This window comes from Amphiura filiformis, chromosome 3, assembly GCF_039555335.1.
Source record: "Amphiura filiformis chromosome 3, Afil_fr2py, whole genome shotgun sequence".
Lineage (NCBI taxonomy): Eukaryota > Metazoa > Echinodermata > Ophiuroidea > Amphilepidida > Amphiuridae > Amphiura > Amphiura filiformis.
Genome location: NC_092630.1, coordinates 53,591,343 through 53,714,164, shown reverse-complemented (window position 1 = coordinate 53,714,164; position 122,822 = coordinate 53,591,343). Strand labels below are relative to the sequence as shown.

Here is a 122,822-nt window from a genome sequence, read left to right as displayed (position 1 = left end):
TTTTTATTGAATTTCTGGGGTGTCATCCAGATTTCATATCAGAATGGAATGCAGACATGCACCTATAAAATATATTGAAGTTGACTGGTTGATTTGAATGATGTCACTATCGCAAACAATTTCAGTCAGGAAAAATCAAAAAAAAAATCATATAAATGCTCAAAGCAAGCTAATGCTTCCATTCTTAACAAACTTCACTTGTGAAAATGTTTAGTCATTCAAGGGTAATTTTGTTCACCCCATCGGAGTACTTGTAGCTTCAATGAGCTGTGTTGTTAGGTTGGTGATATTGTGCAGGAGTCACAAATGTACATTAGGCCAAAAAAAAAAAAAAAATTGTTGTGTTGCCCTCAAGTGGAAAAATGGGAAAGTTGGGTCGGGCGGTCGGATTTCTTTTTTTTTTTTTTTTTTTTTTTTTTTAACCTTCAGATTTTAAAAATCCCCTCAAATATTAAATAATGCTTCTTCAATTAGGGACATTTGTCAATTTTGACTTCTGGATACCTGTTAGACATCAATTAAAGACTAGTCTTTCAATATAATATTAATTTCAAGTGAAAAACATTGATTTTTTGAACAAATCCGTAAAAATCATCATTCAAAAAAAAAAAAAAAAAAATTGCGACCCTGATTTTTCAGGATTTAGGACCGGACGGTTGAGGGCAACACAACAATTTTTTTTTTGCCTTACAAAATGTTACTGTCTCGGTTTATGTAAATAAATAGAGTAGAAACAGACTATTGAATCACAGGCTCTTGTTTATTTTCTTAAACATATTAGCACAATGATTTATAAATGCAAACAAAATAATCGGTAGTAATATAATTCAGAGAATTGGTAAATCACTTTTCATTTTACAACCTATTGCACTACGTATATCAATTATACACATTGCATATTTGATTAAGTTTATAACATTTAATGCACACACATAACAAAGAATATCTGGCATATTGATGCAGATGCAATTCAAACATGACGAACGTTGAGCTCACAATTAGTGTATTCCAGTTCAAATCCATGACCTTAATCTCCCACACAGGGAGTGTAAATTTCAAATGGGGCACCCTGAATGGGAGACTCTATTTGTAATTTACACCCCCTGTGTGGATTTCAACTGGAATAGCCCAGTGTTAAATGACTTTTGAAATAAGTGATAATACAACCCAACACTTATGACACCAAGTGACTGATTTGACTATTACAACATACCATTTTTTACCCACATACACAATTTGGGTTGTTTTTGCTCAAAATGCGGACAGATGTGTAGAGTGCCACCCTGACAAAAAAATGAACGAAAAAAAGTGCCCCTCTGAAAATCTGGAGAGCAAAGGAAAAGAGAAGGGGCAAGGAGCCCTTTTCCATTAAAATTCATCCCCATCATGGGCCAAAATAGTGTAAGATACAAACATTTTGCGCATTGCACACGCACATTGTCACAATAAAGCCCTTTTCATTACGATCATGGGCAAAAATATTTCGAAATACAAAATGTTTGCACGCTACGTGTGCACATTGTCCCAATAAAGCCTTTTAGATATGTACAATCTCTCAAAAACAAAACCAGTATATGTATTGTATGGTGCAACTGCAATTTTTCCATCTCCTCCTCCCCCAAATGTTATTCCTCCCCACCAAGAAAGCTGGATACGCCACTGGTGTGAGCATGCTACCCATTTGACAATAATAGTGGCCCTTTCTTAATTAGCCCCACAACAGACCCTTTCTAAAATTAACCAAAAAAAATTAATCTCAGGGGGTTACATATTTGTTTCAATGTTTGTATTGTATATATCTATTATCTTCTAAAATTTAATTTGACTTTAATTAAGTCTAATACCATTCCATTGCAATTCTCTGAAAACATACATGCTCATATTAATGGTTGGGAAAATTCACATTTTCCCCCTTGCATTAGTGAGTATAAATAATACTTAACATTGAACCATGAAAATTTATTTTACACCTGGTCACCCTTCACATTTAGCGGTTATTGGAAAGTCATGAAAAATGTATTCATGAAAACAAAATGAATTACACACTTAAACCAAGTATTAACTCATGTACACTAACAGTTTTATATTATCATAATATTATACATTAAACATTTATTTCATATTTTTTTTAATTAGTCAATACACAGTAAAGAAATTTAGATATCTGTATATTGCAACATATAAAACAAAATGCACTAATCCAGCTTTTTTTAAAGAACCGTGCAACTTAATTTGTAACAGTACTTAACCATGCAAAGTAATCTACACCATGATAGGTGATTAAAACATCTGACCAATGCAATTAAATCTTGCATTCATTTTAACACACTCTGATACTACTTTTGAGTGTGCATAGGTTATAAAATCACATTACTAAAATACATTTCCTTTGATATATTAAATTAATGTCATCGTAGGTAACTGTTTGAAATGTGTAATTAACCAGAAATAAGACCAGAGAAGGCAGATTTCACACTATGTCTACACATTGATTATGAAGGGAAAAATAGTGCACCTCTGAAATGTTCTGCCACATGCCAGGAAACCTCCATTATTAGTGTACAGTTGCAATATGCACTGGATAGTTTGAAAAATACTATTCCAATTTCCTTGGGACTTTTACATCAACTTCATTCATTGAATGGGGCTTCATAGAAGATACATAATCTTCTAAACAGTGTATTGCACTGCTGACACCTGATAAATGTTACCTGTGCTTCTATTCATGTTCATGTCATTCAAAAAAATATATGATGTGCATTATTGTTTGCTTTTGGTCTTTCCTGAAAACAGGTATTGGTATCCATTTATTGCAATCCAATATGGGGATGTAATGTTACACAAGTAGGACAATAATTATTGTGTCTGCCATCCCTGGTTGAATTCTATCTTGCACACATAAATCACAACAACATTATGTATAAAAGGGAAAGAGATTAGACTCTTCCATGTTTGCATGTCGCTCATGGAGGGCAAATTAGTGTACCTCCTAATTATTTCACCATCATGGCCATGTGCTTGGATAATTGGGCTATTCCATTTAAAATCCACACTACCCCTTTGGAAGATTTTGGAAATATCTTCCACAGGATATCTTCCACAGGGGGAGTATGAATCTCAAATGGAATTAGCACATTAGGCAGCTCCATTTGAATTTCATACACCCTCTGAAAAAGATTCACTCTGAATCTGCCACAGAGGGAGAGTTTCAAAAAGAGTTGGTTATGTGCTAATTCCATTTGAAATTATCTCCCTCTGTGGAAGATATTTCCAAAATCTTCCACAGGGCAGTGTGGATTTTAAATGGAATAGCCCATTGATTTGAAGTATGTGCATGTTTGCATTCTGTGTTTAATGTACTGTGCATGCTAAGTACTACATGCGCAAACCTTGGTAAACTTAATATAAAGAAGCAAATTATTTATTGTTTCAGGCTTTTGCCTATAGATACTGGAGGTACACTATTTTGGTCCCCATGTGTAACAAACCAATACGGTGGATTTACCATGTCTATGATAGCATTACACACTGGGTTATTTGGAATCCAGCCTAACCTCTTTGACAAAAGGAGTAATAAAGTATCCTGCACTCAATATGTAATCACAGACACTTTAAGAAGGAAAAATGTACAGAGTATACCAAAGTATAAACAAATCAAGTACAAGTAACACAGTACAAAATCCAAGTGAGTACTCAATCAGTTTTGTTTATTGCGCACAAAGTGAGTTTTTGTTGACCAGTATTAATTCTTATTTCCCACTTAAAGGGGCAAATTCATATTGATGAAAACAACAGAATGATGAATTTGGTCATATATACCATTTTTCACCAGGATGTGGCAGTGACGTCCATGCCCATTTGATTGGGCACAGCTTCAAATCACTACTGTTCGCTCTAACCGCTGGCATACACAAGCACATGCTTAAAGATATAGCATACATGTAGATGTGTGCGCAAAACAGGTGCCTCAACATATTGACGTCACTCCCACATCAGGGTGAAAAACTGAACAGCAACAAAGTACTCGTTTTGCTTGACCACATCAAGTTTACAGTTTACTGAATAAACTGGATATAATGCAGGGTGAAAATATATAAGGCAAGCACACCATAATATTAAGGCAATAAAATGACTTGAGTATAGCTTGTAGTTTATCAAGATGTATAATTTTAATTATACAAAACATATCAAATAGTGTCTGATTACATCAAGGAAATGTGATAACTTACCTAAATTAATACCGAAAATAATAATAATGAGGGGTATAATATAGCACCCAACGCAAATACACCTTGGAGCACTTAAAACAACAGCACAGCATATATTTCTTAAAACCAAAAATACCTTAAAACACAAGTTTAAAGACAACACTTATCGATCGACTGCTCTATGCAAGAAGTGGGTATCGGTAAGTACAATAGCTGTCATGTGTTGGTGCCATGTGTAGATTAGTACAATAGAGGTTGTGCATATGACATATCATACCGTAAATATGGCGGACTACTCAAATGCTTTCAACAAAAGCATGATTGCAATCTACCGTGAGAGTTCGTCTCAGACACATGACAAATGCACTATGATCAAATAGGTTGACGACAACATTTGATTGAATGGACTGCACGGCACCATGATTATGGTGAAGGACACCGGTTCAAATCCTTTGTTTGGAGCCAATCAATAATTTCATGCACAACCTCTATATACTGTGTGTAAATTGCCAAATGATCACAGGGCAGCTATTGCACTTACCCACTTCTGGCTCTGAGCAGTCGTTATTAAGGACATTTAGAAGTTTTTGAAGAAGACAATAGTGATGATGCCCATTTTATTTTATTGTTCTTATAAACCTGAAGTAATTGCTACTTGAAATCTTACAAATCTTTGAAATTTTACAAACCATTTGAAACCTTTGAAATTTGAAAACATATTCAGAATTTGAGAGATTGTCAGTGAAAATTCTTAGAACTTCTCAGAAGAACAGTTGCTAAGTATTCACATCATATGCTGTTCACATTAGTCCAATGAGATAGGACCTCTTCCTCTCCTCTCATATAGGGTTCCCCTTAAGGGATCTGGAATGAGCGTTTTCAGCGTTTCGACAGTTTTTTGTGGGACATGAGAGCACATCAGACATATCGAATTGCATTCTGAATACTGAAGAATGTCTTTCTGATATCAAATAATTTGAATTTTTTGAAATTCACGATATAATACAAATTTTATGACAAATTATTAAAATTTGATATTTTTCACATTTTTGATATATAACAGTCCTCTAAGTAAATTTTATAAATCTAATGATATATTCTTAAAGTTTATGTAGCTGGGAGGAAAAGCCGACGATCAATTGAGAATTTTGACCTTTCATATTGAAGATATGGATTTTTTCCCAAAAAGACCTAATTTTTTGGGTGTTTTGGGGAAAAAATCCATATCTTCAATACGAAAGGTCACAATTTTCAATTGATCGTCGGCTTTTCGTCCTACCTACATACACTTTAACTATAGATCATCAAATTTATAAAGTTGACTACGAGTACTGTTAAATATCAAAAATATCAATTTTTAATCATTTGCCATAAAATGTGTATTACATTGCAAATTTCAAAAATCTAAATTATTTGATATCAGAAGGACATTCTTCGTATTCAGAATGCAATTCGATATGTCTGATGTGCTCTAATGTCCCACAATAAATACTGTCCAAACGCTCATACCCCATCCCTTAATACTCTTTAAAATATAAAATAATTCGGAAAATATTTTACCAAATGTAAAAGTGTATGTATAGCCCTATTTGTTTTACACATGTGGACCAATTTATAGTGTCACATATCATTGCGTACAGTCACAATGGTTAATTGGGTGGGAAAAGAGGCAATTTTAAAAGTTGCACCTGAGTCCTTAGCAGTCAGGTTTTCATATCATATATATTGCTTGGACAACATCATATCATTGGCAAGCTAATATTATGAGGACAATGAAAATGACTCCTTTTTTGAGAAAATAAGACGTTTAAAATTGATATTCCACAAAAACCAACTGAATGATCTGAGCAGGAATTGAAAGTGTGTTGGAGACTGACAATCACTAGCTGCCAGACCATTCTGAGACCCTGGTCTCAAGAATTTCACAAACAAGAATATTCAGGTTTCAACCTCATATTCAGGGTTATCCACAATTTCTTTTTGATTTTAGCCCAACATTTTTGCAAATACTTTTTGTGATAGGCCTCAATATAATAAGGGCTCATTTTATTCCCTTGCCAAAACTTTGCACCGTCAGATGATTTAGTGGTATTCAATCTAGCTATGGAGGTAGAACAAATTACCGCAAGGAGTCCAGCCTCAATTTTGATATTTGGCCATAGATGTTTCTATTAAAAATTATGAGACAATCACAATAAATGAGATATCCAAATATAAAGTGTTTAAATAAGTGAGGTTGAACTACAGGAAGAATGAGGAAGAAATAGGCCCTATGTACACTGGACTAGTCAACACGATCTCACAAAGACTGAGAGTTAGGTTGGCGATTATGAATGCTCTCAAAGTGAGCACATTTCATATTATAGCTTCAAAATGTAGTATACTGCATCACATAATACAAAAATGTCCTATTTTTACATGCCCAACCACCTCTAATAATACTCAATGAGACATGGTAAAACACAATGCATATTCACCCACTGTCTATTCTAGTGTTGGGTGGTATTGACCCTTTGCATGGATCTTGCTACCAAAATTAGGCTCTGTGAGCAAACATGTTTTTGTATTTCATGCTTTCCTTCCATGCATTAACTCAACACACCAGAATGTTTCAACAAAGAGTAAGCAGTAATTATAGCATGCATATGATTATGAAAAGCCTATGCAACACAAGATCCACTGTGCAAGTAGAGATGACCATGCAAAGGGTCAAAATAGTGGTGGGTTAGAACAAGATAGGTCCTGCTCTAAAAGTTATTATATATTCTTAAACACTTGAGAATGTTCCTGCAATCTTATTGGTTCTTACCCGTGTGATATGACATGATATCACACGGGTCAGCATGTGTGCATCGACGCTGTACGCATACTCGCTATTTGAACCAATCAGAGGCGCATATAGCAACAACGGGACTGATCGATTTTAAGCCCTAGGTATAATTCCTTGCAAAATGTAGGATTTAATTTGATTTGAATTGAAGTGTTTAAGAATGAGAATAAAGGTATTGTTTTTTTAGCAGCTGTCGTGCATCTATCGTCTCATATAACAGGCGACATCATTATTTTGGCGTGAAACAACTCGGCTTCACCTCGATGTTTTACTTAAAATAATGATGTCGCCCGTGTTATATGAGACGATAGATGCACTCCAGCGGTTAAAAACAATACCTTTATTCTCTAATTATCTTTACTTTAAAGGCTCTGAGAACATGTCTTACTCACGACATGAGCAACTCTGTTTTTACCGGTATGGTGTTTAAACACCTGCCTACATTGCATTTTGCAGGGGTGTGAGACACCAGATTTTAATCTGTTTCCAGATATTTTTTTTTCAACTTCCAGATTTTTTCTACACTTGGTGTGTACAAAATTATGTATGGTTTAAATAATTTCAGAATGTTTTAGCTGTTCCAGACCCTCCGTTTGCCAAAAACAGATATGTTTTCAAAGACACACTCTCAGTCCTGATTTCAATAAACACAAGCATTTAATACCTTTCTGCTCCAACAATTAAAGATAGGAAGCCGATGAACTTCACTGAACATATAAAGTACAACTAAATTGGCATCATTAACCCAGAGGTATTTTCAGGTATATTAAGGATGAAAAAGGTGAAAAATCTTGATAAATAAGCTAGGTATAAATGTGCCTGCATTAAGCTCGACAAACAACAATTCAAGATGGAGAAATGCTCAAATTGCAAACTGCTTAAATTCAAGTGAATAAGGAAAAAAATGGCTTTGAGCATGTTAAGTTGAACATTTCTATGACTCCAACAAAAATGTGTTGATTTCGAGTGAAATATAGGTTGAAATGCGAAAGAGATTAACAACACAAGAACCAGATTTATCCAGTTCAATTCAGGTCACACAATGATGAGCAACACATTTTCATCTCTTGAACAGTAACCAAGCTGAGAACATTGGGGTTCAATCACCACCTTAGGTACAGCATAAAAGTAGCTTCAACTGAATTAACAGGAAAAAATTTTGTATGTAAAAAACATATAAGATATATCCAGTAGTTGGATTGACATCACCCATGCATGCTATATATATATATTATATAATATTAAATAATAAACATTCATTTTTTATGCATCATTATAATTAAAATTACTTACAAGGCATGGTACGGTTTGCATCAAGAAAGCACTCAACATAGCAAACATATTGAAACATGGCAAACATGCACTGATAAATACCGATTTTGACAGACTGGCAGTGTTTAAATTTGAAGTGCCCAATCTTCAAAAACAAATTCTAGACACCAACTTTGTGCTATTACTTTGTAGACTTACAATAAACAAAAGTCGTTTCAAAACTTTGAACGGAAACTAAAGAAGGAAAACTTTCATTTACATAAATCTGTTACCATCCTCAGGCAGTAACAGATTGTTACCAAATATATTTGAAAGGTAAATAAAAAAAAACAATTTGGAAGTTTCTTGAAAATTTCAAGACTACTTTTGTTTATTGAATCACTGGAACGTAGGAGCCTTCACTGCTGCCAGACTTACAATGATGATGCACCTGCAAGTCATTCAAGCATGTTTATTACAGATAAACATTGTTCACATAAAGTAAAATATGAGAATTATTCCTGTACATAAAGTATACAAAACCTTGGTATGGCACATCTGATATTCTGCACAATGCTAATAATAACAAACTGCTATTTTCAAAATGGGTCTTGAAATATAGTAAATACACACATATATTGTTTACTATTTGTGCGAAACATGTTGGAATCTTATGATTGTCAAGAACAGAAATGAACTGAGTCTTTACGGTCAAAGGTCATTTTGGAAGCTAAAGACTATACCTGCGTTGTCACAGTTACTAGTGTACATTACAAATGATCTATTTCTTTTCTGCTTGCTCTTGCTTCAGGTCATAACGTACTGCTTTTACACGGTAAAACTTGGTTCCCATGGCTACCTTAAAACGATTCTGTGCCTGTTGAAAAAAAAGACCAGAAACAAATGTAAGCTTTGAATTTAAATGATCAACATACTGAAATTAAGCGATATTGATAATTCAGAATTGCAGGTAAAATTCAGACAAAAAAAGGGATAAATACACAATCTCCTCCATTGATGGGCTGTGATTTTACTTGGCATTTACATCATAGGCAGTTCTAACCAGGATCACCCAATACTTCACTAGTTACAGTGGAAACTTGTTAACATAAAATCTGTTAACACGAAATTCCTGATAACACAAAATGTTTTTGAGTCCCAATCATATACCCTGTACATTATAATGACCTGATAACACAAAATCCTGTTAACACAAACTTAAGGGGGTACTACACCCCTCGATAAATTTGTGTCTATTTTTGCATATTTTCAAAAACTAATAACACAGTGGTAACAAAATTTATGTATATTATTAGGTCAAGGAATCCAATTACTACACTGGAATTTCAGTGACCCAAGACAAGCAGTTCGTTATTTATGATAAGAAATAAGGTACCGATAGGATGTACCTCATTTCTTATCATAAATAACGAACCGCTTGTCTCGAGTCACTGAAATTTCAGTGTAGTAATTGGATTCCTTGCCCCAATAATATACTTAACTTTTGTTACCAGTGTGTTATTATTTTTTGAGAAAAATACAAAAATAGTCACAAATTTACCACAGGGGTGTAGTACCCCCTTAAGTCCAATGCTCTGACAATTTTGTGTTAATGAGGTTCCATTGTATATGCATGAGCTATGAAGACATTGAGACAAACTAATGTACAAGACACAAGTAGAAAACAATTTTTACAAAGCGCCAAGTTCACTGACATCGAAACACGGTGTGAGCTACAAATTATCTCAATATGTGATACGATCTGCTCCATGGGGGCCAAAGGAGGCATTTTTGATAATTGAGTTACAATCTTGATTACCTTACACAAACATTAGGCTATTATATACTGAAAACACCAAAGGTCTAGCATACTTGGTTCTAAAGTTCTGATGTTTTGTGAGGTCTACTTTCTTATGTATTTTATTGTTTTTTACTCCATATTTTGCAATCTATTTATATATAAATGCAATTTTATCAATTTTGTTATACCTACATTTTATGCTCATTTGATTTTAAATTGTGATCCAATGTACATGTATAGTCTGCACGGGAAGTGGCGCGGTTGTTATAGATGCGCCTGTGGCTTTCGAGCTAGTAGTTGTTTTCGGAATATTTCGGCGTGGAGAGGGGGGTGGTTTATTTGTGTGCGTTTTGGAGCCCCATTTGTCGGATGTCGTTCAATATTGACAGCGTAGTAGTGCTTTTGGGGGGAGGTGCCTGGGTTTAAAGGTTGCAGTTAACATCGATCATTGGTTGTTGTGCCGGCGCTGTGGTGCGTGGGGCCCACTGTTGTCTAAGTCGCGCTTGCTTCAATTCCATACGGATAGCTGCAGCTTTTGAGTACGGGGATTTTTCTATCAGGGCGCTGCTGTGTTGTTGATGTTGAACCGAGTTGGATAGATCGGGCATCGGAGTGCGCATGGGTGGATCGTCCTTCCTTTTTATGTTGGGATATTGTGGGAGCAACTATTTCGTTCTGGAACTATAGGGTTATTTGTGGCAGCTGCGTTGCTTTTTGTGTAAACTTTATTTTATTGATATGCATGCAATTTACAAAAGTGCAATTTATACAGTTTTTCTTGGTATTTTAAGTGCTTTGTTATTTAAGATTAAGGAAATTTTATTTTTCAATATTTGTATATTTTTTTATAACTTTGTATTTTAATATGTAAAGAGGGCCCCAGTGGAAAGCAGTGCTTTGTTCACTGATCTGGGCTACCCTCTATAAAGATGCCGTTGATAAAAAAATAATAAAATGAACATTTTTGCCTTTATCTCAATTTCAATTTTGCCGCCTTTGGCCCCCATGGACTAGATCATGTCACATATTTCCCACAAAGCACTCAATATCAATATGGCTTTTAGAACCTTTAAGAAACACTAATTTATCAGCCTCTCTCTCCGTCTGTCTGTCTGTCTACCCCCTTTCTTATCTCTCTCTCTCTCTTTATGCATACTATAGATTGATCAGCATAAGCGGGAAATGTTAGGCTTTACCACTACGCCGAAAAGTAGACCCACATTAAGAGTGCTATTAGTTGCCCTGTCGAGTCTATATTTTTTGTGTTAAAGAAAGTAGACGAAGTATAGGACTTGAATTAATAATTTGTGATTCTTTTGGGCAGATGTCACAAGACAATTCTCAAAATAAAATATTTTGATATTAATCTGCGATGTTTTAAAGCCCGCCGATTAGGAGCTGATCCCAGTAGTTATCCCTGAAATGTGACAGTGTACTACATTTCAATGCCATACTTACCTTTTTGGCTTGACAGTATTCTTTATCTGTAACTCTGCCTATGATCCATTGCCTATAAAAAACAAAATAATTTATTTATCTTTATTTAACTTGAAGCATTCAATGTCAGATACTGTTCTTCCATGGTATGGTGATCTCTATTGACAGCCACTCGCCAAGCATTACCATGATCAGAACTGGCTACGAGGTCTTTGTTCATCCCTGCATCTGCCCCACAATTCCAATGCAGTAATGGTGTTTTTTTTAATATTTGCCTCCACCAGGAATTGATAGGCACATCTTGCACCAGTATCAAAGACCTTAACCACTGGGCCATGCTGCTCCTATGTAAGCATTGACAATTCTATATTGTAATCATATAATCAGATAATATAAGTATGGATAGCACATGATCCCAATTTACCACCAATTATTATTAACATCCCCCATGACACAGTTAGTGATGTGGAATGAAGAATCACATACAAATACATTTAAAAGTGTCATATACATTGTAAATTTGAAAGGACATTTACTATATTTAATCAAGTCAAGAAAGTCTTCATCTTCTTTGCTATCTATTAGCTGCACTCAGCTCCAAACACTAAAATTACATTTTTAACAACAATACAAACCCTACACATAGTATCTAAAAAGTAATTGTGTTCACTTCTTGTAATACATTCAAGGAATTCTTTTCCCCCCAAGAAATGCACTACACCTGTCATCACTAAAAGTTTGTTTCATAAATATGTTTAATGCAAATAAAAGAGAAGTCTGTTCCTTACCGTTTTGGGCCACTGGAACCATGTTGTTTGAGACCAAGGGCTGTGAGAGATTCGGAGTGGACAAAATATAAAGTTGGCTCTACACTGAATACCACATAGTTTTCCCTGGGTTCTTCAAAGAAAATAAGTACTAAGTCACCGCTGGATATACTGCAATAGAAGAAAATATGACAACAGTTGTGAATACTATTACTAGAGAAATGTTTCTTTACATGACAAATCTGACAGTAGCCATATTTGACAAAATTCTAAGTCCACTAGCATCTCAAAAAGGTGTAAAACCTAACTTCAGACATTAGTATCTCCTTGAAAGTAAATAATTTGCCTACACTTCTCTTTATTACTTGCAGTAATAAATTTGTTTGTTCATTTTATTTTATATTGTTAAGTGCATATAGACACCTCAAAACTATATTACAAGTTTGCTTATTATTATTATGAAAAAACTTGATGACAATAATTATTAGGCAAGCTTTCTTCCAAAATGATTAAACCATATTTTATTCAAATGTGTCCTACTATTTCTCTTGTGACCTCTTCATTTCATTGCTAAGAGAATCATTCTCCCATGTCTGTCATTTTTGTATAAAAGAAGTTAAAAAACAATAATTTTTGATGTGAATTTAAGTTTTATGCCTTGGCTATTTAAACATATTGTTTTCTTTCTTTTTTCTTCAAATGTAAAATTATTAGAGTGAAGCAATATCAATGATTAAAGATATCCAAAGACCCTATACAGCAAATGAATTGTCATTCTGTGTTTCCCATCATTTCTTTCAGGTTTGATGACGGAAATTATTTACTGTCCTCAAGACTTACTCCATTATGGATATCTTCTCTGACTTGCCGCCATGACTGGTTATTGACCTGAGTTGAACCTGGGAATAGTCAATATTGACAAAATATATTAAGTTACAAAATCAGAACTAAAATGATAGAGACAAGAACAATTCGACTATTTCGTTATAGGTCCTGTAACATATGAGCCTATGTAAAAGTGCCATTAACATCTGAGTACCTGGATTAAACTACAAGTAAAGCATTCAATTTACAGGTCACTAAGGGTGCACACAGTATTCTGTTTGCCAGGGTTTTATTTTACTCTTCTTTCATTATATCTTATTAAGTAACAAAAAACAAGTATATCAAAGTATATATATTTGAAAAAGATATGATAGAAAGCATTCTATATTCGATATTTGGAAATAAATGTTTTATACAATCATGTAAAAAACTGAAAATTGAATGTGCCTGACTTCAGACTGATTTTGCTTGATCACACCACATATGTGACCCAATCTGATCCACTCAGGCTAAGGTAGGAAACTTTTGCCAAATTGGACCAGATTTGGTAACATATTATTATTCAAGTCAAAAATCTAGTTAATACTTTCTCATAGTTTTGAAATATTGTTTACTATACTTTTTAAAATATGGACCAAAACTTACACACACAGAACACACAACATCTGACGTCATCACAACATCTTCAATCAGATGCCTGACGAAGTCCGATGTTTTCGGACGCAACGTAGCAAAGTGAGTTGCAAATTAGTTCCAGTATTAGATTTAATTTACAAATTAAAGAATTAAGGACTCTTTACATTTCTCCATAAACATTCATTAAAAAAAAAAGAGCAAATATGACTTACTAGTTGTTGTTTAAGAGTATTGCATTCTTGTTCCTTGGCTCTAAGTAGCACTCGTAGCTTATCTTGTGACGTTGGGTCTAATGCTTTTGAATCACTATCAAATGAAACACAACATAATACTGAGTAAATGTTCAATCCTTTATTCAAATGTCCCACACTGTCTGCTCTACCTACATTGGCAACTCTGCTACATAAATAAATGCAAAAATGTGTACAATATGCCTAGGGCCGGTTTCTCGAAGCATGGCTAGTGGTCAGGCTTCCCAAGCCATCAGGCTTAAGCCCAATTAGTCATAGATACCAGTGCTTACAAATTCACATCATACATAACCTAGAAAGCTTTGAGGAATTCAACCTTACAGATTGTTGTATAAACCTCATGTAGAGTTCAATCGTGGAGTTTTTGAAACTAACCCAACCGTTGAGCTCCACAGTTGGATCAGGCAGGGAACTTAGATCTCCGGGAATTGCGACTGAAAAAGGTCACGATTCACACAAGTCGGACCTCATCTCTACGATCTGAATTGACATAGGTCAATTTATTTCCCAGCATGCTTAGTAGGCACATCGGTCTTACCATAGACCCTGGAAGATATTTAATAAATATTTGCTCCACAATTTATCAATATGTGACCATCCAGCACAACTGAGCCCTGAAGTCGCCAATCATCATTTTTTGAGATATTCAACCAAAATATTCTGCTTGAAATTAGCTTTAAAATGATGTATATCATGTCTATAGTACTTGACATTTAAGTAGTGAAAAATCAATAAAACAGTCAATAAATCCTTTGTTTCCTATTGTTTATTGTTAAGTTCAATGGAGCATATCTCAATAGTGGCACTGGAGACATCCGGGCTCAGTTGTGGTGGATGGTCACATATGTGTATGACAAAATATTAAAACATCGTAAAAGAACTATTCTATAGTAAATCAGTTATACCAAGTAACTGATGAGGCATAAAATATGCAGGATATTAATCATCTCCCTAATAGGCAGACTATGGTACGTGTCATAGATGTGACTTTTTACTTCTGCAAATGGCCGTTGGTCGGACCTCATTTCTTCTCAAATTGTGACCTAGGTCCCGACATTTAACCCTATGCAATCTCATCCCCCTGGATCAGGTTTGACAGTTGACATGTATGTAAACATGCTATACTCCACAGTTTGAATGTGGAAATGAATGCACCCACACATGATGTGAGAAATAAGACACACTGACATAATAATACACATAAAAAGCTACCGTATTTCCTTGAATAAACGCCCTCGGGGTGTTGCATTTTCCAAATGGGGGTGTTTATTAGAGGTCACTTTTAGAACAATAATTCCAGTTAAAATCATTAGGTAAGCTTAAAACTCTCGCTGAAATCCCAAACTATGAACTAGAAACACTGACTTCTGGTTCACTTCCGGGTTTTCGCCAATTATCGACAATATTATCGAACATGTGAGCAACTTGGTAAGCTTACTACACAAGATAGCATGGAAATGTCAGAATTTTTTAAACATCTTGGTTGAAAAAAGTGGTGGGGGCATTTATTTGAGGGGTGACTATTCAAGGAAACATGGTATGTAACAAACCTGTCTGCTGCGACTGGTAGCTCAGCAGGACTGTCCTGCTTTCTCTGAATCTCATCTAGTCTCTGCTGCAGATCTTCAATTTCCTTCTCCTTTTCCTCTAAGAGAGCCTTAGCCTCCTTCTCAGCATCCCTGGATTCATGAAGGGCACTGCTCATCTCAGAGTCTAAGTCAACCTTATCAGTTAAAAGCTTTTCAATTGTATCTGAGAAGTTAGTAAAAATCAATCAAATATATAAGTAGAGAGGTTTACATTGACATGAATACATAACAAGCAACATTGTTTAATCAGGGTGCACCATCAGATTGAAAAGGTTGTTATGCTCACAAGTCACATCTGCTTTTTTAGACTGGAACTAAATTCACATCATTTTAATAAAGTACAATCAATTCCAATAATATGTTAAAAAACAACACCTTCAATTTCTAGACCATCTTTCAGGCGACACAAAAACCCATCAACACCACCACTCTATCAACAGCGCAACAAAAGTCTCACTCTTAAATGTTTTTCCTTTTCTTTTACTTAAAACATATATTTACTGTTTCAACACTGCAGTTATTTAACAGCCAACTGGTGTAAGGAATATTAAATAAATGTATGTACCATTGGAAGCTAAGAGATATTGGATTGCAAGTATAGAGTGGCAACAATATATTATAATGGGGTTTCCCTTTCCAGTATCTATTTCATTAACATGTATGAGCAGCAATAGTTCACTGATAACTACAAATAAGAAACACAGATATTCTTACCTTTATTACGATTCTGTTCTGCCACTAATCTTGCCTCCTTAGTCTTGAGCATCTCAATTTGTTTATCCTTCTCAGATGCTACTCTATTGATAGCTTCATTAAATGACACCTGTCTCTCAGCAGTCTCAACAACTGTATTCCTGTTGTCCAATAAACCACTGCTGGAATCTGTTGACCTCTTCATAACCTCTTCCATCTCCTGGGCATGGACCTCATTGGCAGCACCTAGGGCATCTGCAACAGCAATGTTTCTTTCTCTATCAAGCTCCTCTCGTAACCGATTCATCTCCTCCTTGTGTTGCCTACGCTCTTCTTCAATTTGCGCCAATGTAGAACTTTGTTTTTCGGTAATAAACGACACTTCCATCTGACTGACTTTCAAACTCTGCTCTTCCATGGCTTTCTTGTGTTCTGTCTTCATAGCAACAATATCTTCCTTCAGATTATCTACTTCTACTTTGTGCTCATCAGTGAGCTTTGCAATATCAGCTTGTTGTTCAACTTTAAGCTGGGACAGTGTTTCTTGTAACTTTTCAATTTCTGTTCTCAAGGCATTTGCCTCGGTCGTTTGCTCGTCTTCCATAGTTGTACGGAGTTCTTCGCACGCAGCATCGACTTTCAACTGGTGAGTCTTCTGGAATTCAGACAGCTCACTCAGTTGAGTCTCCTGTAATCTTTTCTCAAGAGCATCCATCTCCAGTTTATGTTTTTCTTCCCACTCTTTCTTGATCTCATCAACAGCTTCAGATTTCTCTGTTACCAATCTCCCTTGCAATTCCTTCAATTCTGCATCTGTGGATGACTTCAAGTCCTCTAGCTGCTTAGTTTTATCCTGATTGTCGGTTTCCAAATCTGATAACTCCATTGCCAATTCCATTCTTAAAGCTGAAATTGCTTCTTCCTGTTCTGACTCCATCTTGGTTTTGATTTCATTAACTTCTTTAGCACTATTTTCTCGAATCATGTCCACTTCAATAGCTTTAAGCTTTAAAGCTTCCTGGTTTTGCCCCAATTCTATGTTGGTCTCATCTAAACTCCTTGACACCTCTTGTAACTGCAGTTTCAAAGCATCGATTTCCTTGACATGGTCAGCTTTCAATGTATCAACAGTTTCCTTGATAATAATCTGTTTTTCTTCCGTTAAGCAAGATTGCACAATTTCACTAATTCTTTGGTAATCCCCCATCAAGGCCTTTAATCCACCACTGAAGTTATCCTTTTCTAAACCTACTGTATTTTGTAATTCCACACACTTTTCCTTCAATTTGGGGAGTTCACATTTCAAACATTTCCCTAAATCTAGTACCAATCCTTGAGATTTCTCCAATTCGCTACTAGTTCTTTGTGCTTCATCTTGAGCTTTCTGAAGTGCCTGGTCCTTAGCTAACATTTCATCTACGATTGATTTAGATGACTCTTCAAGTTTCACTACTTTTAGCTCTGTTTCCTGAAGTGTTAGTTTCAACTTATCTAATTCCTCTAGAGTTACATGATCCACTGAGATAGGACTTGACCTGTACGAAGCTGGATTACTAGCAAATGCAAATCGTTCACTCGCCGGACTGGTTACTGCCGAGTAGAAATAGCCATCTGGTCCAGACACAAAAGATGCTCCACCTACAGATGCAGGAGATGTCACTCCAGATGGGACGCCACCTGCCAGCAACGAAGCAAATGGCGTTTCACCTCTTGCCGACATCTCCATATCAGCAATACTATCTGGAGTAGTTGGAGCTGATACAAAACTCTCTAACTGCTTGGGTTCAAAAGATTTCATTATAAGTTCATCTGGTCTACTTGGGCTTGAACCAGACCCTTCTAGTCTAGTGGGTGTTTCAGCTGTAAGGCTAGTGGGTGTATCAGGATCGTCATCGTTCAAATCGTCAATGTTAGTTACAACAAGGCCATTTTCTGTTAATGGTAAAACCTCTATACTTGATGTTTCTAAGCTGATCTTTTCTTTTCTAACATCTTTTTGTCCATCTCTTTCAATAACCACAATGTCTGTGTCACCCATTTCTTTTGCAACCATGACAAGGCTATGAGTTTGAGTCTCGATATCTATCCAGTTCTTATCTTCAGAATCATCCTTGGAAATGACAAATTCTTCAACAGGTGGAACTCTGTCAAACAAAATACATTGTAAAATTAAGTGAGATAATAAAATTAGTGATTTTGTTATTAAGAACATTATATGTGACACTATCAAGAAATGAGTTTTATGTTATTAATATTAATTTTGAATTGGCAAAAAAATGTGCTCACATTCTTTTATTTCCTACTGTTTTCAACAACTTACAAAATTGCCTATAATAACTTGGTAACCAGTAGTTCAATTTGGATATGATATGGTTGACATCAAAATGCAGTAAGCAATTGTTATTTTCGCGATTGCCTAGTCTTGCTCTATACTTGCAATACATTATTACATATAATATATATTCGCAAGGTATTAATTTCGCGGATGGAACTCCATTCGCGAACTCCGCAAAAATAAAACCCTCGCGAAAATTACCACTTATACAGTAAACTACGCAGACGACACGGACGCATCATTGTTTAATGGTGATGAACAACGGTAAAACGTGATTGAATCCTTAAAGGATTTCCAACAAATTTACATGCAAGCAAAATGAAACACAGGACAACACTCAACAGAACATTCTTCTGACATGTTGAAGCAGCGATATTTTGGCAGACAGCAATATCCATGTGTTGTTTATTAATAATTGCTAAATATGTGCAACTTGATATTTAATTGTGTACATTATGTTATCAATGTCACCATGAGATGAAGTAAAACATAAAATTCACAATACAATGACTGAAGCAAACTTACTCTAATGATGTAGCCAGTTCAGGTATCTGTCTTCGCAGCAATTCAATATCATTCATGGTTATATCAGGCAGCTTTGTGTCAAATAAACTAGGGATTTGAGTCTGAAAATAAACAAGTACAAAATATTTCTCTAGCAATCAAAAGAATATTATATGTCTACCCATTAACTATTAGCGGTACAAAACAAGGTTAGTTCAAGACAGTCCTACCTGCAATAGCTGTCATGTGTCATAATGCATACAACATAGGATGCAGAAATGGTCAAATGTCTATAGGGCAGCTATTGCAGATAGGGCTAATTGCCTCAAAATAGCATACATCCAATCATGATATTTAGAGTGCTCAGCTTTGATTTTAAAATACAAATTGTATTTATACATTTATTCATTTATTTGCATTCTCCCTCTTTATTATATTGTTTTCATGCAGCTGATACTGTTTATTAAAGTTGTACTTTTTGCATCTGTAACTATTCATGCTTTGATGATTTTGAACTATTTCACTTATTTTAAAATTGGTAAATTTTGAGTTTCTTGCATACACTTTATACATAATATTTAGCACATTTTTATTTTCATGTTAGCTTTGTTGAGAGTGAAAAGTGCAATCCTTCATGTAATTATTTTTATGTAGGCTAATCCTAACACTAAGCCTAACCCTAACCCTAATTCTGTGTAAAATTACATGAAGGAATACCCAAATTTTCCACTTTAACCACATTCCATCACCCCTGTATTCTGACTCTTAACTAACTGTACCTCTACTGCTCATTGTGCTTCTATCTCTGCATTTAATGAGTTAGACTCAACAATAATATTGTTATTATACATCTTCCGAGAGGACAACCTGTTTGTCTCTCAAAATATTTACACACACTTCTTGTATTTTTCAACTTCATCTGTCTCTTTGTGGTGGGCTATAGACTTTGTTCCCTGTTTAAATAAACATACTCAAATCAGTGAACTTAGTATGGCATAGATACTTACAGCAAACATCGGTGGGAATTCCCCAAGTCCAGGGAAGAGTGCATTCAAGAAATGCCTATCCATACTGCTAGCAAATTCTTTACGCCTTGCAACCTCTTCTTGATGTGATGAAATTGATGTTCCACTCACTTGACCTGCCCACTGAAGGATATAAGTAGTAAACGACCAAATTGAGTTATAAGACAGTCATGCTATCTGCTGAAAATCCCATATGTGACCATCCAGCACAACTGAGCCCTGAAGTCGCCAATCATCATTTTTGAGATATTCAACCAAAATATTCTGCTTGAAATTAGCTTTAAAATGATGTATATCATGTCTATAGTACTTGACATTTAAGTAGTGAAAAATCAATAAAACAGTCAATAAATCCTTTGTTTCCTATTGTTTATTGTTAAGTTCAATGGAGCATATCTCAATAGTGGCACTGACGACATCCGGGCTCAGTTGTGGAGGATGGTCACATATGACTGTGTTAAATATTGAAGGTGGTTTTCTATCTCAATATTTGTATAACTATACCATTTTCACCATGATGTGGTAGAGACATCAACATGTTGAGGCAGCTGTGTCGTGCGTATCTATACGGCATCTTTAAGCATGTGCTTGCGTACTCCAGCACTTAGAGTGAATACTAAAGTTTGTTTGGCTTAATTATATAAGGCGGAAAAATAAGACACATAACAATGTGTATTGATATAGAATGGCATGCACGCAGTTGGGTGCATTGCTTATGCTAGTTGTGCGTTGCGTAATGTGTGACTGGCACACGCTTATGTGAATTTGCGCGAGCAGTAACAAAAGCCAAAATAATTTCCGCCTTTTACAAGCCGAACAAACTTTAGCTATATAAAGCTGAGCCCAATGAAATGCGCACTGAAATCATTGCCACATCAGGGTGAAAAATGGTATAATTAGTCAGATTCTGTAAGAGTCTAAAAGCAAGTTTGAGATTTATTCATGAATATGGTGTAAACTTGTTTTGAAAATCAATATTCACAAGCAGTTTCAGCTGTTTTCCTGGTAAAAACTGTGAAATACAAAGAAAGTGTCAACTGCTCTTTGATCTCCACACTGTTGATATAATGAATCCTCTGGAAGTTTACCCTTTTCCATCCAACAAATCTGCACAAGAAATAGAAGGGGAAAAAGAGTGGCACAAATACAAAGAGCCTTTTTCCCATACCTCATGAAATCTGCTACCAAATATTTTGCGTCGGTAAACTTCTACTACTGCATTGGCGTAAAGTTCTGGGGCAGCACACACTTGTCTCACTATTTCTAGCCTCTTACGAAGTCTCTTGAGGTTTTCATGATAGACTACCATTTTCCCATGTACTCCGCTGATTTGTTGCTCAACGTACATTATCCATCTACAAGAAAATTTGAAACAACAATAAAAAAGGTACATAAAAATAATGGATGCTGGTTGCTAAATCATATACAATTTGTACAAACTTCCTCCATTCTTGCTCCTGAATGAAAATTTATGAAAGATTATGAGCTCGAACAGTTTGAGTACTACCATCTAACATGCAAACAAGTAACAACTTTATTAGTTGAAAAGTTTTTTTAAAAGGGCAAGGTATGCTTAATTAGATAAAATCATTATTTCACTATCAGGCAGTGCCAGTATCAGCGCCCACAGACCGCCTTTATATGGTGGCATGTGTGCTTTGCATGATTAACTTAAGGGTAGATGAGGTATTGTTGGTCGAAGCAGCTAAAAAAATTGATTCGCATTATCTAAATCAATATATTATTGAAAAACTTTCATGTTTTGCAAAAGTTCATTCTACAAAATAATCATATATTTTGAAAACTTGCTTGATTTATTGTTATTAATGAATTATGTACATTTTACAAGTGTTATTGTTTCAGCCCTCTAAACACTTGCTATGAAATGATCAATGCAATTTTTGCCAAAGCTTACTACCATTCCCAAGATACAGTGAACTACCAAATCGCAACAGTTTAAAATAGTTGCTAACCTTAACATACGCGATTCAACACTGCATATTTACGGAAATAACTGACCAGAGGTTTTAAGATTCTCCTCACCTTAATCTAACATGCAAGTTCTGGCAGAGTTCCTCTTTGGCAGCTTGGCATCGGCGACTGATCTCTGTCAGTTGGCAGTGTTTCTTGTACATTACGGTCAGCTGCTGTTGATGACTTTTACATAAATCTGGCAGGACGGAGTCGTCGTTTATATTGCTGGCCCTGGTCTGGTTTTGAACCATACCCTGAAATGAAGCATACAATGAAGTGAGAGATTTACATCACAATATATTCTGCTGGTTTCCACATTAAGATTTTCAGATTTGGATTCAGATTTATTACACTGACTGAGGTAAAACATGGAACTGTGGAACTGAAAAACCCCATAAATCAAAGCCTAATGTTAATACTCCAGATTAGTTTACCGATTTGTATATTTATATGGCTTTCTTCTGATAAATCATTCATGTTACTTCACAAGATTAATATTTCAAAACAAACTGAGCAATAACAAATGATGAAATATTATGGTGAGTGGATAGAGGAATATCCTTTTGTTTACCTTTACAGTGCAAAGACAGTGTAAACACGAAAGTGGGATACCGATTGGCTAATTCAGTCCAATCATAACAACATGCCAGTAATCTGATTGGCTGATAATGCATCAAAGGATCGCAAAAGGAATACAAAGCCTTGCCTATATCACTCATTAACAAGACATAATATGTGTCGCTCAGAGCAAGAGAGAACCGTTCTGCTCTGGAAGCTAGTGTAGTTAGCCAATTTCTACTGATGACAGTCAATAAGACAATCAAAATAAATCAGTTATTATCAGCCTACCTGAGCCATTTCTGCTTGCTCTTGTAGATATTTCTTTGCACCTACAAGTAGCTGCTCCAATCCAAATAATCTGTCTCCAAGACCTTTGACCTCTTTCATGCTAGGGTTATTGACAGATTCTGTAAATGAAATAAAAGTATAAATATGTAAATATTATAAATTTGACCCAATTTAAGAGGACATCATGATTCAGCCAATATTGCTAGCTATAATCAATTTCTACTAAAATCCCAATGTTATTATTATGAATATTATTCGGTTTCAATAAAACCTTTGTTCCAGTAAGCTGCAGGAGTAATTGCCACAATATTTCACTAAATCATTTAAAATAAGAGTTTCAATACACTATATTCATTGCTATAAACCACAATAAATGTTCACATGAGCTGTAGCTTTTATCAGCAAATCACTGAACATTATCATAGAATGTGCTACAAGTATAACATGTAAAATTGTAGAGATATCACATAATCAATGCCGACAGTCAGCCAAAGTTTCAGTTTTCTGCAGGGTCATTGTGTACAAGAAGTGTACCTGCACCATACTGCTTGATCCATTGTTCACTGCATGTATCATAACAGGTATACTGATCATTCCCAGCATTTTAACAGATAAGCAAGTAAAAATTGTTGTGACAAGTTATTCTAACTCACCCATGGTTGTTGTCATATCGGCAGCTATAGTATCCAATACCTGCTGACTGAATTGATCTAATGCCTTGGAACATTGTAATGCCATCTGTTGCAGTGTACTACGCTGATCCTATTAAGTAATAAAAAACAATTTGAGATGCAGTAACCCTCCACACTCTAAATTCATTATGAATACTTGAGCTTCTTTGCATTGGGAGTAATCATAGGCGTAGATCCCGGGGGATGGGGGAATAAATCCCCCCAATATTTTGCCAGGGGGGATGGTCCATACAATCATCCCCCCAATGCCGACGCCTGTATGTGGGTTGCTGACCAAATTAACCTCATATTTGGCCATTTTAGCCCCAAAAGTGCACATTTTTCTGCACTTCGCACAAATTTATCCCAATTTTGCACCATATTTCATCAATTTCGCTTCAATATGGCAAAATTTTTCGCACACTTCACTCGCATTTGAACCATTATCTTATTCTGTTGCTAAAAGGTGCTTGATTCACTGTATACTTCAAGAAATTGTTTCCAACCCCATTCCCCCAATAAAAAAAGAAATCTACGCCAAGAAATCTATTGCAGAATATAATCCTCCACCCACCCCCCACACAAATCAGATTGGGTTAGGATTAGGGTTGGGGAAGGACTATATCCTGCAATTACACCTATTAGTCTTCTTTATAATACTCTCATATTTTTCCACCCATACAAGTGGTATATAATGTGATACACCTTTGCACAACACCAACTACTAACTTTTACCTAAAAATGCTGCTTCAACTTTACTAACTTTTAAACAAACACAATCATGATACATGAATCTATTTCTGAAACAAAAACAAGAAGGGAAAATGTAAATTTCACAGAGTAAAAGATTATATAATATTAGAATGAACATTTCCATTAAATGTACAGAGATCAAGTAAATTTTTTTAGTACTTTTGTGGTTTGTGCTTTGCGTCGAGCGTACACAAGCGTTAACACAAGTGATAAACAATTTTGCTGATTGGCTGATAAACGGTCATGACAACAAGACAGTTGACCCATTGGTCATTGGCACGTATATGGGGAGGATATCTCGCCTCTTCTATGTGACCAATCATCACCATCGCCTACCCGGATTGCAGAAGTATTAAAAAATCTACTTAGTTTACACCTGATATATTAAAGAGGATTTGTGTCTACTGAGACTTGCTAGAAATAAGAGAGAGCAAATTCTCTTACACTTCCTTCTTTAACATACTCTACTTGCAGTTTATACCCAGAGTATCCAAAAATATTTGATAATATTGAGGGGTCAAAGCCAAAAGGCCCTTATAAGTACAAAGACGACATGCAATGATACAGGCGTTTTTGTACTTGGGCTCATTTTCATTGATAATAGCTACTGTGGCTATAGCTTGATTATGGCTATACAATCATAAGGTGTTCTGTGTTGTAAGGATTACTTTGGTACCAAAATCTCATTTCGGCTGAAAATACACTTAGGGCCTTTTGGCTCTGACCCCTCAAAATAGATCAATGACTATAATATACCTGGCTACTAATCCATTTCATAAGAGTCATGCCACTGTCCAATGAATCATTCTCTGTCCCGTCACCATCTCCCATACACATCACACCTTCCCCCATCAGACAAGGAAGAAGTGGTGTCTTCTCAAGCAGCTGAAGGATGTCACTGAACTGTGTCAGTCGTTCTACTAGATCTGGACGTTCCTTCAGAAACTCTGTCATGTTTTGTTGAAACACTCTAGACCTCTGCTCAAAGGCACTGGAATATGAAATATATAGATTTAATTACTGCAAATATTAATATTGAACCTATGTAATAGTTACAAATCCATGCAGTGATGGTAAGTGGGATACCGGCCAAAATGGCAGACCCATGGATGACCAATGTCTATTCCGTGTGGTCTGGAATTTGTTATGATTTGTAAGGGTGGATACCCCAACCACAACAACCGGCATTTATAATGGCATATATAATTTATGTTATGAAACTAGGAATGTAAAATGTTTTTAAAAATGTGTCAGAGTAATGTTGATGGCTTGGAACACAAAAAGATCAACTGCATGTGCTGCTTGGTGCACAATTTTGTTTTCCAGTCAGCCTTAGCAGTTAGCCTTTTTGCGTTCCAAGCAGTTGATGTACCCCTGATAAATATTTTCTTCTTAAGTTCACAAGGTACACCAGGCAAGAATGGAGAATAAACTGATTTTCCCCTTTTGGGTTCTTTGCACCAAAGGGAAAGCAGGTGTTAAACTTTGAATGAATTGCAATATTTTGACCTTTTGAAATAGTCCACTTGTGTGAGTAAACACCCTGTAGCAACCTTATCTATACCTGTTATATATTGACTCTCACTTTGCTGTTGATTGATAATTCTGTCTACACACCTGAAATGATGCAATTTGTATGGTGACAGAATGAGTATGGCTATCATGATCAAATATGCCCTTTCATTACACCAAGAAACAAATGAACCAATCAATCATTTACTCAACACACATCTCATATTTTCTATTCACTGCAAAGAACCTGCATCAGGCTATTCCATTTAAAATCCACACTACCCCTGTGGAAGATTTTGGAAATACCTGTCACATAGGGAGTATGAATTTCAAATGGAATGAACACATTAGCAGCTCCATTTGTAACTAACCCTTCCTCAATGCAAGATTCAGGTTGAATCTTTCTTAGAGGGTGTATGAAATTCAAATGGAACTGCCTAATGTGCTTATTTCGTTTGAATTCATAGTCCCCCTGTGAAAGATATTTCCAAAATCTTCCACAGGGGTAGTGTGGATTTTAAATGGAATAGCCCATTATATCATAATGTACAAGCAAACCCCTGGTTATTTTGACACTCGTCTATCTACTAAAAGCAATAAGGGATATTGTGTTACATAGCATATCAATTTCAACATTAATAGCTTTTGGACTCATCTTCATATAATGACAATGGTCAGTTGCTCACAGCTACTATTCTGTTTGTTGCCCGTTTTATATAATTTATGCCTGAGACTAAAATTAGGTAAATTAGCAGGATGCTGAGCTTCACGCGAGCCCCCGCTAGGTGAGTAAATGGGAGTGATCACAAAAACGGGAAGAATCAATAAACAGGTGACATAATATTATGGCGATTTATGCCATACCGAATTGCTGTTTTACTGTTCCCCTCACCCCCTCCCCATACATGCCAAGATAAAGTGAGTTAAGAACAAGAAGAATAGAAAAGTTGAAAATAAGCATATAGCATGAAGGGTTAAAGTAGATTTAATTTTTTTAAATTTTAATGCAAATGAAAATCTTCCTATTTCCATGCGTACTCCTTAATTTCATCCTGTACCTTGCTATTTTATTTGTCTTTGTAATTCGATAACCTTACCCCATACCTTAACCATAACCCAGTAACCTTAACTCTTTCTCAGATTTAAGTATCAATGGTTGCAGTAATATCGATCAAATTGATAAATTTTATTGAAAGTGAAATTCAATAATTTAAAAAAACAAATGGATGAATTTCATCTCATCTTCTCACAGATTCCCTCTGAAGAGACTAAAACTGTCTGAAACAACACAGAGCCAAATATATTATATGTGACCAGATCTGGTCCAATAATTAATCAGCTAAAAAACTCAAGAAAATAGATATATTAAAGGTTCATAACTTGCAACCAAGTATTCAAGAGACCTAGGAATTCAACATCAGTAATACTGAACAAGTTGATAATGGTAGTAACTCAATTTTCAAAATGTTCATCTTTAGGCTGAATGGATCAAATTGGGTCACATATTAGAAAAGAATTTATAAGAAAATGGATCATAGAGATTTCAACAACAGTAAGCCTAGTTACTGAGCAAAATAGATATGGTGATAACTCAATTTTCCAACTTAGGTCTGAATGGTTCAGATCATGTCACATATAGAAAGTACATTACTGTCAAGGATATCAGGTATGTGTATGTACAGCCCATGGTCATGAATTAGTTTCTATTTTATATATTTCCTGAAAGAATGTTCATCCCTATGCTAAAGCTGCCAAGGCAATGTGTTTTATTTTTTATTTTTAAGTCTAAACAACATGTACTTACAATTATAAGCCTTTCAGTGCAGTTTTCTTATGATGAGGAAGTGGTTAATTATAAACATAGCCAACTACTTTTTTTGGGCTAATTGAATACATACCTTTGACTAGAATTACATTTTATGACATTTTCCAGTAGATATCAACAAAAAAGCTTATTCCCAAAATTTCAGTTGATTCTGAATTTGTGTTTCAGAGTTATGCATGATTATGTGTATTATACTACTCAATAAGCCAGTGTTGTAATTTTGTTCTGGTGTACCAGAACGTAATTCAAATTTGACGACATAATCTGCAAGATTTTTTTTGTACATAAACATTATGTAGCTACAGGTTTCCAGTGGTATAAAAATCTCAACGTTTTTTGAACAAAGTGGGGGATGAGGCTGTGGACCACTTAGATATGATTACCATAAAGATGGCATTAGCCACATGAAAAGGATCATAACAATGTCATGATAATATGCAGTCACATGTATAAGTTCTCTTTTTATAGATATGGTCGATGATGTCAAGAGATGTCAGCCTCAAATACAAGACAATGCAATGTCAACGACTCTTAAGCAGTCACATGCTATTTGTGTTGTTACATGATTGCAACTTGATATTAAGGATGCACACAGGATCACTGAAGTGTTACATGGCCAAAATTGAGTTTTCATCACTAATGTCATCTGCAAACCGTATTTTATCTTGTCATTAATAGATTTTTAAAAAATCTTAAAATTTGAACCATAAGAAAAGCTATTTTAAAGACCCTTTTTCATTAAAAATTCGTCAAAATGCAAAAGCAAATAAATCATTGTTTTCCATAATAGATCGCGTTCTCGAACGCTTGCGTACTGCGGCGTACAGCTAGCAAAGACACGCACACATGGTAAACTGGATGGGCGAGGTGATTGCTGATTGAGACGCTGGAGTCGCCAATCGCGATCACTACCGTATTTTATCGTATTGATCTCTTCCAAGGTAGGTAAAGCTTGCACCATTGCATTGCGAAACTGCGGGCCGACAAACCACCACTGTCCCCGTCCCAGAATCAGTAGGCCTACTCGATAAATTTCGCCAAAAAAGTGCTGATAAAGTGGTATAAATTATAGGTTTTTTTTATATGAATAGTGCATTTTTTGTTTGTTTTTATTTTGTTTTTCAAGTTTCATTCTGAACTTGAAAATATGAAATTTATCTGTAAGAAGTAGTTACCTGTAAGAAGCCCTGTAATGATGATGAATGATCTGGTAGATACGAAATTATAGAAAACGTAGGCCCTACCGGTAGGCCTATATTTGATATCTAAGGCCCTGAATAATGTTTCAAAGTGTTATTAAAACACGGATTTAAGATTCGTTTTCAAACGTTCGAAAATGTAAAAACGTTGACATTTCAATACATCATATCGACCATCTACATGATCTAGGCATAGGCCTACAACTCTATGTCAAAAATGTCGATATTTGAAATCGGCTTAGCAAGTACGCGTTTATGAAAGCATTTTCATGAATGTTTTAATGCTAAATAATAATTTCAAACGAGAAATATAATCGAAAACGCAAATTCGTGCTTTTTTCATAACCCATTTTAACTACATTTCCATATAGGCCTATTAGGTCTACCATATGCCGTGATTGCGATAAAAGCTTTTTGTTTTACAACACTTTTTGCGAATGTTTTGGCCGAATGCCTTTTTATTTGCAATGTTTGTCTGGCTTTCAACTTTCACGTTTATAATGTTTTCTGCATAGGCCTACTTTAAAAGGTAAACTGCTCTAAAGCATTTTTCGTGAATGTTTTCATGCAGTGTTTTAAAACGCTCTTTATAGCATGATGCCTATATATGGTAGGCCTACTGCATAAACCACAATCTAAATTAAAGCCATAAATGTTCCGTTTTCTACTTTTGAAATTCGGTTTTGTTAGGCTATGTCAATTTCCGTGTTTTTCAGTTTTCTTGTGACCTCTCCGTGTTTTGTCCGTTTAACATGTATTATATAGGCCTACTTTTTGTCCGTTTTACAAGAAGTTTATTCAAGACATATTACAACTTTTACTCCACTTTTTACACGTTTGTTTGATTGAAAACAACAACAGACACACTTTTTTTAATTTTTGTTGTTGTATTTTATTTACTTTTTATGCAGTACAAAATATTTTACAACTTTATTGTGGCTTTAGTCCTATAATAGGCCGATGACTTTTGTACGTGTTTGATATTCCGTAAAAAGTTAAAAATAAAATATGATAACAACAAACAATTACAATAACAAAAACGGAATATTGAGTAATGCGACACATCAGAATCTTTTAAAATTTTACTTGGGATTCCGTAGTGTAGGCCTAGCTATAACGGGCGTTAAATGCCTATCTTTGGCGCTGACGGGCCGCTGTGGTGCCTCTCAAGCACCAACTAAAAAGAAAAAGCAACGAGTAGTAACAACATCATGTTTGCGGTTCAGAAAAGGACAATGAACATAAAAATGCAATATTTGTCAACACCAAAAAAAAAAATAATAATAAAAGAAAGAAAATCACCAAAACGATAAATTAAAAACATTGCATTTTTAAAGCAAAATTATGAAAATTAGGACAAAACAGAAATCGCAATTATCATGATTATGTCTCAATTTATTCTTCATTTCATAAAACGTCCTGATTATCTGCTAAAATAATTGCTTGTCAGTTATTCTATGCTACTTTTAATGTTCTGATATCCGCAAATTTTAATACAGAGCATGATCTTTTTTTATACGGAACAGGACAAAATTGTGCTTAAATAATCATGGTTTCGTTCGCGGCAACACGACCATGCACTGTGCAACTTATTCGCGTAACCTGTCTGTCTGTCCTGCGCCCTGTCGCTCCTCCTCACACGCCGACGCTGACGCAGCGGCCTTGCCGGAAGCTCTGCTGCACCATGGAAACAAGACTGCAGTAAATAAAATGGCTACTGCCATGTGGATAAACATCTGCCGAATGTGCACGGATAATTTTGTCATATTGTATATTTTACCTTCTAAATCACCAACAAAATGCCAACCTGCTGCAGTTGGACGCCCCTTCTCATTTTCTAACTTGACCAAACGTCACAAGTCACCGGATTATATATTTATGGAATAATCTTCAAAAATGGACCTAAAATCCGCTGTATTTTTCAAAATCGCGATTTTCGGCAAGTTCACTTTTGACCACTTTTAACCATTTTTGGTCCGCCAAAGCGTCTAAATGAAGCATCACTGAGGTAAGTTTTTAAGTCAAACGTTTAGATATGGCCAAAATCTAGATAGTGTTTTTTCATTTTTTTAAATTAGGGCCTAGAACTTTTTTTATCACCCATGATTCAAAAATTTGAACATGGGTCACACGTTTTTACTGATTTTTTGCCTATAATTTAAAAACTAGGCAAAATTTCGAAAAAATAAAAAAACACTTTCTAGATTTATTTGTCTAAATTAATAAAATTCATGTTTTACAGTTTTTTGATTTTCAAATAATTTTTTTATGGCGGACCAAAAAGTTTTGGTGAAAAAAGCCGTTTTTTGGGATTTTCTCGAAAATCGTACTTTTTGACCCAAAACTGACATTTTAAATGGATTTATGAGCTCATTTCCGTTCAAAAAATGTATACTTTTATATACTTTACATAAATAGTTTTCGAGTTATGAGGTGAATAATAATGGATAATTAGTGATCCTGTGTGCCTCCTTAACTGACAAGGAAAGCTTCACTTGTGACCTCAGCCATTGGGCTATTCCATTTAAAATCCACACTACCCCTGTGGAAGATTTTTGAAATATCTTCCACAAGGGGAGTATGAATTTCAAATGGAATGAAAACATTAGCAGCTCCATTTGAAACTTGATTGAGGTTGAATCTTTCTAAGAGGGTGTATGAAATTCAAATAGAGCTGCCTGATGTGGTCATTCCATTTTAATTCATATTCCCCCTGTGGAAGATATTTCCAAAATCTTCCACGGGGGGAGTATGGATTTTAAATGGAATAAGCCATTACAATGATTTCATTATAACACACTCCTACCTTGTGATATCCTCCAGATTAGCTACAACTGCCATCCAGCCTTGCTGCTGCTGGTGTTGATCCAACACCAAAGCCTCACAGGACTTTAATTTCTCTTTAGCTAAATCATGAAATTGCTGCAAACAAAAGATACAAATAAAATTATCATATAAATAAATTATTATTCTTGAATTAGTCAAGGGACTGATATCATCAAAGGAAAATGCATTGTATTAAGAAACCGAAAAGTAAATTCTTTTGATCAACAGTGACTATTTACTGTTTCAACTACCATGTCACCTCATTAATTTCTTGGAAATTTGGATGTATTGTAATAGGTAAAAGGGTTTTATCTATTTTTTAAACACAATATATAAATTCTACTGAAGCATTATTAAATGCAACACACGCCCCTCTGATGAATATACTGTGCCTATATGCTACCCATGACAAACAATATGCATCAGGTGTCACTATAGCTGAAACAGAGATAAAATAACTAGAACATTGCACATTATATACCCGCTATCAGTGCATCTTCAGATCAATATTTCATATTGGGCCATATCTATTACTTGCATGTCTGTATTAGCTTAGTCCTGAAGCAGATGAATATTTTGATGAGCTCTCATGAATACTAGTAAAAACAATTTCAAGTGACAAATTCCATTGAAAATGAAAACTGCATAATAACAACACTACCAATTTGTTTGTGTGATAAAATGAGCAGGTTATATTTGAAACCATACCTGCTTGTTCAGCTTCCTGATGTTGCTATATACCTACTCATAACTTATTCACTGTAACATTAACAGGTGTAATAAGATAGCATGGCTCATACAATGGATTATGCTATCAGGCTAACATCACGTTTTCATCGTAATATATCTCATCTTCAATTAGTCATGTCCACTATGTACTTGATTCATGGACCATGGGTTATCTGTAATGATATGTGTTGAATAGTGCTAACACGGGCTTACTGTACATCACAGGTTTCATTGAATTCATTGAAATTCAACAAAAATGCAGCAATATTGATGGTAAGCATGTATTGCTCTGCTCTGCCTGACAGTTAATACATTATGTCTGACTGAGCAATAGCCCAAGGTATGGTGATGAACATGAATGAACTCCCAAAATGTAGCCACTAACTACTTATAATTGCAGAGATTTATCAGGTCTTTATCTACAAGGAAATGAAACTTTCATTGAACATAACAGTATTTTTGCATTAAGGCAAGTTGGTGGCATTAGCCATATTTCTAAGTTTTAGTCATTCAACTAAAAACTGTGTGCACTTCTTAATATTAATACATTAATCTCATAGGAAATGGGTCAAAGAAGCCAATAATCGCATTTATATTTCCACAGATCTTGCCGTTCTTGAGGAAACTTCAGTTAAAGGCTAATAATATATAAAAAACAAAAGTTTGGGTGTTCCCCTCCCTTAACAAGGCGGTTCTCGAACCACGAGTCTCGCCTGCTTTTGTGACCGCCTGCTTTTGTGACCGCCTGCTTTTGCGATAACTGTTGGTAGAGAGGTAAATGAATTTGGCGGTTATCGGCTGGGCACGATTATCTGGCTGATGGTAACTGTACTGTACCCACCAAGTTTCATGCCCATGCAACAGTTTTTACTAATATGACCTCAGATGACCCCAGGTGGCCCTGAAATGACCTAAAATTTTGGCTCTAAATGTTGACTGTACCCTCGTGCTAAGTTTCATGCCCATACAAGTTTTTACTAATTTGACCTCAGATGACCCCTGGTGGCCTCGAAATCACCTTCCAAAAATTTGGCTATAAATGTTGACTGTACCCATCAAGTTTCATGCCCATACGACAGTTTTTACTAATTTGACCTCAGTTGACCCCTGGTGACTCGAAATTACCTTCCAAATATTTGGTTTTAAATATTGACTGTACCCACCAAGTTTCATGCCCATACGACAGTTTTTACTAATTTGACCTCAGATGACCCCTGGTGACCCCAAAATGACCTTCCAAAAATTTGACTTTAAATGTTGACTGTGTACCCACTAAGTTTAATGCCCATCCGACAGTTTTACTAATTTGACCTCAGATGACCCCTGGTAACCTCAAAATGACCTTCCAAATATGTGGCTTTAAATGTTGACTGTACCCACCAAGTTTCATGCCCATTCGCTACTTGCACGGTTCCGCCATTATGCACTATGTGCGGGGAGAGCCTCGAACTGGCAGCATACATGAATGGGAATTGAACTAGTCATAACGTTCTGTGTAAGGTTACATAATTCTTCCTTTCATGTATGCTGCCAGTTCGAGGCTCTCCCCTCGCATATAGTGCATAATGGCGGAACGTGCAAGTAGCGAATACGACAGTTTTCACTAATTTGACCTCAGATGACCCCTGGTGACCCCAAAATGACCTTCCAAAATTTGGCTTTAAATGTTGACTGTACCCACCAAGTTTCATGCCCATACGACAGTTTTTACTAATTTGACCTCAGATGACCCCTGATGACCCCAAAATGAACTTCCAAAAATTTTGCTTGAAATGTTGACTGTACCCATCAAGTTTCATGCCCATACGACAGTTTTAATAACTTGACCTCAGATGACCCTGAGTGACCTCGGATGACCCGTAATGACCTTCCAAAAATTTGGCAAAACCAAACAACTATTTCATCAAAGTAATAAATCAAAACAGAAAGATGCTTCCTTTACGAGTTATCACTCATTGAAAGTGCTACTTTGCTATAGTTTACATGGAAAGCGACTATCTTAAAGTCGTCATATTTCGTTAATTACATGACCGATCAAGCTGTTATTTGGATATGTGATACACAGTTGAAAATTAATTATTAAAAGATTTGGTGACCTCAGTTGACCTTTGACTTGTATGTGACCTTTGACCTCACGAAATTGGATAAAGTATGTTGCGCTGAAAAATCAAATTTGGCAATACCAAAGAACTATTTCATCAAATAAATCAAAACAGAAAGATGCTTCCTTTACGAGTTATCACTCATTGAAAGTGCTACTTTGCTATACTTTACATGGAAAGCGACTATCTTTAAGTCATCATATTTCCTTAATTACATGACCGATCAAGCTGTTATTTGGATATGTGATGCACAGTTAAAAATTAATTATTAAAAGATTTGGTGACCTCAGTTGACCTTTGACCTTGTATGTGACCTTTGACCTCACGAAATTGGATAAAGTATGTTGCGCTGAAAAATCAAATTTGGCAATACCAAAGAACTATTTCATGAAATAAATCAAAACAGAAAGATGCTTCCTTTACGAGTTATCACTCATTGAAAGTGCTACTTTGCTATACTTTACATGGAAAGCGACTATCTTAAAGTCGTCATATTTCCTTAATTACATGATCGATCAAGCTGTTAGTTGGATATGTGATGCACAGTTGAAAATCAGTTATTAAAAGATTTGTTGACCTCAGTTGACTTTTGACCTTGTATGTGACCTTTGACCTCACGAAATTGGGTAAAGTATGTTGCGCTGAAAATCTAATCAGGTCGAGTACCACTGGCCACGCAACTCCCCACCAAGTTACGTCACTGTACCCCATACGGATCTCCAATCTGTTCATAAGGTATTTTGCTTATTACGCATATATTATGCAAATTAGGTACTTAATTACCATATTTTACGCTCAAAATCTAATCAGGTCAAGAACCTCTGGCCCCACTACTCCTCACCAAGTTACGTCACTGTACCCCATACGGATCTCCAGATAGCTGTTCACAAGGGTTTTTGCTTGATACGCATCAAATACGCATAAATTATCCAACTTAGGTACTTAATTACCATATTTTGCGCTGAAAATCAAATCGGGTTGAGATCCTCTGGTCATACTACCCCCTACCACGTTATGTTGACCGTACCCGCCAAGTTTCGTGCCCATACGACAGTTTGTAGTCATTTGACCTCAGATGACCCCTGGATGACCTCGGGTGACCTTGACGCACTAACCAATACAAACTTGTTCTGTCTGGGGTGAAGATGCACCCACCCACCAAGTTTGAAGAATGTGCGACCCCTAGTCTCCGAGAAAATAGGTTTTTGCATTTTATGCATAAATTATGCAAATTAGGTACTTAATTACCATATTTTGCGCTGAAAATCAAATCGGGTTGAGATCCTCTGGTCATACTACCCCCTACCACGTTTCATCATCATAGGGCTTATGGATCTTACGGATCCCCAGATACAGCTCCATAAGGCGGATTTCTTCAGATTTACAACCATATTTGTAGAATCGTTCCGCATAAATTATGCAAATTAACAACTAAATGCGCATACTTTTCGCCGAAAAACTAATCAGGTAATCAATCAGCAGGTGTGTATCATTCCTGTCACCAGGTTTCGTTACCATGCGCCCGACGGATCTTGAAATAGTCTGTCCACAAACTCCGCTATCAATTTGCGCTGATTTTTGCATAAATTATGCAAATTAGCTATGTTAATTTGCATATCGGTTACGGAGCAAACTTGGATACCCTTCCTCCCACCAAGTAGCGTCGCCGTAAGTCTTACGGTTCCCCAGATACAGCTCCGGACGGACACACATACATCCACCACACACACACCCCCATCCACACACACGGACGGACGGACAGACAGAAATAGTGATTACTAAGTCCCATCCTGAACAAAGTTCAGGCGAGACAAAAAGTCATGCACATGGCATGGAAATGGCCCCCCTTATATATCAAGCCTTAAGATATCCTAGATCTCTTATAGAATGCATTCCATTTCTCTTGTGTATCAGCTTAATTTGTCTCAATATTTGAGTGCAAACACTGCTAGGTCTTGCTCTCCTCTGACCCGCCTTAAATGTAAAGAAACTGTATGGCATACCAGTGCTAGTTGCGTTCTGGAGACCACGGCACTGTAGCTGTGTGGTAGATTCTTGAGGCCTTCTACTTGGAACTTGAGGTTCTCTTCTTTACCTTGTGATATACTACTAGTGATAGGTGGGGTGGCTGACTCTATGGTACCTTTACTGAATAAGAAAATGGGATTGGTATCCTGTGAAATATCAAAACAAAATGAATATGCTGGGTTATTATAGGGGGAAAATGATTCTAGAATATATATTAAGCTACATCTAATTAAACAAGGTTGAAAGCAAGTCCCCCCAAACAAACAAAATAATAAACAAACAAAAACAAGAACACTCAGCAAACAAAATGAAAATACTTGAAGAAAGAAATTTATACACAAAATTAAAATATATTATTTGCTAATTTGTACAAATTGAGTTTTGAAACCAACAAAACTACTAAATTCCACAACAGAATGGAGAAATTAGATTGGTACAGGAAGTTTATTACTCATATCTAGGTGCAACCTTCACATACATATTTTCCACTAATTGAATGGTGAATGGTGAATGTATTTGATAACCAGGATTTCATTCTCTGCTCTCTCTTTCTTCCGCTCTACACACATTTCTCTCATAAACTTATTACACAATGATTTGATTTCTGCTTTAAAGCAAATTCTATTCAGCTGAAATGTTATCAAATGTTGACTTAATCATTTTATGTACAATTTAGTCTGTGTCACAGACCATACAACTGTATCAAAATTATATACAACCTTGGCACTTGCTTTTACAAACCAAACAATCGCAAAAGTCTTTGTCAAAGACTATTCCATCAATAGTAAAAGCAAGCATCTACATGTACCCAATGTTGGAATTAAGTATTTTTTCACATACTTCAATGTGTAAGTCTATGGCATAAAAATACTACTCAACTCCAAAATTGTGTAGCAAATTGATGAAATTGAGTAGCATTTTCCTACGCGATAGCAGCTTTTTCCAACGTTGTACATACCACATACAATTTGATAGGCTGGCCTTTTCAACCAAGATACTTCTATATGACAGTGAAACAATCTCAATATATTTCTGAACCACTGTTTTGCTTCAGCATTATACACATACAATGTACATTAGCTATTGCTGAGGGGAAGGGGCATGTGACATTAATAAGGGGGTATCATCCATGAACATGGACTTTCAAAAAGTACCCTAAACACTTAAGTTACAAGCATTGAACTGAAAAAGGTACCCCTAAGTATGACAAGTGTCATTTCAATTTACCCTAAACAAGTACTGGCATTTAATATCTCACTCCCAAATTCAAGTAAATCAGCCATTTTCTTTGACTCTAAATTTAAACTCTGCATTATATATACCTGGAGCACTTAGGTCAGAGAGTTTCATACAACTTTTTCCACAAAGAACCCTAAACCCTAAGTACCATATGACCCATTCCATGTCAACTCCAGGGATGTGCACCGCAGCACCTCTTCAATTTTTTTTCTTTTTCTGTGTGGTGGTAGATATTGATGAGAAAGTAAAATCCCGAAAATTTGAGCTTCATACTCCATTTCGTTTTCCCGTGGCATCAATTTGAAATTTAGGGGGGTCAGCGTAAAAAATGTGTTGCAACACGAAAGACGATGTTTGGAGGTCCATAAATGTATAAAGGGAACCATTTACAACTTTGAAAAGTATGTATCCTGGGGTACTTATTTGTGTATAATTCAAATCTGGCATCAGAAAACTTGTAACTCCTTTACTTTAAAAGATATAGGGCCCTCAAAATGCAACTTCGTCCATCCAGGACCAACTTTGGGGGTCAGAACTCCAAAAGTAAAAATAATTTTTTTTTTTTTTAAAGTTTTTTATTTTTTCGGTTTTGTAGTATCCCTGGACCTAGACCTAAATGCCAGGATCATTCATGGTTGACCTAAAAAAATTTAAAAAATTTTTTTTTTTTTTTTGAATTTGGTACCGGGAGGGTATTTCCTACCGGGTAATGTAATCTCGGCGGGTACCGTTTACCCGGCCGAAAATGCCAGCCTTACCCAGAGGTCAATGAATAGTGACCCTCCCCTACCCCACCCACCCCACCTGGGCTACTACTGGACAATCATGCCACACCTTATGATTGTCCATTGTTCATGATTTGCATGATTGTGTTATAATATTTATGCACAGATTGCACACTATGATTTTACCACAGACCCTAGAAGTTCTAGGGTCTGTGATTTTACTGTGTAAACACTACTATTCCACAAATTAAGTAGATCATGTCAAAATCACATTTTATGCAACTAAGCAAGAATCCATGTGCCAGCAGATATATGTGTGTTCTGTCTACATGTATGTTTTCGTAGCATTACAATATGGATACATACTGATCTGATCGCTTAAAAATATATCATTTTTGCTTCCAACATGGCACATTATTATTCCAACATATCTCTAAGCAGATTCAAGATACAGAGCTAGGGAGGGAGTACAAAATAATTGAGTTTCACAAATGCTAGCCCATAACCATACCAAGATAAATTGAATTGTATTCATTTTCACTGTCTGTTTAAATTTGATTTCCTTGCATCAGTTTGCAACATCAGTTTTTATGTCTCCGCGCAAATGTCCCTCGGGTTTTATTTACCGAGTCTATCCGCCAACAGCTGTCTTAAAATCTGAATACCACATCACAAAATTGCTTTATAGCTACTGTAATGTATTTGTTGTGCTATTTTAGGAAAAATAACATGATTACAATGTAATTGTTATTGCATATCTACAATTTATCACTAAAAGGATAATAATATCAGGTATATGGTAATATTGCATTTCAATATGCACCGTTTCAGTGGTAAATTATGATATAAGAACGAAATAATACAGAAGATAAGAAATCTCTTATGTGAGTTGACTTCATTCTAGCCTAAGTAAACAATCTGAAATTTGCACACTTGATTTCTTGATGTCCGTCTATATGTACACAAAACTCAAGAGAAGGATATGTTCAGAGCCGGCAAGGCCTCTATATTTTTTCTTTTAAAGGTACATCTGTTCTTTTCAACACCATGAAAGTAAATTGAAGAACAGAAACAAACTGTCAGAAAGGGTAATGGTAATTGCAATATATGACGCCGATGCCGATGGTGATGATGGCATAATGACGACAACGATCATGGTATGATGATGATGATGATGACCATGATGAAGATGATGCTGTTGCTGCTGCTGCTGCTGATGATGATGATAATGGCATGATAATGATGATTTAATGATGATGAATTGATGGGATGATGATGAATCGATGGGATGATGATGATGATGATGATGACAACAACAACGATGATCATGGCATGATGATGATGATGATCTGTTGCTGATGATGACGATGATAATGATGATGAATTGATGGGATGATAACAACGACGATGAAGATAACCACGGTGATGATATAAAGATCTTGAAAGTTGTTTGTTCTGCATCACCATACCTGAATTGAATCTAAACGAAGATATGAAATATCAAATTTATAGGGAAAAAATACTTTAAACACCAATAATGTATGTCAGTTAACTATTCTGATATATATATCCATGAATGTCATTCAGAATCTTACACATATATTGAAGCTCTTTCAAATTAAGTTTTTCATATTTTTCCAATATGTTAGTAAAAAAGATTTTATCGCACCTAGGTTTCCTGACTGCGTATTACCACTGCAGTCAGTAGGAACTGTTTATTGCTTTATTTCCACACAAGAACACATGCCAGTGATAGTTAGCTAAGTGCAACCTGACAAGACTCAACTTGTACTTAGACTTTCAACTACGTCAAAGTAGTGAAAATTCTGCAGTTTAAATGAAGGTTTAAAATCTGTATGCACTGCTTAAATGACCTTAGGGAAAAAATGGAAGTATTTTCCACCTAAAAACCAGCCTTTTTTTTTTAAAGGTCACTTGATTAGTTCTAAATTGACTTTTAGAGCCTAAATACTAGAAAAATTTTTTGTCTACTGTAAATTATGCTGGAATTGAATAAAAAGGATGGGGAGAATCCCTTCTGCCTTTGTGGTGAAAAGTTAACCCCCTGAGCACTACCTGCCGATCTAACATTGCCTGTGATTGGTCAATAACATGATATCTTTCATTTTGCAAATAATTCCCCCCCCCTTTTTTTGCGTGGTGAAATTATTCTAACAATGCTGCTGATTGGTCCAATTGATAATGAAAACTCCTTTTTGACCAATAGGCAGGTAGTTCTCATGGGGTTAAACAAAATTCCTCTGCTTGACAGACATCATTTTCAGGATGAATTAGGTTCACCCTCAAAATGTCACCACCTGTTTGTCAACCTAATATTGATTGCTCAGTGCCAGAAGTGGATAAGTGCAATAGCTGCCCTCTGAACATTTGACAATTTACGCACAGTATATATTGAATCTACACAAGGCAGTTACACATGGCAGCTATTGCACTTACCCACTTCTGGTACTGAGCAGTTGATATGCGAAAAGGTTATTTTAATACATTCAAATGTCTCCATTACAGAGTATTCAGCTCCACATACTCAAAGAGTTGTGTTAGGAGCTGTGCAATAATTATGAGCCCTGGAGGAAGGTAAAAAGGGGAGGATGGGGGGGGGGGGGGGGCAAGATTTGTTTGGCAACCCATGAGGGAAGGGGCAATTTTTGGCACAAGGCACCTTTTAAATAACATGCTCTAAAAAGACTTAGGAAAGACTTAGTGCAGAATAAGGGTGGGCAAAATAAATGCCACATTTTAAATGTGTCATGATATATTACTCAGCGCAGAAGAGCAACGCGATTCATTTCTGATTAAAGCTTGATGATGAATTTCCAAGAATTTACTGTGTGCATTCAATTATGTCATCCTGGTAAATTCCCACAGGGTTGTCTCTATAGTAAACATTCAAATATAGTCACCATATAGTTTCTGCTACTTATGATGATTGTGAATCCATGTCTAGGATAAAACATCAGAAAAAATTATTATGGTCATCCAATGCTGCATAAAGACCAATGTTTCTTAATTTGAAGTCAGCGAACCCCAGTGTACATGTAAAAATTTACTTCACTATAAATTCCCCTGTAAGCATGGTAAGAGACAGGAGATACTTGCTATTCTCAACAACTTGCAGGTCAACACAAAAAGGCAATTTGATCAATATGGTTCAGGTACAACCCCTATAGCAGTAACTGATATTGTGTAATGAAAGTGCTATAAATATAAGTGATCGGTGTGTTTTTAAGTGACACAACGAACAAATTGGGTGGTGCTAATAGACGCAAGTTACAAAATATGGAAGATGTTGTCATTTTCAAATGAAAATTTCACAAAACGTCTTTGAAAGTGTATATTAATAGCACGGCTCAAATCTGTGATATATTGTAATTGTACAGCAATTTTTGTAACAGATTTTTTATCTCCTATTGTTGGTTCCTGATACATGTGATGCGATCTCGCAAAATGAGTCGGATGTCGGGAATATTGATTTTGAGATATAGCCAATAATAGTATTTTACTTCCTTTTTATTTTATTGTTATGAACTGAGCAACACTAAAATGGCTATATCTCTGGAACTTTAAGCCTAATTATGATGCGGTTTTCAGCAAAATAAAGCTCAGAGAATGGCTCATGTAATAAAATTGAAAACTGCATTTTGATTTTGATCGACTTCAGAATCATTTTATTTAGCTTGATCGCATCACATATGCTAGACAGCTAGGGCCCTTTGAACCAAGCCTTTGAAGTGCTATGATCGATCGTAGTTGGAATGTACTTGTAGTTGGAATGCACTTGTGTAAAAATAGGACTGTGTTAATCTGTATTTCCATTATACTTGACATACTGAAATTGCTCTTTCTTTATTGTGAGGTCTGAACCATTTCCTATTAAAAGGTAGATTAAGATTGTACAGTAAAGTGTAAAGGTATAGGGGCCTAAGCCTAAGATTGTAGATTGTAGTGTAGTAACTTAGTAAGCTTTGTTTTTCATCCAGTGAGATGTTATTTCTCTGTGTGATATTGCTTCGCAACTGTTGAGTAAGATTATAGAAATAGAAATACTACTTCAACCAATCAATGTTGGATGTCTGTAGGTGTGCATGATCAACAAACTGCCAATATTGAACAAGGGAGTGATATTTGGAGTACTCATGTCAAAGTGTTCCAACAATTTTGTCCAGGATTGTAGCTTGGATGCAGGAAATTACACATCTTAATTGTGAAAAACATAATACATTACACCTGATAGGCGTCATCTTATGTTTATTTGAATGTGTGATTTGATTGACAGCTCGCTGTTATGGACTCAGATTTGCACGATAACCCTTTTATGGAAATCAGAACAAATTACGAAAAGAGTTGTAATTCAAAGGGACATGTACCAATTTTTATGTTATATTTTCTATCTTACATTGAAGACTACCGTTAACACAATATGTTTCCAAATTTTGAGTTGTATTGCTCCAGCGATTTTGATATAAGATGCAAAAAAAATAGTACATACTTCAACAATTCACACCATAAATGAAACATATCTCTGTGTTAAATTTTACTGCCAGAGTAATGAGAAAAATGTGAGCTTTCTTCTGATTCCAATATCTCCGAGTCAGTTTTGATGAAGACAAATGGGGGGGGGGGGGTGAGGCTGTTGATTGGGTCACATCCCTTTAATGTGGCAAATAAGCTCTAGATTTGCTCCAAAGCTGACCTATTTTCCATCCAATAGAAAGAAAAAATGAAAAACCATGCCATATCCCCGGGGTCATATCTCCTCTGACACTATAGTCTGAAGACTGGTCGTAGGTCGCTCGGTTAGTGGACATTGGCGGTTTGTGGGGTGGGGTAGACAGTGTCTTTACAAGTAGTAGTGCCATAGTGGTCAATTGTTGGTGACTTGTTGGTAACTTTTGTAGCTGGGCTCTCGACCAGTCTTGTAGCTTGCCTTCAGCAAGCTAATAGTGGTCCTACTTAGGGAGATTGGCAGCTTTTCATACACTCCTATATCAAAGCAGCCAATCAGAAAAGCTGTTGGAAAAGTACGAAAACATGCATTGATTGTGTATATTGTGCTCCGCGCAGTGTTTCGCGTACTCCGCGCAGTGTTTTGCGTGCGTTCGCGTCGCGTAGGATTGATTCATTTTTCGGGCGGGTTGATGCATTTATATTTGGTTCTGTTTTCCAACATTTTTAGTGATAATTTGTTATATAAAAAAAAGTAAAATCATGTGTTTTTTTCTTCTCGTGTATGAAATAGGTTAATGAATGTGTATTACTTATTGGGAGAGAAATTAGACAAAATAATGCACTTGTGCTGACGCATCAACATCAGCGCGCATGCATTATTTTGTCTAATTTCTCTCCCAATAAGCAATACGCGTTCATTAACCTATAGTTGTTCAGCAAGCGATACTCAGAGTGGTCTTACTTCAAGGCTGGCTTATGGTATTTTTGTAGAATGGTCTAACATTGGCCTTACTACTACTAGATATTTTCTTTACTAGATACTTCCTCGGGTCACTGGACCTTCTATTGTATAGCGAGGGCTCTGATCAAGAGCTAATATGCACTTGAACTGAGCCACTGTACCTCTGGTAAGGATTGTACTCAAGTATTTCACAAATCTGCACATAGCCAAACACATCTTTACGTATAAACTCTGCTACATTATTAAAGCTGAAAAGTCCAAAAATGCACTTGAAAATCCTCTATACTTCAATAACATAAACAAGTTAAAAGCTTTTTCCTTCTTATAACGACAGCCTATATAGGTTCTCTCTAAATGATTTGTGCATCAGAGGGTCAATATCTCATGCTAACCTTTCTAGTCTATTTCCTCCTCACTGATGGCTAAGCTGTAATGTGTGTAAACATTTTTGATTTAATTTTTGCTCTTGTCATTTTTGTTCATTTTCTGGCTTACATGTAGTTTAAAAAAACCCTCAATTTAATCTTGTTTATTGATTTCAAAATAATTTATAGGAGAGATAGATGGAGAGAGTGGGAGAGAGGAGAGAAAGTATAAGAGAGTGAGAGAGGGGGTCAGGGAGAGGGAGGGGAGAGGGAGAGGGAGAGGGACAGGGGAGGGAGGGAGGGGAGGGAGGGGAGGGAGAGGAGAGGAGAGGAGAGGAGAGGAGAGGAGAGGAGAGGAGAGGAGAGGAGAGGAGAGGAGAGGAGAGATGGCGAGAGTATAATACACCAATCAATTAGTACATTGCGACCCAATTGAACAGTTGTACTCTGATTTGATTACTTTTGTCAAAAGAACCTGCTTCGTTCCAACATTCATGTTCAAATGTGTCAAGCAATCAGTGCAAGCATGCAGGCATATGTCTGGCTTATATGCCTAGCCAAGTGACATAATTACTCTCCATAAAACGGAACAAAATCATCCTGTCTCGGCGAAACTCAAACAGGGAAACTCAGGGGAAAACAAGTTCAGCAACCGAGGGAACAGATAAATCATATTTGTTAACATTAAGTACGTCACAAAGCTCTACTGCGATGGATAGCTAGGTTTGCAGCATGCATGCCTAGGGGTTAACAGTAGCTGGCACAGGGCAGGACTTTATGTGCATTTTCAATTACATCCATTATTAAATGGTGTTATATGCTGTATTAATCTTTACCTGATGATATATCTATATGAAATATTTATTGTAAGATTACACAATTATTTATAATGTGTTATCTTTTTTGTTTAGATTTCTGGCCTTGTGAGAATTTCATGTAATCACTGCTTTTCAGTTACATACATGTACATGTAGGTACAGAGGTCAAAACAACACATAATAAAAACCCAGTGCAGCAAAATTATTGCCAATTTTTATGGATGATACTTTGTTGTTGTACTTATAATTTCTAATTGACAAACCATTTGTTGTTTTTCATTCCTGAATCATGACACAGTTGGCTAAATGGCATGCCCAATTGGGATATCAACTCAGCTAGGAATCATATTTGCTTAAATTTATTTTTGTCTGTTGACAACATGTGACCTACATACATTTAGATACCAAATAAAATATTTTAGTAATCATGTGCAGTGTGTTACACATTTGATTTGAACTTCCCTTTCCTGTATCATGATATACAAGTGGTCAGTATTGCATGATAACAAGGTTCCACTGGAAGTACAGTGTGGAGAGCAAATTTGTTTACTACCCGTTGAATTTATAACATTGGCCTTACTACTACTAGATATTTTCTTTACTAGATACTTCCTCGGGTCACTGGACCTTCTATTGTATAGCGAGGGCTCTGATCAAGAGCTAATATGCACTTGAACCAAGCCACTGTACCTCTGGTAAGGATTGTACTCAAGTATTTCACAAATCTGCACATAGCCAAACACATCTTTACGTATAAACTCTGCTACATTATTAAAGCTGAAAAGTCCAAAAATGCACTTGAAAATCCTCTATACTTCAATAACATAAACAAGTTAAAAGCTTTTTCCTTCTTATAACGACAGCCTATATAGGTGCTCTCTAAATGATTTGTGCATCAGAGGGTCAATATCTCATGCTAACCTTTCTAGTCTATTTCCTCCTCACTGATGGCTAAGCTGTAATGTGTGTAAACATTTTTGATTTAATTTTTTGCTCTTGTCATTTTTGTTCATTTTCTGGCTTACATGTAGTTTAAAAAACCCTCAATTTAATCTTGTTTATTGATTTCAAAATAATTTATAGGAGAGATAGATGGAGAGAGTGGGAGAGAGGAGAGAAAGTATAAGAGAGTGAGAGAGGGGTCAGGGAGAGGGAGGGGAGGAGAGGGAGAGGGAGAGGGACAGGGGAGGGGAGGGAGGGGAGGGGAGGGAGGGGAGGGAGGGAGGGAGGGGGGAGGGGAGGGGAGGGAGGGGAGGGGAGGGAGGAGGGAGGAGAGGAGAGGAGAGGGAGAGGAGAGGAGAGGAGAGGAGAGGAGAGAGAGGAGAGGAGAGGAGAGGAGAGAGAGGAGAGAGAGAGAGATGGCGAGAGTATAATACACCAATCAATTAGTACATTGCGACCCAATTGAACAGTTGTACTCTGATTTGATTACTTTTGTCAAAAGAACCTGCTTGTTCCAACATTCATGTTCAAATGTGTCAAGCAATCAGTGCAAGCATGCAGGCATATGTCTGGCTTATATGCCTAGCCAAGTGACATAATTACTCTCCATAAAACGGAACAAAATCATCCTGTCTCGCGAAACTCAAACAGGGAAACTCAGGGGAAAACAAGTTCAGCAACCGAGGGAACAGATAAATCATATTTGTTAACATTAAGTACGTCACAAAGCTCTACTGCGATGGATAGCTAGGTTTGCAGCATGCATGCCTAGGGGTTAACAGTAGCTGGCACAGGGCAGGACTTTATGTGCATTTTCAATTACATCCATTATTAAATGGTGTTATATGCTGTATTAATCTTTACCTGATGATATATCTATATGAAATATTTATTGTAAGATTACACAATTATTTATAATGTGTTATCTTTTTTGTTTAGATTTCTGGCCTTGTGAGAATTTCATGTAATCACTGCTTTTCAGTTACATACATGTACATGTAGGTACAGAGGTCAAAACAACACATAAAAAAAACCCAGTGCAGCAAAATTATTGCCAATTTTTTATGGATGATACTTTGTTGTTGTACTTATAATTTCTAATTGACAAACCATTTGTTGTTTTTCATTCCTGAATCATGACACAGTTGGCTAAATGGCATGCCCAATTGGGATATCAACTCAGCTAGGAATCATATTTGCTTAAATTTATTTTTGTCTGTTGACAACATGTGACCTACATACATTTAGATACCAAATAAAATATTTTAGTAATCATGTGCAGTGTGTTACACATTTGATTTGAACTTCCCTTTCCTGTATCATGATATACAAGTGGTCAGTATTGCATGATAACAAGGTTCCACTGGAAGTAGAGAGCAAATGTGTTTAGGGCTCATATTGAAATACCCTACCACGTTTTCACACAGAAAGAAGGCAGGATTCCCCTCGCTAAGCGCGCGCCTTAGGAAAGCTCGGTCAGGAAAGCGCGCTCCTAATTTAAGTCAGTGAAGTGGCTAATTGCAGTGTTATAATCACACAGGATTTTAACAAAAGAAGGCTAGCAAAGGAAAGCTGCAGGATGGCACACACCTTCCTGTGTAAGGGAATTTCAAAAAGAGCCCTTACTACCCATTGAATTTATAATGACAAGATTATATAAACTGCTCACAAAAAAAAGAGTATCATACTTAAATAAGGGGCAATTTATTCAAGAAACTAATTTAAGACAATCTGAGTTATAAATTTGTTCTGCACATTTTGATACCGGACTTGTCACAGTTCAATCTATTCCAGTTCAAATCCATATGTCTTCATTTTAAACAAGGTTACCTGAATAGGTGACTCAATTTGAAATTCACACTCCCTGTGTAGTAAATTAAGGACATGTCTTCCATAGGGGGTATATGGATTTCAATTTGAATAGCCAAATGCCACTTAATTTCTTCTCTTTTTATCCCTTTAATTGGCAAAAGATAGAGTGCTACAATCAAAAATGACAACATTTCCATTGACTTTTCCTCCCATATGCCAAGCCTCTTAAACTGTACATCATGCCACAGAGAGTGCATTTCAAATGAGGCAGGAAAGCACTTTGGAGTAGCGAATAGCACAATATGTCATTTATAAAATCTTACCTTTTTATCATGTAAATTGTCATATAGGGCTATTCCAGTTGAAAATTCCAGTTGAAATCCACTCTACCCATGTGGAAGATTTTGGAAATATCTTCCACAGAGGGGGTATAAATTTCAAATGGAATGAACACATTAGCAGCTCCATTTGAATCTCATACACCCTCTGAGAAAGATTCAACCTGAATCTTCAACTGAGGGAGGGTGTGTTCATTTCATTTGAAATTCATACTCTCCAGGGGAGTGTTGATTTTAAATAGATTAGCCCATTTTGCTCAAATCAAATCATGGAATTGAGTGAGAATGTGCTGAACATGTTTACCATCTGTTGAAACTTATTGATTTTCTCATTTAGTGTTAATTTCATCAAAAATTATTTATGTGTATAACATTATTTTTTGTGAGTGCATGTAGGAAGCAGGGGGTTTTATGGGTTCATTTTGTGTTATTTCCATGTGAATTAAAGTCAGCTGATTTGAATTAAATTTGAGATTGTAATAAAGGACAACACATAGTTTTCAATACAACAAATAAGGGAATACTGATTGCAAAACATTCAGAATTCAAAGGATTGGAAGAATTGGTCAGTCAATTTGAGAAATTAGAGCAACATAGCACAATTTGTCATTGAAGTACATGTTTAACATCACTTTACTAAATATTTCCTTGTATTTGTTTACAAGAAACATTACAAATTATTATTCAGAATTCATTGTAACAAGCTGCAACATGGATATGTGTGTACACTCACTCACATTTACCACCAACACATGCAAACAAACACCCAACAAACACAAAAATTGCACAAATTAGCATAGTAGATTTGGACACAAGTGTAGTTTTATACTACTCATTTAGGGCCAAATAAGATTGTGAAATTGACAAGCTGCAGTCCTGAAGAAATTTTTAAAAGACACCTGTGTTAGGATAGGATATGGTATGACAGAATAGGATAGGATAGGATAGGATAGGATAGGAAGCTTTAATTTCACCAAAGAAGCCTAATCAATTAAAGCCATATTATAACATTTGCTGAGGAGGACGCCCTCACTGAATTTTTTTAATTCATTTTTTTACACGAATAAATTGTACTTTATTAAACCAATATAGCCTGCAAAAATCAAGACTCTGGGTGCTGTAGTTTTGTCAAAATCCGAGATTTTGAATAAAACGCCGGAACCGGCGCGGCGCTTTATTATTACGATGGAATTATTAGTCGAACGCATACACGATGTTCATAACACACAGTACGTGACGGCGTGCGGGACGTGATATACACAACAAAAGGTCGCACTATAACATGACCGAAGGAGTGGTACCTATTGGCGACATGTGCGCTGGTAGTAAATTCAATTTTCTTTGCTTTGCCGTAGTTGTTCGCTCAAAAATAAAAGGGATATATCTGACAGTAAAAGCTAACATTTTATGGCAAAGAAATGCTAATCTATTTTGTTTGAAAATGTTATAATATGGCTTTAAGTTATTCTTTCTTGGGGTGGTGGACATAATACAACATGCAAAACATATTAAAATACAAAGAAACAATATTTGTATACATACAGAACTGACAAGAGGGTTTTTTTGGCACACAAAATTACCATTTAGAAGTTGTTTTACGCCTCGTTTGAAAAGCTAGTACTTCCCCCCTCCCCTTGAACATCACAAAATGTGCATGATGTAGTACAAAGCCACAGTGTAATATCTACCCCAACAAATACTCACTGTTCCAGCACTGTAACTGCAGACTCGCATTTGAGGATCCAAGCTTTGTCCACCACTAATAAGTAGCACCTGTTTATCTACCGGGATCTGGTATTCAATCTCTATGCTCTCTTGTAAACGCTGTACACTGTTAAAACAATACACAAAATTAACATCAATTATTTTACTCAAGACAAACGAGGACAACATGTCAACAAAAGCTTGGACAATTTTGAGATATTTATCAATGATAATGATGAAGACATTTGGTCATTTTTATATATTTTTTAATAAAAGAAAATATGCTTTTTTGAGATGTTTATAACATACAAATGTGAATGGTAATCTGTCCATAACTTGAACATGGACAATCCCATTAATTTTACTTTGTACTGCGCCTCTCAATTTTTACAAGATTAAGTATGTCTCAAGTCATCTGGGAGCTCATTTGCTTGCAAACATTAGCGATCTCAGTGAGAATATATTTTTTGCACTTATAAATACATCTCAACAACAAACCTAGTTGCAGTTAGTGGCCATCCTAAACCTTGCAAATGTGCGTCAGCTGAGTATCTTGAAAGTAGTGCTGCAACAACCCTGACAGCTTTAATAGTAAAGCCACTACAGTATTACTGAGTAGCCTTTTAGTTTACTGTTTAAGATTTTAAAAAAGGCTTGCGGTAACTTTTAATAATTAATTAGTCGTTACTTGTTATTTTCTTTATTTTGAAACGAATGGTCACAGACAAATATCAACGGTACATTTTGGCACTGCAGATTTAATTATATTGTAATTATGGTTGATTTTGTACATTGGTAATAATGCAGGGGTGTTATTTGTTTGTTTAACATCATAGTTAAGACATATACCCTATTTCCAGGGTCTAGGGTTAAGATGATCAAAGTAAGAAAGTAGGAAATTAATGTACCGTAATTAAAATGTCATTTAACAGAGAAAATGTCAAATAAAAATCAATTAGTTAAATATTTTGCAATTCTCAATTTTAGACAATGGGACAAGGCTTGCTAAGTGCTTCAGAAAGTAGTTTTCGTTCTCCCTTTCTGGGTAGAGGATGGTTTATACATGAAAATATAGCTATTATATCACTGATCAATAATATAACATTTCCCACTTTCAAAAGTTGCACGTTACTGTGTAATTTAGGAGTTATTTGGGGTTAAAAATGTGTTTTTTGTGATTTTTTTCCATTTTTGCCCAAAAATGTCAAATATTAAAATAGCTGTAACTTTCAAAATAAATTGAGTAGAAATTTCATTTCTATTGTAGATGTTACATGGATGTCTAACACTGGTGAATAAAATTGTCACAGCACAACTCTAAAATATAAAAAAATGGCAAAAACCATATTTTTGTGCTATTTCGACCATTTTTGAGCTAAAAATGTAATTTTTGCATGGGGGAAAAAAATAAATATAAATTTTATTGATTAAAAAAATATGTCATTATATCAACCTAGTTATTCTGAACAAAAAAGTTAATGATGGTGAATGTCTGTGACCTATAGTATTTGATCTATGGCCCTTTCAAATTCATATATGGACTAAAATAGCATGTTTTTGTTCAATATTTCCAATATTACGCCAAAAATGGTCCTTTATGGCCATTTTAACCAACTTGTTAGTTTTTGGAAAGTGGGAACTTCACTTAATAATATGAACATGTAATTGTACTTTAATGTTAAGCTATTTCAAGATCCACTAGTATGCCCACTACCGTGGTAGCAGCAATTTTATCTACTTTCAATGCAGTAAAATGATGACTAAAATGATTTTGCTGCATTGAAAGTAGTAAAATTGACGATATAATTGCTTCTGCCATGGAAACCGAGCTACCAGTGGATCTACAACTAGCTTAAAATGAAAGTACTATAATATATCCATAATATATGTGAAGTTTCCACTTTCCAAACACTGAAAATTTTGTTAAAATTACAAAAAAGTAACATTTTCAGCCTAATATTGGAAAAATTGACAAAAACATGCTATTTTAGTCCATAAGTTGTGAATTTGAAAGGGCCATAGATCAAAAACTATAGGTCACAGACATTCACCATCATTAACTTTTTTGTTCAGAATAACTAGGTTGATATAATGACATATTTTTAAATCAAGAAAATATATATTTATTTTTTTTCCCATGCAAAATTACATTTTAGGTCAAAATGGCCAAAATAGCACAAAAATATGGTTTTTGCCATTTTTTTATATTTTAGGGTTGTGCTATGACATTTTTATTCACCAGTGTTGGAAATCCATATGACATGTAACATCTACAATTTCTACTCAATTTATTTTTAAAGTTACAGCTATTTTAATATTTGACATTTTGGGCAAAAATGGAAAAACCACTACGAAAAACACATTTTTAACCCCAAATAACTCCTAAATGAGTAAAGTAAAACGTGGAAACTTTTTGGATATTAATTCAGACATATATTTACTCTTGATTTGTTATGTTTTTATGTTCTGCCCAAGAGTGGACTACGGAAGTGAAAGATAAATGCCCATGTCCCATAGTCTATTTTGGATGCGAGAGGGAAACAGTAAACTCAAAATCAATTGCGAGGGACCATATTTTGGTGGGTCTAAATTGTAGATTTTAAATTGCACTTTGGAGTTAACAAAATGTTGAACTAATGTGATTGTTGATCTGCAATCAATGAATATGTATATTAATTTGGCACAGAGGCATAGGGTAATTTCAACATGGGGTACTGAAACTAATTGAAGGGTCACCTGTCATATTTTCGATGGCACACTTTTAGAGTATATTAATTTCAGTAAACAATCAATCCCCTTGCTTTCAATACCATTTCCTGCAATACCCAATGGATTTGGGGTGATGAGTTAGGGAAGTGGGGAGGGATCTGTTTGACATTATAGGCATACCGTATTTCGTCGAATAAACGCCCCCGGGGGCGTTTATTAGAGGTCATTTTTAGCACGAAAATTCTCGTTAAAATCATTAGGTAAGCTTAAAAGTCACGCTAAAATGACGAACTATGACCTTTTGACACTGACTTTTGGTTCACTTCCGGGTTCGGATGCAGATTTTCGCCATTTATTGCTGCTACTCGCGACCATGTGAGCAACTTGGTAAGCTTACTACACAAGATAGCATGGAAATATCGGAATTCTTGAAACATCTTGGTTGAAAAAAAGTGGTGGGCGTTTATTTGAGGGGGGGGCGACTATTCGACGAAATAAAATTTTTTTTACCTTTTTCAAAAGTATCTTAAAATTCTTGATTCTAATACTACAAAATATTGCACTTACCTTTCCATGGTCAGTGCCATGTCCAGTGTCAGCATAGTGCCTGTGTTGACTTGAAATACATACAACATGATGGCTGATGGTTGGCTAATTATTGTATTCTACAAATTCCTATATACAAGTAGACTGCTTCTGGCACTGGATTTCTACATGTCAGTGTCACATCAGTTCATTACCTGCAAAAATGTACAAGTGAATGGGAAAGACACAAATTAGGTCAAGCACCAACTTACTGTCAGTGTCAATTCAACTCCTCAAAATCAGCCGAATGTGCCCTAGATTTTGTCTATGTGCCTGTGCAAGTTAAGTAAATATGTGATATTATTGAAAACGTAGAGTCTATTTTACTACTTTTTTGTACATGTACAGTATGAATATAGCCACTCCTGAGGAAAATAGTGTTGGAAAAGATCTTTCATGCTTTCATTCTCATGTACATATACCATACTTGGCAGTGGGGTTTTACCCCCACCCTTTTTATTTTACCCCCACCCTTTTTATTGAGGCACCCTTTATATTGAAAGTTCCTGACCCCCACGCTTTTTACCGAGGCACCCTTTATACTGAAAATCCCTGACCCCCACCACTTTTTGCTTTTCCCCCTATTTGTATACATTGATGAAGTCACAGGCAATTTGGTTTGAAGTAAATCAAATGCCGAATTCTGCACCTATCATCACACGATAACCTAGTGGATGTAAACATGCATCAAATAGAATTTTATCTTGCGATATGTTTTGCTGGCAGTGGTTTGGCACTTATTCTTGTGGTTATTTTATCATTCAATAAATATATATTGCAAGCTGGCACTCCCACCATTTTTATTTTACTCCCACCCTTTATATCAATCCACCCTTTTTACCAACAAAGTTTAAACCCCCACCCTTTTAAGGATTTTCCAAATTTCCAAGTGGCACCCTTTAAAAAGGGTGCCCTGCCAACAGTGTATACTTAAAAACACAACATGCCTTGGGCCAATTCAGTTATTCTTCTGGGCCATTTTCTCAACATGCTGGGGCAATTTGATGCAATCGGTCAGTTTTACATAAAACAATGTCAGATAAAATGGCTTGTAATGAAGCTTTTATTTTGTACTTTTGTACTTTGGTCTTCAACAGGGCTATACTATAGGGACAACAGTATTAAATGGTTTAATGTTTGGGAGTTGTTTTTAAACGTTTAGAAAATTTCTGTCTAGCTGGAGGCATCTTGTTCAATCATTGGACCGAATGGACGCTAAAAGAAAATTGATTGAAAAATCCCAGCATGCATCAGCGGTAGCAAGACGTGTTCTGGAGACGTCCGGTCTTATTTTTCGTCTTTTTTAATGGAATACGGTGGAAATGTAGTCTAATTGTTGGATATATATCTGCATAAGTGTCTCGAGCTTCTAAAGAAATTATAAAACATGTCGAGCGGGCGAAAATCCGGAAAGAAACACAAAAGACATTCATCAAGTCGATCCAGCACAGGTGAAGAGTTTGCGAATTCGGAAACCGTAACAAGTAACGAGTCTCCGGTGTGCAGTGAAAGATACGGCATGGCGACTCACGAAAGAACAACTCGATATAATTATGAAAAAACTTGAGAAGCTCGAGATACTTGACACAATCAATAAGCGGCTAATGGATATGGAGAAGGATATTCACGAAGTTAAGTCCAAGGTGGCGGATCTAGAAGAAGGATTAGAAGAAGCTGATGCTTCTATTAAGGACTTGAGTGATGGAAAGGTAGACAAGAAAGACTATGACAAGCTGGAATCACAACTCGAGGATTTGGCTAACAGAGCAAGGAGGAACAATCTGGTATTCATAAATGTGCCTGAAGGCGTTGAACAAGGTAATAATAAATGTGCTGAACTTATTAAGACGATTATTGCTACGCACCTTGAACTTGACCTGGATGATAATGATATAGAAAGAGCTCATAGAACCCCAACGCATCTTACGGCCCCCAGAGCCAATCCCAGGCCAATTCATGTGGCATTCCACGCCTTTACTGTGAGACAGAAAGTGATTAAGGCTGCTAATCTGTTAAAAACTAATCCTTATCCCGATGGCGAGGCTCAGCGTAAACTTGTGATTACGGAAGACGGCACCCCCAAGCTGCAAATTGAGCGTGCCAAGTTGTGGAAACTTCGCAGAAAACTTTTGGAGAGAATCCAGCTAGAAAGGCCTTTGTAAATTACCCCATAAATCGCTCAAAGTAATAGAACCAGATGGATCCGTAAGGCGGATAAATGCAAAGAACATTGAGTAATTGTTTCCAATATGATTCGGACTATCCGGATAAATACTGCATGCATGCAGAAAGGTAAACTTTAGGAAAACACAGGATTTGACTTTGTTTACAAACAGTTAACTGTGGTTTCGCGGGTGTTTTTATCATCTTAAGCCTGCATTAATTTGTTTTTTGTTTGGTATGTTTTGTAAACTTCTGTTTAAGAATCCTTATCTGTGTGTTTTTGTTTTTTGTCAACCCAAAAATTTCAAGATTAAAAATCGTTACCTGATATATGTTTATTTAAAAATATTTTCTGAATTTTTTCATGATTAATCTAAGATTTTGTACATACAATGCCAAAGGCTTAAGAGATGGTAAGAAAGCGTTCCACTGTGTTTTCGTGGCTGAAGAACAAAAAACTTAATGTTTACTTTTTTTTTGCAAGAAACGCATAGCTTTTCGTTTTGATGTTAATGCGTGGAGTGCACAATGGAAAGGCACATCAATATGGAGTCATGGAACTTCAAATAGCAGAGGTACTGCCATTTTATTTGATGAAAATTATGACTGTGACATTATAAAAAACTTGTCGACCAAGATGGGCGTTATATAATTGTGGATGTTAAAATTTTTGATGTTATATATACATTGGTCACTGTTTATGGGCCAAATAGAGACTTGCCGCTTTTTTACAGAGAAGTGGACAATGAACTTGATAATTTTTGTTGTGACAATATAATTTATGCCGGTGATTTTAATCTTGTTTTAAATGTGGCTTTTGATAAGAAAGGTGGTCATAAACAAACAAATTTTAAATCTCAAGAAGAGATTCACAAGTGTATGGCCAAAAGGGATCTGGTTGATATCTGGCGTTTAAATAACCCTGGTAAGATGATGTTTACTTGGAAATCAAATCACCAACCACCTATCATGTGTAGATTGGATTTTTTCCTGATTAGTACAGGTTTAAAGAATAAAGTTAAAGAGTCTGGGATTCAACATGGTCTAAGATCAGATCATTCTTTGGTTACGCTTTCTTTATATGGTAACGAAAGCAATCATGGTAAAGGAATGTGGAAGTTTAACACCTCCCTCTTACAGGACACTGAGTATACTAATTTGATACATGGACGTAATTAAGGATATTTGTTCAAACAATTCAGAGGCATGTCCTGATATTCTATGGGAAACTATGAAATGTGTTATTAGAGGTGAAACAATTAAATATGCAAGTCAGAAGTACAAAAATATGAATCAAGCTGAAAAAAGTCTTGAAGGTGAAATAAATGATCTTGAGCATGCATATGTTAATAATCCAAGTGTTGATCTTAGAAATAAAATTGAGACCAAGAAACATAACCTGGAATTTATCTCTGAAGAAAGAGTTAAAGGTGCAATGGTCAGAAGTAAAGCAGATTGTATTGAATATGGTGAGAAAGTTGAAGTTCTTTTTCAATCTTGAAAAATCACGTGTTAAGAGGAAATCTGTCGAAAAAATTGTGTTGGATGATGGTTCCATTATTATGGATGATAAAAACATTCTTGATGAATTAAAAAATTTTTATTCAAACCTGTTCTCGACAGAGTGTGAGGATGAAAACTATATTGATACAGGTATCTTAGAGTTGGGAATACAGCCTGAGGACATTCCTAAAATCAGTGATGACCAGTGTAATTTATGTGAAGGTATTCTTTCTCTGCATGAATGTTCTGAAGTGTTGAATGATATGCAGAATGGTAAGAGCCCAGGCTCTGATGGTTTTCAATTGAATTCTTTAAGTATTTTGGAATGACATCGGCCAAATTGTCGTTAACTGTTTCAATTACTGTTTTGAAAAGGGATGTATGACTGATGAGCAGTGTAGAGGAGTCATCTCATTAATTCCTAAAGAGGGTAAAAATCATGATCAGTTGAAAAATTGGAGGCCGATTAGTCTTCTCAATGTAGACTATAAAATAGCAACCAAAACAATTGCAAATAGGTTGAAGAAAGTACTTCCTTCTGTAATCTCTAATGATCAGACAGGCTTTTTAGCAAATAGGTACATAGGTGAGAATATCAGGCTGGTGTTAGATATTATTGATTATGCTGATATTAAAAATATTCCAGGCCTACTCTTATTTTTAGATTTTGAAAAGGCATATGATAAGTTGGAGTGGAATTTTGTTGAAAAATGTATTAACATGTTTGGGTTTGGTGAGAGTTTGAAAAATGGATTTCTCTTTTTATAAAAATATTCAAAGCTGTGTTATTAATAAGGGTTTTGTTTCACCATATTTTGAATTAACACGTGGTCTGCGTCAAGGATGTCCCTTGAGTTGTTATGTTTTTATTCTTTGTGCAGAAATTCTTGCAATTGCCATTCGTAAAAATGATAATATAAAAGGGATTGAAGTTAAGGATTCTATTTCTGTCAAATTAACCCAATTCGCAGATGATACTACCTTAATTTTGGACGGATCTGAAAACTCCCTTCTGAGTTCAGTGGAGACCATCAAAAATTTGGCAAAATTTCCGGTTTGGTTGTTAATTATTCAAAATCGTCCATTTTAAAATTGGTTCTTCAAAGAATGAAGGCGATATCTTGATTCCTGGCACAAAATTTACTTGGACCAAAGGCCCAATAAAATTTCTTGGTGTGAATATTTCTTTGGATAAACAAGAGATGTTTAATTTAAACTATGAAAGTCAATTGCATAAAATGAACACAGTTTTGAATATTTGGTCACAAAGGGGTCTCACCCCAATTGGCAAAGTTGCCATTATTAAGTCGCTTGCAATGTCCCAGCTTACTTACCTTCTTTCAGTGTTATCTAACCCCCTGATGCTTTTCTTAAGAGAATTAGAAACTATTTTTAAATTTATTTGGAATGGTAAACAAGATAAGATTAAAGAGAAACAATGTATAATAAAATTGAAGATGGTGGTTTGAACATGACTAATATATTTCTTTTTAAAGAGGCAGTTAAAATATCTTGGGTTAAAAGGTTCATGAACCCAGATAATAATGGCAAGTGGAAATTACTTTTTGCTAGAGAACTTGACAAAATTGGTGGGTCCGGAACAAGTAACTGGTTATGGCAGTGCGAGCCATCTAAGATTTCGATTTTAAATGTCACACAAGTAATGACTTTTTGAAAAATATTTTGGAAGGCTGGTTTAAATTGCGTGCAGAATATGATGTTACAAACAAAGTTATTTGGTTTAATTCTAAATTTAAGGTGAACCGGAAGTGTGTTTATTACCGTAGTTGGAGTTTAGATGGTGTGAACTTGTTATCAGATTTAATTGAAAATAATCAATTTATGACTTTTGAAGGTTTTAAAAAAAAGCATCCCAATGTGAAGTGTAACTTTATTCAGTATTACGGTATAATTAGGAGCATCCAGAATGCACAGTGCAAGGTTTTTTCAATGAATGATAATGAGATGAGTGACTGTCTGTTGACTGAACTTTGGAATACACAAAGAGTTTGCAAATTTGCATATGAAAAGCTAAGACAGCAGGCATGCCCCACATCACAGGCATACTGGAATGCCAGGGTAAATGATTTTGTTGTACCAGTACCTATTGAAAATTGGAATGAGATATATACTATGGCTTTTACTAGCAGTATCGACACATACACAAGATATTTTCAATTTAGATTTATTCATAATATTTTAGCGACAAACAATTTTCTTTACAAGATAGGATTAAAAGAAACAAATTTGTGCAGTTTTGCAAGACAAGTATTGAAACCACTAAACAGCTGATGTGGGATTGCAATTTCTCCAACCTTTTCTGGAAGGAAATTATTTCCTGGATAAAAATGATCTTCATCTTTTCATAAACCTTACTTTCAAAATAGTTTGTTTTGGTTTGCTTAACGAGGAATTTGATTGTTTCAAAATTTAATTATTCTTTTGGCCAAGCGCTACATTTATAGGTGCGGGTCGAGGAAAAGCCTTTGAGCATTTTTTTTGTGTTTACATCGTGGGTCAAAACTTTTGAGAAGTCAGAGAGGTTTATTGCTGTTAGAAATAATAAGTTTGCAAAAAAAAAAAAAAAATGGGAGCCTTTGATAATTTGATTTTGGAGCTGTAACCCTTTATTTTATTAATTCAGGAACTGTACATTTTAAAAAAATTATTTTTTGGGCTTTTTGTCATGTGTTGTGTTATTTTGTTGCAAGGTACATGTACATTGTATGTTGTATGAATTATGAAACTCTTGATTTGTAATTACATTTTATGAATACAGTCTATAGTTAAAGTTTGTTTCCTTTATATTATAAAGTGCTTTACTGATTACATGTATGTATCTTGCTTGTTTATGTGTGTAGGGTTTGATGGTTTATTTTGTATGTTTTTTTTCCCCATCAAACCCAAGTACAAGGAATAAAATACGAAAGAAAGAAAAAAAAAGAAAATTGATTTTGCCCTTCTTCTGCTGAAGGGGCAGAACTCAGAAGTATGACCTTTAATAGACTTTTTTATGTTCAGGGTGGAACAATTACTGTAATGCTAACAAGAGTGGCTAAAATCAGGCTAAAATAACCTGAATTATCAAGCAACATCACCAATGGTGCTATAGCCTCACCTGAATTGAGCATTAAGGGATCTGGAATGAGCGTTTTGTTGACAGTATTTTTTGTGGGACATGAGAGCACATCAGACATCAAATTGCATTCTGAATACGAAGAATGCCTTTCTGATATCAAATGATATTCATTTTTTGAAATTCACGATATAATACAAATTTTATGACAAATTATTAAAATTTTATATTTTTCACATTTTTGATAACAGTCCTCTAAATAAATTTTATAAATCTAATGATATATTCTTAAAGTGTATGTAGCTGGGAGGAAAAGCCGTTGATCAATTGAAAATTTTGACCTTTCATATTGAAGATATGGATTTTTTCCCTAAAAAGACCTTTTTTTTTTTTTTTTTTTTTTAAAAAAATCCATATCTTCAATACGAAAGGTCAAAATTTTCAATTGATCGTCGGCTTTTCATTACACCTACATACACTTTAAGGTGGTTCGAAAGGCAAGGTTTAGGGAAATCATGAATTCCAACATTTTTTTTTTTTTCTCCAAAACCTTTCATGATACAATCTCAAGTGAGTTTGTGCTTATGTAGGGATATGTTGGCCATGTTATGAAGGTAATAAAACCGTTGCCATGGTAACCAAGCAGTCGCTATTGGCTTCTGACCAATCACATTCAAAGTTGGTTTTTTCCTGTTTTTTTGCAAATCACTTCATTTTTCCCAATAGAAGTATACTCACATGTTGAGTCATGTTCCTGCACACCTCCACTGATTTTCCCGTAAAAAGTTTGTAAGTAATATTGAAACGGATGTGCCTTGGCCTACAAATACAGATATGGACTAAATATGGTAGCGTGAAAGTCCCAAAGGATCGATGTGAAATATAGGCCTAAATGTCAGGATCATGAATAGCATAAATACCTGGTAGTCGTTGATTATGAAATGGTTGTAAGATTGATTGTGATTTGCCACGGATTGTGAATTAATTAATTTAAGTAACTTAATTAAAGAAATGAGATCAATAAAGGTGACTCATGACAACATATAAAATTATCAATATTATATTGTACTGGTTTCCCAGCATAAACTGTAAGCTTCACAATGCACAACAATATATTCAATATTCACGTATCAAGTTTACAACTCCAATCTCATCACTGAAATTATCAGTAAAATAACGACATTATTTAACACTGTTTAATCACTAAAACCAGTCTCTTCATCCTGTAAAAGTCACGAGTGCATCGGCATAAAAGCTTCACTTAAAAATCATCGCGGGTTTGTTTACAAATGAACAGCTGATTGCTGTAATTTCCCACGCTCAAATTGATGACGAAATTTAGAGTATCGGACTCTATCGCCGATCTCTCAAATACATTTATTATATTATTTATTTATTAAAAATGTCACAGGGGTAGGTGATGCGTCTAGTGCATATAGTTGTAGTTGTAGATGTAGTTAGCTGCTGTTTCCCTATCCTTCATTCTTAGCTTTCTACCCTTCTAACATTCTCCTAGCTTCTCTTCTATCGATCTCCTCGCTTCTCTTTTTTGCTTGCTTGAAACGCTTCTATGCTGCGGATCAACCCAACTTGCCGCTGGCTAGCCACAAGGCGAAAAGGGAAGCAAATTATGTAAGTCTTCTCCTGCCAGTACATAGCCTCTCCTTACTCAAGACTCCTCATGGCCTCCCAGCGGTCACTACCGGGCAACTGGCATCTTGCGATACCAGGCAGACATGAGGGGATCTGGGAGCAGCAAAGGGCCCCAAAGGTGTGGTACGGAGGCCCACCGGCGCGTGGACACGCCCTGGTTACACACCAACCTTTGCCCCAGCTATGGGTCAAATAGCTGAGGTAGTTCACTACCTCAGGCGTAAGGGAGATAGTATCCTGTAAACGGCAAGTGGGCGTAGTTACTAGACTTCACCATACCGGCCAGTGAACAAAAGCAGGGTGTCCTGGAACCTGTACTATTTCTTGTTTTCTTTGGTTGGAGACAGAGATCACAAGTGTGAAGGGCGCAAGAAAGATGTCTTGTAGACTTGTATGTACATTTTTATACGGCCACTGGACAAGCGGAGAAGGAAAACTCTGTTAACAAAGCTAGCTGTAGGAGTTGCGACCACAGCTATAACAGCAATCGAAAAACTATGATGGCGAACCAAAACTACACTAGGGTTAAAGTCCCTAATTCAGTCTTAACATCTCCTGGTGCAGACACCGATTTGCAAAGATCACATGACGCCTTGCCTCGAAATCCTGATGGAAGGGACAAGTCTGATGAAGGTGCCTGCAGGAGGAGAAACCTTGTAAATTGCAAGAAAGTCATTTCAATCTCCACCATGAATGTACGGACAATAAGAGAACAGCAGTGTAGAGAGGAGCTAGTTTCTAATCTCATTGAGTACAATGTGGAAGTATTGGGAATACAAGAGCATCGTATTATTCACGATGAACCAATTAGATACTGAAAACATACTGGGCAGGACACTGATTACAACATCAGCAACTAAGAACGATGCGGGAGCTGCAGTTGGAGGGGTTGGAATCCTACTGAACAAAAATGCTAAAAATTCACTAGCCAGCGTAAGAACACACAACAACAGAATTCTTATTGCAAACTTCCAGGGTAACCCAGCAACAACTGTCATTGTTACATATTGCCCAACCAACGTAGCTGATGAAGACATAGTAGAGAATCACTACGATAGTATGAGGAGAGCCATTGAATCCATCCCAGCTCATAACCTCTTGATAGTAATGGGTGATTTCAATGCTAGAGTTGGACTGGAGGACACTAAATTTACTTACCATGACACCACTAACAGAAATGGAAAGTACCTTGTGGAACTAGCAACAGAGAAGAATCTCATCATTGCAAACACACAGTTTCGCAAGAAAGCTGGAAAATTATGGACATTTACAAGCCCAGGAGGAATAAATACCAACTAGACTACATACTCATACGAAGAAAATGGAGGAACAGTCTGCAGAGCGCTGAGGCATACAACACCTTTGCTAGTGTGGGCTCAGATCACAGAATAGTGTCTGCAAGAATAAGACTAAGCCTCAGAAAGAGCAAGAGGCGTTACCAAGGAAGAACCAGTTCGATTGGAAATCCCTGAGCACTGATAGAAATATCCAAAAGATGTACACCATAGAAGTGCACAACAGGTTTGAAATCCTTGAAGACATGGAGGAAACAGCTACGGATAAGTACAGCCGATTTATCGCTGCCAACAAAGAAGCAGCTGAGAAGATCATCCCTGCAAAGAAGCGATCTCGAAGGGCAAACTTTTCTCGTGATCCAAGAGTCGTAAAGGCAAGAGACCATATCAGGGAGACGTATGAGGTGTATCAACTGGACACTACTGATTGTAAAAGAGAGGAGTACAAGAAGGCGAAGAAAAACCTTGATGATGCATACAACTTGAAGTTATTGAGGCAGATCTAAATGGCAAGTTGCATGAGGTTGAAAGAGCGCATGTCAACTCCAAACATGGTGAAAGTTGGAAACTGATCAACGACATCACTGGTAGAAAGGCATGCAGTACAGGTCAGTTGAAGGAAATACTCAAAGTGAAAGGGTCACCAATTGGTACAATCACTTCAAAGGCCTTCTTGGAAGCCCTCCTGACATTGATGATGAGGAAGAAGAAATTACACCAATTTTAGACGAGCTTGATATTAAAGTGGGGCCATTTGACAAAGAAGAATATCAAGAAGCTAAGGCATCTTTGGTTGAGGGAAAGAGCTGTGGAGAGGACAACATACCTCCAGAAGTGCTGAAGAGATGTAACCTAGACGACATTGTGTTGGGGTTCTGCAATGACGCACTTCTCAATGGGAAGAAACCGGATCAATGGTCGATACTTAATATTGTTCCTATCCCCAAAACAGGAGATCTTAGTTCAGGAAACAACTATCGCGGTATCAGTCTAAGCTCCATCGTAGCCAAAACCTACAACAGAATGATACTAAATAGGATTAGACCTGAAATTGACCAGCATCTAAGAACAAATCAGAATGGATTTAGAGTTGGTAGAACGACTGTTGGACACATCCTTGCACCACGTAGGCTGATTGAAGAGGTAAAGGCGCATAACCTGCCAGCGATAATAACATTCATCGACTTCAAGAAAGCTTTCGACACCATCCATAGAGGCAAGATGTTGAAGATACTCCATGCCTACGGTATTCGAACTCATTGTTGAAGCTATTGGCAAAATGTACCAAAACACAAAAGCGAAAGTAATATCACCAGATGGCGAGACAGAATTGTTTGAAATCTTAGCAGGAGTACTTCAGGGGGATACCCTCGCCCCATACCTGTTTGTGATTGTCCTCGACTTTGCACTGAGAATAGCTATTGAAGGAAATGAAGAGGAGCTAGGATTCCATCTGGAAAAGGGGCGAAGTAGGAGGGTTGGTCCAGTTGTGGTGACAGACTTTGATTTTGCTGACGACATTGCACTGTTGTCTGAGGAAATACACCAAGCACAAGAACTGCTTCAGTAGAGTGGAGACTTCAGCTGCTAAAGTGGGCCTGAAGATGAATGGAAGTAAAACAAAGTATATGTCCTACAATAACAGGAGAGAAAGCATCACAACAATTGAGGGTGTAGAACTAGAGGAGGTAGATGACTTCAAATACCTAGGCGCTTGGATGAAAAGCACAGAAAGGGATGTCAAGTTACGTAAAGCAGCAGCATGGAGGCCGTGCAGGACAAAAACTCAAGATAATATGGAGGTCAACTCTTACCAGGAGGTTCAACCCCCGAATCTTCGCTGCAACAGTGGAGTCAGTGCTGCTTTATGGATGCGAAGCATGGACCATCACCCCTAAACTTGCAAAGGGTCTGGATGGCTGCTACACCCGTATGCTAAGAACTGTACTGAATGTGCATTGGAAAGAACATAGGTCAAATGCAGACCTATATGGAGATCTTCCCAAATTAAGCCACAAGATCAGGGAAAGAAGAACCCGGTTTGCTGGCCACTGTTCTAGAAGTGATGAGCCCGCATCAAAAATGGTTCATTGGACACCCAAGCATGGGAGGCGGAAACCTGGAAGACCTGCTCTGACCTACATTGACATTCTGAAAAATGACACTGGACTGGAGGCAGCAGACTTCAAGACAGCAATGGAGGACAGGAAGTTGTGGAAAGCCATCACAGTTCGAGGACACCACTCGAATTAAGCAAGTAAGCAAAAAGGCCGACGTATTGATTAGAAAATCGTGACAATTAATGAGATGAATTAACTAAAGAAATTAATGATGTATGTGTTATCGATGATGCGTATTTTCTTTATCTGACTGAAGTTAAAAATAGAAAGGCCAAAAACCTGTTCACGCCATAAGCAAGAACTCACTCGGAATTAATCCGCGCTTACTGAGTCTCCGTGATCCAAAAGTATACAAAAATTATAAGTAAATTAAAAGCACATTTCTAGTCAGATATTATATGAAATACGAATCATTGCGAAGTATTACAACACTCACGTAGCTGATCCTAAAAGGATCAGCGAATCTATCAGAATGTCCGAGTGCCGAAGTGCGAGTTGCAAGACATGAAAAACACGTCCACCCGGTACAAAGCCTGGGCCGCAACTCAGCCGTTCCAAAACAACACGATCTGCATTTCATTTCTATATCGCGCAAGCAATTTGGGTCGCGCAATTTGCGTACGCGCTGCGCCTGCAAAGCAAGCACGCAATACCTGAGCAAATGAAAATAAAGATTTAAATGAATAGATTATAAAATATGATAAAAATATGATTAGCGCTGCCGAAGTTTAAATGATGCTTTTCAATATTAGTAGGCCTACTGAGGAGCCTACTGGGGGTTCCGTTACAATATGGAATTTTTGGCCAAAAAACGAAAATTTCACTTTGACCCCCCCTCCACTGGGATTTTTTTTACGGGAAAATCAGTGGAGGTGTGCAGGAACATGACTCAACATGTGAGTATACTTCTATTGGGAAAAATGAAGTGATTTGCGAAAAAACAGGAAAAACCCAACTTTGAATGTGATTGGTCAGAAGCCAATAGCGACTGCTTGGTTACCATGGCAACGGTTTTATTACCTTCATAACATGGCCAACATATCCCTACATAAGCACAAACTCACTTGAAAGGTTTTGGAGATATTTGCAAAAATGTTGGAATTCATGATTTCCCTAAACCTTGCCTTTCGAACCACCTTAAGTACATATCATCAGATTTATAAAGTTTACTTCGAGTACTGTTAAATATCAAAAATATCAATTTTTAATCAGTTGCCATAAAATGTGTATTACATTGAGAATTTCAACAAAATTATTTGATATCAGAAGGACATTCTTCGTATTCATAATGCAATTCGATATGTCTGATGTGCTCTAATGTCACACAATAAATACTGTCCAAACGCTCATACCCCATCCCTTAACAACTGGAAATTTTCATTATTTGCTCAAACAACTTAGCGTGCCACATCTAACCCGTTAGCTAGATGATTTCCAACCTGTATGTTGCACTTTATACATAAAACTTTTGTATTGTGCAAGTTTTAACACACAATTTCAGTCACTGATTAGTACATTATCCTCAAGGTATTTTCCAATAAGTTTCTAACTGGAGAAATTTACAATTTGACCTCCAGATGACCTTTGATCTTGGAAGACCTCTGGTTGTTTTAAAAATTATCTTCCACACTTTGAAACTAATTTCCAGCCAGTATAAACTAAATCAGAGCCTTTTCTAATATCACATCTGCCACACCTTGCTACTAGTATTATTGGAATGAGTCTTAAGTATTCTGCTTCCTGGTTGATGCTACACCAGGCGGCAAAGCATTCGATCCCAAAGGGCAGGAGAAACCCATACATGTAGTACCATGCTGGGATAAAGACTACCATGTGCTGCATCAGACCTATTGCATCTATGACCAATGAAGAGAAAGAAGTAGATGGCAACAACCTGTTGGAGCTACTAGGCAAGAAGAGATGTGTAAGAAGTCTCAGTCTCTATTAAACTTCACCCACTCTAGCTGCAAGGCAAAGTTCTCCATCAACAAGCTCACTGGCTGTAGTAATACACCAAACTGTGTCTAGTTACAGCTAAATCCATGCATGCCATAGCCTCTGTTTTAGTGTAGAAAGTGCAAGATAGAACTGCTAAGGCTTAAAAGCCCACACCCACTCAGTGAATGCAGATGGTCATTTTCACAGTAAAGGGTGTAACTTTTGATTTTAGGGTCAAAATTTCAAACCACTTAAATATGTTTCTGTTTACTGAAATCATGCATAGAAGCAACTTAAATTCCAGTAAAATAATGTTTCAAGGCTTAAACCTTTTGATTTCTAATAAAAATTTGACATTTGCATAACATCTTGGTTAAAATCTAAGAAAAAATGTATTTTACATAACCTCAGAAAATTATGACATGAAAGCTGGAATACATGTGAAATCCCATTCCAAAGTAAGTCAACAGATATAACTTAAATTTTATACCATGTTTTGCTATGTTTGTAATTGCAGTTTTGAAAATTTTTAACATCAAGTGTCATTTACAATAGAAATTTCCAAACCTTAAACATATTTTTTAAGTTTTAATTGGGTTCCTAAAATAATTTGAATGTCTAACCTCATGTACAAATACTACTTGATGAAAGGAACCTCCCAGCCAAGTTTCACAGAAATTGGAGTTATTTTTTAGAATTGGCAATTCAAGCGATTTGTGTTTCGGAGGCTTCAGTTAACAACACAGGTGATCATAAAAGTAAAATATTTGGCTAACTACTACAAGTTGACATAAAAAAATAGGTAAAAAATATCACAATTACCAATTTTCATGCTTTGCTTCTAAGTATTGAATTTCAGTTGTGACAAAAATTAAATTATCACAGCAAGTCATTTTTTTTGTTTCGGAGGCTTCATGTTAACAATTGTTAAACATTGCAGAAGTAGTTTTTTTGAAAACAACAGTGTTGGGATCATCTAAGCTGTTCTTGTGTGTATTGAATCAATGATTCTATGCGGCAGATATTGTAGATTTATCACATGTTAATTTTTTCACCCATTTGTTAAGGGGTGGGGTATGAACGTTTGGACAGTATTTATTGTGGGACATTAGAGCACATCAGACATATCGAATTGCATTCTGAATACGAAGAATGTCCTTCTGATATCAAATTATTTTGATTTTTTGAAATTCGCAATGTAATACACATTTTATGGCAAATCATTAAAAATTGATATTTTTGATATTTAACAATATTTTATAATTTGTCATAAAATTTGTATTATATTGTGATTTTCAAAAATGAAAATTATTTGATATCAGAAAGACATGCTTCAGATTCAGAATGCAATTCGATAGGTCTGAGGTGCTCTCATGTCCCACAAAAAATACTGTCTAAACGCTAATAAACGCTCATTTTAGATCCCTTAAGTATGGTGTTTTTTGCATGTGAAGCCTCCGAAACAGGCTTTTGTGGGTATCAGTATATTTTTCAAACATTAACCACAATGTCAATTTTTTTTTAAATTTATGACATTCTGCACATATCAAGTAATAATTACAATGCAGATATCAGTATGAAACACATCAATTTAGATATGCATAGATGATAATTAATCTTATTGTTGTTTCGGAGGCTTCATTTGTTTCGGAGGCTTCAATTGTTAACGGAAAGTTTGTATTGGGTCCCATTTTCAAACGGTGATATATATCTCCACGATTTAAAAACATGTGACTTGGGGATCTACTTTGCTACATTTTGATAAATAGATTGGATGAGCTCTTTTATTTATATTTGCACAAGCTTGGTGAACAGTTTGTTTCGGAGGCTTCAAAAAAGTTAACGGAAAAACGGCTCTTTGAAGTCAAGATTTTATAAAATTTTTAAAAGCTTGCAAATCGACTAATTTTTGTTACCCATTTCAAGTTAAGATAACAACTGTTATGAATCAAGAAGAAGTGAAGAAATAACCAAGAATTATGAACCAAAGCTACACCCACAAAGTTTGTTAACAATTGTTAACGGAAAATGAAGCCTCGAAGCGACAAATATCAAGTCCGGTTCTCAAAAATACAGGGCTGTTCAGAATTAAATCTAATGTGGCAGTGTTTACTGAACATATGACTGTACTTTCAGGATAAGAAAAATTATCCATGAACTAACTGAAGAAAACACAGGGTTTTACAAAAATGTTACTGTTTTTTATAGTTTTTCAAAATGGCAATATTAAGTACATTTAAGCCTGCTAAAACTGAACGCAGTAACTCCCAAAGCTGATTATGCTACCCAAGGTAGCTGCTAACTAGATGACTTATGTGGCCAAAAAATCATGGAATTCTGTGGCTTTATTAGAACACTACGGATTAAAATGTTAAAAATCCAAAGTTACACCCTTTACCGTGAAAATGACCAGATAAGAAGCTTCTCCAGTCTGCATCACAGTCCAGCATTATGACTGAAGCCTTCTTCCAAAGAGCTTGAAGTCTATCAAATCACTGAAAACAGCAAGGAACCTGGAAATGATAATATCAGATTGTCCTCACCGAGTTTCTAAAGAACACAAGTCTTGAAGCTACCTCCTGGCTACCTTCATTCCTTTCCACCTCACCTGCATCAGCACCTCAACTACACCATATGATCCAGATGGAAGACTGCCAAAGTGATTGCTATCTTGAAGCCTAAGGGCTCATATTGAAATTCCCTTACACAGGAAGGTGTGCGCCATCCTGCAGCTTTCCTGTGCTAGCCTTCTTTTCTTAAAATCCTGGGCAGGGTGTATCACTGATGCATATAATCCATCCGTTTTATGACTGAGCTTTCCTGAGGCTAGCGCTTATCGAGGGAATCCTGCCTTCTTTCTGTGTGAAAGCGTGGTAGGGTATTTCAATATGAGCCCTAAAACCCTGCATATGATCCCAAGAGCTACCGACTGATATCCCTGCTTTCACTATCTACAAGCTCTGAAAGATGCTAATTATTTGAAACGTCTCTAACCTACTCAGACTGGCTTCTGGAAGGGCATATCAACTACCAACCAAGTTGCTAGACTTATCATTGACATTGGGCATGCCTTCCAGTACAAGCAGAAGTTTGGAGCAGTATTTGTAGCCCTAACGGCTGAGTACAACACTGTCTGGCATCGAGGTTTGTACCTCAAGCTCCTCAAGACTATATCCTATGATCCCAGATGTCAAGATTGTCAAGTTCATCAAGTTGCTCGTTCAAGACCGCTCATTCATTCTTGAAACATTCAATGGTGAATACAGCAGAAAGAGGAGGGTCTGAAATGGTGTGTAACAAATAAGGCTCTTGCACCCATACTTTTTAACATCTCTGTTTCAAACATGCTCAAAGGAGATTGTCAGCAGTACCTCAATGACTCAGCACTTGGTGTAGCCCATCACTCTTTGAAGCTATTGCTGGCCAGCTACTTCCACCAATAGCATCTCAAGCTCAGAACGCCAAAGACCATCAGGTCAGTTTTCCATCTTCCAAACAGATCTGTGCCAAACTGCACTTTGACCTAACGCTGAAGTACCTTTGTGTCACGTTTGACCAGTAACACAGCCTCTGTGTAAAGAACATTGCTGCCAAGACCCAAGCTTGAGTGAATCTTCTCAAGAAACTTGGTTGGGGAGCATCCTTTACCACCCTACGCATATCAACCTTCGCACTGGTGTACTCAACTGCTGAGTATGCTAGCTGCACCTTCATGGAGCCACAGCACCCACACTGACAATGTCGGTGTTGTCCTTAATGATGCCATGAGAATCATCATTGGTGCACTCACTGCAACACCTGTCAACAACCTCTCTGTTCTGTCTGGCATCCCTCCAGCAAAGCTGAGAAAAGATCTGCAGACCCTGAAGCTAGCCCAGAAGCGTGACCAGGAAGATAGCCTGTCCTTGTGGGCCACCATCTTCCTTGAAGACACTTTGCAACGCTACAAGAAGCTGCAGATCTGCTGCTGGAGTTACCTCCTCCTCCTGGATAGCAGAGTGCTGGGTATGGGATAAGGATTGGGACTTGGGAGACCTAAACCACCAACCTGAAGGCATTCATTTGTAAGCCCTCTTCTAATCCAAGTAGTTGGGGCCTTTCAAAGAAGGCCTGATGGGTGAATTTACATAGGGCCGGGACTGGATGTCAATGTCTGTCCCATCTACATACATGTATAAGTCCCCACATGGTACTATGGACTTCCAATAGCTTGATGAAGACACCATCAGCTGGCTGAGCAGAATACAATGCTGAAAAATGTGAAATTATAATCCAAAGTTGGTGCTCCACAGAGCAATTTTCCGCTGACCAAGTTACTTGGGTGACGCCATTTTTTCGTCTGCTATAGCATGGCATGATGGGCTCTCGTTTTTACTCGTATATATTCTCGCCCAACTCATGAATATTTATTATTTTACGTCATCAACTGAAGCAAAATTTTGCAATCTTTCCAGTCATACCACACAAGACATCATTTGATCACAAAAAAATGGTGAAAATTCCCGTTTCTTGTAGCGTTAATTTCGGTACGTTTTTACTAAATTTTTAACATCAAAATCGTGTAAATTACTCATAAAATATTAAGATTGCATTTTTGTTCAGGTGATTTAATGAAACTTTGGTGTGTTTTTAAGACAGTTTTGTAGAGCTTACTGGCAGTTGCATCTGCGGATTTGTGTGGTAGCCACATTATGACATGCTATTTTACTGTGTTATTGAATGGATAGCTTTGGATGCTGCATGTTTCCAACATTTAATATCTACTATACCAGAAGTTGACAGACAGAAATGTGTCGTTGTCAGAAGGGAAAATGGGCTAACTCCCTTTCTTTTTTGATGCTCTTTCCAGGGATACCAAATTTGTTGGGGTTAGTTGAAGAAATCCAAAATCCACCGGACTCGCTACTGGAACTATCATCAATGAAGTTGACACTAATTTGGAAGAAGAAGAAATATTGTGTGGTATTCTGTCGGTCCGTGTCACGTCACTTCCGGTTGATGATGTTCGAGTGAAAACAAGTCCCTGATTTGATTTTTGTTGATGATTTCTGTCATTGGTGTTATGTAAATTTCGACCGCAAATAGTCAGTGGAATCACACAACCGTTTCTAAGTCTTCAGAGTGGAAGAAACTAGACTCGCTGAGTCTCATGGACGCCGTTCCTATGTCCATCAGACTCGTATTTCCCATTTTGGATGTCAATGGGAAATACACACTTAACGATTTGCGCCGGTTAGAAACTTGAAAAAATCTTTAAAATTTTATCAATGTATATAAAAGTGGTACCAACCTTATTGTGCTTGCTAATTTAAGACTCGGTTGAAACAAAATTAAGGATCGAATGCATTTTAGTGTCCAAAAGGCAAAATTATCGTCAAAGTTCTGCGAAATCGGCACCCTAGCGAAGGGTTCAGAATTGAATCGGGAAGCGAAAATATCCGATCTTTGCGATCAAAAACACAAAATTACAACTTTAAACATACTATTGGCAAAAGACATTATTACCAAACAATATAGAATAGAAAATTTGACATCATTTTCTCAAAATATTGAAAAAATTTGCTCACTAGACATCGAAAAAGTACGCAATCCAATTCCCGTTCAAACGCGTGGGAAACTGAAAGTGCGATAATCGTGACTAGAAGAAACTTACTTGATTTACCGTTTATATACTGACAAACTTAAAATTAAATTCCATGGTCGAGTGACGTTTTTTCCGAAATTGAATATCACTCCAACTACATCGCTATGTAGCCTCCTTCACAGTCGGTTTCTGTTGTTCATAACAAACCGCGAGCCACATGCAGTTTGGGCCAGTAGAGATAGCCCGGATGTCCGACCGACAGAATACTGTGTATGTTAAGCCCGTGCGACAATACTCAAATTTAAGGGATGCACGTATATAGGAAGAAGAAGAAGGGTAAGCCTAAAATTGTTTCCCAGCTTCGGAGCTAGGCTTGGGCGGCTTTTGAATTTGACAATCATGCATTGCAATAAACGGACATACGGTTCGCGAATGACAAAACAATTTGACAATGAATGAGTAAACTGCAACTTACTTTTATTGTTAAGCTTATGGCGTCTAAAATCCTTTCGACGTGTACTATGTGAAGTTCACGTTGAGAGGTCATTCAGCGGTTGACAGATTTCCATGTGATCAATGAAAATGAAGCAATACTTCGCAGGAATTCCCCAACTACTATTCAGATTCTGACGATGCAAAAGTTGTCGCCATCGCCATTTTCACTGTTTTGGTATAGACTTGGTTGAAGTCTTTTTTATTCGCGCTGTCTTGCACACAAGCAAACATGAGATTTGAAATAAGTCTATTTATATATTAAAACATTCGCCTGATCTGTACGAAAGTCTGTATTAGCACTATGAATCGCGTGACTAAAGGGATGTCGCATTTGGTATGAGAATATAACAAGTTACAAGAACTGTCTTTAAAAATAACATTGGTGTGCCGATGAGGGGGGGGGCTTCAAAGGATTATGCCGTACACAAAATATTTAAAATGCAAAGAAATACACGGACGGTGCAATAATTATCTGGTCCAAATTATCTTGTGGGCAAAAAAAAAATGGGATAGGGGCCTACCGTATAGGGTAAGATGGGGTAAGTGGAATTAAGGATATCATTGGATATAAAACTCATGTAATTGTAAGGGAATAAAAATTGGACCCCGGGAATTGGACTTATGTTTTTATAATTCAAGTATAATCCTAGGACAATGTCTGGTGTTACTTTTGGGGCGATAGTCCAATTCAGTACAGAATGGCGAGGCCAATTATGATGACTCAACTGTCCCACTTACCCCAACATTTTGTTTGGGGTAGGCCTAAGCTTAAGGGGTAGGGTACATTTGACACATATGTGATGCGATCAAGCCAAATCAGTCGGAACTCGGCCATAATAAATTTTCAGTTTCCTATAGGATAGTAAAAAGCATTTACAAAGCTGGATTTTGCAGAAAACCCCATTGAAATTGAACAACCAGTTCCAAAGATATGAGCAATTTAAAAGTTTCAAAAACAAGAGGAAACAAAAGGAAAATCTTTCTTTGTTTGGCTATATCTCAAAATCAATATTTCCGAGTTCCGACTGATTTGGCTTGATCGCATCACATATATTAATATTATTACATTAAAAGAACATTTATATTGGAGCATTTGGGCATTATTATCATAATTATACCAACAAAATAGTAATACTATACAATCATTGTGTTTATTAATTTCATTTGAATACATGAGCCTGAGGCAGATTTTTTTTCTTGGTTTTTGGTCACAACCCCCCCCCCCCCCACAAAATCAATAATCAAGTCATTCAATAAGTGCTTTCTTTCAGTATTAATTTAATTTTTGACCTTGTTAGCGGCATTATATGCAATTTAACTTAGTAATTTTGTTATTTTTTGTATCAAAAATTAATTTCAAGAACCACTGTCACTCCCAGGCTACCCCAAGTGGATGGGGTAAGCTTGGACACCATACTAAATAGGCCTTAAAGGAGGATTTCGTGATCCTAGCATCCTCTTTTTATGACATTTTTCAGTAGATATCCACGAAAAAAGCTTATTTCCAAAATTTCAGTTGATTCTGATTTTGCGTTTGCGAGTTATGCATGATGCATGTGTATTACACTGCTCCATAGACAATGTGTTGTAATTTCGTTCTGGTGCACCAGAACGATATTCAAATTTGGCGATATTTTTGCTGAACGAATTAATCTGCAAGAAATATTTGGTACATAAACGTTATGTAGCCAGAGGTATCCAGTGGTGTAAAAATCTCAACTTTTTTGGGAAAAGTGGGGGATGAGGCTGTGGATCACGAAATGCCCCTTTAATTGGCTAAATTGCATGATTTCATCATGATTTTCAGGCTTGTAAAAGGTCTTTTTATGGTAAATGAAATATATTATCTCTCAATTTCTCCTAATTCTCAGCAAAGACTTTTAAATATTTGGTAATAAATTCCTCTAAGTTGGCCGCCACATCAAGGTACGGTAGTGTTGGTCTCAAGCATCTCCTGCAGCTTAAAGGCCCATTCAGTGATTTGCTCATCCGGTCGATCGTAAAAATCATCAAAATTCAGATGTTGGTATCTTTGTCATTGTCATTCCCTAAGTAAACATGGCCTGCTAGTGGTTCAGCCGAAAGCCTTGTATTTAAGACAAAAATAAAGAATTTCAATTTACACGAATTTGTAATTTAGATACTGACAGTATCTAAATTTAATAGCTACATGTATTCGAATAGGGCTTCAACTTCGTTAATCCTGCTGTTTTCTTTGTTTTTTGCCTAATTTTTAATTTCAAAAATACCAAATGACAATTTGAATGACTTATCCTTCACTTTTAAGCAATTTACAAACAATTAATTTTTTTACACTTTCGATAGAATCACTGAAAGGGTCTATACCAAATAAACTCCAATATTGAGCAGTAAAATTATAACATACATACTTCATACTTGCAATAAGTCACCATTCGGTATCGTATTGGTGGATTTAGTGCTGCAATGAAGATCTAGTGTAGTAAGTGTCCCACTTATCCCACACAGTAGCGTAGCTATAGGGGGTGGGAGGGGGTGGGGTGCAGAGTGCCCCCTGACAAAAAATGAAAGAAAAAGTGCCCCTCTGACCAGAGAAAATCAGGAGGGCAAAAAGAAAAAGGGCAAGGGCAAGGAGTCCCTTTGCTAGCAAAATTCAGGGCCAAAATAGTGTAAAATACAAAATTTTACATTGTAAGAATAAAGCCCTTTTCAGCCGGAGTGGGCGAAAATAGTGTAAAATACCATTTTTTTCGCGCTCAGGGCGTACATCACCTCAATGAGGCCTTTTTTGGGAAGCTCAAAGACATACAGTCTCTATGTATTGTATGCAACTGCAATTTTTTTCGTCTGTGCCCCTGAAATTTTATTCCCCCCCCCCCCGACCAAGAAAGCTGGCTACGCCCCTGACCCCACTGTCGCACTTACCCCATCTTACCCTATGCACTCTATAGGCCTAACCCGCAAATTCAATGTAATTAAAATTTTTGAAAATATGTTTTCTTTGGGGCAATCTATGAAGCATACCCTAAAGAGAAGATGGTAAACAGTAAATACCTGATTACAAAAACGCTCACGAATAAAAGTGTTTTGTTTTTCATAAAATGTTCTGCATTTTTGTCGTTGTTGCTGTTTCTTTCTTTTTTCTTTTTTCGACTTCGTGCATTTCATTCCTGTTCAAGGTGAAATTGCAGTGCATTTAACCAACGTGCTGTTCACCCTAGATCAGAAATGCACGAATTAAAAGTGTTGTAACTTCTTAATTATTCATGCAAGATATAAAAGTATTCATTTTTGGAATGAAAATTAGCCACACTGGAAATTAGCGAAGGAATCTAAATATAACCACATGCCACAGAGTGGGGCGGTAAAAGCACAAATTTTGGAAAAACTTCGCAAGAAACACATTTTGAGTAGGCCTAAATACGGCACTATTATAGAAAAATTCAAAAGCCAAAACTTGGGCTTTGGTATAATCAATACACACTCCGTTCCAGGATATTTTTACTAAAAAAAAAATTAACATATTTTTTTGAATAATGGAAAAATGTTTAAAGTCATATTTTGGCATTTTTTATTTGGTCAATATCCCAAAATTTGAAGACAAAAATGGTTCCTGGGTTGGAGTGTTTAGATCGCGGGGTTTAGATTTACAAAAACACACAAAAGGGTCAGTCCATATGATATCAAGGAGGTCCCCACCTGACCCCCTCAGATTTGCTTTATATTTTAGTCATATGTTGTACCTGTAAAAATATTAAAACCTGCAAATTTGAGGTCTGTAGCTCTTACGGATTTTCTGTGGTAGCCATTTAAAGTTGGCGTATGGGGTCTAAATTTGGACTCAAAAGTTGCCCTTTAAATAAATGTCATCTTTGGGAGTCTGTGACTTCTTTACAAAAAAGAGAGAGAGGTCTGAAACCTTGTATACACACTAACTGCATGCCTAATTTGTCAAAAGTAAAAAAAAAAAAAAATTGGTAATTGCGCGTTGTGTCACGGGGTCATTAAATATGCAAGAAAAAATATAATGTTTTGTAAACTGGCAAGTTTAGCCCCCCTAAATTCACATTTTTTGTCAGATTAATTATTTTTTGTTGTCACTGATGCTAAATATAGGTTAAATACAATACATATCCAAAAAATTGAGGTCACAACTCATTTACATTTCAAACAGCGCCCTCACGAAGATGAAATTTATTGCAAATTCAACATTTTCAGGAGGTCCAAAGTCGATGTGGTCCACCTTCAAAATTTATAAAACATTTTTTTATATGACTACTAGTCTTAAATTACAACTTTGCAAAGTCCCAGTAATTGTCTAGGTTGACTTCATATAAAACGACAAGCCCAAAGTTGACCATTTTCTTATGATTGCATGTACTGCAAATGTGCCGAATTTGGAAGTCTTAAAGTCAAATTGGCCCCAACATTGAAAATAAAATGGAAATTAAAGTAAATAGGGCCAATAACTACGCATCTAGTCATTTGTTTTCAATATTGTGGCCATTTTGACTTTTAAACCTTCCGAATTCGGCACCTTTGCAGTACATACAATCATAAGAAAATGGTCAACTTTGGGCTTGTCGTTTTATATGAAGTCAACCTATAAAATTACTGGGATTGAGCAAAGTTGTACTTTAAGACTAGTAGTCATATAAAAGTGATGTTTTATGAATTTTGAAGGTTGACCACATTGACTTTGGGCCCTGAAAATGTTGAATTGCAACTTAAATTTCATCTTTGCGAGGGCGCTGTTCGAAATGTAAATAAATTGTCACCTCTATGTCTTATATATGCATTGTATTTGTCCTATATATCGCATCAGTGACAACAAAAAACAATTATTCTGACAAAAATTTAAATTTAGGGGGCTAAACTTGCCAGTATAAAACATTACATTTTTTTTTTGCATATTTAATGACCCGTGACACAACGCACAATTACAGACATTTTTTTAATACTTTTGACAAATTGGGCATGCAATTAGTGTGTATACAAGGTTTCAGACTCTCTCTTTTATTAGGAAGGTACAGGCTCCCAAAGATGAAATTTATTCAAAGGGCAACTTTAGGGTACAATTTAGATCCCCCTACTCCAAATTTAAATGGCTGCCACAGAAAATCTGTATATTGAAAATAAAATGGAAATAAAAGTAAATAGGGCCAATAACTACGCATCTAATCATTTATTTTCAATATTGTGGCCAATTTGACTTTTAAGCCTTCCAAATTCGGCACATTTGCAGTACATGAAATCATAAGAAAATGGTCAACGTTGGGGTTATCGTTTTATATGAAGTCAACCTAGACAATTACTGGGACTTTGCAAAGTTGTAATTTAAGACTAGTAGTCATATAAAAAAAATGTTTTATAAATTTTGAAGGTGGACCACATCGACTTTGGACCCCCTGAAAATGTTGAATTTGCAATAAATTTCATCTTCGTGAGGGCGCTGTTCGAAATGTAAATGAGTTGTGACCTCCATTTTTTGGATATGTATTGTATTTAACCTATATTTAGCATAAGTGACAACATAAAATAATTAATATGACAAAAATGTGAATTTAGGGGGCTAAACTTGCCAGTTTACAAAACATTACATTTTTTCTTGCATATTTAATGACCCCGTGACACAACGCGCAATTACCGATTTTTAAAAAAAAAAACTTTTTGACAAATTGGGCATGCAGTTAGTGTGTATACAAGGTTTTAGACCTCTCTCTCTCTTTGTAAAGAAGTCACAGACTCCCAAAGATGACATTTATTTAAAGAGCAACTTTTGAGTCCAAATTTAGACCCCCATACGCCAACTTTAAATGGCTACCACAGAAAATCCGTAAGAGCTACAGACCTCAAATTTGCAGGTTTTTAATATTTTTACAGGTACAACATATGACTAAAATATAAAGCAAATCTGAGGGGGTCAGGTGGGGACCTCCTTGATATCATATGGACTAACCCAAAAACCAAATTCCCGTGGCCACATGTTAACTTTTTACTTTTTCTGTAGGCCTATATTAATATTTTTGTAGGCTTAAATGTGTTTAGGCCTGAAACATTTCTGAAACATTCTGCGTTTATATCTAGATTCCTGAACTAATTTTCTTTCCAAAAATGTATACTTTTCCATAGATTGTATCAGCATTGCAGCATTTTTATAATGCATTTCTGAGAATGAAAGACGTGAAATTTGGCTCATCCTCGGACTTTATATCAAATTGCCCATCCGTGGTAGAGAGAGCGATATCGCTATGCCCCGACTCGAAAATGGCAATTAGCAAATTTTTGTTTCAGATGTCCGTAAAAATGCATTGAATATCCTCATTTTTTGGCCAAGCAAACCAAGAACTAGTTTATGTTTGGGATATAGCAACTAAGGGTAAGTATTGCACTCAAAAATTTCATTTTACTGGTAATAACTGAAAGTACTGAGCTGATCTTGCTTGTCGAGTGGCTGTCGTCTGCTAACCCATGCATGAACCCATCCACTCATCAATCTGCACTGATCTCTTTGCTGCCGGTTGGTGATATTTTTTCCAAGCAATTCTAACAGATCCATAAAACTTGAGAGAATATAATTGCACAGATTTGCAGGAACATATGTATATAACTGATAAATCACAATAGAATGATCAAATGTTTTGCATAAATAGATGAATTTAGAAGGAGTTTTCATGATGAAATTCAACACCTACCCCATGGCATGCCCTGCTTCAGAGCTCTTCAGTCATGTCAGTGCTTGCGCCACTCATGCACTCCCCAGGGGGGCCACTCATATATAAAAGTTGTAAGCATGCGTGTGAATAGACTTCAGAAAAGCACCCTTAACAAGGACAACCATTGTGTCTTCAAAATGACCCTTCTCCTTAACTAGGATAATGGTTTGTTAACCATACCCTTAAGGGCAGTGTAATGGGAGAGAACATGGACCTTTTCGAGCATCATTATTTCTGAATTGTATGTCAAAAGTATATAAAACTATACATTTTTGGAAAGGAAATGAGTCAAGGAATCCCATGGTGACGTCAGATTTGTTCAAAAATCTCGAGTTTTTGAAAAAATCACAAAAATTCACTTTTTTACCCAAATTTTTTTGTGACAACTTAGAAAAAAATCCGTTCGGAGTAAAAAAAATTCAGTTAGCTTTTCATAAAGAAGAGACATGAACTTAGGGAAGGTTTTTTTATTTTTTTGTAATTCGTCTCTTTTTTTGTTATTTTGAGAACTCCAACTGTGAAAAAAGCAATTTTGTCACTCTAATAAGCTAAAAATTGCACAGAATGGTGTATATTTTTGTTTAAAACAAATATTTTGAAAAAATGAGAAAACCTTCCCTAGGCTTTGATGTACTCTAAACGATAGTGCAAAAAGTTTACCTTTTGCTTGCATATTTTTCGAAAGTTATCTTGTCACAAAAATCGTGCAATATTGTCAAAAGTGAACTCTGAGAAATCGACGTTTTAGTAAAAAAATGTCAAAATTATGCACAAAACGTCCTTATATTTTAAAACGGTAAGACTTTCACACTTGTAAAAGCTATATCTGGTGCATGGTCTAAATATGCATCTATTTGCACCAATAAATCTATAATGTCTGCTTTCAGCGTAAAATTCAAAATAATTAAAAAATCTAAGTGGCATTTTGACTGCAAATTTTTGTTTTGTTTACACCACATTTGCTGGCGTGAACAACAAACCGAATGCGCCTAGACTGCGTTGGACATACTGCGCAGAGTTGCGCCAGCGTCACGCTAAGCGAATCGCTCAGCGTAATCAAATTATTTAGCATTAAGCATTTCTGACTCATTATTTCCGCCAATTTACTAAGCTGTCTTGAGCCATGTGACTTTTTAGAGTTGAAAAGAGTGAAACAAATCAAGCAAAAATACGAGTAAATATTAACAAGTTGTATTTTATCAGTTTCAAGTGAAAGAATACATCTTAGTGTTGATAAATATCAAGAAATCTCAAATTCGGGCGTCAACGAATGTGTCTTCCATTACTCTGGCCTTAAAGGGGCATTTCGTGATCCACAGCCTCATCCCCCCACTTTTCCCAAAAAAAGTTGAGATTTTTACACCACTGGATACCTCTGGCTACATAATGTTTATGTACCAAATATTTCTCGCAGATTAATTCGTTTAGCAAAAATATCGCCAAATTTGAATTTCGTTCTGGTGCTAGGATCACGAAATACTCCTTTAACAAGGACATGAAGGACAAAGTTACAAGTGGATTAAATCTTAGCATGCTTAGCAAGGATGCATGATCAATTTTGTAGAAAAAAGTAAAAGACATCAACTTTCATGGTTTCTTATTTCCTTTATTATTATACTCTAATTGGATACTTCCTAACTGGATTTGGTAGGCTTAGGCCTACTCAGTTATCATTATTCAACATAATTATCGCCTGCATTATTAGGGCAGTATATTTTATTATGACGATTGTAGGGGTATAGGAATGTGATTAGATTTAACTACCCTTTAGTACGGAAACATGGTGTCAAAATGACACCCTTTTTTGCTATAATCAATGATTTTGAGACCCTTAACACGGGCCCGCACAGTAGCAAAAACCACCCATATTCCGCGTTTTTGTTCACACGCATGCGGCATGCTTACAACTTTTTATATGAGTGGCCCCCCTGGGATGCACTCATGCACTATACATGCTATAACAATCTAAGTCGCTGAACATTTGCGGGGTTAATTTAGAATTTGGGTTTTCGCGCAGTCCGAATAAAATACACTCTGCCAGTCCGACATGCCGCTAGTCCGAAAATGAAAAACGCTGCGCTAGTCCGAAACTGAAAACTTCAACTTGCGCTAGGCCGAATCTGGAAAACACTCCTTCCGACATGGACACCATGGACACTGCGGCTGCGCTAAACTGAATCTAAAAGTAAAAAACACTGCTATAAATCCGAAACTGTGATGCGCTAGTCTGAATCTGTTAAAAAAACTTGATTCGGACTGGCGCTGTGTGGCTGTGGTTAACTTAAATTCAGTTTTACTATTACTAGACTAGCGCCGTGTTCATTGGTGTTGTTCAGATTCGGACTATAGCCAAAATAATAAATTCTCGATCATGAGAGCCTACTTTGGTACGCACAGTTATTTGCGCCGTGCGTACTACGCAAAGACCGGCGCTTACGGCGCAAACACAGCTTTTGAGAATTGACCAATCACACGGTCGTTGCTAGGCAAGGACAAGGTCAAGGTTCGGTCATGCAGGTCGCGCGATCGTGTTATTCTATCCTCTCATGATCGAGAATTTGTTATTTTGGCTATAGCAGCTAGCGCAGTGCCTAGCCTAAGCCTAAACTCATGCACAACAGTCATGACAGTATGGAAATAATTTTAATTCAGCATTTCATGATTTATGAGGCATGTGATGATGTTTTACCAGTGGCGTACCGTGGCCGGGGGGCTGAAGAAAATCCAATTTTGCCACCCCTTCCTCAACAGCCCGAAAAGGTTGCCCCAATTTTTTTACGGTCGTTTGAAAAAGTGAAGAGCAAAAAAAATTAAATAAATAAGGATTTATAGGGGCTACCGCCCCAAAAGCAACACATTTTGATGTATAGTACAATTTTTCACATTTTCCGCCCTTTTTTTCTTTACTAATTCTTTTTGCCTCCCCTTGTTCTTCCGCCACCCCTCTTTTTGCCGCCCTTCTTCCGCCGCCCCTTCGTTTTGGCCGCCCCCTACTTTGACCCAGGGGGCTGGCGCCCCCAAAGCCCCCCAAAATATCGCATGTTTACTGTAGGAAAATTGCTAATTTTGTGTTCATCGTAGAACCAGCATCGTAGCGTAGTAAAGTAATATTCAGATTTCTTTTGGCAGCATAACCATCGCGTATACGCGCGCGACGTCAAGCGCATGCATTGAACCTTGTGCAAAATAATACAGCTGGACTGGCTAGCAATGCGCTTAATTTGTAAAAGGAAATCTGAATATTACTTTAGGCTAGCAACTTTGTGGGTAGCAACACAAGGGTGTACATGCTAGCTGCAACATTTTAGAACTGGCCATTATAAGTAGTCTGACCTGCATATCTATACGCTATATCTATGCGGTGCAAAGTTCTACGATGAATACAAATTAACTAATTTTCCCATAGTTGCCTATTAATATTGGCCTAAAGTAGCCCTACTTTTTGATGGTCCATGGTCCATGCCCCCTGTGATGTTTGCAGGCCTAGCCTAACAGTAACAGGCTGGCCGGCTTTACAAATAGCTGGTATCGCGCAGTAAAATGCTACACAATTTTATGATTTGCTACATAATTTTGGAGTAGAGTAGCATTTTTATGCCATAGGCATAGACTTGCACACTGAAGTATGTGAATGTACTAAGACTAGAGAAAAGTAATGAAAGCAAATTTTGCTACTCATAAAAAAATGCTTAATTCCAACACGGCTTTCATGCTTAGCCAACTACTTTTAGTTTCAGAGAAGAACGGTAGTTCCTTGCTCAGATTGACGCAAGTGGCCAGCTATTAAATGAGCGTCATGTACACAGAGCTTTGTGTTCCCTTTAAGGGCACCACTCTTCGCCAACCAACATTTTGACGCATAATAGGATCTGCCACCACTGCACCAGGGGTGGGACTGTGGGAGCTAGGGCAAATGAAATGGGACTGAAATAGTATTAGTGTACTGTACTGTACTCATACAAAGTGTTTGACAGTGCACATTTTGGTAAAGTACCGGGCATAAAACAATGTTAATGTCCAGCTGCTTTAGCACAGCACTAGACGATTTTGGGAATTAAACCCTTCGCAATTTCAGATCAAAGGGCATTATGGGTAATATGCTCAGAAATAATTGGAGATATAAATATTGAAGACTCGCCACAGTATTTCAATGAGGGTGAACATTGCACTTTGTAAAAAAACACTTCCTTTGTAAAAATGTTTTATAACTTTAGGAATTTAATTGTTTCAAAAACACAAAAGATATTTTGTGTTTGCTAGAAATCTGACCTTTTCTATGGTTGGACATCCATCCATTTTATATTTCTGCTCAATTTGTAGTGTGTCACTTGACTGTGTGAAATGTCTAACCTTAAAAATGTTCTTTTATGTTTGATGATGATTTCTATTCTCTACTGTTTTGCAGCTTGAGAACAATGCCTGTACAGACCACACCCCCTCAAGTCATAAGGCCATCAGAAATGGTAATGTGGTATTTTATTCTATGCAGTGTTTATTTATAGGCTTATTTCATATTACTTTATTTTGTTTTACTATTTTTTTAAAATTATTATTATTATTATTAGTCATCATCAGTCGACTATCAACAAAGTCAAAAGTTGCGAACATCAGTAAATAGTCGTGACTATGACTATTGGCGACTCAACTTAACCCTAAACTGTGTCCAGGTTTTGAAAAGAATTAAGGGATGCTATTCAGCAATTAGTGATATCCACTAACGCAACCAAACATCCAAAAACCTCACAGCACAAAGAGTTCTTTCGTTCTTTCTCCCTTCTTTCCTTTCCATTTGCAAAAAAACACACACTTGGGGCGTTAGGTTAATGTGGTGGCAAATTTGATATACCAGGTACCAGTAATTCCCTGTCTAGCATTCTGTCTTAACTCTGCCCGTATTGATGAGAAATGAGAATGGTAGTTTTCTTTTTACAAATTAGGCCTAAATGGACACATCAATGTTACTGTCCTATACAAACAAGATACTAAAGTTATGTATTCCTTATTATTCAACCAACTTTGTTATTTTCATGTAACAGATGCACCTTGAATCTGCTATATTGAGCAAAGCAAGAGACCAAGCATACTATACTAAATTACAGGATTGGCTGATTAGTCAACAAACAGATGATGCCTCACCACAGATATGTAGCGTGGAGATGATGAAGAAAGTTATCACAGTTCTTCAAGGGGTATGCCATGATAAATTGATATAACCTAGCAAATTATATGTTAATTTTCTTACTGAGGCATTGTATAATGTACTATCCATGATTAATAGTGCAGCAGTTTATAATAATTCTGTACAAAAATTAATGTTTTAGTATACCAGTACTAAAACTTTTTGAAAAGTGCACTTTTGTACCTGTTGTTGTTGCTGCTGATGTAGCGCATGTTTTCTATGTAATCCAAAAAAGTCGATTTAATTTTCTTTAAACTTTAAACTTCCCATTTTAATTTGCCTGTAAGTTTAATAACCAGTGACCACAAGAGTTGAGTTGCTAAAAATGAACTGCAATTATTTCATATTTACAGGAACTACAATGCCAACAATTTCAACAAGCTAGAGTGATTGTGTTGGCAATTCAACATGTAACCAAGTTCATAGATTTTTTTTCTTTTTTTCCCGTTTTACTTTCCAGTGGTTTAGTAGAGATCCTTGGTGAGTTAAAACAAAGAAGGACAATAATAATTATCAATGAATCATGCGAGTACTCTACCCTTCAGATGTTAAGCCATTGGTCCAGTTTATAGATTAGCTTAGATTGTCACACATGAAACTTGCAGTCAGTTTTGAAAACAGAAGATTTATACCCCTGTTGTCCCAATTCATCTAGGTGATGTTGGAATTAGTACACACATGATGTGCATCATGAAGGAAGGAACTTGAATATCATGCAGTCCAAGAAGCACTTCTGGTCACAGAATGTCTTCTGAGTCCTGATTAGTCTTAAATAATGTTATCTTAAAAACCAAATGTTAAACCATGTCCATGACCTACACTCTCTGAAATGTATTCACTGATATTTTGCAATCGGAGGGAAGGGGCAGTCTCAGGACCTGTGGTGATCAGAAGGTTAGTGCACGGTTTGTGCCCCTGGGGCTTGTGCCTTAGTCTCTAGGCTGGACTTATGTAATATCATGAGGGCTCTGATTAAGAGCTAAAAATGTTCTGACACAAATCAAAGAAGATAGATTAGAATTACTCAGATATTGTATTTGAAATATTCTTTTTTTTTTCACATGTGCTTTCCAGTGTATGCCTTTCAAGTAACACAGACTCACATTTCTAAGTGTGATAGCAATTCTGAGAAAGAAAATAGAGCTGACTTACTAATGCAGACAATACTAGAAACAGCAAGTGTAAGTATATTGAAAGAGGCTAATAAAAAATCATGCTTTGAAATGGAATTTCAAAGTCAAGAAGTAATACATTCAGGACAGCTTCTCAACATTCTTACATGATCATGATTAAAAATTAAGGTTGATTATTGAACTTCATTCATGATTAACTTGTAATAAGTAGGCCTACATGATGTCTGTAAAATGTTTATTTTCTTATTTTTCATTTAAATGAAACTCTGTGTCCCATGGGTTTAGTGTGTAAATAATGCTATTTGTAACTGAAATGCACAATTTGGTGTCTGCATTCATAAGCCTAAAAGGTTCTTTATAGAAAATTTGATTGATCTTACAATTAGACAAATACACTGATAATTCATTTTTCCCTTTCCCCCTTTTATTTGATGTGTTTCCATTCATAAATTTTAGGATGTAGCTGACTACAATCCAGAAGCAAAGCAGCTAACTGTGATGAAATTTGCAGACAAACTTATGGATCTTATTGTTGATCACAGGAAAGTGTTCCAACTTCGTATGGAGGTAAGTTTAAAATGTGCTGGTATGAGGGGTAGCTGCTAGGCCAGTTTCAGCCTCATGCCACCCATTCATTTATTTGATTTTTAGATTCTGGAATCTGGATCAGCATAGAATTCACAAGCTCTTAACCAGATTTTATTTTATTTATTTATTTATTTTTGCTTTCAGGCTCAGAGAACATTGAATCTGCTGTTGGAAAATTGCCCTGGCCATTTAACACAATCATTGGCAGAAAATGATGTGGTAAAACCTTTGATGTAAGTTACATGTTTTGGAAAATCTTTTCCATAAAGTTTTGAAAAGATTTAACATGTTGTTCGTATGTTCAACTTCATCCCCCTCTGAAACAATTATCTTCAGTAAACACCTAGGTTTCATTATCATTGAGGTATAGGACTTTTTATTTTTTCGGAGAAGAGCAGGTAGGGCAACTACTTGATTATATTTCTACATGTTCATACTACATACTCTGAAAATTTTAGAAAATTCATGACGAGTCCGCTTTTTTTTAAATCACATTTTTGTTCCTAAAATGGGGGTTATAGCGCCCTCAACGGGCACTCTCTCTCCAAATTTTGCATATGATGTAGATTTAACATCTGGAATGTAATGCAAGTGATGTCGTTGCTGCTCTTCTAAATTCATTTTTAAAATGTCCGCCCCAGACCAAGGTGTAAACAATAAACATCCACTTACAGATATTTATTAACATTGTACAATAATGTACATTGTATGCATTTTTCCCTAAAATTGAGAACTAATTTTGCCTGTCTAAATGTAAACTTACAAAATTGAGTTCACATCAAGTTCAGTATTGACATGCACATTTCGCTGGTCACAGTATCAAATAGTGTGTGTAGAGTTGATTGCACAGAGCATACACTCACACATACAAGGGCGGTTTGTTGGCACGCTTGCAGTGCAACAACAGAAAAACATTGATGTCACTACCAAACTTGAGGTGATCCAAAGAATAGCGAATAATTACTTCAAGCAACCACTGATCAATCATGAACAGAATCTCATCAGATTACTGAACAAAAATTGCTGTCTACTGAAGATAGCAATACAATTTTAAAAAGTAGATTAACTGTTATGTCAAATGCTATTTTTAACATAAATCAGTTTATGGCCCATAATAATACAAATTATCTCATTCTTTTATCACCAGCGACCAAAGCATGTTATTGGTGATCTCAGATTCAATAATTCAGGGGTTTAGATGATTTGACTTGGCTGATGAAAAGTTATGTCCGATCATAATGTGTCAAATTACATGACACATGATCTATATTCAAATGTTGTAATTAGTGGATTGCCCTTTCTCCATCTGAGACTGGTGATAAAAGTTTTATATAATATTTATTCTTCATGATTTTATGCTTATCATATGTTTTAAATTTGTAAATGTTAATGTGAAATAGGCAAAAGATGGCTGAAGTACTACCATCACTTGGTGACTTTGAGATGCAGGTTGCCTGCACGGAAGCTCTTGCTAGATTGGTAACCAAGTCAAAGCGACCCGCATTTGCTGCAAACTGGTTTCCAAATAACAAATTTGCATCAGCATTCTTGGCAATTCAGGACCTCAACTTTGAAACTGTAAGTTCATTTTGACTGTGGATTTTAAAAAATGTATGTTATTCATAACTCATATCGTTGATTTGTGCAGTACTTCAGCACTCCAAATCAAGACTGATCAACTTGATCAGTTTAATTTCCACTGTTTCTTTATTCGTAATATATTCCTTCATGTATTGGTGGTGTTCAAGTTATAATAATTCATAGGTTAAAGGTCATTTGAGGTCAACTTGTACAAATTTGGCCCTGAATTTGCCCCCCCCCCAAGTACCCCAAAACACAGCATCAAAACATGGGAAAAGCTATTGCTGTCTTTTGAAACAAACCTCTTTTTGGGTGTTTTTTCCTTTTCTTGTGTGTGTTTACTTTGGGTTTCATTAAGTGTTCTTATATAAAAGACACATTAAATTAGGAAACAAAACAAAAAGTGATTATAGGCAGAGATTGCCTTTGAAAATTAACTCTACACTTTTGAATGTTATAGGACTGTCGGAAGTTTCTGAACTTTGTGAATGATGCAAGTGGAGCCAAAAGAAGGTAAGTCAGTGAATGGTTCAGTAATGGGAAAAATAAACACATGAAGCAACAATCAAAATAGATAGAACACATGAGGTAAAAATTAAAACAGATAGAACACATGAATGAATACAGTTAATATTTGCAGGGCAATTATTTTGCAATTTCTGTGGTTCTGAACAATGGTCTTCATTTTGTAGGACTATCCAACAATGTCCAATCTAAAATGCTGTCAAAACAATATCACAGGTGGTTTTTTTTGTGCTTAATCTTTCATTTGGAAAAGAAAACCTCACAAAATTGTACCAATATACAGGATGAGCATTATTATTTACTAACAATGAATTCCATTTATGTTTTTCTCAGTGTGAATAGCTTCCCCTGCCAAGAAGCTTTCCTTGGTGGTTTCAAGCTACATCAACCACCAGACGAAAACCTACCTGACTTTTGGGTTGACTTTAATTCTGCCAGTCAGTCCATAACCATGTATGTAGCTGAAAATTCAGAGAACAACTATGAGGTAAGAGGGGTTAGTAAGAGTAGCCCAAGAGGGCAATTTTTTTAAACCAATTGAGTATACCCCTCTAAACATTGATAATGATATTCACAAAGTGCACTGATAAAGTGCAAATATTTCTCATTGAATTTTAGAAATTTGTCAGGGAATTATCAGAGAATTTTGTTTTTATGAAATGCTGCGAACCCTGTGCATGTTTACCAGTTTCAAGATTTAAATGTTACAATGGTCCACATCTATGTGACACTTAATTGCTATTATAAGACTGGGGCCAAGACCCTCTGTGACTGCACAGAGGGTCAAGTGCAAAATTACTCAAACTTGTTCACAACCCATATCATTGTGATCCTCTGGCAATAAGGATTCAGAAAAAGTATATATTGACCTATCCATAAGATACGGTTATGGAGTTATGGGTAAAAGAGTAACATTGTCATGTCATAGGTCAGCGAAAATGAAATTTGCTCTGGGTTGACGAAAATTATCTCAAATTATTTGTCTTGTTACAAAAACTCAGAAAAAGATTAGTTTTAACTACCTTGGGTGCTTTCTTAATCAGGTAACACAATAATTGTCAAAGTCAAATGGACTCAGTGGATCTCAATGGATATTGTCCTATTTTGATTTGTTACCAAAGTAACAAATCATCCTACAAAGTGCAAACTATTATTTTCTGATTTATCATGGAAAGACAAACAATTTGAGACCATTTACAACAAAATCTGAGATTAGTTTTCAACAAAATTGGAGCAATTTTCATTTTTTGCTCCTTGTGGAGCCAAAATTATTATGACATCACACATCACCTCTTTAATATAACTATACATCATAGAAAAAAAAAGAACTTTTTTGAATCCATATGACTAGAGGAACACATAAGTATTGTTTTTAATCAAGTCCAAGCAATTTTGAATTTGACCCATGTGTTCAAACTTTTCCCACCAAGTAAAAGCTTGGTTGAAATTCGTCCATAGCCTATCTGCGCCATAAGTACTATATCTCTGCCCCCAAATATGACAACGTTAACATGATTTGCTCAATGTTTACAGGATTCTATTGGACTATTTCCCCATTAAAGAAAGAGTCGACAATAGTCCACTGATAATTACTGCTATGCTGATATTCAGACACTATTTCTTTAAATTTGCTACAGGATGATGGTGAAGGTAACATGTGGGAAACAGTCACAATCAAAGGCAACCTAGTCAAAAATTATTCTTTAACCAAACATGGTAATAGCCAAAAGCTTCAGCTTGAGTTACTAATACCTGCCCGTGACATATTGCACTTCTGTCCTAGCAAACAGAAATCGGCAACCATTTTATTTGACTCCAGCATTGATATTAACACTGCATTGGTTAGTTCGCTAGGTGAAGAAAAATGCCTGTCTTCTCAGGTAAGAGTTACTTGTATGTTACTTTAGGGCATAAATGAAACCTAGGGATATGTTACGTTAATAAATCTGGTTCCGGGGTTGCATCATACCAAGATGAAAGAAATCAACAATTATGGACACACAGATGATATTTGAAACAATGATTTATTGACATTTGTCAGTTTTACTACATGATCGGGTCGGACAATTGCAGAGCCTTGTACAAATGATATTTCTCCTATGCCGCCATATTCAAGAGTTATTTCAAATTGACATTCCAAATAATAAAATCATTTGCAATTGCGGCATTGTGTGAGCCTGCTGGCATAACATTCTGCGCTGCCTTAGTTTAAGCGCAATCACATTTAGTCTCGCAATAATCGGCAGGCTATATGAGAGCATATTTTATTGTAAGATCAACATCATTTGAACATTTATAACCTAAAAGACTTAAGGGTTTTGATAAGTAGATAACACTGAGCTATTCAATGAATCTGGTGGGTGGATGATATTAAAAAGTGCAGGGTCAGAAATTCGCGTCCAAGTGCGAGAATCCTTTTGAATTCTCCCAGTGGAATTTTGCAAGAATCCTTGGATTTTGGCCGTATAACTTTGTATGATAAATTGAAATATTTACGAGAATCCATTTAGATTCTTGCAATTTTGTTGACGAGAATCTTTGCGAGAATGGATTCTCGGATTCTCGCCATATTTCTGACCCTGAAGTGTTCACACATTTAATAGATTAGTCTTAAAAAGTAGGATGTTTAATTGTCAATTTTACTGCAAAAACATAACATTCAGAAAAATTTAGGTGATCAAAATGTAATCAAGTCATACTTAATTAATGTAACCAAGTCCAGGACAACAGATAGTTCCTCTTTTTATATACCATTATAATCAATTAGGGATTCACAATCATGGCAATAGGTATACAATTTTAAAAGTTTGCAATGTTGTTAATTTGTGAAGGCACATGTGTTTAGACCTAACCTTACACTAAAGTGTTTTTTAACTATACTACAACTACAGCAAAGTAAGAAGAAAGCATCTGTGTCCAAAGTCAATGTGAGAGTGAACAGAGCTGATTTTGCAAGTGTGGGACTTGTCAATGGGGATCCAGTACTGAATGATTTCCAGCAAGCAGAGCCGATCCAGAGGAATGTATGTATAACAATTTACCATTAATAAGGGATAATAATAAGGATAATTATAACTAGATAATTTGATAACATATACATATCCTTTGAACAATAATAAATTACTATCCAATCATTGTGGAGATATTGCTTTGGGATTGGCTGAAATCACAGGCTCTCTACTATAATTGAAGACAAAGATAAAAGACTAGTTTGCGTCTGGCGTCACTGTCAATCAAATTCTCTACGATCCTTGATTGGTTAATTAGCGCGTAAAAGGAAGGTCGATTTATCTGGTGCTGATCGGAGAAAACGAATAGCAGTGAATGGCGAAAAATTATGTACTTTTACAAGGCAAAAAGCAACTTTTCTAGGCATTGTTGACATGGTGCCTTCGCAAAAGAAAGTTTCCTAGTATAAAGACCTAACTTTTGAGATGGTTTGTATGTTTGAAGGTGCAAAATTAACAATAAGGCGCCCGGTTTTACCACCGTGTTCAGCAACGCATATCATCACGACACTTGTAAACAATCCGTGCTCGACTTTGATTGACAGATGACATCAGCGCTAAACTAGTCTTTTTATCTTTGTCTTTTATTATAGTAACTATGGTTATGACTATTAAATGACTTAGAGATCAAAATGGCAAGTTGTTGAGTAGTATTTGCAAAAATTTTGCCAGTTTTTATGGTTTTATAGATATATGGTCATGGACTCATGGTCAATTTCACAAGAAATGGCCAATTGTGGTCAGTAATGATCTTGCGTGCAGCTCTTTAGCTAAAACTAGTTTGAAAAGTTTTGGTTAAGTTTTCATGAAAAAGGCAGAATCATGGAAATTAAGTTTATCTACAAAGTGATGAATAAAAATAATAAAATTCTGAGCGAGCCTGATATCACCAGGTCAACTGCATTGGCTACATGTGAATATTGCTATCTTCAGTAGATAGCAGATTTCTTTACACAGATAGGTCTACCAAGTATGAGTCACTGACATGCTTGAACTTGAACCATTCATTCACAAATTATCAAAAAAGTTGAGAAAAGGCCATAATTATATTATCATTATGGGAAAATAAGTACTCAAAATTTTTCTAAAGAGAGCAGTATTTTTGAAAAATTGTCACTATGACTAGTAAGTCAAACATCTATACTACCCCAAAAATGCTGATGTAGGGAGACTAAAAATTCATTCACTTCCAGAAAATAGTGCTTTCATTTGTCATTAATTTCTTTTGGCTTCTGAATTTCTTTTCAGCAACTCAAACCAGTTGTCAATGGTGTCAATACACCCACCAGGCACAAGGTTTCTGTACCCATTGTACCTATGAGGACACCAACTTACAGATCCTCCCCCAGTGTGGCTTCCACAGTGTCTTCATTTACTCAGAATGGACATACTTCTTTGGGGTCGAAAAGCAGTAGTAAGTTTTATGTAATGAATTATGTATCATTTATTCATATTTCTTAATAAAGAAATGATTAAACAAATAAAACAATACAAGTTTAGTGTAGTAATGAATGATAATCAAATACAACTGTGTCGAGATTTGATTTTGTACATGATGAAAGCTATTTCGAAAATGTATGTTTGAAAGTGGTCATTTCAGAGTGGCATTTTATCCAAGAAGTATCAGAGAAATGTCCGATTCATAATTTTGATAGCTATTCAATATTATTTGGTCAAATTTGCAGGCAATTCTTATCAACCAAAAACACCAACTAGACCTTCTTCATCGGGTACCAAGAAAGTAAAGACTCCCCTACAAATAGTTGTTGCTGACAAACATCCTGCACCTAGCACATCTGATGAGAGTAATGTTGGCAAACTCCCCAAGTCTTCAAAGAAAGTATCTTCCACAGCGGCAGTCATCACAATACACAGTGGGCAAAAAGAGAAGGTTGATGCTGAAGTAATTCAACCTGACAAGGGAAGCTCTGATAAAGATAAAGGTAAGGGAAAATAAGGATGAAGAGAAAACTAATCAATAAGCTTAACTATAACACTTAGTCCATAATTGGAATTGAAGATAATGTAGGTGCATATTTAGCATGTAACACAGAGGCCACACACATACACCTACCCCACATAACACTTGGTCCACTGGAGTTTAAGATGATGTAGGTGCATATTTAGCATGTAACACAGAAGCAGGCTTCCCGTTAGTGTGCGTCATTGCGTCCAGACGCGTATTTTACAAATTTGGACGCAAATTCACATGGCTAATCAAGTATTTTGCGTCCATGTCACATGGATTTGGACGCAGACAAAACTTCGAAATTTTATCATTAATTGATGATAAAAATAAGAAATTTTTATTCTTTTATATTTTTAAGATAATAAAAGCCCCAAAATTTTGACCCACCTGCTGAGAATTGAAGTAAATTCTGCAATATTTGTAAATGCAACGTCAGGAAATCGTGCACTTTTTGCATGCTTTCCGAACGATCGCTGTACAGCTGTTTGATCAGTCCCGATTGATTTGTTTACAAGCAAGCACGTGCTGCTAACGTGCGGTGTTTATTTAATTATTTATCACAACCTGACAATATTCAATTTTTAATATTTTAAGTTTATTTTCTCATAAATAATCTAGGTTTCCTTTATTAGTATTATTGTTACGATGAATAAAAGCAATTTTAAAGACAAAATCCAAATGATAACCCTTTTTCGTATTATTTGTGGCAGCGCGTGTTTTAGTTTTTGTAGCATCAACAGCACGTTAATTTAAAAATAGAAACGCGGAAGTGAAGGTACGAACGAAAATTGCTCAAGATTGACAGACTTTGCTCATGTTTTTGCACCTGTTTTTGACCACGTTTGGACCAAAACTGACACAGAAATGAGAAAAATTATCATAGCGTAATGAAGATGGAATATCACGCGAAAATGCACTTTTATTTTTTTTAACAATCAGCATTTGATGAGGTGTAGACCGAAGTGCACGTGTGTATCGTCATAATCGTGAATTTCAGATGGACGCACAAAATCTGTCTGGACGCAAGTTTTTGCAACCTCGTCAGCAAACTTGCGTCATTACGGACGCACATTTTTAAAACCTTAACGGGAACCCTGCACAGAAGCACAAAGCACACACACATACACCCACCCCACATAACACTTGGTCCACTGGAGTTGAAGATGATGTAGGTGCATATTTAGCATGTCACACAGAGCACACACTCACCCCCACCCCCACACACACCTGCAGCGGAACAGCATGAAAGCTCTGTCGTCATCTTCAACTCCTGATGGGACAAAGTATAACCATAGGACAGAGGATGAAACATATTAAACATTGTGTCAATTAATTTGATTTCTTAGTAATAAGGTTAATTTGATACTATTTCAAACAATGGACATGTGTTCAAATTGAGAAGTATATGCAACAATTAACATGCCATATCTAGACTATAGGCTACAGATGATTTTAAGATAACTTCAAACACACCATTATTGCATAGATGGCATTTGTACTTTCAATGCATACAAAGTAAAGCTGGTGAATAGCATTTCATAAAACAATGAGAAAATACATAATAATTTATGTTCCTAAACAGATACTACTAGCTCCAAGAGGAAAGCTGCAGTAGCATCTAAGTTATCCAAAGGAAACAAGAAACAAATTGCAGATCAACATTCTAAATCGGAAGAACCAGCTTCAGAAGATCCCAAGGTTGTCCAAGAGGTGAATACTAATCAAACTGACAATAACAAAGCATCTGAACCAGATGAGGAAAGTAACAGTCAGACCACTGGAGGAAAAGCAAGGAGAAGTAGCAAGCGTAAAGCCAAGACAACAACATCATCACAAGAAAGTCAGGATGCAGATGACAAGAAAACTGGAAGACAAACTCGATCCAAGAAATTCAAATTGTACTCCGCCAACAACACCATGCTATTACCAGATAGTCAAGAAAGTGGTACAAGAAGATCTCAGCGTGGGAAGAAAGGAAAAGAACAAGGGAAGGAAGAGGAACAGATGGATTTAACATATGCAGGGGAAACCTATGACAAAGAGCAGGACAAGCAAGTTAATACAAAGACACAGAAAAGAAGAGGTGGCCAAAAAAGAAAACAACACCTGATTCAAGTCAAGAAGGTATGAGGATATATAAATTATTATAATGCATTTAGAAAACTTTGAAAAAACAAAACTAACTGAGTTATATATGCTGTAACATAACAACAACTTGGATACTATAATGATGTATATTCATACGTAGCGTTAAACGTAAATACAAACCAAGTTAGAACTATTACGCTACTCAAATTTCACTCACCGGAGCTCTTTCACGGGCATCTTCAGCAGATGTTATTGCTCTGAAGATTGGCTGTTGCTAGTGATGCTATATTGAGACACCTCCGAGACATCTTCCAGTTTGACATCATCAACATCTGACCCGGTGAAAGCGCTCCGGTGAGCAAAATTTGAGTAGTGTAGAAGTCTAAATTTGCTTTCTAACTTGAATATTGGATTGGATTCATCAGCACTTGTTATAAGTGGTCAAAATGCACATTATGAATGTATTGATACCTTTTTTGTTTGTTTTGATCATAACATTGATAATCCATTCTACTTGTAGACATTGTGATTCCTAGTTCTGTGCCAGGAACCCAGGATAGTACCAACACAGATATCATACCTCCATCTTTCAATTCCATACCACCGCACTTCATTGCTGTAGCCAAAAGGTAAGAGCCGGCAATTCTTGCAGATCATATAATTACCATAAACTTTATTGCTGTAGCAAAAAGGTAAGAGCCGGCAATTCTTGCAGATCATATAGTTACCATAAACTTTATTGCGGTAGCAAAAAGGTAAGAGCCGGCAATCTTGCAGATCATATAGTTACCATAAACTTCATTGCTGTAGCAAAAAGGTAAGAGCCAGTAATTCTTGCAGATCTTATAGTTACCATAAACTTCATTGCTGTAGCAAAAAGGTAAGAGCCGGCAATTCTTGCAGATCATATAGTTACCATAATCTTCAAATGACTCAGTAAAGCAATTAGTGTAATAGAGTGTGGTATTGTCTGCTGATGGTATGCAATGCATAGCTTCAAATGCTCTAAAATTAGTAGATAAAACGGTTTTATTAATTAACAGATGTAATCAGATAGGTCTCTTAAATTTATTTTGCAATGCTATTTCGTTTATTTTTACAGGAGACTTGAAGAAAGTGTATCCGTAAACACTTCGATATGTCAGAGCCCATCATTGAGTACTATAACTGAGGAAAGCACCCAAAGCCGAAAATCAAACTCAACAGGTATTGTTGTTGCAAATAATGTGTAGGTTATTTAAAATTGTACCACTTGCATGTGGATCTCAATATGAAATGCGTGTTGCAAACTCTTTAGTGTGTCTGTCATATGAATGATGTGAAAGAATGGAGTTTTGTTTTACATTTTTAGGTGAATCAAAAGGATGATACAGCTATGGTAGTAAATATGTTAGGAAAACAAATCCAGCAATTTACTCACAACTTTATCTTTTGTCATCTCGGATGCCTGTCCAATGGAAACTGGTTGTAGCCTCATTCCTAGGGTGTGGCGATGTACTGGATTTGTTTACCTAAAATATTTTCTATAATCAAACCAATTCTACAGATGAAACTGTTTAGTTAAAGGATAATAGTCAATAGCTTGATAAAGTTGTGAGTAATCCTGGAACATACCAATATCTTATTTTATATCATATTGAAAGACAAATCACCTTGATTATTGCAATGTCATTATACAGGAAGAGCATCAGAAATTCAGACAGTAGTCTCAAGAAACAATGAATCACCATTCAAGAAAGGAAATTCAGGAAGACAACAAGCAATCCCCATTGGAAATAAACAGTCCAAAAAGGCAAATGATACAAATGTGAAAGCAAGCTCTAAGAATTCTCCACCACCTGAATATGAAACAGTACAGGAATCACAGCTTAGTCAGGTAGCACAATTAGATGGCAAAGCTACTGATGTCAAAAAGAAAAAGGAAAATGCTGCAAATAAGTCTCTCTTAAAACAATCCACACAACCAGTGGGAAGTAAAAGTGACAACAAAGATCCATACCACTTTACCGATACGGAGAGTACTAAAAGTTTTGATCTTAAAAGCAAGCAAGATAAAGACAAGCAACAACCACGTGCAAGAAGAAGCAATAAGTTGGGATCTGGAAAAGTGGCTGATGATAGCAAGGTTCCAACAGCTAAAACGAAGGGAAGTCAAATGTCAACTCAAGCTTTTTCTCCAGAACTTACCCAAGAGACTCCATATTTATCACAGAATGATTTCAGAAGTCCAATAGAATTATCCGGAGTAAAGGGTAAACAAGGAAGAGGGAGAGGCAAGAAAGCGACAGAAAAGAAGTCAAAATCGGTTGGTAGAGGGAAAGGAAAAACCCAAAGTGATGTTGGGCAGGATGATGATAGTTTGTCAGATGTTGAAATAATGAGAGATGCCAATACTTCATCGTCTTCTGTCAAAGATAAATATGGCACTACATTAGCACTTGATGGTGGTAATCCATTCAATGAGGCAGAAATGCACAAGCTGTCTGAAATTACTACAAAACTAACGCAAACTAGAGTACAGCTTGAGAAGTTTTTGAATCCTGAAGAGAAACGGCAGCCATTTGACCGGTATTCAGGTAACAGATCATTAACCTACTCCAAGAAGTCAAATTCAGGAAAGGAGAAAACAGAAAAGAAATCTGATGACTTATCAAAGAGTTATACTCCTGGAAAAAATGAAGTGAGCCGTGCAAAAGTTTTCAGCAATTTCATTAAGCCCCCAGTTGATCCTGCACTGCTAAAATTTCCTACCAGAGTTGGACCAATTCCAACACCAGATGCACTTGAAGAGGAGTCCAAAAAGATGCAGAAAAGAAGTCAAAAGCCATCTCCTACAAGGCCATTCTATTGGGATGAGAGTGAGGAAGAGGAGCGTAATAAACAACCAAGAGAGCAGGTCAAATCCACAGAAAGAAATAAGAGAAATGTATCAACACTTGCAAACAGAGCACAGTGTGATGCAGATCAATCAGAATATGCAATTGCTAGTTATTCTGATGAAGATGGGAGTAAAAAAAGAAGCAAGACTAAGGGAAGAAAACAAAAGAATGAGTACCAAGATGAGAGTGATTCTCCACCATTTGATGTATATGAAGATGAAGAAGACACTGACACAGAAATTTGTGTTCAAAAGTCGGTTCCAAAAGCAAAAACAAATAAGAGACCAGAAGAGGTGGAGAGAAGTACCAGAAAACAGAAAGATGACAAATATAATGATAGCGATATTGAAGAAGAATTGAATACTGAAAAACATGTAGAAAAGTCCAATGATGTGGAACAAAAAGCAAAAAGAAGGGGAAATCAAAAGAAATGGGGGAGAAGGAACTCGCTGACAGATGCAGAAATTATAGATCGGCAGGAGAGCATCAAACCACCACTGAAAGAGATAGTCAAAGGACTGAAAAAGATAGTCAAAGGTAGAGGAAAGCAACCAAAACAAGACATAAAGAAAACGTTGAAAGATTATTCTACAGATGAGGAATCTGAAAATGGTGAGATGCCAGATAACTGTCACAAGGATAATAAAATAACAAGCACAAAATCGCAGAAAGAGAAAAAGAAAGGTAGAGAAAAGCAAAAGAAACCGGATGTAAGGGAAACACCCGAAGAATATTCTACAGAAGAATTTGAAAATGGCCAGATGCAAGATTATCTTCACAGTGATAATGAGATGACAAGCGCCAAACCACAGAAAGAGAAGAAAAGTAGAGAAAAGCAAAAGAAACAAGGAGCAAGGAAGATGCCAAAAGATTATTCTACAGAAGAGGAATCTGAAAATGAAGAGATGCCAGATAACCTTCACAGTGATAATGAGATAACAAACACCAAACCGCAGAAAGAGACAAAGAAAAGTAGGGAAAAGCAAAAGAAACAAGATGTAAGGGAAACACCAGAAGAATATTCTACAGAAGAATTTGAAAATGGTCAGATACAAGATAACCTTCACAGTGATAATGAGATAGCAAACACCAAACCACAAAAAGAGAAAAAGAAAAGTAGGGAAAAGCAAAAGAAACCAGAGCCAAGGAAGACATCTAAATATTATTCACCAGAAGAGGAATATGAAAATGGTGAGATGCAAGATAATCTTCACAGTGATAATGAGATACAAGCCATTAAACCACAGAAACAAAAAGTCAAAAGTAGAGGAAAGCAAAAGAAACAAGAGGCAAAGAAAATTCTGAACAACACAAGTTCTACAGAAGATGAGTCTGAATTTGGTGAGCTGCAAGATCATCTTCACAGCAATGATGAGATACAAAGTAAGCCAACAAAAACCAGGCAACAGAAGACCAAGTCCACCAACAAACCATGTATGATAGCAGCAGAATCCAATAATCAACAACAGGAGATATTGTCTAATGGCAAGAGACAAAAGAAGGATAATGAGTCCAGGAAATTTAGCTCTCAGATTGAAGACGCTGATTCTGGTGAGACTGCAGAGGAGCAGAGTAAGGATGGCGATCAGGACGAGGAGTTTGACAGGAACACAGTTTGTTCTGTGGAAACCTTCCATAGTCTTTGCCAGGTGAGTCAGTGTTTATAGCTAAAATGACATTTAAAGCAGCTGTTAAAGTCATTGCTGAAATAATTCATTTTTAAGTGTCGCATCTAAAAGGAGTTCTAGAATATGAAATTAGAATAATTAAATTAGTTGTGTGTATTGTGTGTTACTTTGTAAGAACCATCTAATGAGGACGCACTTATTAAAAATCTGTGTGTAACCTCGGGAGAACAGGAACCACTTGTCATCCACGGTTCCTGTATGTTTTGTTAATATTTGATGCGTTTCTTATGGTGTGCAAGCATTATATTACAACTTGCATAGTTTGCTACTCTAATTTTGCATCTAAATTGTCTATCAGCATAATAAAATATCTCTACACTCTCAATAAAATATAAGATTTGTACAATTCTTGCAGAAACTTCTTGAACATTCAGGAGATGGAATAGGTGCTACTAGGTCTCGTCGTCATCTTCCTAAGGTGAACTACAAGGATCCTGAAAAGTAAGTTCTAAAACTGAAATAAGTTTAATCTAATATGGCAGTTGGACTGAATTGGTTTCAAACATTTTATATTCTTTCACCTTCAAAACATGCAGTCTGTCCACGTTCTCATATTATAGTTAAAGAATGACTTCGCAAAAGTTGCTATCCATCTGCTTCTTTATGCGTTTGTGAGTTAACATTAAAGCCATATTATAACATTTGCTGAGAAGAACACCCACAAAAAGTTTTTAAATTCTGGTTTTTACACAATTGTAATGTACTTTAGTCAATAAAGATACTCTGCAAAAATCAAGACTTTAGGTGCTGTAGTTTTGTCAAAATCTGAGATTTTGAATAAAACGATGGAACCGGCGCTTTATTATTACAATGGAAATATTAGTCGAACACATATGCACAGTACATACACGGTGTGCGGGATACACATACACACACACACCCTGAGGATCGTACCAGTATTACAACCGCGGGGAGTAACATGCATGGGCGCTAGTAGTAAATTCCAATTTTCTATGCTTTACCTCACTTGTTCGGCTCATAATTAAAAGGGGACATATCTGACAGTAAAAGCTAACATTTTATGGAAAATAAATGCTAATCTATTTTTACAGAAATGTTATAATATGGCTTTAATCAACGCAGAAAGAAATATGTATGTATACTCAAACATCATCTTTGCAGCTTGTTTAACATTGTTGGTTGCAAAATACCACATCCTATCAGTGTTCACATAATACGCTGTATGTTACAAATTTAGTGTATTGAAATTAGATTTAGTGTAAAGGTTTCTGCCATTCTCAATGAAAAAAAAATTACACATATTTGCCAAAATGTTATAATCATTGAAAATGAGAACAAATACACCTTGATTTTAGAGAGAATGACAACTGTTTCCTATGTAACATTTGTTCTTGTTTTCAGTTCTGAAATAGATTTAAGTTTGAGTGGATCCAGCGTATCAAGTGCACCCAGTACTTCACATAGAAATGTGTCAAAGACAAAGGTGAGAGAGTGACGGGGAGAGTAAATCTTCTCTTCTAACATTTTTACATTATCTGGTTTAGTAAAACACTGCCCTACAGTTGGTAATACATGTATTTTAAGAACTTTGTGTAATTATTGTATTGCGCAACCTGTGCACCACAGCATTGGCATACTCCGTTTCTGTTTCAGATGTTTTTTCAACACTTCATCTTGAATTTGAAAACCAAGATAGAATATGGGTGTAGAAAAATTTCTGATCTGTGGAAGTGATTTTAAATTTTAAATGAATTTGTAATCTGCTGTTAATGTTAAAAAGGTGGATGGTAAAATTAAAAGTGACGCCACAAAATGAACCATTTTGACATAAAAATGTGTCGCTATAAATGAGACAATTACAGTGTTTATTATAAACACAAGTCAAATAAAGCCTGGTGCATACTTTATATTTGATGTCGAACATTTGATACAACAAATTTTATTTTGTTATTCAATCTATTTCCATTCTATTCAGTCATATTTAACTTCTAACAAACATTTGTTGACGTAAAATTGATTATATTTCCACCAGATATTTGACATCAAATGAAATTGATTTTTTTCGTCAACAAACATTTGTTAGATGTTAAAAAGAGATTGAATAACAAATAAATGTTGCGTGAATATTTTGACGTCAAATAATTGGAAGTATGAATCGGCTACAAGGTTTGGAATTTACTATTTGGAATAATACCAACATAACCCTAACCCCAACCCTAACCACATGCTAAATCCTAACCCTTATACAAGGTGTGAAGGGTATTCTGTACCTATGCATAATTATACTTAATCCTTTTTAACTTGACAGACACTTAAAGATGCGGGTGAAATCTCATTACCCACAATGCCAAAACGGAGTAAATTGGATGATACTCAAAGTGTCATCAGCAATCGTAGCTGGCTAATTGAAAAAACAAAACAAAAAGTAAGTACCTACTCCAAGAATCGTGCCCAGCAGTGGATAGGTGTAGGACCACTAGTGAACCTAGACACAGTGTCTGCAAAGAAGAAACCAAAGCCAAAGGCACGTCCAACTAAAGCAGTTTCACAGGTAGGTGTCTCACAGTGATATTTCCCTACCCAAAAAATAGCGCCATCTCTTGATATACGGGAATGTTTGACAGAGATATTTTGAGGCGTTTCCGAAAACATCTCGAGTAACTGAACTATGAAAAACTATCCATACAAAAAAATTCAAAACAAAACCCGGCATGTAGAAGATCATTTCACAACTCTCATATTCCCAAGAATACATACTGTATTGTAGAAAATACATGGGTTGATATTTGAATAGATTCAAGCCATTTCCGAAGGGCTATTTTGATAAAATTTTCATCAAAGGCCAATATGATGATGACATTTTGTATTCCAATTTTACAATATTTTTCGAGTTTTGTTGAAAATTTTGGAAGTTTTCTAGGGTGTATGCAAGTACAATGCACAGATACATGCATATGGCATCTTCCGCCTTTTGGCGGATTTTTCCGCCTTCAACCATCAATTTGGTCATATCTTCGGATTTTATCGGACCTGCCTTTTACTACATATTCAACGCCTCGGCATGAGATCGGATGTATTACAGCGCACAGACATACTTATACAGGTAGAGGTTTATAAAAACGAGTTGCAGTTTACCGAATAATAGCATGGAATGTAACTATACTTCATGGTATCAGTTAAACTCTAAAGTTCCTAGAGCGATTTTTTATAAACTCATCACAAGAATACTCTGTTAGCAATAGGAACAAAAGAGTTTATCCGAGTATTCATGATACCAGCATGGTAGCCCTCATGATAAATGCCTGGTATTGTCTCTTGAACATGCTTTGGCCGTGCTTGGTACATCCTTGACAAAAGGTACAATGCAGTCTTGGGTTCGAGTCCAGTAGAGAAATAATAATTTGGTACGTGGTCAATAGGTGAAATATCGCTGTGTGTCTCAAATCCGCAAATAGATTCAGCAGGATTGTCTTTAAAAGTGCTTTTAAATGTCTCGCCCAGGGATTATGGTCAAGTGGTTTCTGGAAATACATGTAGTTTGAAACTTGATTTTTTTTCTCATGCAATATGTTATAATATGTTGTTGCCACCAAACAGAAAACACCACCAGCCTTACCAAAGAAACCAAAGCGACCTCATCCTCAGTCAGATGAGGAAGATGGTGCATATATTTACTACTACAGAGAAGAAGATATGTCTTCCAGGAAGGGGGAAAACAAGAATGATCAACCAACCAACAAGAAAAAGCCTAAGTATACTGACGCTAATATGCAAGGCAAGCGACAACAAGACGTAGAGGAAGAAGAACTTGATGATCTTGAGACAGTAAGATATTAAAGGGGACTATTTTTCTTTATGGAGAGATACTTCACAAATTAAGCCAAACTGTCTATTGGATGTAGTGGGTAAAAAAATAAGTCTGAAAGTAGCCAACTTTGTAGCCAAGTTTGCAACTTTCAGCTAATACCCACAAAAGCACAAACTGGTTTTGGTTATGAAACTTCAAGATTAGATAACCCTGCAAACACAATAACATTTTAAAAATGTTTTAAACATGTTATATTTTGAATTTTGGTGTGGATAAAAACGTTTTGATAACATTAAATGTCGGGTTATATAAAGGTTAAGAAAATGTTTTAAAATGTTTTGTATGAATCGAAAACACACTACAACAATATTTTGAAAATGTTATTGTAAAATATTTTTGCAAACATTTTTAGCCAAATATTTTATCAAAACTTAAATAACATTATGTTAGAATATTTGCAGTAGGTTATCAACAAATGTTTTTCAATGCTATGAAAACATTTTGCTCTTTATATAACCCAACATTTAAACATTTTCTGGCAACCTTTTCTTACCTTTTGCGAATAATATCCAAAACGTTTTGTGTTTGCTGGGAAGTATATTTGGCCAAACTGCTCCACAAAAGACATACATTTGCAAAACTAATATTCTTGTCAAATTGTTCATTGCTTTTATTGCGTCTAATTAGTTCCTTAAACGTTATTGCAATGTCAGGTCAATTTTCTCTGTATGCTTTATGTAATTTCCACTTCTCTATTTCTGTTGTGATTCATTTGTGCCGAAAAATAGATTCGTATAATATGCATCAAGTTTTATGTGGGGAAGAGGAGGTCTTTAAGGAAGTGTTAATGTGTCCAACCATGGGTCATTCTGGCTGCGATCCCCAAATAATTATCATAATTTAATATTGAAATTGAAAAATCTGATTCTGTTGAAACATGCATGTTCATATTTACTGATATTATTCATATAGTATGGACAGGCTTATATTAATTTGAAAATGTCGTACATTTTGATATGGATCAACAAGCACCATTTGAAAGTTAATGGAAGAAAAAGCCCTCTTACCCATTGAAAACATGTAAAGTCATGGAAATATGATCATCTCTTGAAAATTATGGTATAGAAAAAAAGCCCTTCTATCTGTCAAAATATATACCCTGAGTGTGAGACAGAAAAATAAACTGAATGAAACTAACTTCAGAGTTATAAAGAAAGTTAAATTTATATTTAATTGCTAGATGCGTTCACAACAATCGAGACACAACACAACTCCAATAAGCAGTGCACTCTTGGATTACCACACTACAGGCTGTGATGATGTTGATCTTTATCCTATGACACCTGCATCATTGATGCCAGATGATGAAGAGATGACATTAAGTCAATTGTCTATTGCTATCACACCAAGAAGAGATAGTACACCATCATCTGGTAGAACACCAAAAGTAAGTCTTGAATAAGTCTCAAATTGACGATCTGCATGTTGGCCATGATCGATGATGACCCAAATTATTAAACCTGAATATTCCTACCCAATTTCGTAGTTGTAGTCAAAATAGGGTGTGCGTTCTGTAATAGTGGTGTTAGACATTAGACTAGACATAATTTGGGCGCAAGAGGGGGAAAACATAATAAATGAGGGGGCAGGCATTGTTCATGCTGTTTGGGGTTGGAAGCGCATCAACACTCTTGTGGCACTGGGCGAAGGGGGGGGGGTATGAGGAGCCTTGGGATCTGCTTGGAATGTGTCCCCAGAACAGTGGCATAGATTTCTTTTTGACAGAGGGGGTGGGGTTTGAAAAATTGTGTTGAAGTATAGAGAATCCAGCACTTTTTGGTGACAAAAGAAGTTTATGGTATGACTGAAGAAGTTCATCAGGTCTGTTGATTAAACAGTTAATAAAAGTTCTTTGCCAAGACCAAAGGAAAAACTTACGTTTTTCTGCTGACAGTTTCGCCAGAAACCTTCTGGCTTTCTCAAAGCGATTGATGTTGTTTTTGATCCATCTGCTTGGAGCGGGAATCCCGGCCAGATGTTATTGTTTTACCAAAGTACTCCTGTCTCCAACGATGGTCTTGAGCAGAGGATCAAAGATGTGGCTTAGAAAGAAGAGACAGAGACGAGGGGACATTCTTTCTAAGCCACATCTTTGATCCTCTGCAATAACAATAACATCCGGCCAGGATTCCCGCTCCAAGCAGATGGATAATCAATCGATTTGAGAAAGCCAGAAGGTTTCTGGCGAAACTGTCAGCAGAAAAACATAAGTTTTTCCTTTGGGTCTTGGCAAAGAACTTTTATTTACTAAAAGTTTATGGAACCCTAAACTGGTGACATATGGTACAGGTTAAAATGACCAAATATGAGGTTAATTAATAACTCTCAGAAGTAAGCCTACTTTACCTTTTTTTTCATTTAGGGGGCAAGCAGGGAGCAAGGATTCAAATCAGTGGGGGATCCCCCTGCCCCCCCCCCCAGTGGTGAGGCCCTTATTTGAGGGGGGCAACTATACGAAGAAATACAGTATGCCTGGATTGTGCGATACTTTCCGCCTTGGTTAGCTAATCGTAACACCCTTCTGTGGTAACACTGTGTAGGCCTATGCACTAAAAAGGTTAACAATTAAGTAATGCATTTCTCTGTAAGCAAGTGTAAATTGACAAAGATTGCAACCATGCTAACAAAGTGTTGGTTGCATGTTTAAAGTATTACCATTTTTGTAATTTTCTGTTCTTTAACTTGTTTCAGTAGAGAGATACTTTACTGTATCATTATGATCCATTTAAAAAAATTGTTCTTAGAATGAAAATTTGACAACTTGTATTTTGTGTGAGTTGGATATGCTTATTAAACCTTTATTAGCATATTACTCTTTTCTGTTGAATATAATTTTGCAGCTGGTAACCTTTGAAGATGACAAGATTAGTGTTGAACAAGATGTGAACATTGATGAATGTCTACTTCTGTCTGGTACGTTTTGTTATTCATTTTCTTTGTGTGTATGTGTGGGGAGGGGGGTGTGGGTGTTGGATGTGTTTGTAAAGACATGCAAACAGGGACACACACCCAAAAAAATAGCATTAAAACAACAGCAACCGAGTCTGTTCACAGTTCTGTGTTTGTTCCAGCATATTGCAAACAATATAAAATGTACACATGTATATAAGACCATGCCTCCCTTGCCATCTGGTCTTGGTTGGATAGTAAAAAGTCAAGTGGATCCACAGTTTAGAGCTTGGCTTCACGTGTACAAGGTCCTTGATTAGATAGTGAAAAAGATGTAGGCACTTTGCACTTTGCAGGCCCTTACAAGTGTGTTTGTTTGTCTGTAAAGACCTGTTAACCAGGACTCCCCTCCCCCAAATATGGTTATGGTACAAAGCTGCTATGGCTGATGCACATTTGTGATGCATCATATCAAATGAAACCACTTTTTTTTTTAATCTGAAATAAATAGATATTCATTCCTGACACAGTTTTGTAAACGTGTATTCACTACTTTTTTTTTTTTATTCCCTGTGCTGATATGGCTCAACCTATTTGCTAAAACAAACAAATAATACAAAAAATCTTCACACAAGTAAGCTTATAGAGGAGTTTGGATTTCAAGACTTTTTGTCCAAACTTGGAAATCCGGACATTTCTTTTATTGAAAAGTTACTCCTCTATAGGGGTGGGTACTTATTTATGGAATAGCCCAACAGAAGGATTTTTTGACATGACATATTAGGAGGTACATACTAATAATTATTGTATGTCAGTTCAATTTGTGAGAACTATAAAATTGAGTTCCATAGTTTCCCAACGTTGACATTTGCACCATTTTTTCTACTTTATTCATAGGTCCTGTGATAGGACCAAGGCCAAGAAAGTCTGCTCTCAAACGCAAATATCCAGATATGTCTGAAGAGAGTGGTGACGAGGCAAGTCTGGCAAGTGATAATGAAGAAGATGGTCAAGAACAGCTTAGTCTGAGTCAAGGACAAGGAATGTTGAAGCCAAAAATCTATTCAGAACAACTTTTACCAGTGCTCTTCAAATAAAGAGGAAAAGCTTTGGTATGTGTGTCTTCTCTCTTACTTCCCAAACATGTGTTCAGAGATATATATATTATTGTTGATGATAGATTAATTTATCTTTTGTTTGATTTTTATCAACTCTCAATTGCATTATGTTATTTACGTGGCTTTTATTTTTTTGGCTTTAGGTTTCTACAAAGAAATTAATAGGTTTGAGATTTCAGTTGTGTTCTGTGAAGACACATTTTAATTTGCTTCACAAAATGGAAAAGTAAAACTTTTATCAACTATTCGTTTTGGCCGTAACGAAGTGGATAAAATAACCTTTTCCCCATATTTGTGAAAGCAGCCCAATTTAACTCAATTAAGGTTTACATTCACTTTGTACATTACAATATAAGTAGCTGCTCAAATATAATATATTTTTAAACAGTTTTGAATACTAAGGCAAATTTTCAAAAATAAAAACAAAATATGGGAGGGGATTTTACACTGGGTCTTTAACTTTGTCTTAAAATCGCTGCACCAGCATAATTATACTCAGAAATCACCCAATTGAACAACATGACCTTAAGCACAATATCAAATAAGATGAGGCCACTTTAAAGGCCCATTCAGTGATTTGCCCATTCAGTGATTTGCTCATCCAGACGATCGTAAAAATCATCAAAATTCAGATTTTGGTACCTTTGTCATACTAGTCATAGATGTGCTAACATAGCCTGCGAGTGGTTCAGCCGAAAGCCATGTATAAGACATTTTACAAATCTGTAATTTAGATACTGACAGTATCTAAATTAGCTACATGTATTTGAATGGAGCTGCTGTTTTCTTCGTTTTTTGCCAAATTCGTCATTTCAAAAAAATCAAATGACAATTTGAATGACCTATCCTTCACTTTTAAGCAATTTATAAACAATTTTAATTTTTTTACACTTGCGCTGGAATCACTGAATAGGTCTTTAAGCTTTCATTCAAACTATGTTCCTCAAGTACGAGATTTTGTACTATTGTACACAGTTGATATTGGTGCTCAGGAATGATGGCTAACAAATCTATTTATCATCTTTCTTTTCTCAAGCCTTGGAGGATGAAGTCGATGATGTTGTTGCAGCAGATGAAACAGAATCTAGTGATGGTGTGCCTTCATTGCCTTCTTATAATTCAGATAATGCGATGCTGCAGATGACGCAGATGATGAAAGTCATTGGTGAAAACATCAGAGATAAAATAAGGGTGAGATAGGATTATCTCAATAATGTTCTTTATAGCAACTCTGTGATCTACTTTAAATACAAGAGATACTTTGTACATACATCTTTCACAAGAAAGTTTGCAGGCCTGGACTTTGTATATGTACACCTTCACAGAAAGAGCAGAGAGAGAGAGCACTTGTACACAAAGACACAGACAGACAGACACACCCCTGTACACACTGTGTGTCAATAGGGGCAATTATTGACCAACCAGGGACAAAACACACAGTTCAAGTTTGTTTGTTTTGGGTGTTTTTTTTTGCTTAATCTGGGATTTTTTTCCCACCTATAAATCAGGAACTTTTACCTTACCCTCTCGAGTCTCCAATTGTAAAAAGTCAATTTTTGGCATATTTAGAATGGGGGAATGTGAAAGTTTGACAACTGCGGACAACCCTATTTGTCCTGAAGACCCTGTTTGATGTGGAAAATGCACAGTTGCACACAAATGTCCCATATATTTGTGTATAATATTTAACAATTGCTTCATTGCTATAATTGAGGATCTGTCTGGTAATTTCCAATGGGAACTTATAGGATTCAAATGTAAATTTTACAATGTTTCTAATCCATTGTATGTCAGGGATGAGATTTTTCAGCTGATCAGCTGAATTCAGCTTTTTTGACTAGTCAAATAAATGTACACATTTCTAAACATTTTGGATTTTTTGTTTGACAAAACCAAGTGAATACTCACTACAATATTTCGTCCTACTCGTCGGAGGACTTCATCAGGTATGACTGATATGGTCATCTGATCCACTTTCCGGCAAACAAGTTTGAGTGATTTCGGTTTTCCTTAGTCTCTTTGCAGACTTCAGTAGTGGATCATAGACGTGACTTAAGAGGTATGTGCCCTCCTCTCTGTTTAGGGTCTTGGTGCCCGTCTCCTTATTTCCATTGCTTCCCGCACTTCTCTAGACCTTTTATCGTGTTCCGTCCAAGGATCTTGGATTCTTCCCAGTCTATAACATGGTTTGCCCGTGCAACATGATCTGAAATTGCTGATTTTGTTTGTTCCATTTCGGATGTCTTTCGTTCAGAGCGGGTGTACTTTTTCTCACTCGCCTTTTTTACTTCTGCCTGGTGTTCAGCTAACCTGGTACCTAACATGCGTGAAGTTTCTCCTACATAACTGAGGTCACAATTCTTGCAACCAATTTCATATATGCAGTTACCGGTTTTTGCTTTCTCCCGTTTGTCTTTTGGATGGACTAAAATTTGCTTGAGTGTGCGGTGGGGTTTCATAGCCGTGTCAACTTTATGTTTCTTGAGGACTCTTTGGATACGCTCCGAAAGGCCGCTGACGTACGGGATGACCACCATACCCTTGCTCTTTTCCTCAGTGGTCTGAACGAAAGACATCCGAAATGGAACAAACAAAATCAGCAATTTCAGATCACGTTGCACGGGCAAACCATGTTATAGACTGGGAAGAATCCAAGATCCTTGGACGGGAACACGATAAAAGGTCTAGAGAAGTGCGGGAAGCAATGGAAATAAGGAGACGGGGCACCAAGACCCTAAACAGAGAGGAGGGCACATACCTCTTAAGTCACGTCTATGATCCACTACTGAAGTCTGCAAAAGAGACTAAGGAAAACCGAAATCACTCAAACTTGTTTGCGGGAAAGTGGATCAGATGACCATATCAGTCATACCTGATGAAGTCCTCCGACGAGTAGGACGAAATATTGTAGTGAGTATTCACTTGGTTTTGTCAAACAAAAAATCCAAAATGTTTATTTACTGAACAAACCTGATGAATCTATTCAATGAAGTACACATTTCTATTTATTTTTAGCCCAATTTTGGGTCTTTTTTGGCCAATTTCACGCTGTTTTTCAGCTTTTTTTAAGCAAAGCCACTCTCATGCCTGCATGTGAAAAGAGAATGTGGACTATTTGCTGCTAGACATAGGGCCACATTTCAGGGCGTTGTGAAAACGCACTGCTGTCCTTATTTTGAATGTAATTTACCCATGTCCATGCAGCTAGCAATGAATAAGTCATGATGATTTAATCCTGGTTTTCTTTCTTTTCATTTTCTTTTTCAGAGAAAGCAAAGTAGTGCTCAGCATTTGACTGAAACATCCATAAAAACAGCACAAAATCAAGTTTCTAAATTGTGGGCTGGTCAGCACAAAGCAAGGTATGTAAGCCTTTCCTTGAATTAATTATGTTTGTAGCTCCCAGTCACACAAGAGCTCATCTTAGAAAAACAAAAAATTAATTATCTGTGTTAAAAATGGAGTGTAATATCGATCACTACCTCCCCTTGGTAGATGTGTCACAAAATGTGAACCATTCTGACAGGCGTGATAATTGAATCAGGTTGATGCATATAATAGGCCTTACTCATTAGGGTTTCGGTCACTGAAGGCATTACCACAAGATAACGGGAATTCTACAATAAAAGTCAGAATTAAAGATACCAGTTCATGTCTGATGATCCTCTCAGTCAAACTACCCTATGGATCATGATTGGTGGGTAGTGCAAAAAGGGGAGGTTTATTCATCTGGTGCCTTCATTGAGGAAAAGGAATCACATAAAATATCGAAGGATGTTGGTACTTTTACAAGGCAAAAATCAAGTGTTCTAAGTATAATTTGTTGACATAAATGCCTTCAGGAAAGAAAGTTTCAAGAATTTTAATCATCACAACAAATCGTAAACAAACTGTCTTGAGTTTGATATGACCATGATGACATGTGACTATATCTGTTTTTTTAATATAACCCCTCCATTAAGGCCTATCATGCCTGTTTGTACAGGTGTCTGTGGTAAACTCCAGTTTTTGCAATAATTTTGATGGCCACTCTGGTACTGGTGTACTCCTCAATTTATCCAGTTGGGTTAGGCCACATTAGTGTGTATCTGTAGATTTATTGTTGATTCTATTCTACTGCTTACAGGAGAAGAACCCAAGAAGAATTTCAGGACAAATTGTTGACCCAGATAGTTGGTCTGGAGACTGATTTGAATGAGATGGCGACCACCTTAAACAAAAGTCAGACATTGCTGCAGCAACATCAGCATAAAGTATCAACAACTCTCATGAATCAGTATGTATCCGGAATTTTTTTCTAAAACATTTAACATAATTGGAGCATGTATACATCAAAAATTAGGCAACAGTAAAAAAAAAAAAAATTTTACAGGCAGACAGACTTTTCAGGTATATTGTTTCAAATACTTTCAGGCAAAATCAATCAATTTTGGCCAAAAAACATCTGATTTTACATGATCTTAGCAAAATTTTTAAAAAAAATTCTCCCATAATACAAAATCTGGGTCGGTCGGGCCCCTAAATTGGGGTTGTTTTTTCCGTCGCCTTAGCTACTTGTAAGTACATCATACAGAAAATAATAGCTGCAAATCATGCACCTGTAACCAGTGTGGTAGGAAACTACTTTCTTTCACTATAGTTTGGCTAGTTGGATGCTCATGCTGCAAAAGATACAACAATGGTATACTGCACATTAGTTTACCTTGGCAAGTTGTACTATTGTTTGCTATAGAAGGAAAATATTTGGAAAATATCTGCTTTAATTAATTCCTAACAGAGTTCACTTAATGCTTTTATAATTTCAGTGTCAAAAAAGTCCACAAACTTGAAAGTGAATACAGAAAAGAAGGTGAAACACTTGAAGTAGAGCTTGGTCAGCATTTGGTGAGAAATGTCAAGGGTATTCTAAGACTGGGACTGAGTGATATGCAGAAGAAAATGACACAAGATGTGGTAAGTGAAAATACTGTAATTCTAAAACAATCTTGGAATTTTAACAAATACTGGAACTTACTTTTTGCAACATTGCGTCTGGAACCACCAGATTTCATCAGGTAGCTGACCCGCTGGACTAGTCATGTGATTAAAATTCCAAAACTCTCTTTAAAACTACTGGATGACTAAGAATGTTCACTCATCTACAACCATCTGCATTAAAGAACTACAAATCATCAACTACTCGGCTTCAATTATTTAAATATTAAATGTCATGGCTACCCATTGCTTGATAGCATTGATCTTGATAGTACAAATGGTATGGTCTAAATGTCAGAATTTGGAAGAGACAGAGTAGTTTGTAATAATACAATGATAATTATGTACTTTTCTGTCTTTTCTTTAAAGCAACATCATGAGATTCAGTCTATGAAGAGGTCATTGCAGTCATTCCTTCTTTAGAGTTACAAGCTGGAATTGGATGACGAAGCTGATTAACTTCTGTAGATATGGACTAAATGGAAAGACACCTTTGTGGCAGCAACATGTACAAAATAAATTGTCCTTTTTGTTGAATGCTGCTGTTCATTTTGGTAATTAAATTGTTTCTATTTGTACATTAGTTAAAAAATAATATATCTATTCTGAGAAAAAGTTGACATTCCTTCATCTGATTAGAAATGTAAAACATACTGCAGTTACTGTCCGCTTTTCCTATACACAATACACAGTGCTCTCACCATTGACGCAAGTGACCCCTACAAATGATGTATGTTGGGAGAATGGACACTTGCCTAGTTAACATCACTGTGTGAAAAATAACCAGCCAATATTTTATTTATTCTCCAAAACTTCTAGCAAATATATTTCTCTAACATGACCTAAAATTACAGCTAGGTTAGATGTTCAGAAATGGTCGTACTTTTGTAAAATATGAGTGAGGGCAAGGCATAGCTAGCCAACTCCCGTGTTATTTGAATGGAGATTTGACCGAAAATATTGGTATCGGACCGCTCACTTCTGAAGGATGCCACAAAAAAAGCGGTAAAAGCTACATTTAAATTATTCTAAATAGGTTCTAGAAAATAAAGTTTTGTAACATGTCCTAAATTTTTAGCTAATTTAGGTGTTTGGAGAGGGTCGTACTTTTGTGTTTTAGGAAGGACATGTAAACGACAGATAACACCAAAAATATGAAGAAATTATTTCTAAACCGTGTTAAGTCAAAAATCATTATGTTGCTCATTTTCAAGAATGCTGGTTTACAAAAAGCACGACATTGTCTGATTTCGTGAACAAAGCCACACATAACATTGTTTCCTTTCGTTTCCTTTATAATCGGTTACCCAACTGAAGCTATGAATACCATCTTTATTGCGATATCGCACATGAAAACAGTCACTTGTGCACAACCAGAGAAGATCCGATTTAATCAGTTGAGCTGTTTCAATGAGTGTTATCTTGGTTTAATAGCTTTTAATGGGGTTAAGTCCTGCAAAGGTCGAGATGAATTCTACTGTAGACATGACTGCATCATGAAGGTTCAGAGCTTGACTTTTTCTGTTTAGTTAATCTAAATGCTGAAAAACAAAGTCTGATGTTGATTTCAAAGTCTAAATAACTATTAAAAAAGTAGATAAAAAATTTAAATATTTATTAAAGCACAGATTCCTATGTAATTAATTGGACTGCAATTGTATTATAGCCAAAATAACAATTTCTCGATCATGAAAGGATGTACCTTCTGCGTCAGCGTACTTTTCATAGAATAACATGATCGCGCGACCTGCATGACCGAACCTTGACCTTGCCTAGCAACGACCGTGTGATTGGTCAATTCTCAAAAGCTGTGTTTATGCCCGTAAGCGCCCGGTATTTGCGTGTAGTACGCTCGCGCAAATAACTGTAAAGCGTACTCAAGTTGGCTCTCATGATCGAGAATTTAATATTTTGGCTATACAAGAAATGAATAGTGTTATCAGAGAAAGATTAAAATAAAAGACTGAACTATTGCGGAAAGTAACATAAAAATGTTCCTTATTTGAGAATAAATAGATAAAAATAACATACTTGTTTTGCATTTGATCAAATACTGAATATAATCAATGTATCAAAATGTACATTAATTTGCTGTAGAAGTGACATAGTTAATCGGATCAACTACCATAGCAATAGAGGAATACAATTTTGACTATATCGCCCTGCACTACAACATTCATGCGGTACTGATGCATTGAACCATAGAAGTCAAAGAAAATGTTAATCACTCGCACCTGTAAGATTAGTATCTTTGAAAAGAGTGGTATTATATTCAGTCTATGATTGCGCACATACAGAGGTGATGAGTGCAACCTGCCTGTAGTGCAGGGCGATCTATTAAAAATTGTATTCCTCTATTGCTATGGTAGTTAATCCGATTATGACGTCACTTCTACGGCGAATAGTCAGTGAGTTCTAGTATGATTCAAAATTATATCAGGTAAGTTAATGGATGTTATTGGTGTATACTAACAACCTATATATTGTAGTTCATTTTATAATCATCTGTACTGTACATATAAACTGATTCATAATTTATTTATTTATAAGACATGTTTATGAAATATTTATTCAAAGTAATTTAATATTAGGATGCAAAGTTATAAACCTGATAGTTGTCCTATTAATGGTTTTGAGTTAGTGGTACAAATACAAAATTATATGATTCAGTGTGTGAGGTAAGTTGATGCATGCAAATTGATGTATAATAACAATCTTCTTACTTATTGGTAGATTTAAACATATTTATTAATTTATTCAACTGTATGTACTTACCGATACATTAATTACTTATCTATTGCACAAAACAAGAAATATTTTTGTAAATACTTACAACATCCGTATGAAATGCAGAAATAGAATTGCTCAACAAGGTGACCCTAACCCTGATATCACCTGAGGTGATGTTTTTGATGAGCATTTCCATGTCTCCGCATGTATAAACTGATGAATAATTTACTTGCATATTGCATAAAACATAAGACATATTTATGAGCATATTTAATCCAAAATAATCAGTTATAAACTAAGTATTTATTATATTAATGGTATTGAGTTGAAGGGTGTGATACAAACTTATGTAATTCAGAGTGTGTGTTAAATTGATGGATGCATATTGGTGTATTATAACAATCTTAAATTATTGGTGGATGTAAATAGAATTTGATTCATTTTTAAAAAGATTTTTAATTGTAGCATGTGTATAAATTGATGCATAATTTACTTGTTTATTCCATAAAGCATAAGACATATTTATGGAAATATTTATTCAAATTTATTTCAAGTTAATATATTCAGATGCAAAGTTATATAAGCATGGTAGTTATTGTTGTAAATAAATTTTATGTATATGGCTTACTCAAGTATTTAATTCATTATTTTTGTCATTCTAAACAAAGCAAAAACAAAAACATGTGTATTTATTCAGTAATGTTGAACAATGCAATGGCATACTTATAAGTATGGGTTGATATAGTACATCACTGTCTAATGAAAAGCAATCCAAAAACTGTTGTTCTACGAAGGAATTGATAGATTAAAGCAAAAGAGAAAAAAAAGATATATTCAGTATATTTCAAATCTGTATAATTGTTTAAAGAAAGCTTAATATAGTTACCCAATTGCCCAAGTGTGTGTTAGAATGAAGGTTGGTGCTATGGTGGGAACCACTTGTTAGTTTGGGGCAAATGGTTCATTAGTCTGAGCATTCAGAATTTCAGACTAACAAACATTATTTCAAGACAATAAATCTCTGGTATATTGAAGTATGTTGATCAGGTTCAGACCGAGACCTTTGGATCATTTGAAACTTGGAAACATGACAACTGCATACTCACCATAGACCCTAGATAGGTATTGTTTAGAAAAGGCTAGAGGTTTTCATAAATAAATTTGAGCAATCTATAGAAGTTGTACATTATGTTCCACTAATCAACATATGCCTTAAATCCAAACGGTGGTATCATACCATAGTAGTATCATACCATAGTAGTAAATTAGTTGCAACTGATTAAACAATTGTTGTGTCTTTTAATGTTGAATAATAGATTTTTAGCCACTATATGTAAAGTTTTGTGATGTTAGAGATTGTTATACAAGTTGTTTATCTACTTAGTTTAAAATTGTAGAAGTGTTTTGCTTTTTGGACCTTTGTGAAAGACTAAGTTGCAGCCTGTCCACCAAATTGCAAAAATGGTCCATTTTTTGTAGACATCTGCTAATATAATATGCCCCAAATATCACATGGGATGTATGTAAATATATGTAAAAATGTTAATAACAGTTATTATCAACAGAGGGCAACATGGTAAATTACGTGGTGATAAAGGTGGTTTATCATGAGCCCAGTGAATGAGAGCATCTGAACATACTACCTAAGACAGTTAAATCTGTCCAGTCTATCTACTATAGATAGCATAATCTACTGAAGTTAGCATTATCTGATCATGCTACCTACTGAAGTTAGCATAATCAGATCATGGCACCTACCGAAGATAGCATAATCTTATGCTATCTACTGAAGATAGCATAATCTGATCATGGTACCTACTGAAGATAGTGTAAACTGACCATGTTATCTACTGAAGTTGACATCTGATCATGCTATCTACTGAAGATAGCATATTTTAGAGCAATTTGACTGGCAGTTTCCTGTGCCCGATGCATGGCCAAATAATTTCAGGTTACCTAAATAAGTTTTGTCCTACCAGCAAATACACCAAAAAAGTATTTTTAGAAACTTGACTTTAATAACTCAAGTTGATATGAATTAGGGCATAAAATCATTGATCCCATTTTTAAAACAATTAATTATAAATAAAGTTTTGACAAAAATAAAGTTTTGACAAAATGTCTAGGATCTATATGTAGCAGTACTGTCAATTGTTGCAGTTGTAAATATTAAATAATGAGTGTTTTCACTTTTATTCTCAGTTCAAGGAGACAAATTAGATATATACGTATACTGATAATTTAATAGAATCTTCAACACATTAAAATTTATACACAAACACACACACAATCAATGGATAATTTATGGACTGTTAAAACAGGAAAATATTTGTTAAAGAAATGTCAAATACGTGATCCATGGGAAAAAAGATCTATTTGTTGTTCTGATGAATTTCTATAAGAACTATTGCAGCTAGTTCTTGAAGTTAGTAAACTTAAACATTTGAATCATTCTCTTCATTTGTACCTTAACATTTTTAATCATTCTTGTCATTTTGTACCTTCAATTGTTTGAATAGTGTGTTAACTTTTAAATGGTTTGTTACTTTTCTACATGCTGCTCTACTGACAAGTATTTGTGTGTCAGTACGTTTTTGTTACTGATGTGAATTCATCAAGTCATATCAACAGATCCATGTTAATTCCTAATATCTGATATTTGGGACTTAAAGTTGGTATTAATTAAGTGTTTGAATTACTATCAATCAGTCAATAAAGATGTATTTTGTGACCCATCACAACAAAACATGGTAGTTATCTTGGAAAATGTACTTTTATTTTAAAAACGGCTTTAAAAGGACATTTAATTCTCACATTTATTCTTATTTTCTTAATTTTTGGATATATAGTTTTTTCTTAGCTTGAAATGGATGTTTTCATTGACAACTGCTGTGTCAATGTGATGGGTCACATTTATTTATTCCACGATGTTAAAGCAAATGCCTCAAGCATGTTTCATATTTTCAGTGCACTTACATGTATGGGTTACCACTCATAATGCCTAAAGATTTGACCTCGCAATTGTGATTTAGAACTTTTACTTGACAAAACTTGCCAGTGTATGAACATGGAGGGTAATTCAAGGAATATGGCAAATTTAAATGCCATCTCTGAAAAATGTGTAGTACTCACCTTTGTTTCAAATGGACATTTTATTTTTTGAAATGACTGTATACAGCACATACAAAAATTGTATAGCTTCTCTAGAGCGAGAACTAGTGCATTACATACTGCTCAACGAGCAACTATACAAATTTAATTGCCAAATTGTATGCCATTCTTTTGCAATATCAAGTCTGATGATTATAGCAGGCGATATAACTTAATTTTTGGACAATTTTAAACACTTCAATGCTTGTCAGTTACATGCTTGTAGCAAAACAAATTTCTATTTTTTCAATAGGCATACTTCTTAACATGAGGCTATTGGCCAAACATAAAATGTCCTATACCTTGGTGGTTATAATGAAAAAAAGGTGTTACTACTTTGAGGCACATGAAATGACCACAAGTCCATCTGGCCACATTGCATCAAATGCATGTATAGAAAAATGAGCTTTTAATTAATACTATGGTTCTGACTTACGAATCTTTGCATATTGTATTTGTGTTCATTGTGTATGCTTACTCTACTAGTAGAAAAGAAGAAAAGAAAAGGGTGCTCAAAATAGGGGATAGGCCGAATGCCTTTACTTTTACAAATTACCTTTTGTCTATAACCCCGCCGTAATTGCTATCTTCAGTAGATAGTCAAAATAATAAGCATAAAAAATCGTTAAACATAAAGAAAGAAAAAACAGAGGTATTCATTATTTTCTTCATTATTATCTTCAGAAGATAGCAAGCAAAGCAAAAACATGAGAAATAATAATGTTCCAAAAATATAGCCTAACGTGCGTTCTAGATGATGATTCAGTACGGCGCAAAACGGCAATACTAATTGACCGCGCACTTGGAGAAAAAAAGCAAAATATGGCTGGTATTAAAAAAACAATGATGATTCGGTACACAGGAAATTGTCTTGTATAAACCCGCCGTAATTGCTATCTTCAGTATATAGTCAAAATAATAATCATAAAAAAATCATTAAACATAAAGAAAAAACAGAGGTATATAATATTTAATTTTTTAGGCCCTAAATGCGATCTTCAGAAGATAGCAAGCAAAGCAAAAAACATGCATTCTAGATGATGATTCAGTACGCAAAATCCCGTACAAACATACAACATGCTCGCGCGTGTACGCAGAAGATGATGCATGCCGCAACGGGTGATTTGCAAATCGCACCGTAAATGGTATCTTGAGTAGATAAAAAACAAACAAACACACAGACAACCAAACATAAAATATTTAAAAAAATATACCAAATGATCTCGTCATATGACTCGTCTCATGCTAAATCTATGATTTCCTTTTTTTTGTTGTTGTATTATTTTTATGAGGTTTAAAATGCTATCATCAGTAAATAGGCCTAATAAAATATATTCAACATTTCTCAATATCTTGGTATTTTATAAATAAATACTATCTTGAGTAGATAGCGGAAAAACTAACAAGCAAATAAACAAACAAACAATAAACATCAAAACAAACTTTCCTAACAGACGTTTACTAAATGTGTACAATATTTTCTGTGTTGTTTTATTAAGCCCGCAAAGCTATTTGCGCGTTCCGAGAAAATGATGCAGATCGTAAATAGGCTTTGAGCGCTTGTTTTTGACAGCAGATGAGGCGTGATGTCGCAAAGTGCCTAAAATGATTTGCAAATTACTCCGTAAATTGCACCTTGAGTAGATAACAAACAATGAGCAAACAAACATGTAGTATAAAAAATATAAACTGAGCTCAAAAAGAAACTTATAATTTTTTACAACTTGTGAATCACAAGGTCATATCTTAAAATACTGTCAATCAAAATGAACCAAAATTACAGACAGGATTACCTTAATACTCTACTCAAAACACATGTCAGTAACCAAGCAGTTGTCCAACTGACACAACAGCAAAATGCACTGTCATGGGACAGCTTCCTGGACTTCCTTCACTTTCACAGCCCCACATTTGGCACCCAGGACAAAAAATCTGTGAGAATGCACACAAGATCCTTGCACAGATGATAAAACGGTGCTGCTTTCTGCTTTTCATACACTTTTTTCATGAAACAGGGCTGGGCTGTGAATGTGGTCCAGGAAGCTGTCCCATGTCAGTGCATTTGCTGTTGTGTCAGTTGATAACTGCTTGGTTACTGACATGTGTTAAGAGTAGAGTATTGAAGTAAATCTGTGTGTAATTTTGGTTCAATTTGATGGACAGGATTTCAAGATATGACCTTGTGAAAAATTATAAGATTCTTTTTGAGCTCAGTTTATACCAATTGTAATTTCTATCTCGTCTCATGCTAAATCTATGATTTTTTCTAATTAGTTCATACGGTTTCAATAATGGTATCATCAGTAGATAACAAAATATTTTCAACTTTTCTTACTTACTTTCTTTGTATTTTATAAATAAATACTATCTTGAGTAGATAGCGGAAAAAACCCAAACAAATATACAAACAAAAAACATCAAAAACAAAGTTTCCTAACAGATGTTTTCTTAATTTGTGAATTATTTTCTGTTGTTTTATTATGCCAGGAATGCTATCTTCAGAAGATAGCAAGCAAAGCAAAAACATGAGAAATAATAATGTTCCAAAAAATATAGCCTAATGCTGGTTTCATACTACCCTGCCGCTTGCCGCTGAGCGGCGTGGCGCACGCGTATTGCAGACAAACTGACACAATCAAGGCTTGTCATTGGTTGAAACGCCCTGCCGCTTGCCGCAGCGGCAAGCGGCAGGAAAGTATGCTGGAGGCTTAACGTTAGCTAGTCTCCTACACAGCCAGTTTGCGTCGGTCTGACACTCGTCGATCCTCCTAACCACATACAGTCTGGCCGCGAGACTATGTCTAAGCCTAACGTGCGTTCTAGATGATGATTCAGTACGGCGCAAAACGGCAATACTAATTGACCGCGCACTTATTAGAGAAAAAAATGCAAAATATGGCTGGTATAAAAAAACAACAATGATGATTCGGTACACAGGAAATTACCTTTTGTCTTGTATAAACCCGCCGTAATTGCTATCTTCACATTAGGAAACGAATTTGGAGAAAACCTTCTGTTAATAAAATACTATGCTGAGCCACCAGCCTGGGTGGCTCACGCTCCAGTAATTTCAGATGATTGAGCTCAGCAATACATCAAAGAATGTATTCCAATTCATGAAAACAAATATAGATAATCAGCTTATTGGATTAAAAGCTTAGAGGGAAGGTCTTGCTGCTCAGCGAGCGTTTGTAATTATCACAAGGTTTTCTTCAAATTCATTCTCTAATGAGTATATAGTCAAAATAATAATCATTAAAAAATCATTAAACATAAAGAAAAAACAGAGGTATATAATATTTAATTTTTTAGGCCCTAAATGCGATCTTCAGAAGATAGCAAGCAAAGCAAAAAACATGCATTCTAGATGATGATTCAGTACGCAAAATCCCGTACAAACATACAACATTCCCCTATTTATAGTAAGATACTATCTTGAGTAGAATAGCGGAAAAACAAACAAACCCACAAACAAACAAGAAACATCAAAACAAACTTTACTAAGTGGGCTATGCTCGCGCGTGTTCACAGAAGATGATGCATGCCGCAACGGGTGATTTGCAAATCGCACCGTAAATGGTATCTTGAGTAGATAAAAAACACACAAACAAACACACAGACAACCAAACATAAAATATTAAAAAAATATACCAAATGATCTTTATGACTCGTCTCATGCTAAATCTA

The 122,822-nt window shown here is 36.0% G+C and overlaps 6 protein-coding genes across 6 annotated transcripts; 5 read left to right on the top strand and 1 right to left on the bottom strand.

Annotated features, from left to right (window-relative positions):
- Positions 1 to 8,197: 8,197 nt before the first annotated feature.
- LOC140148728 (RB1-inducible coiled-coil protein 1-like) lies at positions 8,198 to 73,273 on the bottom strand. Its single transcript, XM_072170776.1, has 19 exons — positions 73,093 to 73,273; positions 53,268 to 53,440; positions 49,992 to 50,118; positions 36,596 to 36,766; positions 31,742 to 31,857; positions 25,156 to 25,390; positions 23,629 to 23,737; positions 22,976 to 23,094; positions 22,196 to 22,380; positions 21,321 to 21,507; positions 20,135 to 20,275; positions 19,149 to 19,249; positions 16,310 to 18,432; positions 15,557 to 15,758; positions 13,968 to 14,061; positions 13,135 to 13,193; positions 12,316 to 12,465; positions 11,549 to 11,600; positions 8,198 to 9,166 (listed from the first exon to the last, which is right to left on the bottom strand). Exons 2-19 carry the CDS (start codon positions 53,333 to 53,335, stop codon positions 9,071 to 9,073), a joined length of 4,335 nt encoding a protein of 1,444 aa, XP_072026877.1. The 5' UTR covers positions 53,336 to 53,440; positions 73,093 to 73,273; the 3' UTR covers positions 8,198 to 9,070.
- On the top strand, positions 62,479 to 62,979 carry LOC140147329 (craniofacial development protein 2-like). The gene has a single exon (XM_072169107.1). The coding sequence runs from the start codon at positions 62,479 to 62,481 to the stop codon at positions 62,977 to 62,979; it is 501 nt and encodes a 166-aa protein (XP_072025208.1).
- Positions 73,274 to 79,346: 6,073 nt separating the features above from the next.
- LOC140147328 (uncharacterized) lies at positions 79,347 to 85,694 on the top strand. The gene is made up of 5 exons (XM_072169105.1): positions 79,347 to 79,470; positions 84,213 to 84,270; positions 84,844 to 84,996; positions 85,340 to 85,466; positions 85,642 to 85,694. The coding sequence occupies exons 2-5, from the start codon at positions 84,223 to 84,225 to the stop codon at positions 85,692 to 85,694; spliced, it is 381 nt and encodes a 126-aa protein (XP_072025206.1). The 5' UTR covers positions 79,347 to 79,470; positions 84,213 to 84,222.
- A 1,163-nt stretch (positions 85,695 to 86,857) lies between these two features.
- On the top strand, positions 86,858 to 97,600 carry LOC140147327 (uncharacterized). Its single transcript, XM_072169104.1, has 12 exons — positions 86,858 to 86,940; positions 88,108 to 88,285; positions 88,749 to 88,801; positions 89,147 to 89,300; positions 90,451 to 90,693; positions 91,705 to 91,836; positions 93,070 to 93,235; positions 93,507 to 93,764; positions 95,373 to 95,873; positions 96,399 to 96,507; positions 96,981 to 97,106; positions 97,558 to 97,600. Coding segments are annotated over exons 1-12 (1,965 nt in total). The 5' UTR covers positions 86,858 to 86,938.
- Positions 95,434 to 109,402, top strand: LOC140148727 (uncharacterized). Its single transcript, XM_072170775.1, has 12 exons — positions 95,434 to 95,914; positions 96,399 to 96,507; positions 96,981 to 97,084; positions 97,558 to 100,406; positions 100,801 to 100,886; positions 101,808 to 101,889; positions 102,715 to 102,957; positions 104,004 to 104,231; positions 105,455 to 105,661; positions 107,115 to 107,187; positions 108,061 to 108,275; positions 109,318 to 109,402. Exons 4-11 carry the CDS (start codon positions 98,034 to 98,036, stop codon positions 108,258 to 108,260), a joined length of 3,492 nt encoding a protein of 1,163 aa, XP_072026876.1. The 5' UTR covers positions 95,434 to 95,914; positions 96,399 to 96,507; positions 96,981 to 97,084; positions 97,558 to 98,033; the 3' UTR covers positions 108,261 to 108,275; positions 109,318 to 109,402.
- Positions 108,711 to 113,832, top strand: LOC140147325 (uncharacterized). The gene is made up of 6 exons (XM_072169103.1): positions 108,711 to 108,732; positions 109,318 to 109,472; positions 111,549 to 111,643; positions 112,408 to 112,557; positions 113,087 to 113,234; positions 113,625 to 113,832. The coding sequence occupies exons 1-6, from the start codon at positions 108,711 to 108,713 to the stop codon at positions 113,676 to 113,678; spliced, it is 624 nt and encodes a 207-aa protein (XP_072025204.1). The 3' UTR covers positions 113,679 to 113,832.
- Positions 113,833 to 122,822: the final 8,990 nt, after the last annotated feature.

Coding starts and splice junctions, on each gene's coding strand:
- LOC140148728 (XM_072170776.1), bottom strand. CDS start 53,335: ATGTTGTATGTATTTCAAGTCAACACAGGCACTATGCTGACACTGGAC. Junction 18,433..19,148: donor GAACTGGCTACATCATTAGA/GTAAGTTTGCTT, acceptor TTTGTTTGACAG/AGTTCCACCTGTTGAAGAAT. Junction 15,759..16,309: donor AGAACAGAATCGTAATAAAG/GTAAGAATATCT, acceptor CTAACTTCTCAG/ATACAATTGAAAAGCTTTTA.
- LOC140147328 (XM_072169105.1), top strand. CDS start 84,223: ATGCCTGTACAGACCACACCCCCTCAAGTCATAAGGCCATCAGAAATG. Junction 84,271..84,843: donor TCATAAGGCCATCAGAAATG/GTAATGTGGTAT, acceptor TTCATGTAACAG/ATGCACCTTGAATCTGCTAT. Junction 84,997..85,339: donor TTATCACAGTTCTTCAAGGG/GTATGCCATGAT, acceptor TCATATTTACAG/GAACTACAATGCCAACAATT.
- LOC140148727 (XM_072170775.1), top strand. CDS start 98,034: ATGTCAACTCAAGCTTTTTCTCCAGAACTTACCCAAGAGACTCCATAT. Junction 100,407..100,800: donor CCTTCCATAGTCTTTGCCAG/GTGAGTCAGTGT, acceptor CAATTCTTGCAG/AAACTTCTTGAACATTCAGG. Junction 104,232..105,454: donor AACTTGATGATCTTGAGACA/GTAAGATATTAA, acceptor TTTAATTGCTAG/ATGCGTTCACAACAATCGAG.
- LOC140147325 (XM_072169103.1), top strand. CDS start 108,711: ATGGGAGGGGATTTTACACTGG. Junction 108,733..109,317: donor GGGAGGGGATTTTACACTGG/GTCTTTAACTTT, acceptor TCTTTTCTCAAG/CCTTGGAGGATGAAGTCGAT. Junction 109,473..111,548: donor ACATCAGAGATAAAATAAGG/GTGAGATAGGAT, acceptor TTTCTTTTTCAG/AGAAAGCAAAGTAGTGCTCA.
- LOC140147327 (XM_072169104.1), top strand. Junction 89,301..90,450: donor ATTCAGAGAACAACTATGAG/GTAAGAGGGGTT, acceptor AATTTGCTACAG/GATGATGGTGAAGGTAACAT. Junction 93,765..95,372: donor AAGCTCTGATAAAGATAAAG/GTAAGGGAAAAT, acceptor GTTCCTAAACAG/ATACTACTAGCTCCAAGAGG.
- LOC140147329 (XM_072169107.1), top strand. CDS start 62,479: ATGAACCAATTAGATACTGAAAACATACTGGGCAGGACACTGATTACA.